The sequence below is a fragment of the Vigna umbellata genome, chromosome 4, assembly GCF_029865625.1.
Source record: "Vigna umbellata cultivar VRB3 chromosome 4, Vumbellata_1.0, whole genome shotgun sequence".
In the NCBI taxonomy this organism is placed as follows: domain Eukaryota; kingdom Viridiplantae; phylum Streptophyta; class Magnoliopsida; order Fabales; family Fabaceae; genus Vigna; species Vigna umbellata.
This window is the reverse complement of record NC_142168.1, coordinates 7,755,320-7,897,347: the sequence shown is the minus strand read 5'-3', so window position 1 is coordinate 7,897,347 and position 142,028 is coordinate 7,755,320. Positions and strand designations below refer to the sequence as shown.

General features: G+C 33.9%; 15 protein-coding genes and 2 pseudogenes across 23 annotated transcripts; 12 read left to right on the top strand and 5 right to left on the bottom strand.

The window, feature by feature from the left end:
- Positions 1-4,150: 4,150 nt before the first annotated feature.
- Positions 4,151-7,712, bottom strand: CBSX6 (Cystathionine beta-synthase (CBS) family protein). The gene is made up of 2 exons (XM_047311682.2): positions 6,836-7,712; positions 4,151-5,231 (listed from the first exon to the last, which is right to left on the bottom strand). The coding sequence occupies exons 1-2, from the start codon at positions 7,174-7,176 to the stop codon at positions 4,307-4,309; spliced, it is 1,266 nt and encodes a 421-aa protein (XP_047167638.1). The 5' UTR covers positions 7,177-7,712; the 3' UTR covers positions 4,151-4,306.
- Positions 7,713-8,944: 1,232 nt separating this feature from the next.
- CLV2 (Leucine-rich repeat (LRR) family protein) lies at positions 8,945-12,251 on the top strand. Its single transcript, XM_047311684.2, has one exon. It carries the CDS (start codon positions 9,297-9,299, stop codon positions 11,478-11,480), a length of 2,184 nt encoding a protein of 727 aa, XP_047167640.1. The 5' UTR covers positions 8,945-9,296; the 3' UTR covers positions 11,481-12,251.
- Positions 12,252-12,485: 234 nt separating this feature from the next.
- Positions 12,486-19,358, bottom strand: ABCI13 (non-intrinsic ABC protein 11). Its single transcript, XM_047311686.2, has 10 exons — positions 18,821-19,358; positions 18,540-18,668; positions 17,713-17,808; positions 17,545-17,622; positions 17,397-17,458; positions 17,173-17,248; positions 16,862-16,969; positions 16,157-16,332; positions 15,965-16,049; positions 12,486-12,904 (listed from the first exon to the last, which is right to left on the bottom strand). The coding sequence occupies exons 1-10, from the start codon at positions 19,007-19,009 to the stop codon at positions 12,866-12,868; spliced, it is 1,038 nt and encodes a 345-aa protein (XP_047167642.1). The 5' UTR covers positions 19,010-19,358; the 3' UTR covers positions 12,486-12,865.
- LOC148199162 (uncharacterized) lies at positions 12,912-15,816 on the top strand (annotated as a pseudogene).
- A 3,163-nt stretch (positions 19,359-22,521) lies between the features above and the next one.
- Positions 22,522-36,190, top strand: LOC124836511 (uncharacterized). Its single transcript, XM_047311681.2, has 21 exons — positions 22,522-22,915; positions 23,121-23,219; positions 23,320-23,471; positions 23,590-23,662; positions 23,735-23,857; positions 24,147-24,255; positions 26,045-26,124; positions 26,267-26,348; positions 28,846-28,985; positions 29,071-29,181; positions 29,294-29,410; positions 29,528-29,617; positions 31,348-31,401; positions 31,796-31,870; positions 31,975-32,050; positions 32,141-32,240; positions 32,589-32,658; positions 33,011-33,084; positions 34,087-34,193; positions 34,869-35,120; positions 35,565-36,190. The coding sequence occupies exons 1-21, from the start codon at positions 22,790-22,792 to the stop codon at positions 35,834-35,836; spliced, it is 2,382 nt and encodes a 793-aa protein (XP_047167637.1). The 5' UTR covers positions 22,522-22,789; the 3' UTR covers positions 35,837-36,190.
- Positions 36,191-39,102: 2,912 nt separating this feature from the next.
- FHY1 (Haloacid dehalogenase-like hydrolase (HAD) superfamily protein) lies at positions 39,103-43,104 on the top strand. Of its 2 annotated transcripts, XM_047311688.2 has the most exons (6): positions 39,113-39,572; positions 40,289-40,340; positions 41,534-41,648; positions 41,724-41,794; positions 41,996-42,083; positions 42,812-43,104. In XM_047311688.2, exons 1-6 carry the CDS (start codon positions 39,261-39,263, stop codon positions 42,930-42,932), a joined length of 759 nt encoding a protein of 252 aa, XP_047167644.2. In that variant the 5' UTR covers positions 39,113-39,260; the 3' UTR covers positions 42,933-43,104. The 2 variants fall into 2 exon arrangements, with proteins under 2 accessions (XP_087967616.1, XP_047167644.2); XM_088111490.1 differs by lacking the exon at positions 41,996-42,083 and having other exon boundaries at positions 39,103-39,572.
- Positions 43,105-48,840: 5,736 nt separating this feature from the next.
- CXIP1 (CAX interacting protein 1) lies at positions 48,841-51,628 on the top strand. The gene is made up of 3 exons (XM_047311687.2): positions 48,841-49,125; positions 49,893-50,162; positions 51,230-51,628. The coding sequence occupies exons 1-3, from the start codon at positions 48,921-48,923 to the stop codon at positions 51,283-51,285; spliced, it is 531 nt and encodes a 176-aa protein (XP_047167643.1). The 5' UTR covers positions 48,841-48,920; the 3' UTR covers positions 51,286-51,628.
- A 1,961-nt stretch (positions 51,629-53,589) lies between these two features.
- On the bottom strand, positions 53,590-59,872 carry LOC124836513 (uncharacterized). The gene is made up of 8 exons (XM_047311683.2): positions 59,061-59,872; positions 58,094-58,185; positions 57,280-57,977; positions 56,552-56,622; positions 55,791-55,880; positions 55,488-55,682; positions 54,856-55,018; positions 53,590-54,286 (listed from the first exon to the last, which is right to left on the bottom strand). The coding sequence occupies exons 1-8, from the start codon at positions 59,427-59,429 to the stop codon at positions 54,126-54,128; spliced, it is 1,839 nt and encodes a 612-aa protein (XP_047167639.2). The 5' UTR covers positions 59,430-59,872; the 3' UTR covers positions 53,590-54,125.
- Positions 59,873-66,256: 6,384 nt separating this feature from the next.
- LOC124833943 (ALBINO3-like protein 2, chloroplastic) lies at positions 66,257-79,485 on the bottom strand. Of its 2 annotated transcripts, none has more exons than XM_088113846.1 (14): positions 79,026-79,485; positions 78,810-78,916; positions 78,001-78,128; positions 76,603-76,674; positions 75,595-75,696; positions 69,414-69,473; positions 69,102-69,167; positions 68,495-68,542; positions 68,173-68,400; positions 68,020-68,075; positions 67,793-67,910; positions 67,510-67,599; positions 66,667-66,787; positions 66,257-66,571 (listed from the first exon to the last, which is right to left on the bottom strand). In XM_088113846.1, exons 1-14 carry the CDS (start codon positions 79,385-79,387, stop codon positions 66,282-66,284), a joined length of 1,848 nt encoding a protein of 615 aa, XP_087969972.1. In that variant the 5' UTR covers positions 79,388-79,485; the 3' UTR covers positions 66,257-66,281. The 2 variants fall into 2 exon arrangements, with proteins under 2 accessions (XP_087969972.1, XP_087969973.1); XM_088113847.1 differs by having other exon boundaries at positions 66,678-66,787; positions 79,026-79,484.
- A 1,932-nt stretch (positions 79,486-81,417) lies between these two features.
- LOC124833930 (UDP-arabinopyranose mutase) lies at positions 81,418-82,996 on the top strand. Its single transcript, XM_047308507.2, has 3 exons — positions 81,418-81,797; positions 82,629-82,758; positions 82,855-82,996. The coding sequence occupies exons 1-3, from the start codon at positions 81,678-81,680 to the stop codon at positions 82,872-82,874; spliced, it is 270 nt and encodes an 89-aa protein (XP_047164463.1). The 5' UTR covers positions 81,418-81,677; the 3' UTR covers positions 82,875-82,996.
- Positions 82,958-84,201, top strand: RGP5 (Alpha-1,4-glucan-protein synthase family protein). Its single transcript, XM_047308508.2, has one exon. It carries the CDS (start codon positions 82,958-82,960, stop codon positions 83,999-84,001), a length of 1,044 nt encoding a protein of 347 aa, XP_047164464.2. The 3' UTR covers positions 84,002-84,201.
- Positions 84,202-92,932: 8,731 nt separating this feature from the next.
- Positions 92,933-93,848, top strand: LOC124833945 (uncharacterized). The gene is made up of 3 exons (XM_047308523.2): positions 92,933-93,106; positions 93,247-93,363; positions 93,460-93,848. The coding sequence occupies exons 1-3, from the start codon at positions 92,987-92,989 to the stop codon at positions 93,673-93,675; spliced, it is 453 nt and encodes a 150-aa protein (XP_047164479.1). The 5' UTR covers positions 92,933-92,986; the 3' UTR covers positions 93,676-93,848.
- A 9,348-nt stretch (positions 93,849-103,196) lies between these two features.
- Positions 103,197-108,965, top strand: CYP97A3 (cytochrome P450, family 97, subfamily A, polypeptide 3). Its single transcript, XM_047308520.2, has 15 exons — positions 103,197-103,650; positions 103,861-104,074; positions 104,554-104,625; positions 104,738-104,848; positions 105,180-105,371; positions 105,508-105,669; positions 106,307-106,402; positions 106,488-106,589; positions 106,893-106,925; positions 107,188-107,268; positions 107,364-107,446; positions 107,752-107,883; positions 107,985-108,045; positions 108,208-108,273; positions 108,384-108,965. Exons 1-15 carry the CDS (start codon positions 103,322-103,324, stop codon positions 108,573-108,575), a joined length of 1,926 nt encoding a protein of 641 aa, XP_047164476.1. The 5' UTR covers positions 103,197-103,321; the 3' UTR covers positions 108,576-108,965.
- Positions 108,966-109,183: 218 nt separating this feature from the next.
- Positions 109,184-116,239, bottom strand: LOC124833949 (sterol 3-beta-glucosyltransferase UGT80A2). 2 transcript variants are annotated; one of them, XM_088111550.1, is made up of 14 exons: positions 116,050-116,239; positions 115,736-115,902; positions 115,057-115,296; positions 114,463-114,574; positions 113,757-113,927; positions 112,514-112,577; positions 112,260-112,317; positions 111,978-112,155; positions 111,697-111,827; positions 111,015-111,117; positions 110,849-110,925; positions 110,714-110,773; positions 110,480-110,629; positions 109,184-109,664 (listed from the first exon to the last, which is right to left on the bottom strand). In XM_088111550.1, exons 1-14 carry the CDS (start codon positions 116,144-116,146, stop codon positions 109,443-109,445), a joined length of 1,830 nt encoding a protein of 609 aa, XP_087967676.1. In that variant the 5' UTR covers positions 116,147-116,239; the 3' UTR covers positions 109,184-109,442. The 2 variants fall into 2 exon arrangements, with proteins under 2 accessions (XP_087967676.1, XP_087967677.1); XM_088111551.1 differs by lacking the exon at positions 113,757-113,927.
- Positions 116,240-117,681: 1,442 nt separating this feature from the next.
- LOC124833948 (uncharacterized) lies at positions 117,682-126,058 on the top strand. 6 transcript variants are annotated; one of them, XM_088113432.1, is made up of 8 exons: positions 117,682-117,836; positions 118,924-119,008; positions 119,136-119,347; positions 121,294-122,136; positions 123,388-123,437; positions 123,544-123,854; positions 124,022-124,176; positions 124,594-126,058. In XM_088113432.1, the coding sequence occupies exons 3-8, from the start codon at positions 119,189-119,191 to the stop codon at positions 125,818-125,820; spliced, it is 2,745 nt and encodes a 914-aa protein (XP_087969558.1). In that variant the 5' UTR covers positions 117,682-117,836; positions 118,924-119,008; positions 119,136-119,188; the 3' UTR covers positions 125,821-126,058. The 6 variants fall into 6 exon arrangements, with proteins under 6 accessions (XP_087969558.1, XP_047164483.1, XP_087969557.1 ...); XM_047308527.2 differs by having other exon boundaries at positions 117,683-117,836; positions 124,019-124,176; XM_088113431.1 differs by lacking the exon at positions 117,682-117,836 and adding an exon at positions 117,849-118,004 and having other exon boundaries at positions 124,019-124,176.
- A 1,309-nt stretch (positions 126,059-127,367) lies between these two features.
- On the top strand, positions 127,368-130,471 carry LOC148199160 (subtilisin-like protease SBT3). Its single transcript, XM_088113434.1, has one exon. The coding sequence runs from the start codon at positions 127,553-127,555 to the stop codon at positions 129,863-129,865; it is 2,313 nt and encodes a 770-aa protein (XP_087969560.1). The 5' UTR covers positions 127,368-127,552; the 3' UTR covers positions 129,866-130,471.
- A 5,676-nt stretch (positions 130,472-136,147) lies between these two features.
- LOC124833950 (subtilisin-like protease SBT3 pseudogene) lies at positions 136,148-138,587 on the top strand (annotated as a pseudogene).
- The last annotated feature ends 3,441 nt before the right edge of the window (positions 138,588-142,028 follow it).

The window sequence follows — 142,028 nt, the reverse complement described above, 5'->3', positions numbered from 1 at the left end:
AACCGGGTCAAAAAATTAATTAAAACTACGAAAGTGCCACCGTTTTCTTATAGATTTCGGTTCCGCTTCAACCGAAGCGTATTATACGATTTTAAATCAAGTTTTTTTACTAGTGTGTGTCCACAAGAGGAGTTTCCATAGTCATCGACACTTTATCACCACAACCACCAACTCTCCATAACCACATATAGTTGAGCTCCACAAATCTTTTACCAAGCTTAATTAACGATATTTAACCGAGCTTATTGGTGTCCTTGTCGAGCTCAATAAACGTTGACCGAGCTTGAAAAATTGCATTTGATCATAATGTGTTCATAAGAGGAGTTTTCGCAATCACCGACATGTCACCACAACAACCACCAAGTCTCCATAACCACGTATAGTCGAGCTCCACAACGCATTTGTTGAGCTCAACGATGTATGATCAAGCTTATCGACATCCTTACCAAGCTCAATAAATTGTGGTTGAGCTCAACAAAACAATCCAAAAATGTAGTTGTCGACTTCTTGATGTTTTTGTTTTCTTCTTTTTCTCTTGTATCGACACTTGAACCTTAATATAGCACTGTTACAATCTGCAATACAAACACAATGTCAAAATCGGTTACACGAGAAGATTATCCAATTTCAAACATGTTGGAATCGATTTCAACTCTTTCTTCATATCCATGAAATCCATTAATATCTCAATGGAATCGATTCCAACTCCTTTGCATTAACTATAGAATTGGTTTTAGCTTGTATAGAAATCTATTTCCTCTTTTGAAATATATATATATATATATACACACTAAGAAAGACATCTTAAAATATGAACTTACAACCAAAGACGTTTTATATATGTCATTATCAAGATAAAATTTTAACTCTAATATTATTAATTATTTTCTTAAAAAAATTCACAATGGAGATACAAAATTAATATCATCTTTAATCCAAAATTTTAAAACAATAAATTTATAAATTTCATATTTATTCAAAGATTATATATATATATATATATATATATATATATATATATATATATATATATATATAACATGATTTATATTTTGTTCAGTCCAAAGAATAAAATATTTTAGTAAATATTTATTATTTCAAATATTCATTTCATTAAGAGGGTGACTCTCCCATGATTTTTTTAGGTTTCAACATTTTCTTAATATACTTTGAAGTTTTAAAAAAAAGGTATATATATATATATATATATATATATATATATATATATATATATATATATATATATTTTTAAGTCAAGTAATATCTTGATGATTTAAAAGTAAAAATTTGATTTAGGAAATTTTATGTTCGAAAAGAAGGGAACAAGAAGACATGGGGAGAAAGAAGGGAGCGTGTAGCATAATTTGTGGTGTAAACTATGAATATGTTGAGGATGTCACAGAATAAAATAATTTAATGATAGAAAATAGATCATGTTTGTCTAAGATGTTAACAATTCACATTTACCTGTTTGTTGAAGGAAGGAATAGAATTTTAGCCATGCATGTGTTGCTTTCATTAGTCTGCATCTAACATTATTTTAACCCTTTTATACTTAGAACATGTTCCTTCAAACTTGTAATATATATCGTAGCTTTTTCAGCAAAAATCTTAATAAAGTTCGATGATACTTAAAGATAATATCATATTATATTATATAAATAAATCAAAACTTTATCTTATATAAACAAGTTAGTTTTAAGATTGAATTCCACTTAAAATTTTCTTTTTAAATGTAACATTAAACTCTATCTTAATAAAATTTGTTAAATTTATTATATCACAATTGTTAAATTTCATTAAATATTTAATCACACATTCTCAACCAATATAAAAAATTGTATTGAAGATGAATAAATGCAAATTTTTAAATAAATTTATGTTAAACATTATTATAAATTTTGATCAATTATTTATTATTGCATAAAATTTTATTAATATAAAAAAATAAAAAAAAATGAAGAATCATATCAAATCTATAAAAAATAAATTATATTTCATGAAACATAAATAAATTATACATATTATAAAAAAAATATGAAAAAAAACATCACATCATTTATATTATTTTTTATATAAAAAAGTGAAATTAACAAACTTATACACTAATTTTTCTCATAAAAACATGAAAAAATTAGTATATAAATAAATACAACAACAAATAAAATTAAAGTTCAATTTGTAATATTAAAAAAAGTAATATTTAATACTGAAATCAATCGCTTATATCTCTACCATGAATTTTGTATGGTTAAAAACAATGAAATTGATATATTTGTAGGTGTTGCATTTTGTTTTGGCATCTAATTATTTGTTTTAACTTTTCTACTTGGATATTCTCGTGCTAGTATCGAATGTCGTTCAATTTCTTCCGCTTCCTTTCGTTTTTGAACTTGCTTTCTCGCATTCAAAGCCATCAATCAACCATGCCGTCTCACTTTTTCAAATATTTCGTTATGTCTTTTATATTTTTATTTTAATGCTAAAAGTGAGACAGTGTCCATGCAATTGACAATTTTCCATAAGAAAATAAACAATTTTTTTAATAAAAAAAAAACATGATGTGATTGTTGTCCAGCTTTATATCTTTTTTTTCATTGTTAACTTATTATTCATCCACTAAAAATACAAATTTATTTTTTTCGTGTTGTATTTGTACAACTAATAAGTGCATAAACTTTTAATAAGTAATTTGTACATTGTTTATTATTAAAGTTATTAGTTATGTTGTGCTATTAATTTTTTGACTTTGTGAGATTAATGAAAATATTTATATGTTTAATAATACAATAACTTTTTGTTTAATAAACCAAAAGAATAAGTTTAGCTGACGCAATATTTCTTTTCTACTTAATTTATAGCTCTTAATCAGAAAAGTTTTTTGGATCAGAAATACAAGTATTCTATTGCAGAATAACAAGATAGTAGTACATACATACACTCAAATATATATATATATATATATATATATATATATATATATAATAACATTAAAATAATACTATAAAGTTTGATTTTGATATTGATTGATTCAATTCTTAGCATCAACTTTGAGAGGCTTACATCAATATCTCATTAAACGTTACTTAATAAACCCACGAGAAAACTCCATCAGTGGATTTCAATTTTGTAACTTCTCATTCGGGTTCTCTTTTCCTGGGCTTGCTCACACTTTATAGTTATAATGGGCCTTCATCAAACAAACAAAAATTATTTCAATATAATTATAATGTTATTTAATTTTTGTCATTTCATTGATGATATGTTCTTAATTATAAATAGTTTCACGACCTAAGAGATTTAAATTAAAATATAAAAAATCAATTAAATTAAAGTTTCTTGATGTAGGATGTGTTAGTTATTTTAAAAAATAATCTGCAATAATATTTTTTATTAGAACTCTGTTGTTTGTGGACAATAATTCCTCTAATTTACGGAAATATTTTCTACTACGAGCATTGACTATCAGCAATTTGGAGAGTGGGCCCATTTACTCCAATGATTGGTTTATTTCTAATAATTGCATTTTCAGTACCAAACAATTATAATTTTTATTTTATTGTTTACAAGCGCACCAAACATCATACGTAGATCGATTAGGTTGAGATTTGAGACCTGGCTACAAACTCAATCATGTTGCCCACATGGTTGACTATTGCTTTAAGCCAATCACAATAATTCAAAAATCATTGTCTTCATGTGGAACCCAATCACATCCGTTTCCTTTTTTATGTTTATGAGTAGACGTAACCAGCACCATCCTCATAATTCCACAAAAATCATTTCCCTTTTTGTCATTTTCGTTCTGAATTAAATAAAAAACATGCATCTCTTACTTAGCCATGTTATTAGCAACACAAATGTTTCGCATTAGTTTATGATGCTTTTGAGTTCGTAAAGTCAGTGGTTAATGTTAACCAAGTTGAAATATCAATTATTAACTTTAATCCCTCAAATTATTAACCTAACAGTTCATTCTACCGATGTTTTTTCATGACTTATTGGTGTGAAAGTATGGTCATCCTCAGCAAAGTTCTTCCTTTTATCAGTTAGTTTTTAAATTGGACAAAACTACCAGTTCAACACCAAGATCATTGGATGAACAAATTTCTTTAACAGGTTACAAACTATACCTATTAAAGATAATAGCTTTTGACTATATGAAAACATGGCTTATTTTTATTGCTATATTATCAATCAACACAAACTTGTACACACAAACAACCCAAACCCATCTTCATCGTCTTAAATGCTCTGAGACAAACTGCCAAGAGTCCTGATTGAAAAAGTGAAAAGCAAAATATAATCAACACTGAATTTCATTTCCAAACCCCTCTGTAGATCTATTAACGGGAATCATGGTTGTGGGGGGTTTGGTCACAGCAGCTAAAATATCAGTATATCCAACCACACCGACCAAAACATCGTCGTTGTCGTCCTCGGTCACCCAAACATGAGTTGCCCTGTGGGAAAGCATCTGAGCCAAAACTGCAGCAAGTGAACTGGTGAATTTACATGTCAGAGGTGCACTCCTACCCCTATACATGCTCCTGGAACCAAAACTGTGAGAATTGCTGAAGAACCCAATACTCTTGCTACTGAATTTCCTTGGTTTTCTCGAACCATTAACTAAATCACTGTTTCCAGTTGGTGAATCTACACTGAACTCGGGTAGTGATCTTGAGCTAACATTGTCTTCAACTCCCATGACAAACTGTCCGGCCGAGAGATTCGCCAGAGCCCATGCTGCTGCTAGGTAATCGCATTTCCATAACTTGCATGCAGAAATTTCTCCAAGGATCTTACACTGACCGTCTGATGTGTTTTCTATCACAGCAACTGCACTTGGATCTTGAGGAAGCTTTTTAGTGGCTGCAATGGCTGGAGTGGAGGATTCGATATAGCTGTAGTCTGCATTGATTGCTCCAAGAGCAGAAATGGAAGTGAGAGGAAGGGGTGCCAGAGCTCCAAGACAACCAATGATGAAACGAAGAACATCTTCTCTAGAGAGACAACAGTACTTCTCACGGATAACGGTGCCGGAAGTTGAGGGGCTCCAATTCATGTTAGGAGGAAGATTGTTGCTGCTGTTGCTAGGAGAATCATTATTCTTGAGCCATTTGCCGTAGTAGATAGCTGAGAATCGCTTACTCATGCCCTTCCATGCTACACTCTTCGGAACAAGCAAACGTTTTACACCTTGTTTCATCATGTCCAGCGCATCTATTAATCTTGATTAGAGGAAATAAAATAATATTAAGATTGTGTTTTGAAAAATTAGAAATCCAAGTTTGGCTTTCAAGTACTTCATAAACAAATAAAGTTACAGAATTTCAATGACCACTTCGGATTTCTGAAAAGGTGAATACAGAGAAAATGGGAACAAAATAAGAAAACCTTTGATTCAGATACAATCTGGCTAGACTAACCAACCTTTTATTAGAATTGTTAACTAGTTTTAACTCAAACTTATCAAACAGAGCGACTTCTCCAGATTTTAAGCAATTACCAAATACATATTTTATAACCAGCTTTATTATACCTAGCTATCAGGACCTTTAAGGTTCCCAAACACACCCCCATAACATGTTCCTTGTCATTTTCTGGGTGTGTATTCATCATAATAAGAAAGAATATTGATAACACAGTAGCCAAAAAACAAGGGACCAGATAATCACTTCGAAAGTTCTCATCTTAGTACATTGCACAAAACATTTTTTTACAACCAAATGCTTCATCTTTGTCCTTTAAAAAGGAATAGTACTCACTGATTTGAGGCTTTAGGCAATCTAAATTTAGGATCATATCATAAGTTTCCAATTTCTGTTGAGAAAATAATGGATAATCAATATCAACACAAAGCAAAAAAGCAAACGAGCATAAAATAAGGTGAAAAGATACTGAGCAAACATTATGCTTAGCTTAGGTATTGCACCTTAAACGGTGAGAAGGGGTGGTAATTGGCAAATATCAGAGAATACTATCCCCTGGATGCATTTGGCAACTAGCAGCAAAAAACATTATTTATGGATTCAAAATTTCAAATATCAGGTAAACTTTGTGTGTTCCTTCTGTAATGAGGAGATGAAAGCCATACACGAACACATTAACGAAAGAATCTATACAGAGCTCAGATGACAGTCAAACTAAGAATATGTGTATGTGGCATTTAATACAGACATACTCTATTCTTAGATGCCTTTGATACAAGAGTATAAGATACCAAAGCATATGATAAAAGGGGATTTGATGTCCCATTGCTTGACATAAATATCAAGTTATCCAGAAGTTTACTTGGGAATGTTAAATTCCCTCCCATTGTGGGAAGTAAAAATTCTTGTAACTGGATGGAATCATATTCCATCGCGGAGCAAAGATGCTGATGATGAAATCCTCTAACCCCAGATGCCTAGATGAAAACGATTGTGCACCTACCATTCCCAGACACCTGATCTCTGAAAGCAACATAAAACACAATCCTCTCTCCAAAACTAAACACAAACCGCCCACGTGCATAACATTCTTATCATCACCAAGGCCACATCATGCACTTAACATTGATTCCCCCTGCTACTTAAATAAACGAATCCACAGATTCACAACATAGAGAGGCTAATAGAGTCGCACACAAACAATTTCACTAAAGCAAGTGTAAAAACATGGTTCAGTTAATATAAACAAGTGTTTAATTTTCATAGTCCGTACAACGACCTTATTATGCATGCCAGTGAACTTGTAATTGTGATTGAATGAAAGTGTAATTTACCGTGAAGGTGTGGCCAAATTAAATTCTATGATCAAATCATATCTAAAAGTAATTGAAACAGGTGCTGACCTTGTGGCAGGGTCAACAACCCTGAGCAACGAATTGTTGGGAACAACAACCTCAGAAACAGGAATTTTCAAGGCCTTGTCCTGATCCTCCAAACACTCACTCTTAGCCAAAAACGCAACTATGTCGAAGGAACTAAAGATTCCAACAAACCTCTGCTGCTTCATCTCACTATTCTCAATCCCCACATGAGATCTCTTTTTCCAAATGGGTATGCTCCCTTCAGGGAACTCGCCGATCGCCCTAATCGCGGACTCCACCGTCTCACTATCGTAAAACTCCACCAGCTCCGGCTTCCCCACCGTCAGATCGCCGACCACGTGGTACAGAAACACCGACGCCATCAGAATCCAAAAGGGCGTACTTATTCAGAAGAAAAATCGAATTTTTGTTAAAGTTTAAAAAGAAAAAAACAAAAACAGAGAAAGGCTGCTTCTTGTGGGCTATAAAAGGGTATGGAGAAAGATGAGAAGAAGGTCAAGAGCGTTGATGCGGGGGCGGTGGAGAATCAAGTTAGAGAAGGAGTTAGCCATTGGCATGGATGGAGAAGTGAAAGGTGAAGGCCCATTCAATTGAATCGGATCAGAAAGAAAGAGAAGTGAAAAATCGGTGAGAGAAAAAAGGAGTCGTGGATTATAGGGAAGATATGATACGGAGAATTGGATTGGGTATGTCCTTTGGGAGACAATAAGAGGAGAAAGGACAGAAGAGAGTAGATCGATGCTTAATGCGGTTGGCGACTACTGAGAATGAATGAGAGAGACACAGCACAACACAAAACACAACACGAAACACAACACAACAACTTCAATTTATCGAATGAGAAAGAGAGAGAAACACACACACAGAGAACATGATGTGTCAAGTATGACTCTTTGTGTGGCCAGCTCCATCAGTGTTCATTTTTTGACACTTTTTTTTCTTTAATTTATAAACTGTTCGTTTAACTATTATTGGGCTTTTTAAATAATATAATAATTGTGATTTATCAATACTATTATAACTAACAAAAGAATAAATAAAATCCCTGCTCTTTCCCTTCTCAACCTTACCACATTACACACTTCAGCTTTCTCCACTCCTCTACATCCTTCATCCTCCTCTTTCTATATATAATCTTTCTCCACCTTTCCGGTTAATATTTTAATTTAAATTATTGTTGACGGTTAGAAATATCCATTTATTTATTTAATTCATAAACTCGATATATGTGAAGAAGAATATTCACTTTCTTTTTAAGTTAACTTTCTTAAAAGAAATGGCTCAAATTGAATATAACTACAAAACACTGAACTAAAATCAAAGTTCAGCCTATGATATATGTATAGGTGTAGTTTTATATATAAGAAACAAATTAAAGCATTGTTTTTACTTGATGGTCAGAGAAATTGATTTTTTTTTTATAATATTATGAAGATGAGTAATTATGAGTTTGGGCACATCAAAATATTGGATTTCTATAAATAACAATAACACATTTTTAAATTTTCGAGGGATTCATAGAATTTTTCAATAAATAACTTTACATTTTATAATTTTAAAAGTACAGTTCTATAAACCTAAACTTTTAATCCCTATATATATTTTTGTCAAAATACATTGTTTTTTATTTTCACTTTTAAATCCATTAATTATTTATATAATAAATTTAATATTTAATATTTTTTTATAGTTGGATAAAAGAACCAAATTTTTACAAAAAAATTAAAATAAAAATAAATCAAAAGGACACATTTTTTCTTAAATATATTAAGTGACTATATTTATAAGGGATAGCTTAAATTTTAAAATTTCACAGAGTTTCTCAATAAAATAAGTTTTTATTTTTGTCTAATTTTAAATTTTTTTAATATTAGTAAAAAAATATTTTTTAAAACAAATTATTTGTATGCATTTAAATTTTTTCAATTTATGATTATTCATAAGAAACTTTCATTTCATATCATACAAGTATTTCCCTAATATATAAATAAAGAAGTAATCATTCAAATATATATATATATATATATATATATATACATATATATATATATATATGTATATATATATATATATATATATATGTATATATATATATATATATATATAAGAAGAAGAACAAAGGTTTTCTGGGACACAACACAGTAAGAAGAGAAACTTAAAAAAGGGATAAAGTGTTAGGCAACAGAGAGAAAGAGAGTAAAGTGAGAGAACTAAGAAGCACAACAAAGCCACTTTATTTTGTTCATCTAAACCTAAACCCTCTTCCTTTTACCTGTAACACTCTCACTTTATCAGCGTGACACAACACAACCAACCAACATAAGACCAATGTGTAAGACGATGTTCCTCTTTTCCTTCTCCTCTTTCTCTCTTTCTGTCCATTTCATCATGTTTTCATTCTAATCTTCAAATCCTCAACCCCCCAGTTCCCTTTTTGCTTCAAACTCTTCTTCCCCCTCCTCAAAATTGCACCTTTACTCTCATGCTGATGGTGATGGCACACACCACACCCCTGCACCGTCTATGGCACCCCTTCACTCTCCTCTCTGTGATTCTTCTCTGTGCAACCCCTTCACTCTCAATTGATGTTTTCCTACAAGATAAAGCCTCTCTTCTTCTGTTCAGGTCAAGACTGCAAGACCCTTACCAGAGTTTGTCCAACTGGGCAGGCTCTAACTGCACTTCATGGACTGGAATCACCTGTGACAACAGAACTGGGAGGGTGCTTTCCATCAACCTAACTAGTATGAGCCTTTCGGGCCAAATCCACCCCAGTTTGTGCCAGCTTCCGTACCTCAGCAAGGTGGGGTTGTCCCACAACAACTTCACTTCCCTTCTTCCTGAATGTTTTGGAAATTTGCTCAACCTAAGAGTAATTGATCTCAGCTATAACAGGTTTCACGGTGGGATACCAGACTCTTTCATGAGGCTCAGGCACCTCACTGAGCTTGTTTTGAGTGGGAACCCCGGTTTGGGTGGTCCACTGCCTGCTTGGATTGGGAACTTCTCTACAAATCTGGAAAGGCTACATCTTGGTGTGTGTTCATTCCGTGGGGGCATACCTGAGAGCCTTCTTTACTTGAAGTCCCTCAAGTATTTGGACCTTGGGAACAATCTCTTGTCTGGTAATCTGGTTGGTTTTCGGCAGCCTTTGGTTGTGCTTAATCTTGCTTCCAATCAGTTTGCTGGTACTTTGCCTTGCTTTTCAGCTTCAGTTCAGTCTCTGACTGTGTTGAATTTGTCTAATAATTCTATTGTTGGGGGACTGCCTGCTTGTATTGCTTCCTTGCAAGCTTTGACTCATTTGAACCTGTCAGGGAACCATTTGAAGTATAGAATATATCCTAGGCTTGTGTTTTCATTGAAACTTCTTGTTTTGGACTTGAGTTATAATGATTTTTCCGGTCCTATTCCCAGTCAAATTGCTGAGACTTCCGAGAAACTTCTTGGCCTTGTTCTTCTTGACCTTTCTCACAATCAATTCTCTGGTGAAATTCCTGTGAAAATTACTGAGTTGAAAACTTTGGAGGCCTTGTTTCTCTCTCACAATATTCTCTCTGGAGAAATTCCTGCCAGAATTGGAAATTTAACCTATCTTCAGGTCATTGATTTCTCACACAACGCTTTGTCTGGTACCATTCCATTCAGCATTGTTGGGTGCTTTCAGCTGTATGCTCTAATACTGAATAACAACAATCTTTCTGGGGTAATTCAACCGGAGTTTGATGCATTGGATACCTTGAGGATACTGGATATAAGCAACAACAGGTTTTCCGGGACTATCCCACTCACTCTGGCAGGATGTAAATCTCTCGAGATTGTAGATTTTAGTTCCAATGAGCTTTCTGGATCCTTGAATGATGCAATAACGAAATGGTCAAACCTCAGGTATTTGTCCCTTGCTCAGAATAAGTTCAGTGGAAATTTGCCTAGTTGGTTGTTCACATTTGACGCAATAGAAACAATGGATTTCTCACATAACAAGTTTTCTGGCTTCATCCCTGATATTAATTTTAAGGGTAGCTTGATATTTAACACTAGGAATGTCACTGTTAAAGAGCCATTGGTTGCAGCAAGAAACCTTCAACTGAGATTTTCAGCTGTTGTTTCTGATAGCAATCAACTCGGTTTCACTTATCATCTATCCTCAATGGTTGGAATCGATTTATCCAGCAACTTGCTCCATGGAGAGATTCCAAGGGGCTTATTTGGTCTGGCTGGCCTAGAATATCTGAATTTTTCATGCAACTTTCTCTATGGACAGCTTCCAGGTCTGCAGAAAATGCAGAGTTTGAAAGCCTTAGATTTGTCACATAATTCCTTGTCAGGGCATATTCCAGGAAACATTTCTAGCCTTCAAGATCTGTCCATTTTGAATCTGTCTTACAACTGTTTTTCTGGGTATGTTCCCCAGAAGCAAGGATATGGGAAATTTCCTGGTGCATTTGCTGGAAATCCAGATCTGTGCATGGAATCTTCCAGTGGCGTATGTGATGATGGAAGGACTCAATCTGTGCAAGGAAGTTCTTTCAGGGAAGATAGGATGGAGGGACCAATATCTCTGGGGATTTTCTTTATCAGTGCCTTTGTTAGTTTTGATTTTGGTGTTGTTGTTCTCTTCTGTTCAGCAAGGGCGAGAAATTACATTCTTCAAACCAAAGTTTGATTTGATTTTTGTGATAGTGACAGTTACAAATCTCCTGTAAATTCCAAATCGTAATCTGGTAGCTGGCTTCTCAGTTTCAAGTGAACATACAGTTTATTTGACTAGCAATACTATCTGGCCATCAACTTCACCGGTGTTATCTCATGAGTAATGAACAAGTGTCTCAGAATCAGAACAACAGGATCAAAATGTTATGATGAGTTGCAAAAGGTTTAAAGAACACCCGTAACTGGCGATCGGCTTTATCTAAGTGAAGACTAGTCCTGCATCATTCAGCCAGGAAAAGAATAGATGGTTGTGGTGAACATTTGATCCGAGTAGAGATCAATCCTTCATCTTTTTGTTGGCGGTTCTACTCTTTTGCTGGAACTGGTTGCAGTTAGATTAGATTGCATCACTGCATCCAATATTCATAATCAATTTGGTGAAGGGTCAGCAGCAGGAAACATACTGATTTGGTCTAGTTATGGTGAAACTTTGATCTTGTTCATCAAACTGCAGATTTGCAAGAATATTTAGTTGAAGAGAACTTGTATCATTCTAGATTAACCTAGCCCTTTTCTTGGCTTGGGGAACTTAACTTTTCCCCATAGGTGTTTTGCCTTGAGATCGCGAGTTGATAAGTATAGTGAGGAGTGGTAAGTGCAGACAAGATATATGGAGCAGATTTTCATATATTTAAGATTATTATTACAATCACAACACCATCTTATGTGATCAACTTTATTTTGTTGTCTTTATGATTACAAGAATGTTAAGAGTGTTCGTAGACATTAGTTGAGTAAAATTGAAAGTAGTTGGTGAAAGTAGTTGGTGAAAGTAAAATTATTACATGAAAAGTATAAGAATTATTTAATACTTAGTTATAAGTAGTTAAAATGGCTGAATGAAGTGTTAAGAATATTTTGATAAAAAGTACATGTTCCGTACTAAAGGTCTTCACGATATTTGACAGCAAAACACTGATTACAAATATGATTAGGGGAGGACTTGGGACTATGAAAATTAAAAACCATGGAAGCAGATTTATTGATTATAATGATTTGCTTACAAAAACACAATCTAGCACATCAAACTCTCCGCATAGAACTAAATACAGCTGTTCCACCAATCTTTTCTAACATAATCTTTTCTAACATCAGGCGTGCATCAAAGCACCTTCTATTGCCAATGAATTTAGTCATCAATAACAGTAATAATAAACTGTCCTCTAACCATAAAAAAGAAAAATTGTTATTGTCGGCCTCTAATCCGATGCAGGTAGCCAATTCTATTGATGTTAATCCTTGTTGCAACCAGCTTATTGTCCATTTGTATGTGCACATTCCAGGATAGCCAAAACCAGCCGTAATCGATGTTGTCTACTTTACAATTTCAGTAGTGTTCTAATATTTGATAGGACCATCTAGGCTGCCGGATGCAAACTGCCACAATAACAAAAGTTCACACTATCAGTTATTAACATTACTATTTAGAAAAGATTGAATTTTGTAAAAAAAAATCATGCATTCAGGTGCGATGTTTATCTGTGATTACAAATAAATTCTCAAAATATTTAGGATACGGGTAATAAAAGTTTAGAAAGAAATGTATAAAATTCATAACATATGATTAATGTATAATCACAATTCTTAATCCAAATTAAAAACATGCTTCTCGGACACTACTTAAACAACAAAAAAAAAATTATAAGTCATTCTCATCATATATTACTTCTTATTTTTCACAAACATGAATAATACTAGCAATCTCTTTCATTTCTTGAAATCATTCAAATCGAGGACAATTTCAGTTTTGGTTCCTCTGGGGTCAGTGTTTCAAATGAAAAATACTAGCCTCCTTCACAAGTAAAAATAGAAGAAACAAGCAAGGAACCCAATCAAAGCAGACTTTTGTAGAGAAGCAAGATCTTCAAATAATGTGAACCAAGGTGCATTCTCTCACGGACAATACATCTGAAGTTTGAACAGAAAAGTAGTACTTTCTTTTATATTGTTAAGAAAATGCTTTAGGAATATTTTATTTTTAATTTTAATTGAGTCAAAGTCAGTTCCTTATTTTTAGGATTTAGTTAATTTTTAATTATGGGTTGAAGTAGTGGATTAAAATTAGGATAAAAATGTTAGTGGGTAGTTACTTTTTCAGGTTTTAAATATTGTAATGTTTTTCATTATTTTACAATCAATAATACAGAAGCTTTTTAGCTTCAAGCTGCTACTGTTTTGATTCTAAAAACCAACAATTGGTATCAGAGCTTTTCTCTTACGGGACCTTAGAATGGATTCTGAAACAAGCTTCTCCCAAGCAACTCGTCCAATTTTCAATGGGGAAAACTATGGTCTTTGGGCTGTTAAAATGGAGGCTTACCTAGAAGCTTTAGATCTTTGGGAAGCCATAGAAGAAGATTATGAAATCCTTCCACTGCCTGACAATCCCATTGTGGCCCAAATAAAAAATCATAAGGAGAAGAAAACCCGAAAAGCAAAAGCAAAGTCATGTCTTTATGCTGGCATCTCTTTACCAGGATCATGACTCTCAAATCAGCAAAAGCAATTTGGGATTACCTGGAGAGAGAATATACTGGAGATGAAAAAATTCGAAGCATGCAAGTGCTTAACTTGATGAGAGAATTTGAACTTCAAAGGATGAAAGAGTCTCACACAATCAAGGAGTATTCAGACAAATTGTTGGGTATTGCCAACAAGATAAAATTATTGGGAAGTAATTTTGCAGATTCCAGAATTGTTGAGAAAATTTTGGTGATCGTACCAGAAAGGTATGAAGCATCTATTGCTTCTTTGGAAAATACAAAGGATTTTTCTAAAATCACTCTTGTTGAAGTGATACATGTCTTCCAGGCCCAAGAGCAACAAAGATTGATGAGGGAAGATTATGCTATTGAAGGTGATCTTCTAGCCATGAGCCAACAAGCAAAAAACTACAAGAAGAATCATCCAGCCAGCAATCAAAGCAGTGCAAATAATTACAACAAAGGAAAGGGTGAAAAGAAAAATTACCCTCCTTGTCAACACTGTGGCAAAATGGGTCACCCTCCATTTCGATGTTGGAGGAGACCAGATGCTAAATGCATAAAGTGCAATCAACTGGGACATGAAGCAGTCATATGCATGAGCAAAAATCAACCGCGAGAGGAAGAAGCTAAAGTTGTTGAACAGGAGGAGGAGGAGGAAGATCAATTATTTGTGGCCACCTGTTTTGCAAGCAGTGAAGAAAATGAAAGTTGGCTGATTGATAGTGGTTGTACTAACCACATGACCTTTGACAAGGCACTCTTTAGAGATATGAGGCCAACTGAAATCACCAAAGTCAGAATAGGCAATGGTGATTATATCTCAGTCAAAGGAAAGGAGACAATTGCAATTACAAGCTATGCAGGCACAAAATTTATTCCAGACGTTCTTTTCGTTCTTAAAATTGACCAAAATTTGTTAAGTGTTGGTCAACTGATTGAAAGAGGATTTAGAGTTATTTTTTAAGACAAAAATTGCTTGATTAAAGATGCAGCTGGTCAAGATATGTTCAAGGTGAAAATGAAAGGGAAAAGCTTTGCTCTAAAACCATTGGAGGAGGAGCAAACTGTTTTCCACTCAAGGAAAATGTGACAGAAATCTGGCACAAGAAGCTAAGACATCTTCATCATATGTTGGGTGCAAAGAGTTTCTCTTATTTTGCAGCAATGACTGCAACATTGGTTTTGATCCTTCTCAATGTGACTGTGGTTTGCCATGGAGGCAAATTTATTTCTTTCATCAGGAAGGTTGATAGGGTTGACGATATGCCCCTTCACAGTGATGTCTTTGTTGCCCGTTCTAGCTATAATGCTCCTCAGCAGGTTCATATAATAATAGGTGACTGTGTGGGAAGGGCCATGATTGTATCATGGGTGACCATAGACAAATCAGGAAACAGTTTAGTACGTTATTGGAACGAGACGTACGAGGATGACCTTCTTAACTATGAAGACGAAGAAGAGGAGCCTAAAAGTGCTAATAAAGTCAACATTGAAGCTGTGAAGAAGGGTTATGTTGGAACTCAGAGTTCAAGATTTAGAAACTTTTTACTGAAGCCAGATTGATCAGTTCTTAAAGCAAGAAGGAGTGTTAAGAAAATGCTTTAGGAATATTTTATTTTTAATTTTAATTGAGTCAAAGTCAGTTCCTTGTTTTTAGGATTTAGTTAATTTTTAATTATGGGTTGAAGTAGTGGATTAAAATTAGGATAAAAATGTTAGTAGGTAGTTACTTTTTCAGGTTTTAAATATTGTAACGTTTTTCATTATTTTACAATCAATAATAAAGAAGCATTTTAGCTTCAAGCTGCTACTGTTTTGATTCTAAAAACCAACATATATAAACCTTTCTAAATATTATATTTAGATACCGCCCCTAGATAAGAAATTGATGTCCCACAGTAAAAGATTTCAGAAACAAGTCCTTGTTTACTCTTAAAGCAACACAACTAACCTGCTGAACAATTGGATTTGTTGTAGTTGTAAATTCATGAGTCATTCCTTCCCAAACAATCGTTCCCTTGTGTAGAAACAACAATCTGTATTTATGAAGTAACTTAGCAAATTAGGGTGCATGAATTCTGGGCCAATTAAGAGGCTTAAGGGGACAGGAAACACATCCAATCATTATGAAAAAATTTATCACCTATCAATGGCTCTTTTAATGGTACTATGTTGGTGAGTAACAACCACATAAGATGCAATATTCCCAGGTTTTCCACGAGCATCTCGTCCTTTTATGTGCACTGAGCGAATCAGATCCTCAACAACAGTAGATGCAATAGGATCAAGTCCAGCAGTTGGTTCGTCATATAAAAGCACCTGTACAGAGTGATGATGTGTATATTTTATAAACAGAAGAGAGAGAAGAGGAGGCCACATGTTGATTGAAAAACAGTAAATGTTACACCATGTTAGATCCAAAAATAATCTCCATTGTTGGAAATTTATGTGACCATACAGATAACTTGAGCCATCAACTATTGTTCTTTTTTCCTATTGTAACCAACACAAAGTGGCAGGCTTTCATATGACTATAGTTCATAAGTGATTATACAGATAACTTGAGCCATCAACTATAGTAACTATAGTTCTAACCAATCTCTACCCTCCTCGCTATGTAAGCAAGGTTGTCACAATTCAAATCCCTCTTTAGTCCTTCATTCATATTTTTAACATGAACTAAACTAGGAGTGCCTAATATCCACCCCCTCCTGTAACGCTGCTTTGAAACTAATGACTCACTTATGCTTGAAACATAAGGACCCAAGAATTAAAGTTCCAATGCACTCTTCTCTGGTAGTAAAAATTTTAAACAATAACAGAGGATAGAAATGGGAAGCTAACACACCTCTGGCTCAATTGATTCCTTTGTGGTGTCACAGATAATAGAACGAGCCAAAGCAACTCGCTTTTTCATCCCACCTGATAATTCAGAAGGCAACCGATCTTCAACTCCCTGTAAAAAACGGGTGATAAGTTAATCTTTTGTAAAACATAATGACTATGCAACAAAAATGGAAGAAAGCAGTAGTAACAGCAATCCAGTAGTATGAGTATGGGGCAACTTTCTCAGTGGCAGAAAGCAAATGTATGCCACTGCTGCTACCCTTTATGCAGTATCTGCTGCCTGGTGTTCATGGTTTTGAACCAGATGCATACCTTCAATCCAACTGCAGCCAAAGTTTCCTTGACAAGCTCTGATATCTGGTCCTCAGACATACTCGAGTGTTCATACCTGAACAATTAAAAAGGTCAGAAACAAAACAAATAAAATAGTCTTAGAAGAACAGAAGAGAAAAAAACTATTTAATCAATCAACTTTATCACATTTTAGACGACAATGTAAAAAATGAACTAAAGTTTAAAAGGGGAAGTTGTCTTACAAGAGAAAACCAACATTTTCACGAACAGACAAAGAATCAAAGAGTGCGGCACTTTGGAAAACCTGTTTACAGATTAAATGTAGAAAATTACAATGGAAGCATAGTAGCGCCCAAGAAGTAGCACATTGCATATTACTCTGACACTTACTAATCCAATCCGAAGACCAGATAGGTTATCATCGCTTACTAAACCAACCCTCTTTTTTCCTCGAATGTAAACTTCCCCCTGTTAGTTTGACAGTGATAGCATTCAAGAAATGAACTCATTTGAATGAAACTAAAATCAAATAACCAAAATCTCAAATCAGATACTTACCTTATCCGGAGCAAGAAGTCCTGCTATAATCTTCAAAACTGTAGATTTACCAGTCCCAGAGGGACCAATTATTCCAACAGCTTCACCGTGCCTGATCTATTCATTATATAAAAAAGAAAAAAAAATTAGCAAACTCCAAGTCAGCTAGATATCCCCTCCCCTAATCCTACCGACAATTAGGCCCGTAAAACAACCTGTTCAAGCAGACCCTCTTTTATTGAGACTCCATATTTTAAAAGCTCACAAATTTGCACCGTCCTTTTATTTTGTTTTTTTGCATACCAAATATGGATGGATCTAATTTTCGTGGTTAGAACATAGCCTCCAAAACTTTTAAGACGACCCTATTGACAACTGGTTTTCATTTAACCCACTTCTTTCCCTAAATGAATTAATAAAAAAACAGGTTGCTAATGGTGATCAACAAAGTTGTTCGGTCCGTGTTACAAACCTAACACAAGGGTCAAGACTTGGTTGTCATTGTTGTAAGCATTCACCACTTCATTATTTCATGCTAGATAGCACACTCGACAGAAAACAACGAAAGAAACAAACCAAACACAAGGCTATGGACATGTTGCATAAATTTCTCTATAATCATTTACAGGAGAAAACAATAAAAAGATAAAATGAAATTAGTTTCTCTCATAGTTATGATTAACTTATCTACTTTACCTTTCACGGAAGTTATAAGAGAGAGGTTCAATGAAAGTTCAGTGTTAAAATTGAATTTAAGTCAAGGAAAAAAACTCAATTCATTTTCCTTTCCTACAAGTGCATAGCAAAGTGATATAACCAAAACCATTGTCAAGTACAAAACCCCTCACCTTGAAGCTGACACCATTTAAGATTTTCTTTTCCCCGAAAGATTTGTACACATCTCTACACTCAATAAGAACATCAGAATCATCATCCTGATCCCGCGCCGCGCTCAGCTGTTCTGATTTGTGCAAACCCTGGCAACAACCTTGATGTCAGCCAGATATCCATTGGAAGGAAAAAAAAGAAACTTTGTGTGTACCCAGAACCCCAGACTCACTTAACACCAACCCCAACAACAAAATCTGATTACTGAACCAAAAAGCGAAATCAAAGTATAGACATTTACATTGAAATTAACAGGGGAAGAGTCCTGGCTCTTGAAGTTCTGCGGAGGTGCGATGCAGGCGCACACAACCTTCCGGTGATCCCTATGACGGTGGTTGGTGTAACGGAAGGTGTTGGGAGGAGGGATTCTGGTGGAAGCGTTTTGTGCAGTGAAGGGTAGAAAGGGGGTGGTGGTTGACAGGGAAACCATGGTAATGAGGAATGAAGAAAGGAAAAGAGAAGAGAAGAATTAATATAAGTGGGGTTGTTGTGTTATGAGATGGAAAGCATGTGATTCATATGGGGTTTAGAGTTTCCTTTCAAAAGTAGCAATGATGGTCAAATGGAAATGGCCGGTGGTTTTTTTGTTGCTTGAGGTTGGGGAAGACCTGATTCTGTTTCTTTGTCTTTGTTTCTCTCTAATTGTAGCAAAGTATCAACAGAGTTTGGTTTAGTTTAGGCTTACCCTGGATTGGAATTGGAAGGGAAGAAGACAAATCAACACTGAGAATTATGGACTATGATCCATGCTCGTCCCTCTCACCCTCCTAATTTCACACACGCAACTTTACAATTCTCTTTCAACCATTTTTACGAGTCCATCTTTTTCACACTTTCTTTTTGTCCCAATAAATTATGTTTAAAGTCAGTCATTAAATTCAAGTAATTCGTGAAATTTCTACTATGCTAAAATATTTGGTATTAATTTTTATTTCAATTATTCAATTTTTTTTTTTACTTTTAATTAAGTCCTTTTTTTTTTTGTTAAAATGATGTTTATTTTGGTTAGTTCTAAGTTAATGTTGTCTTTGCCCGTACCACAACACAAGTAAAACTTTGTAGCATTTTTAGTTTTGTTAAAGTTTTTAACCACTTATTAGATTATGGTTATGATTGTGTCACTGCTAATATAAGTGTGAGCGTCTTACTCTTAGTACGAGGTGATAGTGTGCTATATACATTTTAGTATAATTAGAAACACTTCACCGAAATATTTAAATTAATTTTACTTTTTATATTTTTAATTTAATAAAAAATCTTTATTTTAAATTTATACCTTTTTTAAATATTGAAAATATAAATGTAAAGTAATATATATAATTTTTAATGTTTAATATTTGAAAATAGGCTTTTAAACAAAAAAAATACAGTTTTTTAAACAACTTTTTTAATCACTTCAAATACAAAAATTTAAACAAAGGAAAGTATAGTTTTTCAAATTATTTCAAATATTGTTTTTTAAACAAAATAAAAATATATTTTTTAAAAATTATTTCAAATATTAAAATTTAAAAATTACAAGAATAACTTTATATTTTAATTTTTAATGTTTTCAAAATATTACAAGTTTAAAATGGGTATTTTCTAAAAGATTTAATTAAAAATAAAAATTAATTTGAATATTTTAGTATGATAATTTGATGTATAAATTCTAATATATATATATATATATATATATATATATATATATATATATATATAATATATATATATATATATATTGTAATTAAATTTAATTATTAATTTATTTGATTTTGGAGATGATTAATATTTTTTTTTAAAAATATGACTAGATTGAGTCAAATTTCAAATATAGGAATTCAATTAAATACAAAATATTGTTACTTGATCTTTACACTGATACATAACACTAGTACTAACACGTGCCACTTATGTTATCATGTGTTACTAACATTGATACACGACACTGACATTGTTATATGACACAACCATGTGATGATACATGACAAAAAAAATAAATAAGAAATAAAAAATTTAAAAATACTACAAATTGTCATGTAACATCTATAAATACAACGTTATGCCAACGAAAATGAACTAATTAATTTATTTTAACAAAAAAATGAGACAATTAAAAAAATGAATCTGATTGAATAATTTAAACCAAAATTAATACTAGATAAGGATTTTAACCTTCTTCTTAATATAAAAGTCCATAGATCATGATTAACCTATTGACCACTTTTAAAACAAACAAAAAATACTTAAAATATATTTATACACAAGAAAAACATTTATTTATCTTTATCCTATTTATTTTGAGTAAATGTAGGTTGACTTTAGGTTGGGTTAAGTCAAGTTGATATCATGTCGGACTTGTCTAGATGAACCTAGGTCAGATTGAGACAAATCGAGTCAATAAGAAGTTGAATTAAGTATGATCCAAGTTATGTTGAGTTGAGTTTAGCACGAATCAAGCCAAGTTATGTCATACTGATTTTGGTTTTACACATATTTGGTAAAATTGAGACATGTTTGACGTATGTGACCAAGTCAAGTCGTTAAGGTCAGATTTAGTGAGATCCAAATTTGCACAAATCAATCCCAAATTAGTATAGCCATTGTTGGATGAGCTCAAGTTAAGTATGTTACGATTGGTTGGGCCAATATTAAGTTGGGTACAAGTCAAGTCAAGGTTGTTCAAGTTATAATAACTTGTGTTAGACCCATGTTAGACTGGGTTGAGCCAAGTCCAAGTTGGGTCTAACCATGTTGAGTACACCTTATGTCAAGTTGAGTATGACCCACGTTAAGTGGATTTTAGTAGGTCCATGTTAGGTTAAATTAGATCAAGCTCACATCAAACTAAATTGAGTTGAATCCATGTTAGATCAAGTATAATTTGACCACTTCATGTTAAGTCAAGTAAAACCCGCTTATGATAAATTCGAATTAGACACATATAAAATAAAGTTGAGTCAAACCCAAATAAAATTAAGTTAAGTTGAATCGGGTTACATTAGGCTAAATTAAATCAGAATTACGACAAATCAAGTTAAGTCAAATCTATATTAAACTAAATCAAATAAAATTTATGTTGAACTAAATTAAATCAAACTAGATTGTATTGAATTTATCAAATCAAACATTAAATACATGTTAAACTAGATAAAGTTACATTCATATTCATCAAAATAAATCAAACCCATATTATCAAGTCAAACAAAACTTATCTCAGAGTTCCAATGTTCAACCACACCCTCTTGCATTGTCCTAACCTCCAACTTCTTTTTCAGTCACCTTTCAACCATGTCCTTCTCCCCTTTCACGAACGCATCTATTTTCATTCTTAATATAACACACCAATCGATCAACACTTTAACGCTTATGATGCGAATATAAAACTAATGTAAAATAGTTTTACATTCTCACCCACACAAAAATAATTATTTTATTGATATTCGCAAATCATTGTTATTTGAAGTAGTTATTATAAAAGTCAACAAAAAAACTTCTCATACACAGTATCTTATAATAGATGATAATTAAATTATGTACACTATTGGATTGAAAAACAAGTTGTTAATTCTTTTCATTGCATATTTATTAACGTTTAAGGTTAATACATCTAATTGAAGAGCACATGAAATAAAAATTGCTGCTATATTTAGACTAAAATATCTTCATTTCTTTAATCTTAACAAATTACTACTGTAATAATTATAAAATAAGGGTACAAGTGAAAACAAATAATTAAAGGTACTTTAGAATTGTCAAAAAATAATAGTTTTGGAATGAAAACAGTAATTTCAATACATATTGTAAATTGCTGTAAATGTAAGAAGGTTTTAGTCTTTGATGAATAAAAATCTTGCTTTAAAAAAAAAAAAAGAAAAAAAGAAAAAAAAGAAAAAAAGAAAAAAAGAAAAAAAAAAGGTCTTCTCTTAGAATGAATTGCTGTTTTACTATACTGCAGTGACCCTGCATCCAGATCCTGTAATTTTAGTGTATATTCCCCAATTTCAAGGGACCAATTAATCTGAAAATTGGAGCTTATGAACACTGCTTCACAAATACAAAACAGGTGTGTGTTTCACCTTGCCTAACGGTCTCGCGTGTGCACCACTGGACAGCGCAACACTCGATCAGATCCATCCATCCATCCACCGTCGGTGGTTAGCGCCCTCTCCCTCTCTTTCGCCACCGCCACAGCCACCGCCACCGCGCGCTCTTGCCGATTCCGATCACCATGTTCAAATTCCTCAAAGAGGTCGTTGGTGGATCTGGAACCGGCGTCAAGGATCTACCGTATAACATAGCCGAACCTTTCCCTTCCGCCTGGGGCTCCTGGACTCACTCTCGCGGCACCTCCAAGGTAGTCTCCGCATTTTCCCTTTCAATTCACTAATATATGTTTCACGAACACCTAAATCTAATCTACACCTATAGAGATAGCTTATACAGTGAGATAACGCCAGATAGATTGAAGCGAAGAATTTCAATTAGGTGTACACTGACTATGTTTTCATGTGTGCTTATTCGGTTATTTTTTGTATAACACTGCCACGCCACTGTTTCAGGATGACGGTTCTCCTGTCTCTGTCTTTTCTCTCTCTGGCTCTAATGCTCAGGACGGCCACTTAGCTGCTGCGCGCAACGGCGTCAAGCGTCTTCGAACTGTGAGTTTCGAAATTTTTGAATTTTTAGTGTTCTTTTTTTTTTTGATTTGGAATTGTGGATTGCGTGGTTTTTACAGGGCTTTGTGGTGCTGGTTTTCAGGTTAGGCATCCGAATATATTGTCGTTTCTTCACAGCGCTGAGATTGAGACTTACGATGCAGGTTCGCCGAAGGTTACGATATATATTGTGACTGAACCTGTGATGCCGCTGTCTGAGAAAATCAAGGAGTTAGGGCTTGAAGGTACACAAAGGTATCAAATGAGTTATTGTTGTTTTTTTTGGGTGAAGAGTTATTGCATGCGTGGAGTTCTATAGTTTTTTTGGGTGAAGAGTTGTTGCTGGTTTAGTGAAGAGTTATTGCTGGTTTAGGGATGAATATTATGCTTTGGGTCTTCATCAAATAGCTAAAGCTGTGAGCTTCTTGAATAATGATTGTAAACTTGTGAGTATTTATGAGTTTCTTTCTTTTTACTCATTTTTTTAATCATTTATTGACAAGTTTTATTTGTTGCAGATTCACGGTAATGTTTGCTTGGCTAGTGTTGTTGTTACACCGACTTTGGACTGGAAGCTTCACGCTTTCGATGTTCTATCTGAGTTTGATGGGAGCAATGAAACATCTTCTGGTCAAATGCTGGTATATACGTGTTTCTGTTTCAATATATTGTTTCCTTGATAGTTTTGGCACTGCTATTTGAATTTACGTAACACTTAAATGGCCATGTCATGCTAGTTCGTTTGCAGCCTTAAGTCTGTTCACACATTTTGGTCATCTCTAACTTTACGACTTTCATATGATTTATGACAAATTTGATATTTTGGATGCTCCCTTGTAGTGATTTGGTCTGGCTTCTTTATTTAGAAATAAAGGTATGGAATTGGGAGACCAAATATTCTGCTCACAAGTTATCATATTTCCTGTTCAGCAATATGCATGGCTTGTTGGATCACAGTACAAACCAATGGAGTTGGCAAAATCAGACTGGGATGCAATTAAGAAGTCTCCTCCATGGGCCATTGATTCCTGGGGCATGGGTATGTTTTTTTTTCTCTCTGTTCTTTTAGATAATAATTCATAGTGATAGCAAATAGGTTTATATGGTGGAATCGAGGAATAGAACATAGGAGGAAGAATATTCTATTATTTTTGTGTCTTTAGTTTCTAGCTTAGAGTGAAGTTTCAGTTCCTCTTGCCTATTGCCAAGACTAGTTGATTGATCACATGACCCCAATAAATATTTACATTTTGTTCTCATTTAGAATTAGGTAGTTCCACTGAGAATATATAATGAAATTATTTTCTAGTTTGTGAAATTACACTGGGGGGGGGGGGGGTTTGCAAAATTTAAAACTATTAAAAATAAGACAAGAAGGAACTAGTTACACAAGGTCATGTGAAAATCATCTGCTTTGTTAGGGTCATCTGACATATTTTGGTTCAAAATTATCTAGGAATATGAAATAGGAAAAGGGATAATATGGAAAATGTGGGGTTAGAAAAAGGAAATTAAGAGATAAAGAACTGGTTTTTCAATGTTTATTTTATAGTTATAGAATTAAGGAGCTGATCCTATATAATAAAAAAAATCTAGATTATAGAGCTATTATTAGGAACATTTTTAATTATTCCTGTGTCATATCTTTGTTATTAGAGGATATAAGATCTCCTCTGTTTATTGTATTGCTTTCTTTTTCTTAATAGAAATAATGCACATGTGCTGTCTAAATAATACACAATTTCAGCTCAATGTTTATCTTTCCTATTGTTTAGCACTTGCATTGGCGGTCGCTCCAATGATTATTCATGCACAATTAGAATGTCCTGGCTTGACAAAATTTTTAAAACATGTCTACTTTTAATTGTGAATAATGTTAACTTGGAAAACATATTTGCCGGTCTCTTTCTTGATAGTCTTAATAAATGAACTTTATCTCCTTTTTTTCTTGATAGTCTTAATAAATGAACTCTATCTCCTTTTTTTCTTGATAGTCTTAATAAATGAACTCTATCTCCTTTTTCTTTAGTTTACTATGATAGTTGGCGTCCTTCTCATACTGTTATCCCTTTCGGTTTTAAATATCTATTACCTTTATTGATGATTACTTTTGTTGAAATTGGATTTGGTTAATGAAGAATCAAAAAGGTTTTTTTTTTTTTTATATTTCAATTTTTATCTTATGAAACCAAAACACAATTTGGTATATCTGTATGTGCTTTTTGTTGTGACAATGCTCGTGAATATCTGTTTAACCAATTATAGCAGTTCATGGTATCCTTCATAAAACGTCTTGTCCTCATACTCAACAAAATGGTGTAATAGAACTTAAAAACAAACATCTTGTTAGAACTAGTTGAACACTTCTTCATAATCATCTTCCTCACCTATTTTGGGAGATGCTATCCTTACATCATGTTATCTTACTAACTGGATGCGTGATTTTAATGATCGGGTTCCCCACTCTGTGTTTTTGGTAGCACATGCTTTGTTCATAACCTCACACCCGGTCAAGATAAAATTTCTCCTTGGTCATTCAAGTGTGTCATCCTCAAAATGGGTATCAATGTTTCTCTCCTGATCTTCACGAGTATTTTGTGTCTGCAGACATCTAATCATGTCATGTCAAATCAGTTCTTTCCTTGAAACTTCACTAAGAAAGTCTTCAATTGTTAGAAGAACTTGGTAATCTTTTCTATGGAAGAATGAGTAATTTTAGTTTAAACTATGAAGATTTGGATTGATATTGTAGGTTCGCTGAATTTTTTCCACTTTCTGTTTTCCTTTCCATTCCATGTCTTAACATATTTAAAAACCCTAATTTATAGGCTGCTTAATTCATGAGGTGTTCTCTGGTCTAAGGTTGAGCAAGACAGAGGAGTTACGCAACACTGGTTCCATCCCCAAGGTCAGTAGCCTCATTCTTTTCTCCTTCATGGTTTTATGGCTGCATATAGTAATTAAAAAGGACATTTTAGTTTGCTGGTTGCTTTTATGTTTTTTATTTGAAAAGTTCATTTTTCACTTTTATGTTATTTTTTGTCTCACAGTCTCTGCTTCCAGATTATCAACGATTATTGAGTTCCATGCCCTCTCGTAGATTAAACTCATCAAAGCTTATAGAAAACAGCGGTGAGTTCTCCCTTATGTTTATACTTAATCATATATGGAAATGGTTTACCTAGAATTGTAGTAGTTTTTTGCCTCTTTCTTTGAAGGATTCATGTATTTTGTGGTTTATATTGTAAGCTATATCGGATCCTATACATACATGAATACATGTATCTGAGAGATTATATACATCAGAACAAATTAATGATTTTTTTTTTTACCATTTTTATGATACAATATGCAAAAAAAAATGGGTGGTAAAATCTTCAGAAATAGAAAATTTGGTGGTAAAATGCACAAAAAATAATTTGAGTGATAAAAAATTCGCAAAAGGATGATGGTAATTGGGTTGTAAAATGTGCCACTTAGTCTTATTTAATCTAGTCTTAGATATGCTTACTAGGGATAGAATGGAGTTGATACCTAATTACATGTTTTCAATCGATAACATAGTTTTTGATTGAGGAATCAAGGGAAAAAGTTAGCTTTAAACTTTTAGAAACATACTTTGGAACTTAAGGGATTTTGTTTGAGTAGGAGTAAGATAGAACATATGAATTGCAATTTTAGCAAGAAATAAGAGTAAAATGAATTTTATGTGGAAATGAGGGAAAACGTTGTCATGGGGTTTCTAAGTTTATCAATTTGGAATCAATAATAAAAAATGATGGATAAAGTGACTATGTTACGACCAATCAGGTTATTAAAATTGAGAAAGACAACTACAGTTATTTGTGATTGCAAGTTACCTACCAGGCTTAAAGGAAAGTTTTATCCGTACTGCTGTGCATTCAACTATACATTATGGTATTGAATATTGGGGTTTAAAGGAACAACATAAAATAGTGCCAGCAGAAAAATGAAAAGTAAAGATGGATGTGTGGCCACATAACGAAGGACTAGGTATAAACTATAATATACTAAGAGATATTGGTGTGGGGTGATTGAAGAAAATATGACAGTGAATTGGTTAAGTTGATTTGATCATGTGCAAAGAAGGCCACAAAGAGTAGACGGTTGAAAAGTAGGCCAGGCCTGGCAGGCTGGCCCGCTAACCCTTCAGCATTTAGATGAGTTGGGTAAGAATTTTTAACCCGTCAACCCGCATTGGCTCAGCTTGCCAACCCACCGGGTCACAGGCTGAGGGGATGGCCATCCCCCTAGCCCATTAAATGTATAAAGATGGTGTCTAGACACTTGCACGCACATATCCTTCTTTCTTCTTCTCTCCTTTCATTTTGTTTTCTACTCTTTCTTCCCTTCTCATACTTAATTGATTTTGAGAAAAAAAAATTGGGGTTAGGATTCCATTCCATGTGCATCGCCATTGGTTCACTCTACATCCTTTTCCTTCTTTATGATCTTGTTACTGTCAAGTTCTTCTAGTGGAGTCACACATGTGCATCGCCATTGTTCCACTCTACATCCTTCTCCTTCCTTCAGATAGGCCATCGTGGATGGTTTCAAAGCGAAATGAAGATAGACCATCAAGGGAAAGAGTCCCTCTAGAATTGAGAAGGCATTTGTTAGTGTTAACAAAGATGATGTGAAAGCCTTTGAAGTGAAGGAGTTTTGCTAGTTTTAGTATTGGATTTATGTGACTCTCTGCTGGGTATGGAATGCACACAGCAGTCCCTCTAGAATTGAGAAGGCGTTTGTTAGTGTTAACAAAGATGATGTGAAAGCCTTTGAAGTGAAGGAGTTTTGCTAGTTTTAGTATTGGATTTATGTGACTCTCTGCTGGGTATGGAATGCACACAGCAGTGGCTTCTTCATTGTGCCCAAAGAACCCATCTTTTTCATCTCTTTCTTAGACTGTGCTTGTGATATGGAAAAGAATATGCAAGTGGTAACTACAATGTTCTCGGTTATCAAACGTTTGATTTATAGAGGAAAGGTTGAAGGGCGGTGGTTGATTTATAGAGGAAAGGGTGAATGGCGGTGGTTGTTTTGAAATAACTATTGTTATTGTTATAGATATTTTTCCTATTTCTTTGTCATTGTACTGATGTATGACCTGGGAGGTGAGGTGGGTTTTGAGACACCTTTATTGTCTACAAAAACAAGCAATTAAATAGGCCCAAAACTGCAAAAAGAAACAGTTTTTTTTATTAAATTAAAAAATGGTGGGTCAGCCCTTTAACCTGCAGCCCACTCTAAGATGGGATGGGTTATAAATTTCAGCCCATATAACCATGGTGGGCTGGCCCAGCCCAACCTATTTTCATCGCGGCACAATAGGATGAGCTGACCTGTTTTGCCACCTCCATTGAAATGGGGGCAGAAAGAGACCAAGTACTTCAGAGAAAATTATCATCTCATGTTGAATAAAATCCCGGGTAATTGGGTCTTCAACCAAGCCTAATAATGTCATTCAATCCGTGTAGCCGATTTCACCCAATGGGATAAATCTTTTGTTGTTTTAGCTTCTTGTGAAGAGGATTGATTGTGCAATGATATTATTTTATGAAAATCCCATCTTTTATATAGTTTTGTTTTTTCAATAATGGATATGCAGAATATTTTCAAAATAAGCTGGTAGACACTATACATTTCATGGAAATTCTCAGTTTAAAAGATAGTGTGGAGAGAGACACCTTCTTCCGCAAGCTTCCAAATTTAGCTGAGCAACTTCCTCGCCAGATAGTGTTGAAGAAGGTATACTTGAATTTCTGATAGTAAAATATAATCGGATAAACTTTTATTATCCAATTTTTATGATTCTTATGTTTTGTGTTTTCAGTTACTTCCTTTATTAGCTTCTGCCCTTGAATTTGGTTCAGCTGCTGCCTCAGCTTTGACTGCATTGTTGAAAATGGGTTCCTGGCTTTCGGCCGAGGAGTTTAATGTAAAGGTAAATACATGTAAATCATTTCCTTTTCCCTTTTACAGTGCATAAATTTATTTACACTCTTCAATTAGGATTCAACCCCATTCTTGTATTGGATTTCTATATTCATATCTAGGTACTTCCTACAATAGTTAAACTCTTTGCCTCCAATGATCGAGCTATTCGAGTTGGCCTTCTCCAACATATTGATCAGTATGGAGAGTCTTTATCACCACAAGTTGTTGATGAGCAAGTGCGTACTCAATTTCTCTACCTCCTTTGTTCTTGACAATTCCTTTTCATAGGATATACGAAACATTCCTTTTCGCAATGTGGATACTTTAAAATTCTTATTGACACATATGACTAGGTTTACCCTCATGTTGCTACTGGGTTTTCCGACACGTCTGCTTTTCTCAGGGAATTGACTCTGAAGTCTATGTTAATTCTGGCTCCAAAGGTATGCCTATTTTCCCTTGGTTTCATTTTAAAATTTACAAGTGCTACTGGTCTTATTGTGCAATGCCACTTACATATAACATTTATGGCTAATTGGTGTTGGTGTATCATGTTTGACCCAACAATTATGAAATTTACATTGAGAAATATCTGTTTGAGGGAAGTGATGACACTTCTAAATTATGTGTGTTCAGTAAGCCATTACCTTTTTGTAACAGAACAAAGGTCTGAGTTGTATCAGAGCTTGGAAAATGTTAGGATATTTATCCTATTTTATCATCATTATATTGTGTTAAGGTTACCCTATTTATCATGATTATATTGTGTTAAGGGTTACCCTATTTATCATGATTATATTGTGTCTAGGGTTACCCTATTTATCATGTACTCTTGTATCAATTTATTCTTATAAATAGAAGATTATAAGAGACATCAATAAAAGCCCTCTAGAATTATTTTACCGTTTAATTCTCAAGTTGGTATCAGAGTTGTCTGAATCTTTTCTACCGTTGCCGCCGGTGGCCTTAAAAATTTCATCTTTTCTTAAATACCTCAATGAGTGGTTTCTATCTAGTCTCCAAACCCTAGTTGTTGTCCGCAATTGTCCGACACTATTTGTCGCTGTCTGGCACGGTTTGCCGCTGTGTGGTGCCATTTACCGTTGACACTATTTTTCCATTGTGAGGAGCTGTCCACATAAGTTTGTCACCATCAACCTCTATTTCCTGTCATTCCGACGCCGTCCGCTAATGTCCGCCACCGACCACTGCCACAGTTCAGTCTAGCGACCAATGGATCTAGATTGCCTCCTTGAGCCATGGTCAACTTTGTCTGTGTCAAGGGCTAGTTCTCATCCAAGCATCGCCACGTGCGCCACATCTGTTCAACCTCCATCGCCGTTGCTGTCTTGTTTTCTCTGGCGAAGTTAGGGGTTTTGTGCACATCGAGGAGGGTGACCCATCCCTAGTCGTTGCCTTATTCTCATCCACACACGCTATCACGCACGACTTCTCTCCGAAAACTTTCGACGCGTGTTTGTCACATTGAGTTTATTTATTCCAAGCTTACATACAATTTGTATGCTCCAGCTTGAGGGTGAGTGTTAGGATATTTATCCTATTTTAGCATCATTATATTGTGTCAAGGTTACCCTATTTATCATGATTATATTGTGTTAAAGGTTACCCTATTTATCATGATTATATTGTGTCTAGGATTACCCTATTTATCATGATTATATTGTGTCTAGGGTTACCCTATTTATCATGTACTCTTATCAATTTATTCTTATAAATAGAAGATTATGAGAGGATCAATAAAAGCCCTCTAGAATTATTTTACAGTTTAATTCTCAAGTGAAAATAACACAGATATTTTATTCCTATATGGTCTATTTTACCCTTTCTTTAAATATACTTTTTAAATAAATGTTTTCTAAGGGGCTCAGATATGGTAATTGTAAAATTGTTTTGTCTTAGAAAGTGAGTTTTAGGCCTAATTGAATCTCTCCAAATTAGTCTGTAAGACGAGGTTTATATTTATAACATTGAATAGTCATCAAAGTCTGATCAACCCTTAAAGTATCGTGTACTTTAAAGCTTGCGGCCTGTATCCTTACTCTTTCTTTTCTTTATTAGTTTTCCCTCCTTCACCAAATATTATTGTCTATTTATTTGGTGAAATTTCTCTGGATTATTGTTCTTTAAAATGTGGTTTGTTTCATAATTGCAGTTGTCTCAAAGGACCATCTCAGGATCATTATTGAAGTATTTGTCAAAGTTGCAGGTACTGCCCAAACAAGCTCTGTATGTGAATTAAAAGTCAAGCTGCTTGTTTATAACTGAAGAAGTGATGAATCAAGAAAGTTCTTGTTTTTAAATTGTTAGACTGCTTTTAAGAATCTTGAACACGTGGGACCAATACGCTGATGGAAAAAAGTGAAGTGTCCCATTAGAATTTTATAATATATTGATTAAAACAGCTCCTTTTTTGAAGCATACGTGTCTCCCATCTCTTATTTCTCAAAATTTACTGATAACCTGACTACCAATTTTGATTGGAACAAAAGCATCATATTTAGGTGAAAGTTTACAATTTTATTTCTTTTATTGCTTCTTTATGTTAATGTCTTCATGGTTTTTCGTTTCTGAAAATGTATTACATCTGCATTTTTTTGTAGGTTGATGAAGAACCAGCAATTAGAACAAATACTACCATATTACTAGGCAACATTGGAAGTTACTTAAACGAGGGAGTATGTTCGAAATGCTATCTGAAATTCAATTAGTATGCTATTTTATTTTATAATGTTATAGCATATTTTTCTTCGGTAAATTAATTTTGATGCTATTTTGTCAGACAAGAAAAAGAGTTTTGATCAATGCATTTACAGTTCGTGCATTGCGTGATACTTTTCCGCCTGCTAGAGGAGCAGGTATCAGAACCATACACTATCTATAACTCTTCTTCATTGTGACACTTCTCCAACATTCTTTTTGCATAATATTTAATTTTTATTATTCAGGTATTATGGCTTTGTGTGCCACCAGTTCCTACTATGACATCACTGAAGTTGCAACCCGGATTCTTCCTAATGTTGTTGTGCTCACAATTGATCCTGACAGGTTATATCTCTGTATAAGCTTGTATTTCTTCTATCCCCTTTACCATGTGAAAAATACGAATATTCCAGTGACTTAATTCATCCAAATAGTTAGTACTTATAGTTGGCTGATTCATCATTTTGGTATAATAGTAATTAATTGCTGCTGAAATGCCTCTTTCTAAATTATATATTGATATACTCTGAATCTTCTTTTGTATTTGTATTTATATTTGTGCTGAGATGCGATGTTTTGTTTGTTTGTTCTTGCGTTTAGATTCTATAGAGATAATTTTTATTATTGTTTGGTTGATTATTTGGTCATTTTTGAGACATTGATTGCACAATATTCTTGTCATGGTTTAAACAGTGATGTTAGAACCAAGGCGTTTCAAGCGGTTGATCAGTTTTTGCAGATAGCCAAGCAACATTATGAAAAGGTATACTCCGAAATTGTTCTTGGCTGTTGTTCTGATGCTTATCATGGTTCCCAAATCAGCCAGAGTGTAATGTCATTCTTTTATACAAGAAATTAGGTGTGATGGCTGAATTTATATGTTTGAGTGTGTGTGTGTGTGGCTTCTATTTTCTATCAATTCATGTCTATCTTTTGCATTTCACTTCTGATAATATAGTTTTCTCCCACTACTAGCATCCTTTGTTAATTTTTGTAATTAAATAAAAGATTGGAAGGAAAGGACACTCTATTGTTGAGAAATCACCATTATATTAACTAATAATGTCTTTGAAGATGATCATCTAATGTGGTGCTGTTTTGTTTTCTGTCAAAAGACAAATGCATCAGATACCACTGGTGCTGCAAGTGTGGGAAGCTCATCTGTTCCAGGAAATGCTAGTTTGCTCGGGTAAGTCAGTTAAAACTTTGCGTGATTGAAAGTTTTAATGTTAAAAAATGGAGAGAAATAGATAGTTAATATCAACTTATGATTTTAGATTTCATTGTGTTTATACTTAGTATGTGTAGATTATCTAATTTTTCATTCAAAAATGGCTTTTATATTAAAAATATCTGAGAAATTTTCATTCAAAAACGGAAAACCAAAGTAACTAACCCAAACGCACATGCATGATTAAATACGAGTTTTGCATTTAGCTTCTTACTGATGGCGTACTCATGCAGAGGCATACATTCATACTTGTATACAAATATTTGTAATATGGTTGTTAGAACATCGGAAAAGTATCCAATAGTATCTTGATTTTTTGTCTTAGAATATCTTGTCACATCACATCTTAGATCATCTTATCTTTTTAGGATCCTTATCTTTGGGTTTTATCTTTAGTATTAGTATAAGTTTTGGAGTATCATCATTATCATGTAAGTTTAGCTCATCTCAATATGAAGAAAATATTAGTGGAGGTCTTTCTTCCCTCAACTTCTTTCTTCAAATCTAGAACTTCATAATTCAACGATGAGCGTTTAGAACACGAGATATTGTCTATATCCTGGGAAGCACTAAATTGATTGCAAATTCATATATAAATTAGTTAAATCGGTAGGAACCCACTATTAGTACATCTACCGATTTCACGAGGCATAGGAGTGTATTACTGGCAGAGCAGCTGAATTCATAACAATCTTCAGTTGCTTCCATGAATAACTGCCATCAAGGTAGTTTCTAATTCTAATACAGAACTGTTAAAGTGGAATAAGTAATTATCTGTCACATTTTCTAACAATACATTACTGTTCCTAACTTCTACCCATACCTGCCAACGTGACATTTATTATTGCACTTGTATCTAATAATACATGATTGCTCACAATTGTTATTATTGGTTCCCTCCCACAATATATGCATTTTCGTTAGGAATTTGTTACTGGTATAACTCTTGTCACCTTTCAGATGGGCTATGAGCTCTTTGACCTTGAAGGGTAAACCTTCTGATCATGTTCCCGTTGCTTCTGCAAGTTCGACTGCAGTCACTTCAACAGCTTCTAATGGTACCACAGGTATGGCTAATCCTAACTGAAATGCCAGAGAATGTTGGAAACAATGAAATTAGCACTGTGGACAATCTGTCAATCTTTCAATTTCTCTAGTTTCATTAACAATGAGCTTGCAGGAAATGTAAACCCTTAAAATACAAGAGACATCATTTTGGTCGTCCAATGAAAATTTGGTTTAACTTACTTTATCTGACATGGAAAGTGACAGAATTGGTCCTCCAAAGAAAATTGATATTAATTTAGTCCTCATTGGAGAGTAACATGAGTTTAGCTCCTTAATCGCTGGAAAGTGATATCAATTAGTTCCTCAGTCAAAGGATGAGTGATCAGTGTTTACAGTCAAAAAGACGATTTTGTCACACTTCTTGTTTGGTTGACTAAATCAATGTCATGTTTTTTTTTCTTTTGGAGGATTGATCTTTCCTGAATCACCTGACTATAGCTAGTTGATATGATTTGGTATTTATGTGATTTTATTCTAACTGATGAACAAAGTAAAAGAAAGGAACAAACATGGAAAATCACTGGGGAAGATACAAAGCTATCTATTCTCCATCTATATCTTACCTGTTGAAGATGCCTTAATTCATTGTGCTTAATTGTGGTAGCATCCTTCCATGAGTACGTTTTACAATATTTACCCATGTTTATTTCTTTTAATTTTTTGGGGTAATTCAGTCATTGAGACGACAGCACCTGCTCGTGTAAGCTCCACAACAGATTTGGCTGAACACCCTGTCCCTACATCTCCTACATCAACGGATGGCTGGGGAGAACTTGAAAATGGAATTCAAGACGATCATGAAAGTGACAGGGATGGGTGGGATGAATTGGAACCACTTGAAGAGACAAAGCCAGCTCCAGCTCTTTCAAACATTCAAGCAGCACAAAGGCGGCCTGTTTCTCAACCTATTACACAGAAAAAACAAGGTATTTTTTATTTCTCTGTTAGTATTTTGGTACGAGTTTCCATGATTGCAAGTTGTTAGCAACTAATAGTAATTTTCAGTGTCTGATTGAAAGTATCTACGGTTGTGCCAAACCGGTAAACGACAACTTAGAAAACTGTTGTTGGATGTTTTTATGCTTGATTATGTGACAACCACGAGTTGAAAAACTGTTGCGTGTTTTATGATACAAATAATGACAAGATCTATGAAGTGATTGATGTGAGTATGAATTCCTTATTCAAGTTTGCAATCTGCTCTGAACGTGGGGTTGGCATTTCTTTTAAATTACTCGTCTCATTAAGAATGCACTGTGAGCTTTGTCATTTATGTGGCTTGGGACCTCTACACGAATGTTTTGACAATTTCCAGGAAAATCTGAGTATATTTATTTGCCTGTATTAATTACTTTATTTTTAAATTATAGCCTCGAATTCGCTGTCCAAAAGTACACCAAAATTGAACAAGGACGAGGACGATGATTTGTGGGGATCTATAGCAGCACCTGCTCCAAAAACTGCGAGACCTTTAAGTTTGAAAACAGCTCAAACTGATGATGATGATCCTTGGGCTGCCATTGCTGCTCCAGCACCCACTACCAAGGCCAAGCCGTTATCCACAGGCAGAGGTAGGGTGGCCAAACCTGCTGCTCCAAAATTAGGTGCTCAGCGGATAAACCGAACATCATCAGGCATGTAATACAAATTGCCAATGCCAAGGAACAAAAGGAACCGTGAAAGAGTTAATCTTAGTGCTAGTTGTTGCCCTTTTCTTTTGGTGGCACTGATCGCGTTAAAATACAAGAACCCGTCTCTATGATATATGAATTATATTTGTGACTTTATTGACGAAATTGATTTGTATACTATTCTTTTGCATGCCAATAATTTTACATGAAGGGGGATCCTTGGGGCAGCATCTTCTTAGTTGTAAGGCAACAAGGCTGTGTTATATTTGCTACATATTTTGGGGTGTGTTAACTTTTTTATTTGATGAACAATTTGATGTATGTAATGTAATTAGTTTGATAATATGTAGGACAGTTTTTCGCTACTGGATCTGCCTACTTAATCTTGTTATTTACGGTTCAAATTTTGTTCACTTTGGATACAGCAAGGTATCGTCTCTCTTTAATACGTGCTTGCGACAAATTTAACACAGGATTATCTGAAATTTCGTGTTGAAAGACTGGTTACCCTAATTTAAGTAAATGTTTACATGTACGATTTTATGTTAAGAAATAAATTCTAGCTTTAAATTTTATGTTGATAACTTTTGTTACTAATTTGTTTAAAAGAATTCGTATGTAAATAGCTTTGCTTTACAGTTAAGTTTAATCAAAATTAATTTCATTCAAAATAATTTTCAAAGACATCCAAACGTGCTCATGAAATCTTTCAAACAGTCAAGAAATTGACTGGCTTTAGCAAAACATTATCAATTGGTACCTATGCCATACGGTGAATGAAAACCTGTAAGGATTTTGGTGATTAGTGAGAACTACCTGCCACTCAATCATGCATATGATAGCACAAGAAAATGCATTTCTTTACGTTGATTTGGATGAATGAATTTGGAAAAGAGAGGACATGTTCCATTCTCGCTGTCTATGCAAATATTCCTTGCATGAACATGGTTTGTGATTTGTGATGCTGGTGAATGAGGTTGAAGATGTGAGAGAATCAATTCTTGGTTATGTGTGAAAGGTTGGAATTGATTATAGATTTCATGTATGGGGATGGAATTGATTTTGTAAGTGCATTTGTGGAAATGGAATGGATTCTCTTGGTGCATCCGGAGTGAAGGAATTGATTCTCATTCTTATTTCTAGAATCAATTCCCATTACTTTTTTTATGTTAATTTTATTTTCTATTAATTTTAATTTTAAGGAAAAATATATAACTTTACATGTTAATCTATTAAATTATTTTTTTATTTATCATACTTTACAAATTTTTATGAATTTTATTTTTAAATCTTTTCACTTTCCTTTCCAAATCTTATAAAACAAATAATACAAACTTTACTTTTAAATCTTTCAAATTCATCTATTTATTTTCCTTCAAATCTTCTCTCAAAAGCAAACTCATTCCAAATATTCATGTAACAGGTTTTGATTGAATTATCCATGACACTATAAACATAAAGCAATTTAAGAAATTTAATTTGTTATACTAAATAAATTTAAATTAACTCAATTCACATAATTAAGTATTTTTTCTATGGTTTAAATGCTTACTTCGTTTTCATGTTAAGAGAGGTGAAGTTGACAGTAACGACGTTAAGTCTATGCTAACGTGGCTGTACTTTTTCTCTTCCCTCTTCTGCTGTTTAGTTTTTTTTTTTCTCTTGTTCAACTCTTTTTTTGATAATTTGTTGAACTTGTTCTTTCTTTGTGGACCTTATTCATATACTTTTCATAATATAGGGACTCAATGTTTTGATTCTTAAAACCGGATACTAAACAGAAATTCACCTCAGACGAATTAAGCATTTAAGCTTTTTTTTTATTTACATTTATAAAAACTATTTCTCCAAAACTATTTCTCCAATGTGATAAATACATTCTAATATTACGTTTTAACTGAAAAACTTAATGCATTCCAAACATTTAACTTAAAAACTAAATTTAATATTTTCATAACTAATGTCCGAAATCCAATGAATACATTTCAAACATTAATGTCTAAAAATTTATGATTTTAAAAAAATACATTTCAAAAAGTAATCTCATAATGCATAAATTACTCTATATACAAAATTAGTTTCCAAAACATATTTTTGTGAAAAAAAAGGAAAGATGCGATGCGAAGATAATAAGACAAACAGGAATGCAAATAAAATTACAACTAGGGATGGCAAAAAAATCCGTGCCCGCGGATATCCGCGGATAAAATCCGCGACGGATAGTTGATACCCGCAGATATTTACTACCCGCAACCCGCGGGTAGCGGATATTTTAATACCCGCTTATAAACGGGTCGGGTGCGGGTATTATACTATCCGTACCCGCGAATACCCGCTAAACGCAAAAAATAAAAAAAAATTAATTTATATTTTATTAAGTTAAATTTAATTAAAATTAACATTAATTTATATTTTAAAAGATTAAATTTAATTAAAATTAAATTTAAATTTATATTTAATTTAATTTATATTATATTTTATATATTTTTTGTAATTCTATTTAAATTTTATTTTAATAATTTATTAAAATATATTTTTTTTTTAATATTTGCGGGTCCGCGGATATCCACGGGTATCCGCGGGTTTTAAAATATCCGCGGATATTTTTTAAGCGGGTATCCGTGCGGGTAGCGGGTCGGGTAGCGGGTGGATTTTTTTTTGTCGGGTCGGGTTGCGGGTAGGCACTATCCGTGTCCGACCCGACCCGTTGTCATCCCTAATTACAACCAAACATTTTATCCAGAAAATGAAACTAATATGAAATGCATTTTTTAGCCAATGATGTGATGGTCCGTCATTGAAATCACCACCGCCCATCTTGCACGTGACAACTTACCCAAACGAACAACCCAATTTTTTTTATTAGGAAAACAATTATTAAAACACGCTAAGGAAATAATATTATACAAAGTGATAAAACACAATCAAAATAATGCTGCTAAATTATAACAATTTTAATATTATTCAAACAATAGTCAATAGAAAAGGAAGATAAAGTTAATCTTAACTCATCTTACAACAAATACATAATTAATTTATAGCAAATCAACTCTTATTTATACTAAAAGAATTAATCAAATATAATAAAAAAAGATTAAATAATAAAATAAAAAAATAAAATTGTAAGAGATAAAAGAAATAAAAATACTATTATATATATTTACAACATAAGCATTTTCATATAAATCATGCTTCAACGATACATCACATATAATAATTATATCGTTCATAACTATTTAAAAACTGTATCATTGATTTCATGCTGGTCAAGGTCATAATATGAAGACATTAAATTTTTTAATGAAGAAATGAAATAGTTTGTGGGTATTGAAGAGAAGACATTAAATTTTTTAATGGCCAAGAAGAGCAGAGAGAATATTGAAGAGAAGAAAAGAGGTGAAAGCAAGATACAATGAATTACAGAGTGATACAAAAATGGTGTTAATGGGAGGAGTTGGAGTACCCTCATTCTCTGCCTGTTGTTTGTTCCAGACAAGACCCACCAGACGTTTGTGTCTCAAATTCAGATTGAAACCTTCATCATCACATTCAGTCACTACCATGGCATTGACCAACAATACCAATGAAAGGAAGCTTCCTGTTATGCTATTTGATATCATGGACACCCTTGTTCGTGACCCTTTCTACCAAGATGTCCCTGCCTTCTTCGGAATGTCTTTAAAGGAGCTCATAGATATCAAGCACCCAACTGCTTGGATTGAGTTTGAAAAGGGTCTCATTGATGAGGTAAAAAACCCAATTCTGATAATTAATTGTTGCAAAGTATGGAGTATGGACCCTGCTTCTTGTTATATGTAAAGGTCTAAGCTTTTTATAGAAATTGAATTGGGATTTGGATTTTGAGTTGAATTGCACACGGGGTGTTTGATGGGTTTACAAAGCTTTCTGTCATGTGTACGTCATTTCTCGCGTTGTATATGCTTTATCTTCTCCTCAACATATGTAGCCATGTCTGGGTATAGGGTCATTTTGAATCTTCTAATTCTACAGTATATGATTCGAGGGAGGGAAAGGGATGCCGAGGATTTCAATGGAGAGGGACGAGGGAAGTTAAGGTTCCCTTGCTGCTTTGGTTCAAGAGAAAGGCAGACAAAGGGGTTTGCAATACACACTCTAACACATACATCTGATGCTTAAATTTTATATTAAACTATAAAACCAGAAGGGATTCATTAAACTAGATCTGAGATCAACACAAGCTTGAGACATGCAATAAATTTCAGTCTGAGCAGAGAGTGTGTTCAAAGAGTGTATTCGGGAGTATGTTTCTAGCATTTCTCTATAAAAACTGCCACACTTTTTTGCCATTTTCCTCCAACCGACCACACTGTTTGTACTGCAATTCATTAATTTGTAATTTACTAGAATTTCTGCCTAGAATGGTTTGATAGTGTCTACTTTCAACAACAGTTTTCTTATCAATCTATGTCATTTTCTTCCAGATGGAGCTGGCAAGAAAATTTTTTAAAGATGGAAGGGATTTTGATTTAGAAGGTGGGTTGGTCTAAGAGTTTGTTGCTAATAGACCTTAATCATGTTTGAATTAAGCAGATATAACGTTATCATACTGTATATTTCTGTGTTATTTTAATGCATTAAAAATCCCTGTTTCTCTCTTTTCTTTGAAAATTAGAGCTGGCTTATTTTTGAACTTTTAGTTAAAGATCAAGCTGATACAGAGGAGTTGACAATTGGCTATGTTTCATCCTTGTGGTCTACTCCCCGTATCATGTGTTAGCTTTTTTGTTACTTTTTTCCATAAATGAATATTGTGGTCCTTCTGAAATTGTAACAGTTAATGTTTATCCTAAAATGAGATGGTGCCTGAGCAGTTAGTCTATAGTGTCAATCTGACTGAGAAAAAGTTAGAAGAATCTTTGTGAATTGTGAATACTAGACATTTTTTTGCTTGCATCAATTTCCATGGTGATTTGATTGTCTGTTACTTGTTCTACCAAAGCCAATATTGGGTTGCTTTAAAGACTACTGCAGATTAGTACAGTTCATATCGTGAACCATAGTTGTTAGAATAGCATGATTCAGTATATGAACCATAGATGTTAGAATAGCATCATTCATTATTCAAATATCATGATATAGCAAGAAATTGATTCATATCATTTGATGTGTGATTACTGATCACTTATAAAAGTCGCCCATTCTAACGAGTCATCAGTCTTTGTTCTCGATTTTACTTTTCTATTACGAAAGAATAGAAAACTCAACAAAGTTAAATTGTTAAACAAAAGTCTAACTGAAGGAATGCCACTAATTCACTTTGTCACTCACTCTACATCCTACTTGATTGTTCTATTCCCCTTATTTCATTCTTTAAGACATATGGACTCCCTCATCTGCTCGCTCCATGCACATCATATTTGGCTAATTGCATGGTTTCCATTCAGATTTGTGAAATGACTCATGTTTTGATTTCGTTAAACTTGTGGTTAGATTGTTTTTCTGATTCCATAGTTTAATTTTTTTCATTAAATTTCAGTATGGATAATATTTACAATATATTTCATACTAGTTTTCTTGTACTTCTTTAGTCTTATCACTTAATCCCCAATATATATGATTGTTGTTAGCCTCCCTTGTTCTGTATGATTTTACTTTCTAGTAGAAATTGGTGTAATCTTTGGATGCGCGAACATTGACTTGCATGTGTGTTTCTAATTTTCTGTCAGGCCTTAAAAATTGTATGAGAAGTGGATATTCGTACATAGAAGGCATCGAACCGTTGCTTCTTTCCTTAAAGAAAAACAACTATGAGATGCATGCTTTTACAAACTACCCTATATGGTAATGCATTTGCTTTTTCTATTATGATCTGTGCTTTTGAGTTCATTGCTCATTACTGAATGTTATGTATTGTAGGTACCAGTTGATTGAAGACAAGTTAAAACTATCAACATATTTATCATGGACATTTTGTTCATGCACATTTGGTATACACACAATCCCTCTCTATTTTTGTGCCTCTTACATTGATAATCTTTTTCATTTAGTAATTTCTACATTCTAGTGGAACAAAACAGTCTTGATTTACTTTTTCATATTTCGCTTTGTTGTTCGTTGCTAAAGGATGCATTCAAACTATGCTGCATTGTAAGTTTATATATTATACATCCTTTTTCAATGTATTTCAGGAAAGAGGAAGCCTGATACTGAATTCTATAACGAAGTTGTGAGGCGTCTTAATGTTGATCCAACAAATTGCATTTTCGTAGATGACAGGTTCCCACTCTCTTTAAACACTACATCACTTATCAAAATCAAACCACAGTATCACATAATTTACCTTCATATACATTCATATAGGTCTCTATATACAAGTGTTTTCAAATGCTAGCATCTTGGGATTAGCATCAATTTATTTCTCTCCCTCTCAAGAAGCAGACATTGATGACCCCATCAGCAGATTATTTCTTTTTCCCCTGATCACAGTCTTCTTTTTTATTTTAATCTTCCATGAAAATGATTTTTTGAAGGACTAAATATGTTTTTAATGTGATTCGCTGTGATTTTAGTTTTCTAATTTTCTTCTTCTTGATTTTGTTCATCATAAATTCTAAGATGTTATAAAATTGGTCCCTATGATCCTGTAGTCATGTCATGTCACATATCAATTCAGAATACACTGTATCTTGGCATGGTTATAACTTATATGCATGTCATGTTATTACTATCTGGTGATAGACTATTTCAAAATCTGGTTAAAATATGAGAGTAACAATAGTTTTTTTAAGCACAGTAAAAACATTTAAACTCGTTTATTTGAGGCTTAAGAAGAGAGTGCACTCTTCCATAATTGGTCTGTTCTGTGACAAAATCACAAAGTAGATGGCTTTTGTAAACCAGGCGCCTGTGGTTTAAAAGAGTTGGATTTATTTGAATTGGTTAATCAGCAAATCTTGAACTAATTTATTTTAAAGTATACTTGATTTTTATGATTATTGTCTTAGGCAAACAAATGTGGAGGCTGCAACCGAAGTTGGCATCAGAGGTCTACATTTCAAGAATGTCAATTTACTGTGTGAAAAACTGTCATTGATGGGAATTGACATTTCAACAGATGAAGAATGATAGTTCCTTTTATGTTCAGTTTCTTAACTACAATTTAATTTTTAGATTTATTATATTATATGCAAGTGGAAGCAAATAATTATAAATAACAAGTATTTCCAAATGTATATTTTGTCACAGGTTAGGTTTTCAACCTTTGAATAAATCAAAAGTTTTCTTAAGTGCTTTGTTATCTACAGTAGCATTCTTCACCCCAATTTGATACTGTAATCTTAATTTGTATTTTATATTATTTCTCTATTTCAATTTTAAAAACTTTAAAGACATCCAAAACCTTAACTCGAGAACAAACTAAGCAGAGATACATATATATTACAGAGAAATTATCTGTGTAAGTGATAAAGTATCTCAAACAATGTATATTTATGTCTAGACAACAAATATTTATATAAATTATTTCTAGTAGATTTGAACTCTTTACACTTTTTTTTGGACTTGTTAGTTTTCTTACCTTAATGTAATATACATAGTCTCCAAATCATAAAAATCCATTATACTAAGTAGGCTATCATTTACTGATTATATAATTTTCAATTGAGATATCCAATCAATCACGATGCTACAGCATAGATGAAACTTTATTCTATAAATATGCATATAATTTAAAGTAGAATTGTTCTATAAATTAGTGGAGGTAAAGACCATCTCATTATTCACTAAAACCAATAACTTGAATTTTATTTAAAAAAATGTAAACTTAAAAGAAAAACAAAAAGTACAAGACTCGAAAAAGAAATCAAGTCCTTGTTAAAACTATGAAAGACTTCTTTTAACATGAAATAAAATCATCAACTCAGTTGCACTTTCCAACAGCTTCTAGATATAAATCATGTATGTTTTGCATATGTGTTATAATCAATTTTAACCATATTGCATTCATACAAAACAAGCAAATTATTACTTTTCTTCTCTATTAAATTCACCAAGCTTTAGAAATTCTTCTCTGTATCCCTTCTTTTTACAAAAGAAAATTTTAATTCGTTCTTTACATTTAGCCATTGAGTTAAGTATGTTTATATTCCTTAAATTTGGATATTAAATTGAAGTTGGTTATAGTTTCAAACTTTGATATATTTTAACTATTAAACTTTAAAAGTAAATCAATATAATCTTCTTAATATAGTAGTATTAATTTTTTTTACGTGTTAAATAACATTTTAATTTAAGCTAAAACATGTCAAAAAAAATATAAATATTTCAAACGTCAATCTAAATGACGATGTATCAAATAGTTTTAACATAATTAAATTAAAAGAATTATATATATTTATTTTTAAAATTTAAAACTGTATTCTATCGAAATTTGGAACAAAAACGAATTTTATTTCACGTCAAAATTTAAAACTAAAAATCTATTTAACTATTGATTATGCAATAATTTGATTATGACTAACTTCTTTTTCTTATTATTTTTATAAATAGTTAAGTTCATCTTTTTTTTTTCCGCTAGTAACATATCTTTCTCTTTAGCACATATATATAATCAATAATTCATTTAAATGTCATCTATAAATATAAGAGATTTCGAAAGAAGCATTATTAATGTCAATAGAAATACTATAGTATATAAAGAAAAAATCAAACATAATAATCTTCAAAAGTTTCAATTGAGTAACAATTTTTCTTATGCAATTAATATGATCATACATCATTTAATCTTTGATAAATTTCAAGAATGAAAACTATATTATAAGAGTGTTGACAAAAATTTTATCATGTGATAAATTTTCATCAATAACCTCTAATAAATTTGTAACATTTTCATATTTTTATATAAAATCTCATTATTTATAAGCATTATGAGGGGTGTTTAGATATTTATTCTTTTTCATAAAGATCAATTACATCTATAATGTTGCTATAATGTTTGTTGGTAATAATTGGAGATTCTTTCTTCCTTATAACATAATAATATTCAAATATTTTAATTATTTTCTACTGCCAAACTTTATAATTGTTATCCTGCAATTTAAAAGTATCATTCTCAATATAAAATATTAGAAACTACATCAATAATATATGGTTGGGCTCAAATGTCATTTGTGTTTGTATCTCTCTGGTGAGCCTCCTCCTTGATAGATCCAACAGTGGTATTAGAGCTTATAGTTTGTCTTGGTGACCGGCTCAGACAAGTATAATGGTTCCTATGTCAAAAGTCTTCCTGACGAAGGGTTCAAGGTAAGTGAGTCCCGTTAAGATGAACGACAATACGAAGGCTACTCGTGGTTGTGGTTGGGAATGCTTAGTACCAATGTGGAAGGGACTCATCCTTGAGGGAGAGATTTGTTGGGATTCAAGTATGAGTGCAAGTCACACTTTGGATAAAAATAAGAAAGTAGAACACTATATAAATGTGAAAGATCCATTAACTCATTATTTTAATATTTTTGGTAGAGAGTGATGTCAATTCCTTGTATAGTTGGACTCAAATATCATTGGTGTTTGTATCTCCCATTGAATCATACATGACTATTTTCTTTATTAAGATTTTTAATATTATCAGTGGAGTTTTAATAATTTAAACTTTTAAGAATATACTATTTTTACTTATTTATATTTTTAATTTGATTACATTCAAATAAAAGTTAGAATACACTATTTGAAATATTATTCAACTTTTAGTACGTGACCTAAAATTAACAAGTCATTCTCAATTCATTTTTAAATTATTTACTTATACCATCTTAATTTTTCTTGTACTTTAATATACATTCGAAAAAAGATCACATGATTTAATTATGTGCATTTTTATATATGAAAACTTTTCTCATATTCTTTTATCTTTAGTTTATATTTCAATTTAAAAAATACCCCAGAATAGTTGTCCCTAATAACTATTTCGATATTGTTTCATTTGAGTGCTTTCTTTAGCTTTTCAACAAGCACAACTAAAATGATATTTAGAGTCAAGTTTTTTGTGATAAAGCAACATATCATATTAATAACGTGCAATAGTTTCATGGCCTTATGAAACCATTTATTAGTTTAAATTTTTTTGTAGGGATAGTACAATATTTTATACAGAAACAACTAAAAAATATAATAAATGTTTCGGTAGATATTTTTGGGACCGAGAGACTAACCTGCTGACGTGTCTGGGCCGCTCGCTCGCTTCCAAACTCCTGCTATTGGCCGATCGGTGTTGGCACAAACCGATCGATCTTCTTCTTGACGAGGGAGGATGTACCTGCAAAAGGTACTCCAACGCCCAAGTTAGGCGTGTGATTTGAAGAGCCTCAGCTCTTGGTTGAATATTTAGTGAATGATTATCACTATTGAGTATTTGAGAGTAACGTAGAGTAAATCATGCCTAAGTGGAACGTACCTGGCTTTCGGTCCTGGTTTTGTATTTATAATTTACCTCATGGATCCTAAGCTGATATAAGCCCAATAAAATATAAACAGAATAAGATATAAACAGATTACCTGAATATCCAATTGGTTGTTTGTAACCACTCGGTTAATATTTTATACTGTACACTATGCCCCCCAAGTCCGAGTTAAGCGTTTGGCTTTAGCCGTGGTTAACTATAGGACTGACGAGTTTGAGGGAGGCTGCGTTTGCGGAACTGAAAGCGTTTTACCGCTCGACCTTCAACATTAACCCAGCGGGATTTTACCGCTCGTCCTTCAACAGGAACCGAGAGGAATTTACCTCTCGGTCTTCTACGTTAACCGAGAGGGCTTTACCTCTCGACCTTCGACATTAACCGAGCGGGATTTACCGCTCGTCCTTCAACAGGAACCGAGAGGAATTTACCTCTCGGTCTTCAACATCAACCGAGAGGGCTTTACCTCTCGACCTTCGACATTAACCGAGCGGGATTTACCGCTCGTCCTTCAACAGGAACCGAGAGGAATTTACCTCTCGGTCTTCAACATGAACCAAGAGGGATTTACCTCTCGGCCTTCGACATTAACCAAGCGGAATTTACCGCTCGTCCTTCAACATGAACCGAGAGGGATTTACCTCTCGGCCTTCGACATTAACCGAGCGGAATTTACCGCTCGTCCTTCAACATGAACCGAGAGGGATTTACCTCTCGGCCTTCGACATTAACCGAGCGGAATTTACCGCTCGTCCTTCAACATGAACCGAGAGGGATTTACCTCTCGGCCTTCGACATTAACCGAGCGGAATTTACCGCTCGTCCTTCAACATGAACCGAGAGGGATTTACCTCTCGGCCTTCGACATTAACCGAGCGGAATTTACCGCTCGTCCTTCAACATGAACCGAGAGGGATTTACCTCTCGGTCTTTGACCTAGGAGTGCTTCCTAGGGAACGGGCTTTACCGTTCGTTCTTTGAGAGGGCTTTACCTCTGCTTTGAGCTAGGAGTGCTTCCTAGGGAACGGGCTTTACCGTTCGGCTTTGAGAGGGCTTTACCTCTCTGCCGAGCGGGATTTACCGCTCGGTCTTCGACCTAGGAGTGCTTCCTAGGGAACGGGCTTTACCGTTCGGCTTTGAGAGGGTTTTACCTCTACTTTGAGCTAGGAGTGTTTCCTAGTGAACGGGATTTACCGTTCGTCATTGAGAGGGCTTTACCTCTCTCCCGAGAGGGATTTACCGCTCGGTCTTGGACTTGATCGTTAATTATGAACTTTGCTGACGAAATTGGTAATTAGTGTTTGCAATAGGAGACTTCCCTTCGTTTATTGAATTCCATGATACTTTAAGCATGAAGTTCGTTTATGACTACATCTTAGTCTGCACTTGCCTAGTTGATGGCGTGGATTTTGATATATATTTCTTCAAGATGTTCATTGCTGAAATTCTCATGATGATATATATTATGGTATATAACCGTATAATAAATGATTCGGTTACCAGATATTATGAATTGCACCGAATAAATCACATAGATAATAAACAAGGTATCAAAACCGTCTTGAGATTTTATAATATTACTGTTGATAGTTATCTCTCACACAACTTCTTTGACTATTTTAAACATGCCAGAAAATGTTTCGGTTATAATAATTAGATAATTATATTTATAGTTATATACTATATTATATATAATATATCATATATCATATAATATATTATGGATTATACTATATATATTTAAAATATCTATAAAATAGTTGTTATAATATCTATTAGCAATTAGATATTTTATGAAATATTCATATTTCAAAAAATACTTATCTTGTTGATGACATCTCACGTAAAATAGTTTTCACTTTGTCAAAAGTTTCTGGTGTTGATCTGAAATAGTGATGTCGAGACCGAACGCTCGTCTTGGTTTCTTGTGGTTTCTAATCATCTTTCTGGTGCTCTGTTCTTCCTCCATGCTCCTCGTGGTCACCATTGGGTTTGACGCTCGGCCCCACGGTGGGCGCCAAAATGTTTCGGTAGATATTTTTGGGACCGAGAGACTAACCTGCTGACGTGTCTGGGCCGCTCGCTCGCTTCCAAACTCCTGCTATTGGCCGATCGGTGTTGGCACAAACCGATCGATCTTCTTCTTGACGAGGGAGGATGTACCTGCAAAAAGTACTCCGACGCCCAAGTTAGGCGTGTGATTTGAAGAGCCTCGGCTCTTGGTTGAATATTTAGTGAATGATTATGCCTAAGTGGAACGTACCTGGCTTTCGGTCCTGGTTTTGTATTTATAATTTACCTCATGGATCCTAAGCTAATATAATAAACATTTTCTAAAAGAATTGTTATAATTAACAGTTTTAATACATAATTATGTAACATATTCAAAAGATATTTTGTATCATTTACAATAATCTAAACTGAAATTCTTATTTGCGTAGTTATAGTTATTGTTGCTGATCATACTATTTTTTCAAACAACCAAAATGAAACAAAAGGTTCTCTATCAAATTGATAAAACCATAATTTATGAGTATATGGTGTCTAATTATTATACTATATAATTGAAAACATAGTATTGTTGTGGTGGAAGAGAGTAGATATTTGGAGCAGAGTGTGGTGGGTGAGTAGCGTTTTTTGTTTGGAAGGAGAAGCAAACATGTCTTACTGTGCTAAGCCTTTGACCTTGCAACTGCAGTTGCACTCAAGAACATCATCGTCATCGTTCCAATCCCATGTTGGAGGAGTAACAGTAACAACCTCAACACTGTCTCTTCGGCCCTCTCCTTCTCTTGTTTTCACCCACAACCTCCATTTCCAACCCAAAATCAAACGCGCTTCCACAACCATTCGATGCGCCTCTGGTACTGCTACTCTTCTTCCCTTTCATGAGTTTTCGTTTAAACGCGCTAAAGTTTCCATCTTTAATGTTCCCATATGAATTGCTAGCTTCAACTTTTCACAATTCACTGTAATCCCCCTTTGGGAGTAGCTCCAATTCAATGAGTCAGGGATAGTAAGGATGATGAAATATGTACCCTATATCAATTCTTTTGGAGATGTGCAGTTACTTCACCATTTTTTTAATATTTTTTTCCTATCAGAATTGGGGTTTTATCTCATTAATTTGTTTACTAAAAGTTTGGACCGTATGCGTACTAAATGTGGAGATGCTCCAATTCTGATTGGAGAACATGGAAACATTTAGATTTCTTTGATATCTATTTTTAGAAACTACTTTTAGTTTTCAAAATGCAACTAGGTTGTATAGACAGCTGGTGCTGGGCGGTACAAGAGACATATATGAGTGTGGAATTGAGGGAGAGGTTGGACAAGATGAAAACAGAAGAAGAAAAATGAGAAAACAACTTACAATTGCTTTCTTATGTTTTCTTTTTTTGGTTTTGAAACGCTTGTTCTGGAAACTATTTTCGAAAAACGTAATCAATTATGGATCAGAAATTGATTGTTAGATAAGTGAATAGTGTTAAAACAATTTTAGGACCAAAAAGTGAAAAAGGAATGGAACTGACTCTTTAGAACTGTGTTTAGCTTTTGTATAACTTTTTTAACGATTTCAGACGCTTGAATTATATAATAAGTTTTAACTTTGGGTTTTGGTTTGTTTTAGCGTTGACTCCTCAATTGAAGTCTACCTTGGATACAGTTATTGCTTCAAATAAAATAGTTCTGTTTATGAAGGGAACTAAGGACTTTCCACAGTGTGGGTTCTCAAACACAGTGGTGCAAATATTGAAGTCTCTAAATGTGCCTTTTGAAACCTTAAACGTGCTTGAAAATGACATGTTACGCCAAGGACTGAAGGAGTACTCCAGTTGGCCTACCTTTCCTCAACTCTACATAGATGGAGAGTTTTTTGGTGGCTGTGATATAACTGTTGGTATGTCATATGTGACTTAAGTTTTCAGTTTAACAGTTAATTGTCCTCATCGTTGTCTGCAACTATAATGGCCTCATCATTACCTTGTTTTTCTGATGCTTATAAATTGATATTGCCTCACTAGTAGAATGATTTAAACATGATTGGGACTAACCGGCTGTTGCAAAAGCTAATAAAGTTTTAGATGAAGACATGCCAATAGTTTATATCATATCTCTAATAGTGATGCAAAGGATATTAATTTAGTAATTTTAAATGAGAGAGCCAAAATAGACATATTAAAGGGTACAGCTATATAATAAATTTCACATTTTACATTTGACCGAGGAAACATGCAGACCAATTGCTTCTAGTAATTGGCATCTTAAAGTTGTTGGAGCTATTGTTGCTTACAACTTAGAGGCAGTACCTTAGATGTTTTTGGTGTTGTTCTCCAATCAAAATTGAAGTTTCACTTCTTATATAATAAAGGTTTACCAAAGATAAAACTCCCATTCTAATGGAAGAACAATGCCCAAAGCACATGGGAAATTGCATGTTAGCTTTTTCCAATATTATTCAAGTATCAGCCTACACTACAACTTTGGAGATTGAAAACTCACTTGCTTGAACTGGAAAGGAAAACAAATCATATTAAGTGACTGGTTTAAGTGAAAAATTACAAAAGCCAAAGCTGAACTGATTGATTTAAATGTGTAACATGATGATAAAAGTTGTATTATACCGTGACAAAGACATTGTTTTATAATCATCTATTGCCAAATTGATGCCTACAAATTGCTGGAGTACACTGCACATTAATCTTTATTTCTTACATGCTTTATTAACCATATACATACATATCTTAGCTCCTTGCAATCGATAATAATATAGTTGAAAGAAACAAAAGTTCTTGCTTTCGAACAGGTCCTCCAGTTCTGATCTATTTATCCTGATTTTATAATTGACTGCTTAAAAATCAGTTTTTAGCTTTATCTTTTCACTCTAGATCAAACCATATTGTTACATCATCGGTAGATTTCTAGGCAATACTTGCCCTCTTCTCACTTTTTCTTGTATGGCTGCAGAGGCATATAAGAACGGGGAATTGCAGGAGTTGTTGGAAAAGGCAATGTTATCCTGAAACCATGGAAGGAATGAGAGGACTTTCCAAGTTTGTAATCTTCCCTAAGTTCTACTGTGGCTCAGTGATAATGGACCAAGTAAATTGTCCAATGTTTTCTCGTGTCCACAAATGCCTATTATGATTACTGCAAAAGAAATCCTGGTATTTGAGTATAAAGCTGATAACTCATTTGATGATATCTCATTAAATAGACTATTTATTGTTTTACTAGTTGCTACTGCAAATCTATTGAATAAACTATTCGAAACTGACATGTTTCTGCTACCTGTCGTATCTTGTAAACATCTTTTTTTTTTTGTTTGAAGAATTAGTTTAATAATGATGGAAGTACCTTGCTCTAGATTGTTCTATTACGTATTCAACATGTAAAATCCAATTAAATATAACTCAACTTTTGAAGCTTAGCCTTGACGTGCCATTGCTCATGAAGGGGCTGGTGGGATATATCTCATACATACATGTCATTAATGGAAAAGAACATACTTTGTAACTATGGCTATTGAGTTAGCACAAGTAATCACAAGAATAGTTTGAAAGGTTATCTATGGGGAAAACATTATGACAATGATGGCCAATTCCATAATACCTATTTAAATAATGGTGTTTAATATCCATGCAGTTGGTTTTGGTGTGTGTACATACAAATGGTTATTTTTCTGATTGGTTTGTGAAATTGGATTACATCCATTCCGTCCACCCAAAGGAAAAGAGAAGTGATAGTTATGCATTTGCTAACACTTTCTTTTCAACATGTTTACTGATTAAAGTTTATATAAGTTTTAATTAATTTAAGAATGAAATCCATATATTTACTTCGTTTAGAAGATGAATTGCACCAAATAGGATAAAGTGTTTTTGCTAACATTTACCATAGAGAATTTGTCTTTCATTTTTTACGTTTTAAATTTTGTTCCTTTACTTCAAATGAGTATATCTATCCTACTTTCAGGTCATGGCCATACTAATTGGTTGACTTACCATTATTTCTGCTTCACATCTTTGCAGCCTAAAGACTGTTATTTTCCAAATGGATCTCCCAACTAGGGGTGTTTATTCAATGTGTTGGAATGAGTTAACCTGTGTTTTTTCACTTGGTTCAAGTTTTGATAAACCAATTTTGCAAATCATAGTATGACATGAAAATATTTGTATTAAATTTGGATAAATTCAACATGTTGATCCAATATTAGTCTTAACATATTTTATCAGGTCTAATTATTTAGATCCAAGTCTGTTTAAATCCCTCAGAACAGGGTTGATGGGGTGGATCATGAACACCATTAAGGAGCTAAAATGATACAAAACACTTACTAATTATAGAAGAATATATTTTATATATTTTCTAATATATATTTTTTAAAATTTCTTAACCTGGTGTCACGCGTTATTATTTGCTTTTCCAAACATGCGAACTGAGGATGCATCGTCACACATGAAAAAGCATCAAGGACTACACAATGAAGACATATTTCTATGCTTTCATAATTTATGTGAAATGATGAAGCTAATGCTGACAACATGGGAATTATCTTGGGTAAACCAAAAGATTAAATAGAATAATGCTTGAAAAAATACACTGTTATTGAAATTAACGTTATCACTCAATGTAATTTTGATTCACTGTTGGCCTACAAACAGCTGTGTCTATCTGTCCCTTCCAATCAATAAATGGAACATTCTTTTTGGATGTCATAGCTTGTTCTATGGATACCAAAACAATAGAATGTCACGAATATGGAAAATAACACTCGTGAGGAACCCTGTGGAACCGTTATCATATTCATTTTCAAATGATTTTCAAAGTGTTTGCCATTAAGTTATTATTTAATTAATAATTTGAATTCAAATTGTTATTTTGAATTAATATAGTTGTAACAATTTCTCTGGTGTAAGTACTTTCATTCAAAACAACTCCTCTTGTGCATTATTTTTTCTATATTATATATACGTTTTTGGGTATCAACGGAATACATTCTAAATCTCACTTTCTATACTTCTTATGGATGAAATCCATTCCAAACTCAAATATTCTCATACAACGACAGAATCTATTACTATTTGTTAAAGTACAACAAATTAAAAAAAGACAAATAAAGCAAAACTAAATAATGATTAGAAAATGGATATTTATGCTAAAAATAAATCCTCCATCTTTAGAACATAAATTTTGGAACATCTTTTAGTTTGTAGAGTAATTTTAAATATAAAAGACTAATTCTTTTGGAAATATAAAGTCATTGAAATGAATTTTGCCTGCAAAAAATTTCTATATACATGACCAGAAATTTAACTAAGAACATATTTAAAAACCTCAGCTATTTATCACTTATATTGGACCTTGTTGGTCGAGGAATTATTATCTCTCTTGAAGTATTCCATCTATCATAACATGAAAAAATGAAATCCGTGAAATAAGCCGAGAATTGCCATGTTCTGAAGGACTCTCACGACAATAATGACCGTAAGAACAAGTTCCATGCTACTCTACTGTGTACAAAACAAATCAATGGCTGTACAAGGTTATGTGAAATGAATATTGGCACGGAAAATAACTTAGCATGAAAGAACAAGAACTCCTTTTCTCACACAAAGGTGGATCACAAGCCATAGTCCACACTTGGCAGCTTTAAACGTAGGAAGGGATATCTGGCCAGGAATTGCAGAGTCCATGCAGCACATCCTTCCATTTGTATTGTGAAAAGATTTCTCAATCTTTACTCCCATTTGGTCAATTTTCAATTAAGAATCAACTTTCATTGTAGAACGTCCATGCTTGTAAAAATCGCGGAACTATCTGACCAACACGCATTGACAAATACTCCTGTTTACAAAGATACTCAAGTTTCCTTTTTATTTACTGAAGTGTGGCTAGATGAGGAAGAATTGAGAAGAGACTGTGTAGCTAATAATTTGTCCCTTAGCATTAGATTATACTCGTACAAATTTTTTAGATTCTTCTGAATATCGGTCAAGTCCATTTGAGAGCCATCCTTAAATTCTGCATTACATTTGCATACAAGTTAATACATGAGAGGTAGTAAAAGCACTAGCAATTTTCAAAACTCAGAAAATGAAGTTGTTCTATTCGATCATTAATAGCTGTTCAAACAGTAGAAACAAGCTTCATAAAATAACAGATGGTAATAGACACTGAAAGGAGGTAGAGCAGCTGAACTATTTGTATATAAAATTGTAACTCATAAATGTTGCATGTATGTTAAGGATTGAAATAGGTCTACACGTAAGTTGTGCATAATATAATAATATAACTATTTTAATCTTATGTGTGCGCCATGTATTGGTATGTTAGAACTGCGGAGACTGTGTCTACACGCTACACATGATCTTATAAGAGTAGCAAAACCAAAGTCATTGGCACTTTAGCAGCAGAAAACCATGGAAGACAGTGATGATGGTGAGAAAGTGTGGAGGTTAGATTAGGTTTCAATGTTTGAAACCTAGTGAAGTAAAAATCAACAAAAATATATCACTGAGTCTTGAGGTTGAGAATTAGTGTTATATCACCAAATAATTAGTAAGCTGTTATGAACTCAAATTAATTTGTACCTAGTGAAGGTGGAGGAGGAATCAAGTTGCCATCAGTAATAGAAGATTCTTGAGGTTGAGATTGTGCGGGATCCTTGCATGGACCAACATTCTGCTGCTTTTCCATATTTTCAGAATGCAGTTTTGAATCGTTTGTGGATCCAAGGGGTTCACATGTCACTGACTGGAATACAAAACATCGAAATATGAAAATTATGAAATGATCAGGTTCAACCACTTTCTTCTTAAGAAAACTAGATAAAAGCCAATCATGTTAACTACATAGCTTTGACTACATATAGCATACATCAATGACATGTGAAATGAGAGGATTCTTTCCATGAGCTGAGATGACAGCAGCAACATATTTTGACAATTGGATACTACCGAAAACAGTTCACATGGACATTTTACAGTTCCTAAACCCTAAACCCTAATTCATGAGACCTTAATAAAAATCTTGATTACTAAACAATGGCAATGGGAAAGATTCACTCCTCTTGTCTCATGGTAACAACTCCTTACACATGATACGTTCCCTCACGTAAATGCCGGCAACATCAATAGTAATGAGCATTCAAAAACCAAAAAAACAAAAAAGAAGATCCAGTTTAGAAATTAAAGTGCAGTGATGTGCAATGTAAAAGCTTTACCTTGTTGGAAGGTAAACTAGGTTTCTTGTACAAACTTATGGAATCTCTTCTGCTTTTCAGCCTTCGTTTATTTGATGAACCACTACCTCGAACTGAATGCAACATACATCCACCACAATCTGTTTCCTTTCCGGTGCTATTATACTTGTCCTCCAGTGCAGTACAGCCAAAGGTGTAGATCACATATTTCCTCAGCTGATTAAAAGAAGAAATATCAGCAATACAACTAAAGAACATGGAAAAAAGCAAAAGGAAATTAATGTTAAATATGCAAGATGTTTGAACAAGTTGAAAAGAAATTACTTTGTCCCAATGCTCTTGAGCCTTACGCCGATTTCTGACTCTCCTCAAAATGCTATCTTCATTTCTGAGCTTCTTTATCCTATACTCACACTAATTCAATAGAAGGTTAGAAAATATGGAATGTAAGTACGAAGAAGCTACGATGTAATCAGGCTACAAGCAGTGAAAATCCACAACAATCAAATATCAGGGAAGCGCTGTTAGAAAAACATATAGAATGTTCATAGACTTCAAGAAAATAATAACTTGAATTGTAAAAAGTAAACCTTCCAAAGGAATAATAAAATAGAATAATAGTTCTCCTTCAATTCTTTATCATTCAACAAACTAATTTATTTAATGAGAATTGATGAACAAGAAGCAGGAAAAACTGACTTATTGATAAGACAGAATCACACCAATTCAGGCATTTATTGCACAGTTCAAAGTTGTTTGCAATTCATCACATGATAAGAAGCACTGTCTATCTGAATTGCATTGAAATGTGCAATTTTACCTACCATACACCCCAAGAATTAGAAATCACACACTAATGTATGTTGAAAAACAGAACTGCTATCCACAAAGCCTAATAAGTGGCACCAACTATAACCAACTATGGTAGTTTCAAATGCCAATGTTATGTTGTTGAATGCATAATTCAATGTCACATCCTGGATCTACATTCTACAACATAAAATATCAAGTCCTAAATGCACAGCATAACGTTTGAAATACGAAGGAATCATAACTGAATAATATCAAGAAAGGAAGAAGTAAACCTGTATCAACAGGTAGAAAAAGATGCCTATGCTAATACAATACAAGCCACCAAGGTCCGCCAGGAAGCTCACTGCACACGAAAGCAAAAAAGAATGGAATTAAAATAATGTGAATCAACAACAGTTATTGCCGCAAACAGGTTAGCAATAGTTTTTGCTAAGATCCCACATTATATGATCAAAGTACTTCTTGTAATGACATTGGTTGATTTAGGCTGCTCAATCCATTCTCGATTCTAATAGTCTCCAAAATACTTAATTCATGACAGTTTTTTGAACAACAATGTAGCATATTAATTATTTCCAAGTAACCAACTCATTTTTATCTTCAAATCTTGATTAGGCCTAAACCAGCACTATGCATAGAGCTTATTAGTTTGAGAAGTTGATAATTCGATAACTCAGATTGCAGATATAGTTATTCTTGTTTTAGAATTGACATTTCAAATTGAAGGAATTAACTATTCAAGGATACGGTGGTTGAACTTGACAGTATAGCGGCTGATAGTATCTAGTTTGTGAATTAGAGAAGTTTGAACCTCGACAACAAATCAGATGATGACACTAAGGAACGGAAGAAAGTAGCTAACAATAAAACAAACATCAATGTTACATTAAAAAATGTGCAATTTGGGCACTGCAAAGAGGATGAGAAAGGAAGCCAAAAACTAAATAGAATAATGGCAGAGATATAGCTTGTATATACAGGAAGCACAAAAGACACTTACCAGGACCCAAAATATTCTCTCTATCGATTTCCACAACATAATCAGAGAGGAAATTGATAAACAATGTAGTGTTGATCAGTCCATCAGCAGAACTCTCAAGGGATACTAGTAGTTCATTTGTATTACGTGAAACTGAACCTGGGAGGAACTCGTGAAATAAAGGCTGTATGAGCTTTAGGTCATGTAAATTATGGTATATTCGAGGGAACAAATTGAATTTCAAAATATTTGATATGTTCCCTCTGAATGTAACCGGGCTATCATTAAAATCACTTCCATTCTTTAGCGTTCCACTAACAAAACTTGTATGCTTCTTAGCAATATCCATTGAAGTGAGTTTGAACTCAAAACCAACAGCAGCGGCAGGACTATTGGGGAGATCAACAAACTGCCATGAAATATACATACGATCATGGTGGACCTTGCAGTTTTTACACTTGATGACAAGGGTTGGTCCTTGGCTTGAGTTGTAACAAGTGTAGTTTGCTAAAGTAGACAGGGAAACAACTCTTTCGTCAATAGAGCCAGGATTCCCAGTAACTAAATTTCCCAGATTCCTTAGATTTGCACAACTCATACTAGACACAGTTGTTATATTGAACTCCATGTCATTGATAAAAGAGGCTAACTCCAGTCCATTTGTTGCTCTTACGTTGTGCACCTCAATTGATCTCTTTGATATGATCTGGTACAACAACCTGATAGAAGATTGAGTCAAAATGGATACATAACCAAACAAAGAGAACAAGGTGAAGACAATAGATTTTCAGTATGATATCCAGAAAATATGGTGAAGTAAGCATTGGAGACTCACGCAGCAAATAATCCAATAAAGAGTATCCAACTTGCTATGGAGAAAGCACCACCAAGTTCTGTTTTGCGTTTGGTGACCACTTTCCGATCATCCTGCATGAAAAAAAAAAAAAAAAACAGCACCCCATAAAGCATTTTTCATACACAAACAGCAATATGCCTATTATTTTGTCAAAAGGATAATAACTCATGCACTAAAAAACATATAACAGTCAGATGGCTATCAAAGCATGTCTATGCTGCAATGCTCATTATTCAGTAACAACTGCAAGAAATCGTAACTGCTGAATTGAAAATTGTTAGATATACACATGAACCATACAGAAGATTTTTCTTTTGTCATGCCAGCAACTAAGAAGAAAACTTAAATCCAATAACAAAAAGAAACTTAAAAAACAAAAGAAAAATATTTAAAAAAATACTAAAGATGCCCTTTTCAGGTTGTTCTTCTATCAGACTTACAAATTAAAATTAATAAACATTTGTATTAAAAATTAGTATAATTAATGAAGATCCACATTAGAGCAATTTTGGTTTCCATACTTCTAATGAGCTATTTTAGCCTCAATTTTGCTCAGTGCTAAGATTAGGTCCTTCCGTTAGTTTTACATCCAAAATTTGTTATTTTATTAGAATTTTGCATTATTTTTCAAAAATATCCTAACAAGTGTCAATTTTTTAATGACATTGATTACTAACACATCAGCCTGTCGATTAAGTAAGAGATTACTTATATCAATAAATCCCTTAAGATTGACTATCCAATCTTGACAAATTCCTTAAATTATTTCACCAAAACAAAACTCTAAATTCTAACAACAATGTCATAAATTTCTAAACAGCTGCATTTTAATTTTATCCTTAAACCAGGACGAAGTTATGGATGAAATTGGATTGCAAGCCAAACCACAACCACAATTCACAAAACCAGAGAACAAAAGAACCGAAAAGAACAAACTAAAACTAACCAGCCAGTGTCTGGTGGCAAAGCAAATATCCATCCTACTGATCCACCACCTGATGTTGAACCAAACGTTCCTTCCATCACCGACCTTCGTGAACCTCAGAAATAAGCAGAAAAGAAGCCAGGAGATGAGCATCACGAGCGTGGCTTCCAAGAACACAGCCTGCGACTGCGTGAACTTCTTGATGGTGTCGAAGGCGAAGAGCGTCTCGGGCAAGCTGAGCGCGTAGTAGTCGACGCCGGTGTCGGTGGCGATGGTGGAGTTCCCCTCGAAGAGCACGCACGTGTTACTCACGCGCTGGAGCACGTGCCCGGGGGCGCACGCGCAGAGGGTGGTGTTATAGGTGACGGAATTCGCGGGGCACGACGCCATTGGAGCTGAAGAATCCCAGATCAACCCAAGATAAAGTTTTATTCTTTACTCTATTCCTCGAGTGACCCAGTAGAGGAAAATGCGAAAAGAGTTCAGCTTTTAGGAGAATTGGCGTGTTGAGAGAGGAAACGTGAAATGGGTCGAATCGTGTTTCATGGCTGGATTGTGACGGAGAAGAACAGAGTGGAAAGATGAGACAACGTAACAGAGAAAAACAGAGCAGAAAAACAGAGTAACAGAGTTAAAGAAATAAAACAATTTTTTTTTTGTCTTGGTTTCTTCGAGATGAAGCAGTGTGTATGGTATGTGTTTCGGTGAGAGAGAAGAAAAGAATTTATTATTGTGGTGTTTGCTTATAATCTGGTTTTTGTTTTGTGGATAATGGTTTTGTTGTTGTTCGTGGCGTGGTGAAGATGATGTGTGCGCTTTGTGTTGGTTGGTGGACTTTCTTTGGAATGAGTTGAATTGAATTTGTGTTTACTTCAATAGAAGTTAAATGAAACGCTGTTGAATTAATGTTATGAAGAAAGAAAATTGTATGTTTGGTGAAATTTTTGTGAAATGGAAGAAAACATTGTGTACTTGTTGGTATGAGTTTTAAACTCTTTTTGTTTTCTTTCACTAAAAAGTGAAAAAATAGTACATTTATATTTTTCTTGCATCCAACTAAATCATATATGTGGTTAGAAAAGAAAATTGATCGAATAGTGATTTTATTTAGTTTGAGGAAAAAGGCAATAAAAAAAATAAAAGTTAAAATTTGGGTATGAGAAAGAAGAAAGGTAGGTTCTGTAAAATTCTACGTCCTTCCAAGAAAAAACATCAAATTTCAAATGGAATATTAGTTTTATGGTTTACTAGAGAGATGTGGAATTTCTCAAAATTTTATAGAAAATAAAAAATCATAATCATGGTGATTAAAAAATAAATATAACATTTTATATTTAATTTTTTAAAGTGGGAAATTTGCAACTTAAATAATTAATGTAATAAATAACTATTAGTTACAAAATTCAGTATTTAGAATTGTAGTTTAATTAAATTTTGTTATATATATGTATTTTATTTTATTACCGTTATTGTTAATTAATAATTGTGAGTATATTTGATTTTCTAGAATGTACTTATAAAATCAAAGTTTTCAAAGGAGTAAATATTGTACTATGATATAAAATAAGCGATCATACAAAAATTCAACATGATTCCATATTTGTTTTACAAAAGTTTGTCGCAACTTTTGAAGAGCTTTTAACGTTATTTTCTCTTAAGATTTAAACTTTTTAAGTGCTTTAAAGCTTTATCAGGTTGAGTATAGAGATAAAGTTTTAATTTTAATTGAATGGCATCATTAAAAGTATAAAATAGTATTAAAAAAATGAGAACAAACTTTAATACGCGTTGTTTTGATTGACATATTTGAAATAAAAAAATGCTTAAAAATCATATGATTGTGATATTTGATAAACAATTAAAGCATGGAAAATTAAATGGGGCAATTAAAACATTAAACAAAGAGATTAAGGATTAAAATAAGCATCTATTTTTTGTTTTGTTTACTCAAAAGCAGTAAATGTTTGTTTACTTGTTCCGTAGCACACGTTTCTGCAATGTAATAAATATGAAGGCTGTAGCTACGTGTTTATTAGAAGCTATGTGCGCCATTTATAAACTATATATAGAATAGTGATGTGTACATAAGAGTTGAAATCAAAATGCAACACTATACTTTCATAAAGGCTTAATAGACTCTTTTGTTCTGAGTTTTGTTCAGTTTTATCAATTTGATCTCTGGTTTTAAAAAAGTGTCAATTTGGTCTTCACTTATTAAATTTTGCATCAAAATTGTCATTTTTGTTGAATAGAAACAAACCGCGTTAAGGATTGATGATGTGGCAGAAAACATGACGTTTTAAATTGTATGCGTGGTGACGTGTTTAGTATTTCCTTTAATTATAATTAATTTGGATTAATGTTTTTCTTTTAATTACTTTTAATTATAATTAATGTGACAGTTAGAAATGGCGTCTCACTACTCAGATCAAACCTTCTTCTTCTTCCAAAAAGAGTGTTGCAGTTAGCCATGGATAATCGGCAATGGCATCCCACTCTTCCACCGAATATCTGCCCCGCTCCGCCTCCCCCACCCTATCACCACCTCCACCCCCAGACCCCTCTTTCTTACGCCCCCGCCAACCCTAATTTCCAAAATTTCAAGAGACCTCGAATCCACCTTGCCGTTTTTTCCCACCATCCTCACAATGCCCAATTCAGTGGGTTGCGCAAGGCTGCATTGCGATTTATCCATGACTGTACTGGTTTGATTTTCTTGCTTTGCAGGTTTGAGGAGGCATGATGTTGATGCGCGATGAGGATGCTCGTGGTGGGGATGGTTTCTACGTGATTAGGGTTCTGCAATTTGGGGCTCTTTTCGATTGGGGTTTTAGGCTCTTTTCGATTGGGGTTTTGGCGCTGGTTGCATTTCCTTGCAAGTTTCGAAGGAGAAGTACTGAACTCGTGATGAATCTGGTGGTTTTGGAATGGATGAAACTCGCGAGGTGGAGGCGCAATCTGGGTTTCGTATATGAGTTGTTGTTTATTGGATTGAGGTTGATGCATGTCAAGACACAAAGGATGATGAGATGGCGTGGAGGAGATTGGAGTTTTCATGGTGGAGAATGGAGGAGAAGATGAACTTTCTCGGGTTCTCTCTATTGTCGCGATTTGGGTGGTTGATGGAAGATAGAAAGAATTCTCAGTGGTCCGAGATTGCTCGCGGTGGTGCGTCAATGGAGGTGATGCGATTCACTATGGTTGCTGGACGACGCTGGTTGTGTTCTTGAGTGTGGTTTCGGTGCCGCTGTCGACGATCGGTGCCGCTGTCGACGATCGGTGCCGCTGTCGACGATCGGTGCCGCTGTCGACGATCGGTGCCGCTGTCGACGATCGGTGCCGCTGTCGACGATCGGTGCCGCTGTCGACGATCGGTGCCGCTGTCGACGATCGGTGCCGCTGTCGACGATCGGTGCCGCTGTCGACGATCGGTGCCGCTGTCGACGATCGGTGCCGCTGTCGACGATCGGTGCCGCTGTCAACGATCGGTGCCGTTATCGATGATCGGTGCCGCCCACGACACTTATGGCCGGCCAAAGGAAGGCACGACGACGTTGGTCATGCGGAGGACAGAATTGTCGCTGATGAAGGTGGAGAAGAGACCTTCTTTTTTGAAAAAGATAGAAAGAAACCCTAAAGAAAAGAGGGTTTGGACCTGACCTAGAAAATACAAAGTGCACTCCTAAATTTCATCTCTGCACTCATTCTTTGACACGTCAGCATAAATATATCTACAAAATGTCATGTCTTCTGCCAAGTCATCAATCCTTAACGCCGTTTGTTTCTATTTAACGAAATGGACGATTTTGATGCAAAATTTAATAAGTGAGGACCAAGTTGACACTTTTTTAAAACCAATGACCAAAATGACACAATCGAGCAAAACTGGGGACGAAATAGGCTATTAAGCCCTTTCATAAAATATTTATGTCATCCATGCAAAATTAGTTTCATAATAAAGTATCTAAGTTATATCATCCATACTAATTTTCATAATGAATTTTTAAATCTATACATGTACATGATTTGTAAACGATCTAGTTTAAAGATTTTGTCAATAAACAAATTTAAGGTTAATTCATAAATGTTAGAAAATAGATCATGGATACAAATTCAAGAAAAGGAAGACTAACTAGTATGTTTAAGATGTAATTAATGATAATTGATTTTATTACATTTATGTTTTGAAATTTGAAATAATTAACTACAATAGTTAAAATAATATAAATTCATATAGCAGATTTTCTAAAAATAAAAGTATTAGTTTTACGTCTACAATTGTTTTTTAAACATAAAATATACATATTTAATCTAATGCTTAAAGACCATATATTTATTGGTATGTTTGTTTTCGCGTATTTACTATTATAAGAAAGAGAATTAGGTGATTATATGAAACTGCAACACGAATTTTATGGGTTGGGGTAACATGTTCTATGGTTTGGTGAACATATTCTATTATACATATTTTGCCTATCTCGCATGTTCCAAATAATTTTTTTTAAGTTTGTGTTGTTGTTTCATTAACATCTTTTTCTTTATTTTAAAATAAAATAGTTGAGAATTTCTATTATATCTTATTATATGTCTATCTCACATAATAAATACAAATGAAATTGTTTATTCCGTTCCTATCTTACTTTTCAGGTTTTTTCTACTCAAGGAAAATATTTAATTTTTCTATTTTTATTACCATGTTAAGTGAGTTGTTTATTATAACTCTATCAATTTTCTATGTACATTTATATGTCGTTACTATTTTTATCTTGGTTAAACTATTTTTTCTCTTTCTCTATTAAAATAAATTAAATATTTTCTATGATAATAAAATAGTTAAGATTAAAAAACGATCAAATAAATTTAAAAAACAGAATAACTAAAGAATAAAACTGATAAAAATAAATATTTTAATTTAAAAAATTATATTAAATAAAAAATTAAAAAATAAATGTGGACAAAAAAAAAGTGAATATGTATAGATAAATAGAAAAAAGAAATATTATCTTGAAATTTGATGTTACATTTTTATTGAAAAAATTGATAATTAAAAAAGGGAATTAATAAGAGTAACTAATGTGATCTTAAATTTTGAAGATAACAAATAGCTAGAAATAAAATTTATCGGGAAAATCATACAAAAAAATCTAAATGTAAAAAAAATAATAAAACATTTTTTTTTTCTATCTGAAATTCCGAAAACTAAAATCTCCATATGTCCTAGACTCCCTTAGTTTTAGTTTGAAAAGAAAACGAGCAAGCCATAACATAAGTAATTTGTCAAATATCATTTAAGGATATTACAAAGTCTAAATGGGTTTATATAATTAATGCATCTATTATGTATATAATTTATCTTTGTTTTTATTATCATATATAAGATTTGTCTATCAATAAAATAACATATTCGAATTAAAAAATTAAAATTTTAACAAATGAAACAAAATATAATCAAGGCTTTAGTTTTAGAAGATCACATTTTTTAAATATTAAATATAAAAAAGAGTTTATAATTATATAAATCTCAAAATGTAATAACAAATAATGTCAAATAATTATTAAAAAAAGAATGCATAAATACACATAATATTTTGAGAGAAAAGGGAAAGTTATATTCTAAAATAAAGATTTTTCAAATGAAAGGTAAGGATAAAACGTAATAGTAAAATTAATATTAAACTAAGGATGTCATAATAATTTAAAATTCGATTTAGAGAACGAAATATATATGAAATTAATAGTTAATATGAATACTTGTATTAAAATTAAGATAGATTCGAAGAATATTTAGTAAGAATTTACTTGTCTTTCATAATTAATTTTTTTTCTCCTTTTTCTGGTCAAACTTTAGATATTCAACCAACGACATCTCATGATGAAATGCTTAACTGAGTGAAACTTGTATTAATGTAGTTAATAAATCATAAATTGAGTGGTTGATGTGCTAACTAAATTCACAAGGCAATAAATGAAAATTTAAGTGCTTAGGTATGTTTAGGGGAGAATTAGACCTATATTTTTCTTCCTTTATTTTATGGGATCTAAATTTGCCTTCCTAATTCTAAATTAATCTGTTTGAAATATAAAAATAGCAATTATAATTCATATTCAATAATTATTTATTTCTCTAAATTTTTCGTTGAGTTAAAAGGACATTTCAAGTATTTTTTTTTACCGGTATTTGATAATTTTTTTTAATTCATAAACATGATTAACTACTCTCTTAAGATTTCGTCGGAAACTATCTAACTCGAGACTTACATATGATTATCTAACTTTTTTTTTTCTGGATAATTTTAGAAGTTATTTGCAAATCACAAGTCATGAGTGAAATTCACAATGTTTTATATTGTCTTAACTTGACTAACATAAAATTTATTAATAATCAACTTTTTAACAAAGCCATCATACAACTTTCTCAAACATAATTTAGCCACACAATTTCCAAACAACCTCTCACCTATTACTCTACTTTTAAAACCACAGAAGTTTTTCACTCATAATTATTAGTTAAGATAGCTTATACGGTATGTTAAGACTAATCCAGATTTCGTTTCTGTAAAACTTTTTCCTTCTATATTTGGTGACCATTTCTTTGACCAAATACTTTATGCCCCAGTGCTTTTTTCAATTAGGGGTATTTTTTTTTTACAATTTTCTTAAGTTAGCTAGGACCTAACTACAATCTAAGAAAACTAGAAAATATATTTATTTTACTACTTTCTAAAATTCAAATAAAAATAACTATATATACAGGTCTAGAAGAGAGAAAGAAGTATATTAATAATGGTGGAGAAACCGAGGGCGAAGAAATAACAAAATATCAAGCACCCAACATTAATAAATCAAGAATTTGAAAACAAATATCAAAGATGAACCACAATGAACCGAAACTGTAGGGGACAGATTTGCTCTATATGTAGCATAAAAGACCACAACACCAAAGAGCATGTTTACGCTATAAATGTTTGGTTTTTGAACAGCTGGACTTACCTGTGACTGGCCCTATATGCTGGCTAAGTTCCCGTTATCAGAACTTGTATGATGGTTGACATTATGCTGTAATAGTATTATATCTCAATTGGACATTTTCACATCCTTTTTTATAATTTAAAATTCTCATATTACCACCACTTAGTAACATCAAGAATTGAATAGCTGTTGTTCATATTTTCAAGGACTAAATTTGTATATTTAAAAAGTACAAGGACTGGGAAGGATAGGACTAATATGATGCATTTCTTTTTAAATGATGAAACAATTTTCTATAAGTAATTGTGTAACAAAAAAAATCAATTCAAAATTGTAAAGCAACAAGGCAAATGACAGGTAAATCTTTATTGTTCTGACATTTAATAAATACAGACGTCGGAATAAAATTTTGAAATTAGTAATCTCTCCTACGGGCAAGATCGCTCGCAATATCATCATCTTGTTCACACTGGTCCAAGAATTTTTTATAAGCAGGTTTATGAACAACAACAAGACGTAGGTACTTCGCAGCTTCGGCCTTCTGGCCCGCATCAAATAGAGTGCTACACACCCAGCAAATCAAATCCAATGAGCAAGATAAAAATAGCAGTGTTAGAAGAGGAAATTTAATCACCACTAAAAAACTTGGGTAATTAACCTGAATTGTACCTGGCCAGCAACAGTAACCCATCAAAATAATAGCCTTTGCTTGTAGGATCTTCTGGCTCCTCCATATTTGCTATTCTTTCAAAGTGTGTTCGTCCTTCGCTCCTCTTACCCTGAAGTACGAAAGTTAAAAAAAAAAGTAAAAATCGTGGCAAATCCTATTGAAGGCCTAGAAGCTTTTAAAAAATTCTCATGCTTATTGCCTGCCAATAGTTAGAAATCGCCTGACAGTCGGAGTGCCAAGTCAACACCAAAACAACAATCAAGCCTTTTCTCACTAAGTGGAATGGAACATTGGATAAATTATTGACTTCTAGATCTTTCTTAATTGTTTTTCCTTCAATTTTTCTCAGTCTCTCACTGCCTCTAGCGACTGGGTTTTGCTTCAGGTATTTTCCACACAGGTCATTTTTACAATATGTGCGCTACCACAATTATTTCCCTAATGCATTCAATTCTTATCCTATCTCATCTAGTACGTTCACTCTACAAGGCGGCATTCCCATCTCAGCTACAGAGTTTATTCTTTTGTTAGCTTTTTATGGCTCCACATTCAGTTGCGCATAATATCAGTTCTTGTAGTTCCGCTCAAGTTAGACACCAACTAATTCGAAAACACAAACCAACTCCCAGAATCTGTTTTTTAGGCGGAATTGAGGTGCAATTTTCACTCAGGTAACAAGATAATCAGTATTGGGTTTGGGTATGCAAGTCAGGAAGAAGCTATCTAAATATCCCTCCACCAAATGCATATCTAAACCGATTTTCAACATATATTCAAAATTCTGTTCAGACAAAAGTTTGCTCGAAGAACATATTGAAGTATGTGTTTAACCTGTCGTTCACAAGCAACTCCAGCCCACTGGGATGAAAGAATCAAAAGGTCCAGTTCTTCCGCATCAGTTGGATATCCAGCAAAAGAAAGCTAATGAAAAATCAGAAAATAATTAGGAGTTGAAGGCACAAACTAAGTGAAATGAGACACATTTTCTTGTAGCAATAAAAATTTAAAAAAAAATGCAAAACATAATAGTTCAGAGTAACAGATACATGACAGAGCAGATAAAACCAGCATAACAAATGAAAAAAAAAAAATGAAAGCAACTAGGGATTCATACTTTTGAAATTGCACACTCAAAGTACTCAATAGCCTCCTCATTTGCATGCTTCAGCAATAGAATCCGTCCCATCAAAACTAAAGCTCGAACATATTCAGGATCCTTATCAAGGGCTAGTCTGCACATGCAAAATGCAATGCTTCGTCAATCACTAAAAAATAAAAAGGATCTTTCTCCAAATTTTCTTCCCTTACTCTGAACAAACTAAAAATGAAAAACCAACTTACTTTAGTAAGGGAATTGCACTTTCTTTATCATTACTGGATAGAAATGGGACTGCAAGCTGTAAACATTCAAGCCATAAAATAATCACATTCTAAACGCCAATCTGATTTGCATGATAAATCACGTCATATATTCTCATGTTCTTATTCACTCACAGCAGTCAGTTGTTTAGGGGACATCTCCTCAATAGGTATTCTATGCCACTTTTCAGGTGAATTCAGAGAACATTTTTCTGCAGAAAAAGCTTCTATCGGAATATTATCTTGTATCCCTGGTGAAGGAGCCGTTTTAGAAGCACCAATTTTCTCAATAGCTACCTTTTGACTATTCTTGTCTTGCAACCCTAACATTGCAAGGACAGCAGGATGTCTCAGGGTTATTTGCTGCAAAGTTTATTGTTTGTTGGATTAGCTTTAAGAGTTAGCACAATAGTGGTTCAAACTAAAATAAACTAAACATGCACAAGGTTTTGCTTACCTGAATGAGGGTAAATGAACTATTGGTAACCCAATAGAGCTGGCTCCCCTGCAAGAGTATTTTATAGTAGAGTACACCATAAAATGTGGTTGGAATGAAAAATGAGGCATGCAATAGGAAAGAGGCAGTGAGGCGATATTTACTAATCTCTTAGAAAATTATAACTAAAAATTATAACTGAAAGTTCCCCCTTATCTTTGACCAGGGAAATTAACCTACTAATGTGAGTTCAGAAAATGTGACCAGAACAGAACACATGCAAAAATAAATTATAGTTTTCTTCAGCAATCACACCTCCAATGTCTAAAGATACATCAAGATTATTCGTAAAAATATAGTGACTTCTGTATTACTATTTTACTTTTATTAGAACTAAAGTCTATGAATCCATGAATAAGCTCTCTCTTTTGGATAGTCTACACCCTAGAATCATAAACTGTTAGAATGCACTGTAAAAGATGTCACCTAGCCCATAAAAAGAGAGTTTAAAGAGAAAGTGCACTTTGACCAAAAATGAAGCCAATAAAAAAATGCCACAGTTAGAGAGAAAAAAATTGGTATCCTATATTAACATCCTAGCAATAAAACACCCAAGGATTAGAGTTACCTGAGGAATGCAAAAGCCCACAAAAGCTAAAGGCACTGTTAGAAAATCCAAGTACCGCTTGTAATACTGCAACAGCAAAAGCATCCCTTAGTTAACAACGGGTTTACTTTATTTAAATTCAGTTTCTAGAATAAAATCCCTTATTTTGCAACATATAAACAATATTCCTAAACAGTTAGTCAAATGAAATGAGCAGATTCATATCACAGGAAATGTATAAAAACAATAAATATCAAGTATCAACGCAATTTTTTCCCAAGAACATGCAATAGAGTAGTAAGACATTAGAAGTACTGGAGAAGCTATACTCACTTTGGCTAATAACTCAAAAATATTCCTTGCCTCTGCAACCACAGGTTTCCCAAAGGATATCTGATAAATCCATCAACACAAATTAGTACACATTCAATGCTTGACTCATCCTTCCTAGCAAATTGAAAGAGAGAATTAAGGTACAAAAGTATATGCTAGGCTAGTGCTAAACAGAAAGCAAGAAATCCATTCTACTATACATTAATATATGATCTGATCAAGTTTTATAGCACATAAAATATCTGGGACTGTCTAGTTTCAAAAATTGTTTTCTGCTTTTATTTTCCGTTTCACTTTTAATTACAACATTGTCAGTTTTATAGCACATAAAATATTTGGGACTGTCTATTTTCAAAAATTGTTTTCTGCTTTCATTTTCCGTTTCACTTTTAATTACAACATTGTCACTTTGTGTTAGGTTCCAAAATTGGGAACCTACGTTCAAGACTCAATTCCTCCCCAAGAAACACAGAAAGAAAGGGAAGTCTGAATGTTATTCACCAGTATAGTATCTGTACAATCCAATGCAGAGGCATAACCCTCTTCCACAGGTATAAACCCGTAAGCACTAAGTAATCAAAATCCCCCAATCCCTTCTACTCAGCCGCTATTTATACAATCTTACAATCTCACCACAACTGTCCTAACTGTTAGTTTGTTATATTCATTTCCTCCTATTCCTCCTCTCATAAACTACCCATCCTTTCTTATTCTTATCCCTATCAATACCCTCCCCTTGATCATCAACCTTGTCCCCAAGGTTGAAATCAGGGTACTGTTCTTGGATGGTGATTTCATCCTCCCAGGTGGCTCCTTCTGGTCCTCCTTGTTGCCACTCCACTAGCAGTTGCGGCACGCTGCCTCCTTCTTCTGTTCGCTGCCGCCTTCCCAAAACATTCACGGGCCAAAACGAAGGCCCGTCTGCCTGCAGATCAGGCGGTAGGTCCTTCTCTACCTGGTGCTCGCCTACTGCCTTCTTCACCTGTGAAACATGAAACACCGGATGGATGCGAGCTGTCTCTGGCAACTGCAATTTGCAAGCTGTCTCCCCCACCTTCTGAATCACCCGAAAAGGTCCAAAATACCTTGCTGACAGCTTTGGGTGGAGTCGGGTTGGCATTGAGGTTTGTCTATGGGGTCGTATCTTCAAATATACCCAGTCCCCCACATTCACATTCGCGACCCGCCTCTTTTTATTAGCTTGGTGCACCATAAGATCCTGCGCGCGTTCCAAATGGAACCTCAACTGTTTCAGAGCTTCGTCTCTGGTTTGAAGTTCTTGATTCACGGCCTCCACCAGAGATTCCCCAGGAATGAATCTGTGCAAAGAAGGAGGCGCTCTCCCGTAAACAACCTCAAAAGGTGTGCACCGTATTGCTCCTTGGTAACTCGTGTTATACCAAAACTCCGCCCATGATAGCACTGTCATCCAACCTCGAGGCTGCTCTGAACAGAAACACCTGAGATAACCTTCCAGAATACGGTTCACCACCTCCGTCTGCCCGTCCGTTTCAGGGTGATATGCGGTGCTCATTTTCAGCTGCGTCCCCTGGCTTTTGAACAATTCATTCCAGAACATGCTCAAGAATAATGGGTCCCTGTCGGTCACGATGGATTTGGGGATCCCATGCAATCGTACTACTTCTCTCAGGAAAATATCAGCCACCGTTCTTGCCGAATAAGGATGTTTGAGCGGTATGAAATGGGCATACTTACTCAAACGGTCCACCACCACCAAAATAGCGTCGTACCCCTGGGACTTAGGCAGCCGTACCACGAAGTCCATGCTAAGCTCTTCCCAAACTGCATTTGGAATTGGCAAGGGCTGTAGTAATCCTTGCGGTGATGACGCTAAATACTTGTGTTGTTGACACACAAGACATTTAGCCACAAACTCTGTAATATCCTTCTTCATCCCGACCCAAAATAAAGATTGGGCTATCCTCCGGTATGTCCGGTAAACTCCCGAGTGGCCCCCCGTTTGAGTTTGGTGGAATTCTGCCATTAGCCTAGGTAACCACGAAGACTTTGCAGACAGTACTAACCTCCCTTTGTAATGCAACCTTCCGTGTTCCACCGTGTACGCCGGGTGAGAATTTGGATCCCCCTTAATCTCTTCAATCACCTTTCGTAGCCTCTCGTCCTCCTCCACTTCCCTCGTGACTTCTTCAAAGTCTTGCCAGTAAGGTCTTGCTATCACCGCCAGTTCCTTGTCCTCTTCTTTTTCACCCTCTGCTATTCGAGACAAAGCATCAGCAGCTCGGTTGGCCGTCCCAGTCTTATACATAATTTCGAAATCATATCCCAATAGTTTAGCTATCCAGTTTTGTTGATTCTGCGTCGTGATCCTTTGCTCCAATAGATACCTGAGGCTCTTCTGGTCAGTGTGCACTATGAATTTCTGCCCCAGTAGGTAAGGACGCCAATGCTGGATAGCTAACACAAGAGCCATCAATTCCTTCTCGTAAATGGATTTGCTGAGAGTTCCTTCAGATAAAGCCTTACTGAAAAAAGCGATTGGTTTTTTTCCCTGCATCAGTACAGCACCCACTCCTTTACCCGACGCGTCACACTCAATGTGAAAAGGTTGTTGAAAGTCGGGTAAGGACAACACCGGGGCGGTCGTGACGGCTGTCTTCAGTGTTTGCCATGCTTCTTCCGCCCTTCCGTTCCAAGCAAAGCCCCCTTTTTTCAACAGTTCCGTTAGAGGCCTGGCGATTTTACCATAATCCCTAATAAACCTCCGATAATACCCCGACAGACCCAAAAAACCCCTTAAACTCTTTACCGATTTTGGCCGTTCCCAATCCACCACCGCCTTTATCTTTTCATCGTCCATCTCCACGCCTCTATGCGAGATGATATGTCCCAAGTATTTAACTTGGGTTTGCCCAAACTCACACTTCCCCCGATTGGCCACCCACTTGTCCCGACTCAGCGTTTCCAGGACCCTTCCGACATGCTCCAAGTGTTCCTCCCAGGTTCTACTGTAAACGAGGATGTCGTCGAAGAAGACTAGCACGAACTTCCGTAAATAGGGCGCGAAGAGGTGATTCATAGTGCTCTGAAATGTCGCCGGCGCGTTGGTGAGTCCGAAAGGCATCACCACGAACTCGTAATGCCCCTGATGCGTGCGGAACGCCGTCTTCTCTATATCCTTCTCAGCCATGCGGATTTGGTGATACCCGGCCTTCAAATCCACCTTCGAAAAATAGGTAGCCCCTCCTAACTCATCCAGCAACTCCTCTATCACCGGTATTGGGAATTTATCCGGCACCGTTGCTCGATTTAAGGCTCGGTAATCGATGCAGAAGCGCCAGCTTCCATCTTTCTTCTTAACTAAAATCACTGGGCTCGAGTACGGGCTATGGCTTGGTCGGACCACCCCCGTCCGGAGCATCTCCGTCACTTGCTGCTCGATTTCATCTTTCAACACGTGTGGGTATCGGTATGGACGGACATTGATCGGACCTGTGCCCTCTTTAAGGGTGATTCGGTGCACTGTCTCTCTGCTAGGTGGCAACCCCACTAACTCCGTGAATACCACGTCATGAAATTTTAGTAACTTCTCCATATGATGTTTTTGTCTTTCAGTAAGCCCCGAACAATTTGGGCCGCTTGTTTGGGTCTCACACGAGCCCAATTCCCAAACCAATAACCACACTGCCACCTCATCTATTTTCTGTAAAGCTCTGGGGCCCACCACTCTTCGTTCTAAAGTGGGATCCCCTTTCACTGTTATCTTCCTCTCTCCCTGTCGGTACTTCATCGTTGATTCTTTCCAGTCCACCACCACTTTCCCGAGCTTTTCTAACCATTCCACCCCCAGAATGACGTCAACTCCGCCCAACTCAAAAATATAGAAGCGTTCAACCACTTCTGCTTCCCCCATCTCTAATGCCACCTTTTCACAACACCCGCTAGTTCGTTCCCTCTGTCCGTTTCCCAAGCTTACCGTATATGGCGGGGTTTCCACCACCGTCATCTCTAATTCCTCCACCACCCGTCGGCTTAAAAAATTGTGGCTAGCGCCACTGTCAATTAAAACCAATACCTCACGTTGACCCATTCTCCCTCGTAGCTTCATCGTCCGGGGTGTCGTGAGACCACCGGCAGAAAGGGCCGATAACTCCATCTTGGTGATGTTCAACTCATCCTCTCCGTCATTTTCCGATTCTTCCTCCTCTTCAGCCAAAATCATCATCCTTATCCCCCTCTCCGTACAACGATGACCGGGGCTAAAGGGTCCGCCGCACCTGAAACATTTCCCCTCTTCCCTCCGTTTGATGTACTCAGAGTAGGGAAGATTGCGGACACCCCTTTCATTTCCGCTGCCGCTGTCTCTCCTATGGTTTCCCCCGTGGGTCGGACCTTTGTTTACAGAACCGACACTTTCCGCTGGTCCCGCTCGTCCCGCTGGTTCGCGATTCGTCTCCACCTTCATAACCGATCCCGATGTTTTTCCCCAAGAACTTGGATTCTTGGATATCCATCCTCCTCCCGTCTTCGCGCACAGTTTTTCCACATCTCTCGCCACCCGCATAGCGGTCATCAAATCCGGTGGATCATGAGGCCGGACATGATCGCTCACTTCTTCCCTTAAACCGGACAAAAAATACCCCATGATCTGCTCCTCGGGTATCTGGGTCGTTTGCCCCACCAGAACTTCAAAATCACGTATGTATTCCCCCACCGATCCCGTCTGTCGTATGGTGGAGAGCCTCTCATACACGGTTCCTCTAGTTCCTCCCCCAAATCGGATACCCAACGCCCTCTTCAACCCCTCCCAAGACAGGGTCTTGGTTTTCTCTCGCCAGAATCGAAACCAACTTCCGGCGTAGCCATCCATGCTAATAAAGGCCAATTCCAACTTCTCCTCCTCCGCCACCTTCTGGACTTCGAAAAACTTCTCCGCTCGGCCGATCCATACCCACGGTTCGCCCCCCTCAAACACGGGTAATTCGACTCGCTTCCTCCACTGGCTCATCCCTCCTTGGTTACCTTCTCCCCCATTTCCTCTTTCGCCATTCAGACCACCACCATTATCGTTCACCGACGACTGACTCTCCCCCTGTCGCTGTCCTTGGTTAATGGGTATACGTTCTCCCATCGCTTTCAAGATCGCTTGGACGTCCTGGCGTATCGCCGCCGTATCAGCCTTTGTCTCAGCGATTGCCACTTCCACCGCCTCTAAGTGCCCTTCGACCACCACCATTCTTCCCTCCATCTCCACGCTCGAACACTCCCCGATAAGGATCCGGCAGGTCGGACCAAATGTTAGGTTCCAAAATTGGGAACCTACGTTCAAGACTCAATTCCTCCCCAAGAAACACAGAAAGAAAGGGAAGTCTGAATGTTATTCACCAGTATAGTATCTGTACAATCCAATGCAGAGGCATAACCCTCTTCCACAGGTATAAACCCGTAAGCACTAAGTAATCAAAATCCCCCAATCCCTTCTACTCAGCCGCTATTTATACAATCTTACAATCTCACCACAACTGTCCTAACTGTTAGTTTGTTATATTCATTTCCTCCTATTCCTCCTCTCATAAACTACCCATCCTTTCTTATTCTTATCCCTATCACTTTGTTTTCATTTTGCTTGTTTATAATTTGTAAAGAAAACATGGTTTTCTTGTAATTATTAAAAGTGAAAAGAGAAAACAGTCTTAAACCAAACAATCTTAGTTATTAACTTATTACACTTTCTGTTATTTTATTTTATTACTAGCACCATAAAGCCAAGCACTGCAGCTTTTTTAATCCATAAGATAAAAAGTTAAAGTTTGATTCATTATCATAGGAAGATAACAGAGCCATTAGGCCAACAATACATATTAGATTTTGACTTGATTAATCATTTGCTAGTAACCAGATGATTTGGATCCATCAACTTTGCCAGCCATTTTGGTTTTGGTAGGTCTACCTTTATTATATCAACCAGTCCAAAATATTTAATGTACACACTTGACTTAACTACATCCAACCCTTACTAAGAGGGTTTCTGCCACAACAGAATAATAAAATGTGATTTCTCCATCTAATAAAACAAAATCTGTCTAAATGAATCACTGTAATGCACATTGGCATGAATATGAATATAAGAAGACAACGGAAGGTAACTAGAAACATGATTTCAGGTTATAAACCTTATATATATGGATTTATACTCCATTACCTGAACATTGATGTAGTGCAAACCAGCAATCAGGAAAGGAAAGATGAACCCCGAATAACCGTGAGAGAGTTCAGTTAAATTCTGGAACCATAAAGCACCACCCTGCAACATATTTAACAAGTTTAAATGTTGATGTTTGTTCCTGCCAACACTCAACACTTCTGTTGAAATTATGACGTTTTATGATAAGAGGGAGGACGAGTGATATTAAATTGATATTAGGTTAAATGATTACCATTGATGTGTTCATACAACCAAGAGTATGTAATCTTATATATTCTAATCATAATCTGTTAGGAATCTCACATTGAGTAGGATAAACTAATTGATGTGGTAATTAAGCTTTGAGGCTCTACCACTTAAATGAACTAGTCTTTAGAGTTAGACTTTTTTTTGTGCTTGAGTCCTAACAATTGGTGTTTTCATTGATAGTTGGGTTACAGAAAGGGCTATCTAGAGGCTGAATTAAGGTGCAAATTGAATACTAGTAAATGAGAGAAATACCGGCCTAGGGAGACAATGTTATGAGTCCTACGTTAAGTAGGATGAACTACTTGATGTGGTACAAAAACCTTGAGGCTCCCACCTAATGGACTAGTCTATTGGGCTGGGCTCTACTTTTCTGCTCAAGTCCTAATATAATCCTAAGTAATGAGGGAAAAAAATCATTATTAAATATGGCAACCAATCCTAGATATAAAAATGAAATAGGAATCTAAGAGGGAGGAATATCTAAGATAGGATAAAATACTTTCATATACATTCTAACAATTATGATATAGCGTCACTACAGAAATAAATTTTCCAAAAGTTGAAGTCCATAACTTAGATGCCATCATTACAGCTAACTGTTATCATTCCAGTCTTTTGTATCTAATTGAACTTAATGCCAGATATATTCTAATAATGTGGTTTTATTCATTCATGGAATTAAATCGATGGAAATATGAAGATACATATAGCACAAACACGATGATCAAACAGCCTTTTAATAAGTTGGTGCATTACGCAATCAAAACCAGGGTGACCATTCAGTGACATCTTCCTTATGCTAATCATCCACAGGAAAAAGCACGGAACCTGTAGAAAAATAGAAGACCAAAAGTAAAAATTACAAAGTTTGTGAAGCATTGCAACGATCATGTTACTTTTTCCTTCAATATTTGGCTTATTCTGATTGCTGATTATAAACAAGTCAAATTAGTTTCTATCACTTTCTTTACAGAATAAAGAAGCAAATGACAAATGTTCTGAACTTTACTTGACACTAACAGAGAGAGACGAAAATTAGGTAGCAGTGTGCAGTTTATGTAATTATTTGGTGCACTTAGCTGGAGAAATGGACTGTTTAAGATTGTCTCTTCAGTCTTCAGCATTGAATATTTTAGAGAATATTATATTTCCATCTTCCATTTGATGTTCAATCTAGTGCTTTAACAGTGTTTCCATTTCAGACTTGCAGTGATTGAGCAGCCTAGCTGCTACCTTATCTATTAGTTTGTCCCTTCCCTGTCTGTTCACACCCCCTTGTGTTCTCTGGCCCGTTGGATAAGTGTTTTCCCTATTCTCTTAAATAAACAGGAATTGAGAGAAATAAAAGGACATATTTTCCTTATATACAAAAGTCAACAAACAGTTGCCAATGTGGGTTTGTCCAACAGCCTATAATTTTCCAGCCAGGTCCGGCATGGCCTGTCCTTGGAATGGGACAGCTTCCCCTCCAACCAAGCTTTTCTTTACCATAAAATAAAATTTAACAGTTAAACAATTCAGTTATTACAACAATTAAGAAACATAATTCCTTTTAGATCAAATGAACCTCTTTGAAAGGTTTCAGATTCCAGCAGTTCGTGGATGCCCTCTCTGATATTCAGGAAGGACAAAACAAGTTCAAATATTAAGAAAGAACCATCAAAAGTTTTATTGAAAAGCTTAAGCTCGGTTCCTCCATAAATTTCTTCAGTTCAAGCTATAAACTTATGCCATAAGATAATGCCAAAGTCTTCAGGAATAGTAAGTAATAAATTCTAATACTATATACCTCCATAACTTTTTCATATTGGCAACAGAAACAAAAGCTCTATCATGAGTCATGAAAGAAGAAATTTTTTATTTTTAATTGAACCCTAAAGATTTACTCAAAATGGCTGCTTTCTTTTCCTTCTCAGATTTTAGACAGTCTTTAATTAGCTAGCATTACATTTTGACTGACACTAAGTGAGGTTTTCCCAGACAACTTATAGATCACACAACATGTGAATTTCTTTCAACCGTACCACAAAACAGCTTTCCTAGGAGGTTGCTTTTGGCTGTGATATTATTAGTAAAAGATAATTTGGGGAGAAGAAGGCAAATTCATTGCTGTAGGAGTCATAAGCAATGTTTCCCAGGAAGTAGATATATCACCTGTACAATGAATGGTACCAGTGGCCAGACATAAGAGGGGCATCCACTCGCTTTTCTCTTCTTCTGGAACAATAGAAACTGACGAATATAACTCTTTCCTGAGAAAGGTGGTGGGAATGGAGGAGGCACTTTAAGAATTGAAAAATATTAATAACAATTTAAGTACATGAACTAGAAGTGGAGAAAAGGAAAAAGATATCTTGTAGACGTAAGATTGTAACGAAGTACCCACTCCCATTTTCTCATCACAAAAAAGAACAAAACACAATTTAAAGATAAAGAAAAGTTAGATACACAACAAATGAAATGATGCAGAAATAAAGAGGTTCACAAGCGCAAAAACACAATCAATATGTTCATTACACAACACTTGCACACAGAAAAAGCTAGGATAAAAAGTGATCCAGTGTAACAGAAATGAAGAAAAAAGACATTTCAATAACTACTATCAAAGCCAGATTAGAAATTAGAAAATAGTGTTACATGAGTGTAACTTGTATAAGATGACCAAGCAAACAAGTGAGCAAGCATCCAATGAGAACAATAAAAAACTAACAAAGTACTAGTAACCTAATTCTAATTTCAAAACAAACATTTGAAGCCCCGAACGGCTTTATACAACAACAAAGATTAAAGAAGTGATAATAATCAGCTACAGCTGCATCATATCTTGCAAACAAGAAGCAGATGGATTAACCTAGCAGAACCAATTTATTCATTTATTTTTAATTTTTCTTGCTTCCAATTAAAATTGAATAATTAGTACAACAATCCAAGTTAAACATACTACCGAAACACGAGATACTCACATTTAGGGAAAAACTCTCCAATCGTTTTCAGCTTGTGAAGTGTTACAACCAGAGGAAAAAGAATAGCAATTCTGAGAGCTAGAGTAGAAGAAACTATAGTTAACCACCTGAAATTTAGCAACTAGATTACGTTCGGTTCAGAGTCCAAAACTGAACAGATAAACAAGTGTTAAAGTAATGCATTAGTAACAAGAAAGACAAGACCTAGAAGCTTACCACGGAAATCCAGAAAGCTCGTGGAACGAGTCGAACATCGAAATCAGCACGCGAACGGGGAAAACGGCGTCTTCTTCACCGCTACCACTGGTATCGGCGATCGCTTTCAGAAGCTCAGAGTTAACCTGCGAGTCGACACCGAAGGAGTTCAACCCCAATTCGCGCTCATCGGAAGAGCGAGTGGAGAAAGCGCGTGAGTGGAACACGTCGAAAAATGCAAGGGTTGGGGAGGAAGGTAGGGCGGAAGCGGGGAGAGGAGACGGTCGCTGAGAAGATAGGACGCGAGGCAGATATAGGAGGGAGAGGGAGGAGGACAGCCGCGCTTGGCGGAGGCGAGAAAAGAGCACCGCCGCGGTCGCCATTGGCGGCGGGAGGAAGCACAGCGAGAACTGTTGTGTAACCAAAATTGAGTTTCCACAAAGCAAGGATGCGGTTGTAATATGTAACTCAACACACTCAGTAATTGAATCATCAACATTGTTAAATTGGAGTAACAGGTTATTTCACTCCACTAATTTTTTTATTTTTTTATTTGTCTCAAACTAATTTTTTTAAATTTCAATTTGATTTATTTGTTTAAAATTACTTAATATATTTTCTTCCATTAAATGGAAATTTTTAGTTTACATAATATAAATGCGTCCTTTTGGCTTTCTTCAACGAACCATTAAAGACTTGTCACACAATTTTAACCACGACTTTAAAAATCTTGTTCACCATGCTCAAAACTAAACTCACAGAATAGTTTACCAAAAATATAAAGAAAACTTTACCATATAATTATTCAACCAATAGTTAATCCGGCGAATAGTCTTACTACATCATGAAATAGTTCACCTGAAAATTAGAGGTCTCTTACTAAAAGAAATAAATTGATTGATAATTTCCTTAATAATAATTAAATTAGTAATTTTTTTAATAATGATCAAATTTATAAGTAAAATTTGTTTATTAATTTTTGAGTTGTAAAGTAAATTTAGATTTATATTAATTAAAAATTTATTTCAAAATCTATAAATATAAATTTAAAATAAAAAAACATGATATTATTTTTATTATATTGTCCAAGAGTTAACTTTGTTAACTGACATCTACCAACCTATAAGGAAAATAAAAACTTATTAAGAATCTAATTTTTAAACTTTTACAAGTTATTTCTTAGAATTATTTTAAGAAGTTCAGTTTATAAAATTTCTTAAATAAACCAAATTGATCCACCAAATTTTTCATAATCTAAATTAATATCCTATTTAACAATGACATTAAGTTAGACAAGACAAAAAAAAATTATCAAACCGATTTAAAAAAATCTATTGGACGAATATTTGCTTAAAAAATATTTACAAAAATTTTAAAATCTACAAATATTAATATTTTTAAATTAAAATTTAAATAAAATTATAAAAAAATATAATATAAATTAAATTAAATATAAATTAAAATAATTTTAATTAAATTTAAATAATAAAATATAAATTTTAAATAAATTTAACGGAATAAAATATAAATTAAATTTTAGTTTTAATTTATATCTAAATATTTTTATCATCGTAATCATATCTCAACCAAACCTTCTAAGTCAAACCAAAATCTTAACGTACTAGTTTAGCATTTTGTTTTTATCTTCTCTACCCTTAATAGCTTACTCTAAGAAACCTATTTTATATATTTTAAAAATATATATAATTAAAATAGTATTAAAATAGACTAAAAACCTTATTAACAATGTAAATAAGGTGTTATTATCTTTTATTAGTTCTTCTACAAAATCTCGTTAGAAAAAGGAAGAGTCTGAGAAACATGTTTGATCATGATTATTCTAATTTATATTTTATTTGTTAAAATTTATTGAAATTATAATGGAATTAATTAACATGTTGTCTTAAAAGATAGGAATGTTTTAAATTTAATCCTTAGTAAAATATTTTCCTTTTTACTTTTTGGTCCTTCATATTATATATTCATTGGTCCATATAGGTTTGTAATTTAGTTTAAATTAAATAACAGATAAATACAGCAGATCATTGACCTTCCAAATTCTTGCTTACGTAACTCACCAAGCCAACACTTTACCAGTCACGCACGTTCAAAACATTTCCCAATAAATAAAAAAAAATACCTGTTATAATCAAAATCAAAATTATAATACAATCTTACCTTACTTTAAATAATTTTTCTTTAGGTTTGAAAATTCTTAAATAAAAGAACAAATTACAATCTTATCTCCTTGTGTGTAGTTTAAAAGCAGGCCTGAGACGGGAACTCAATTATCTGGTTTATTTTATTTTATTTTATTTTATTTTATATTATAAGATAGACTAGAGATGAGACCTATTATAGGCACGCATTGAAGTTGGAGAAAAACTGAAATTGTAGCAAGCGTTTATTTTTTAATTATTATTTTATTATCAAGAATTATTATTTATTAATATTAATTAATCCGTTATTATTATGAAACGAAATAGAGTTTTTGGATTTTGGTGTAGTTGCGAGAGAGGACGGAAAGAGCAGAGAGATTAGGGGATCTGGTGTGGCTTCTTCCTTCTCTTGCTTCCTCGATGCGACCAATTCTTTAATCACCATTTTCTCTCTCTCAAAGGGATAATTGTAGCCACCCATCACCGTTTATTTTTAATTAATATTTTGGAATGAATGAGAACAAAACCACCGCCATCGCTCTTATCCCTCACCATTGACTCGGCCGTCCTCAATCTATCCGACATCTCCGATCTCTCCTCAATCCCTGATCACATCCTCCTCGACCTCTTCCTGGTACTTTTCTTCTTATAATCTCTTTCTCTCTCTCTTTCTCGCTTTTTTCTCATGCATCCTACTTCTACTTCCTAGTTAACCAAGGTTTCACTTTCATGCCCTTTTTTCTTTCTTCTTTTTTTCGCTCTGCTTCATTCACACTACCCCTTTTGTTTTAATCAATGCCCCTTCTTTTGATCTCCCATAAAAATCAACTCTTGCCTCCTTCGATGAGTGAAGGAAGGTTATTCGGCTGCATGCTCGTTTTCCTTTCTTTTCTTGCATTTTTCGAAGAATAAAACTTAGATGTACTTATTTAAGGAATGTTCTCCTATCAGAATGATAGTTTTGATTCCTCTAACGTATTTAGTTGGTTCAAGATGTTTTTGTTTTGTGCCAATTATCAAAGTGTAATTCTAATTCTTAATTCTTAAGTACTCTAAGGATTGGATATTGCTTTTTGTGTGTTTTGAAAATTCCAAGGGTTTTTGTTTAGCAAATTATGAAACAAATCTCATTTATGACTGTTACGGGATTGAATTGATGGTTATGTTATCTTGTATTTTTACTTTGGGTGGCGGTTAACACTAGGGCAAGATTTTACTTCACTTTCTGCTTTCTTGTTGGGATATGAAGTTTTAAAATTTCATTTTCACTGTTTTTGCAAATGTAGCTGGCTCAAACAACTGTTTTGTAATCGGGATGAAAATATGGACATGTCAAATATTGTGGATCTAGTTTCATTCCTTTTGTTGTCTTTATATAATTGTGGCCATTAGATGCTACCTGAAGTTTTGTTATTTCACTATCATTCAGCATCCTTACTCTATTACATGTGGTTTTCATGGACAGAGAATATTAAGAGCTGGGAAACTGACTGAGAAAGTTCTGAGACTGTTCATAGCGACTGGTAAGGATGAAGTGATTTCCCTTGTTGAGGCACTCAATATCCGACATGTTCTGACCCCTGTGCTTCCCACCAGTGAGTTGTTTTAAGAATTTGTGTAATAATACGTATACTAGCTGCTGCTGTGGTGACAAATGTTTATTTTCTGACATTTGATATCTCTGAGTACAGGGTGTTCTGAAAAGTTCTAAAGTAAGGTTAAATAATCTCAGCGCTAAGGAGGTAAAACAAGACTTTTAGTTTGTGTGATAGTCTGTGTTCTGTACTCTTCAAGATGTCTCAAGCAGTTATCAACGATAATGAAGTGGATATTGTGATTGGTGCATTACACGCTGACCTCACAACTTTCATGAATGAATGGAGGCCAATTTTCTCCCGCTTTCACCTGATAATAGTAAAAGATCCTGACCTCAAAGAAGAACTACAAATTCCTGAAGGATTCAGGGCGGATGTGTATTCAAAGGCTGATATTGAGCGAGTGGTGGGTTCTTCCTCTTCTATTCGCTTCTCTGGCTACTCTTGTAGATATTTTGGCTTTCTAATTTCACGGAAAAAGTATGTTGTCTGTATTGATGATGATTGTGTTCCTGCAAAAGATAATGCGGGGTATTTGGTGGATGCTGTGGCTCAGCATGTTTCGAACCTCCAGACTCCTGCCACCCCTTTCTTCTTCAATACACTATATGATCCATTCCGAAAGGGTGCAGATTTTGTTCGTGGTTACCCATTTAGCCTGCGAGAAGGAGTTAATTGTGCTGTGTCATGTGGGCTATGGCTCAATATGGCCGACCTTGATGCTCCAACACAAGCTCTGAAGCCACGGCAGAAGAATGTGCGATATGTAGATGCAGTTTTGACTGTTCCTGCAAGAGCCTTGTTGCCAATGAGTGGAATCAATGTTGCCTTTAACCGTGAAGCTATTGGTCCAGCAATAGGCCCGGCATTGAGATTGACAGGGGAGGGGAAACTGAGGTGGGAAACTGTGGAAGACATATGGTGTGGGATGTGTGTGAAAGTGATCTGTGACCACCTAGGCCTTGGTGTGAAAACTGGGTTACCATATGTCTGGAGAACAGAAAGGGGTGATGCAGTTCAGAGCTTGAAGAAAGAGTGGGAAGGGGTGAAATTGATGGAGGATGTTGTTCCTTTCTTTCAGTCATTGAAGTTGCCACAATCAGCAACTACAGCAGAGGTTTGTATGGTTGAGATTGCCAAAGCAGTGAATGAACAACTAGGGAAGGCTCATCCTGTGTTTTCTCAGGCTGCCGAAACCATGGTAGAGTGGGTCAAGCTCTGGAAGACAGTTGCATCTGGTTGAAGCTCCTGAACTTGAGGATCCTTGTTGGAGTGAAATTCCCTTGGTTGGGTGGGTGGCTTCTATATTTCTTTATTTCGTTTAACTAATTTATGTATGCCTTCTTTTTTCCGGTTTGTTGTGAACTAAGCTTAAATTTTACCTGACACAGATAGACTAAAGGCTGAATAAAATTATTATAGCCCTTATTGGCTTTGTGACAACTGAATAAATGCTTTGCCTTGTTTTTATAAATAATCGATCTTTGAACAGAGCTCCGAGCCTGTTATTTTCTTTGTTTCTATATATGCTTAGATTTACAAACAAATTCAATCACCAATGACATGGAAACAGTTTTTACAACATTATTACATTTGCTTAACGTTGTATTTTCTGAGACTAACACCTGGGCTCTTATTTGTCCTCTATTGTCACTCACTAACAAGGAAGGTTTTTTAGAACATGATAGTCTGTGTTCTGTTGGCACTCGTGGGATTTAGGTTTGAGATCAATTCAACCTTCATAGCTAGTTCTGATACTTATTTCAATTTATACATACACCATGTTCACTGTATTACTAGTGAACTAAGAGATCTCTAGTATTTGCAAGTAATTTGGTAATGTCTCGGCTATTGGGATAAGTGTTGAGTTCTAATAGTAGGTTTGAGTCAAACTTGGTTAGAAAAATTTATCATCTAACTTTTCTTAATTCTTAATATGAATATTAATAAAGATATCCCCCTTCATAAAATATCTATTTAAATTTTATTAGTTTTGTATTTAAGTTTGGATTTATCAAGCAGAAGATAAATGAAAATATTTTCTAATTTATGAGCCATAATTGTCATTTTAAATTAATTATATTTTTAACACATAAGTTTATATCTTGACTAATTCAAATTATAACACATTGGTTGGATTGATTTGAATTATTATAAGTACTTACTTCATATACTTTAATTTCATGTGAATTTAAAGAATAAAAAATTCCATTTTCTATTAAAAGGAAAAACATTTTTATAAATATGAATAAAATTAATGTACAACACATTACCATTTAGATAATTCTACATAAATTTCGTCGCATAACTACATCAACTAAGTCTTTTAACACCACCTTCAACTTATGCAACACTTGTTCAAGGGAGCTTCTATTCCTTCAAAAGTTTCTTAGTATATCTTTATAAACTTTTATATTTCAAATTGTGAAATATTTAGAACATTATTTGGTTTTAGTTATTTGTTTAATAACTTCTTTCACTTCTCTCTGTATTTGTTTAATAATATTTAGATAGTCTGATTCTGTAATCTTGTATGTTATTATATTATATATTTATATAATATGCATTTAACTATTTTTGTCATACATAATTAGTTATTAAAAGCGCTCCCCAGCAAAAACATAATATTTACCTATGATTGCTTATCTATCTTTAGATTGAAGATACAATTTAATGTGTAGTAAGCTCAAAAATTCTATAAAATTCGACCACAATAGTAACATCCACTCTGAATTTACATTATTAACTGCGTCATCATTGGGCTTAAGGTTTGGGGATGTGTATCATAGATGTAGTTAGGGTCTTGTATCATTCATTATTATGGTGTCACATAGCATCTCATGTGTATGGCGAACTTATCTTGAGGTATACTATATCATACCGTTCCCTGATTATCCTACAGTCCCCTAATGCATCATTAACATCCCACTAAACGTCTGAGTGACTATCCTGACCGACCAACCACCAGACCGATGGTATGGTTGGATTATAAACAGTAATAACTCATTAAAACTCCTAATAAAGATTAAGATGTGATTGGGCTGTCATTAGACCGGCAAAAGGTAAAACCTCATTACAACAAGTATAAATAAGAGTCCCAGGTATGATTTCGGGGCAGACTGCACACACTGCACATTATGCACTACTTGCATCACTTATTATAACAGGTACGTCCCCATCCGACTTGGAGAAGGAGGGAGAGCGAGTTACGTCCGTCCACTTCAACGTTCGTCCAGATCCTAACGATCCCCGCTTGGAACAAAGCTCGCCCGGTCTTCATCCTGAAGCGCTTTGAACAGTGTTCGTCCATCCGGTCTTTAACATCCACCCAGTCTTCAATACAATCAGGAGTGTTTTAGCAGGCTTCCACCAAACTCGACCGAAACATTTTAGCGCCCACCGTGGGGCTGAGCTAGTATTCCCCATTGTAGCCACAAGGAACTAGTGAGTGGTGCCTCAAAAGAACGTCAACTCAAGTTTTCAGCCTCTTTCGCTCGGCCTCGTCAACCCGACAACTCGGTCTCGACCGCTCGACCACTTGGCCTCGTTCGCTCGGCCATTCGGTCTACACCATTCGGCTTCACGACCTCTCAGCTTTTATGATTACCATTCGGATTCATCTGTTCGGCCATACCTTGATCTTAGGTAATTCCTAGAACCTAGCCTCGCAGGTACTTGGACAAATTTGGCACCAAGTGTTCGGCCTCGTAGATACTTAGCCTACCACTTGGCCTTTTCGGCCTCAACTCCTCGGCCTTCAAAGGCCTCAACTTCTCGGTCTCCAAAGGCCTCAACTGCTCGGCCGTAGTAATCAGGTACTTTCTTAAACCAGGCCTCCAAGTACAAAGTGAAAATTGGCATCAACGTCAGATCATTTGGCCGTGTGGCTGCAAGTACATCCGTCATCCGCCCTCCGCCATCCAGCCTCGCCTATTTGGCCTCAACAACCCGGGCAGTGAACGACGAGTTCTTTGTTGAACCACTGCTGCCTGACTCCAAACAAAGACCAAGTTGATGAACGACGAGTTCTTTAATGAACCACTATTAGCTTGGCCAGGCAGTGAACAACGAGTTCTTTGTTGAACCATTGCTGCCCGACTCCAGACAAAGACCAAGTTGATGAACAACGAGTTCTTTAATGAACCACTGTCAGCTTAGCCAAACAGTGAACGACGAGTTCTTTGCTGAACCACTGCTGCCCGACTCTAGACAAAGACCAAGTTGATGAAAGGGGCGTTGATAAGTGTGAGAAAGAGTTGTTTTTACACTTATAAATGATCTCAATCTTATAATTATTCATGTTATTACTCAGTGAAAAGTTGTAATAGGAAGTAGATTGTTATGTAAATTATTGTACAGGAAAGAGTGTATAATTTAGAGTCTGTCAGCCAATTCTCGCATAGCGCAAGCGAAAATTCGCACAACCAGAAAAAGGAAATTCGCATAGCACACCAGTACCTGTGCGATGAGCGAATAACATCAGTTGAAGTGCAGCAGTTAAAGGAAATTCGCACAGTGCACACACACACCTGTGCGCTGTGCGAATTAATTAAGTTAAGTGGCTTAAAAAGACGTGACAGAAAGGCATAAACGATCTTCTGACACACGAACCAAAGGAGAAAAATACTGGAGAACTCAGGAGACACTCAGGAGACCTTTCAAGACATCAAGACTTCACTTTCTGCAAGGAGTTGCTGAAAAGAGTACGTTTGAGATGTCTAGAATAGGCTAAATTTTCTGTTCATTGTAATTGGTTGTATGACGATATGTTAATGTAAATTTCCTGTGCAATATATGTTTCTGTTCTTGTTCTTTTCTTGACTTGCTTTTAATTATACAGAAGTATAATTCTTTTTAAAAAGTTCTTTTGTACTGAGAAGTATTTTTAGAACCAGAAACGTAAGAAAAGAAACTAAAGTAACTACGCTAGGAATAACTTCTGTGCTTTTGGTCATTCTCTACATATGAATTTAATGCAAAATTATCTTTTGAATTAATTAAGGAATTAATAATTCAATAGATAATTTTAGAACTTGTTTTAAGGAATTAAACCAAGATACTCTTTTGTGAATGCTTGAACAGAGAATGTATGCTGTCCAGGATTTTACTGTAATATTAGTCAAAGACCAATTCTAGTGATCTGTTATCGTATTTTGAAATCTTAATATTTTACGTTGTCAATTTCATGCTAATTTCCAACTTGAAATCACAAATGTTATCATCAGTAATTGATCTTGATAAATAATTTTAATTTAATAACATGACTCAAATTCCCTTGGGAGAACGATACTCTTAACTTAATTCATTGTATTACTTGAACGATTTGGTATACTTGCCAAAAAGTTATCAGGTGTCCTGTCAACTTGGCCTCAACCTCTTAGCCTCCAAAGGCCTCAATCGTTCAGCCCCCTCAGCCTCAACTTGGTCTTCTCGGCCTCAACTCCTCGGCCTTCAAAGGCCTCAACAACTCGTCCTTCAAAGGCCTCCACTCAGTCTTCACAGGCCTCGACCGTTCGGCCTCCTCGGTCTCAACCTCTCGGCCTCTAATGGCCCCAATCGTTAGGCCATTTCTTCGCCTCAACGTGGCCTTCTCGGCCTCAACTACTCGGCCTCCAAAGGCCTCAATCGTTTGGCCCCGTCGGCCTCCAAAGGCCTCAACTTCTCGGCCACCAAAGGCCTCAATCGTTCGGCCCCGTCGGCCTCCAAAGGCCTCAACAACTTGGCCTCCAAAGGTCTCAATCGTTCGGCCCCCTCGGCCTCAACTTCTCGGCCTTTAAAGGCCTCAACTTTTCTGCCTCCTCGGCCTCAATCGTTCGGTCTCCTCGGCCCCAACTTGGTCTCCTCAGCCTCAACTTCTCGATAATTTCTTGGCCTAACCTTGGCTTCTGGCTCGTTTTTGTTTTCCATCCACTCAACAAGCAAAAAGGACTCAGAAACGAAAGCAAAACAAAGAACTCGTCCTTTTAGGAAGGCCATGCACAAAAATCCCTTCGCATCATTAACATCATGCTCGGGCTTGGGGGGCTGATGTACCGTACGGTCCCCTGATGCATCATTAACATCCTGTTAAACGCCCTGACCGACCATCTTGGCCGACAACCACCAGGCCAATCATATGGTTGGATTATAAACAGTAATAACTCATTAAAGCCTCTAATGAAGATTAAGGCGTGATTGGGCCGTCATTAGGCCGACGAAAGGTAAAAGCCCATTACAACAAGTATAAATAAGAGTCCCAGGTATGATTTCGAGGCAAACTGCACATGCTGCACATCATGCACTACTTGCATCACTTATTATAATCGTTCGGTCACTTTACTGACTTGAGCGTCTGAGCACCTTTAGCAGGTACGCCCCCATCCGGCTTGCAGAAGGAAGGAGAACGAGTTACGTCCGTCCACTTCAACATTCGTCCAGATCCTAACGGTCGCCCGCTTGGGACAAAGCTCGCCCGGTCTTCATCCTAAAGCGCTTTGAACAATGTTTGTCTGTCCGGTCTTTAACATCCACCCAGTCTTCAATACAATCAGGAGTGTTTTAGCAGGGTCCCACCAAACTCGACCGATATCTCTATATACTATCTTCATGATCGTCCATATATCTATATACTCAGATATATAATCAGCTTATATGAGAATCTCATAAATATTTTAAGCTTAGCTTGAACAAAGTCTGATATTGGTTATTTAAATTTAAATTTGATTCATATAATTGTGGAATTTGAATAGAAGGAGACAAAATGCACAAGCCAAGATACTCTCACGAATAAAAGGGGAGACAGAATGCACAAGCCAAGAAACAACGTGCTATTACATCGAAACCATGTTGGGTAAGAAAGATCAGTCTTGGTGGGTTGAGATCTCAATCCAAGAAAAAATTCAACTTTGCTCTTGGCAGAGAGTGTCGACTCCATGAGTGATAGTTTGCAGTGTGTAGGATCTTGTAGTGACTGATGAGCTTTAGTGGTGGCCATGATAAAGAACAAAAAAAAATAATAGAAGGTGGAAAAATCAGAGTAAGGCGCAATAAAGCCCTTCATCTAAAGAGCTCTCTGATACTATCATAGGATTGCATGACAGTGTAACAGAAGAAAAAGAATGCCAAAATAAAAGGCAAGAAAAGAAGATCTATTATTGTTTGTGAAGAAGAAAGACAAAGAGTATATATGGAACAAAAGAATGTAACAGAACAACTATAAGCTATTGTGCAGTAAAACTATTATTATGTGACTTAATATTCACAAAAATGTTACTGTACCAAATATTATATCCATGTTTTATGTAACATCCCAAATTTAGTAGTATAAAACCACTAAAATAAGAGCTACAAAGATGATAACTTATAAAAGAAACTTGAGATTTATTATAAAAGAAATATCTACACCTGAAGAATTTCAGAAGCTATTTGTACCGCTTCTTCTCCCTCACTCCCATGCTGAGATAACCGAAGGTATGTCCTTCCTAAGCTCACACTCATTAAGGTGATTATCGCAAGAGAAATGTACACAAAGACAAACAACACAAAAAACAAGGTAAGCTAGAATACAAACAATTAATGATATATATATATATATATATATATATATATAAATATAAATATTTAAAAGTTATACACATGATACACATATCACACCTACCAACTAAACACTTTATGCACGACCATACTTTGACTAGATTGTCCAGACTTATAATGAATGTCGAGCTATGGCGGGTTGTGCACTTGTGATGGCCTCTACTACTTTGCAAAGTGATTACCAATGGGTTTCACCCTACCACCCACACAAGGTTAGTCTGTTACCACGTCGTGGGCCTCCAAAAAGCACCTAGACTAAGACCTTCTACTACTCTCACTACATGAGTCAATCTTCTCTACTTGTGAATGAAATATCATTAGAGTGTTAGGATAACTTCCAATACTGAGCTCCCTGCATTCATTCTAAAGATACTTGAAACCACACTGAATGAGTCCTTTCGTGGAACCCATTTTACCAACTGTGAAACCATTTGAATCCATATGAAACCATATACGTATAACCTTTCACTTTTACATTACATACAAACATATATAACACTGGTTATACTTCAAAGGACCATAAACAACCCAACGAGTCATCCAAAATCACATGAAATCATTCCATATACATTAATACACAAGAACAATCCAAGAAGAATCACTAAACAACACAAAACCCCTTTAAACTCATACTTAAGCAAGGAAAAAACTTTGAAACCCTCACCAACAACTCAAAGGGTCCAAAACCCCAAAAACAACCTAAAGAACATTTAAAAATGATATTTGAAACCCCAAAACTGCCATAGATGATTTTCGGATGACAATAATCGATTATCACATGATAATCGATTATTGCCAAGAGCTTTGAATAAAATATGACCCTTTGACTGGAATAATCGATTATCAAGTGAGATAATCGATTATTCTTTCAGTCTTTTACAGCAACCTGATTTGTCTTGTTTTGGTGCATTATAAACATATCCAAATGATCAATTTAGAATCTGTAACACTAATATTGATATGAAAACATGTTTCTAGATGAAGGTAGAGTATTTCAACTATACATTACCTTTCCATTACAAATCAGATTTCAATCACATTATACCTTCAACAAGTCTTAATTTACCTCATGACAACACCTCAATAGCAGTTTCCCCCCAAATTCTCAAACTCACATATGAAACCCCCCCTTACCACTCCCCCCCCCCCCCCCCCCCCCCCCCCCCCTCTTTAGGCTTAAAACTCAATAATTTGACCAACTCTCACTCCAACCACTTGAGTTCAGTTTTCAAACATCAATTCAACATTATCACACACAATCATGACATCATAGAACATCAATTTCACATCATTCAAATCATACACACATTATACTATCAAGATTACAAATTAACATACATATTATACGCTTAATTATACCCATTTCTCAAAATCATCTATAACTCATAGAAATACTAAATTTATAATACCAACAGAACTAAACATGGTTTAGTTTCCCTTACCTTACACTGAACCCTTACTTAGAGCTCAAGGAATTCTATAAACACCTATAAAATGTTGAACAAAGATCAGAGAAAGTCCTTAGGATCTCTGATCAACAGGAAACTAAGAAAGGACATTACAACTCACATGTGACAAGAGATCATTAAACATGATCTCAATTAAGAACGAAAAGAGAAAAATGAGTCAAAACTTACTTGCTCTATTGAAGAAACTGATCGGGTAGAAAAGTAGACCTCGTTGCCGTAGTCGATTAGGTACTTCTTGATAGTCAAATAGATGACTGAGGAGTTAGAACTCTTAGGAAAAGGTAGAAAACTCTATAAAAGTGGTTTCTAGAAAGATAACACCTTTTAAAATAATAAAATTAGTTTATAACAAAACTATTTATAAACAAATCATTTAATATTAAAACAACTGAGTCTCACTGTTTTTAAACTACTACCACTTCTAAAATACTATTTTATGGGTTTCACATTTTTGCTGGTATATTATATATTTACTGGTATATTATATTATTATATTATATTTTTATTTATGTTTCAAGTATTCAAAGACCATCAATCATTATTGATAAAGAGATACATCATTATTGATAAAGAGATAAGAGACATATAAGCAAAATTCTTAAGAAAAAAAAGTAACGCATGCAACTTTTACGAATTTATGTTTCTTTCAAATTTGCGAATAACGTAATTATATATCAATATTTATTTATAATACTTTAAATTTTAAATTATATTATTATTTACCTACTTTTAAATTTTATAAATCGAGAACTCCCGCAAAATAGACTCTATAAAAAATGTACTTACTTCATACATTGATTAAGTTTTAACTAACATTAAAAGTTTACTTTCTTTCAACATCATTAATAAACTAATAATAGAAAATGTGACTTTCAATGTCAATTATATAATCCCTTCTAAAATAGAATGATTAAATAAATAGTATTTATTAAAAAAAGAATATTATGTCTAGTTTGAATCTCAAATTTTTAAGGCCACAAGAGCCCTAGACAGTGTCCTACAATACCGGGTCTTTTGTGGATGTATGTTTTTTCTACCACTAGTTGACGTGAATAACTCTTGGCACACGAACAAACATCTGAGAAACACTATATATACATATTCACAGTGACCTACAATGCAACACCATATACAATTTCCTAACACACAGCGAAAACAGAAGAAAAAACAAAGCAATTCATCAGAAAATGGCAAGCTTCACCCTAGTTACATCCCTCCCAAAGTTTGGCCATGCTGGAGCAATCATTGCTACTACTCGTGCCTGGAACCCTAGATTACTCGCAGCTGCTACACCTAGATCCATCCAAGTACATTCTTCAATTCAAGTTTTTGTGTTTATGTATATGCATGCAATGTGTTTGTGTTATTAACCGAGGAGAACGTGAAAAGATTAAAGTTGAATCATAGTGTTGTTAATATTATAATAATTCTGTATCTTAATCTGTAGGTGCCAACTTCTCCTGAAGGCTCAGCAGCCATTGAAGGCACCAAGCAAGGAGCCAGTGAAACAGTTAACAACAGTTTGAATGAATCAACGCAAGACAAGGCTTTCACCACAGCACAAGTAATTAATACTTTTTTTGACAGTTATTACAGTGATTAAAAGGTTTTTGATGATGTGATTAAGCATGATTAGGGTTGAGAATTAATGATGAAACAGGTGAATCACAAGGCAGACGAACTGGCTAATCAGATGTCGGCAAGTGCTCACAGCATGGCAGAGAAAGCAAAGCAGACAGTGCAAGGTGCATGGGATTCCACTAAGGACACAGCCAATAGGGCTAAAGACACCGTGATCGGAAAGTCTCAAGAGTCAGCGCAATACGTTAAAGAAAATGCAGAGAAAGTGAAGAACAACATGAACTCAAAGAACTGATCACAGCACCACTTCATTATATTACCAGATTTTCCATCACTATTCTATTACTTGTTTCCCACTACAATTAGACACATTTTTGTAATTTCGTTTTGTTGTTCATGGCATCAATATGGAGAAGATTGATGTGTCTCTTCCCACGTGCCATTAATTTGAAATCAATAAATACTTGAGTCTTTCATCATTTTCTTCTCTCTCATTGCACAATTTCTTCTGTTCGTTAAAATATATTATGGTAAATGATAGTTCTTCCTCTTATACATAATTTTTTAAGCTGTTTTATATCATAAAATGAAATTTCTCTCATTAATTAAGTAAAATTAAGAATATTTGGTTTGACACATAAAAAGTTTTATTACTGCAAATAATGTTATAAAACATTATATCAATAAATAATATAACAATGTTTAGGATATATATATATATATATATATATATATATATATATATATATATATATATTATTTGACATCTCCTAATTTTAAAAAAATACATTTACATTTACATTTTCTATGACAAAACATACTTATCATCTCACTTGATAAAATTGTATTTATATATTTTATTTAATTTAAAAATAACATATACTCACTAAAAAGTAAATAATAATTAAGAAATGTTCTCCCTTTCCCTCTTCTTCCCAAGACTCCATTATTAAGTCTACATCTTGGTCTATAACCTATCGAGACAAGAAAATGAGAAACCATAATTTGCTTCTTAATTCCAACAACGAAAAAGTATATTTTTTTTTGTAAGAATTGATTCAATAGAATAATGCATTTTTGGCATTAAATTACAGTGTTGCAAGTATATAAATGATAGGTAGCTAGGTTGGTGTAACAAACATTGTTTCTTGACAAATAATTAATTGAAATATGATTTTCTATTAAGCGAGGAACAACTTTTTTAGAGATGAGAACGAAATGAAAAAGGAGAGTCAGTATCAAATGAAGTTATTCAATATTGATATCAGATGAGAATATTGAATAGCTTCGCTTGGATAGTTCGCTTATTCCACTAATTACAAGCAAATAAAGAATCCTAGTTAATTAAAATTAAGTACTAAAAGATTCAAGATGTTATTCAAAAGATTAAGGCTCGTATTAAAGATGTCTTATTCAAATCAATTTTTTAAGAGTAAGAAATTAGGATAATTTCAATGTATCATGGGTGTATAAATTAGTTTTTCACTGCCTATTATCTTAATTACTTTACATGACCTATACTTAGTAAAACAAAGGATCTATGTTATATACCATTTTATATTTGTGACCCATATATTACCACAACACCATACCTAATTGTTATTTCAATTGAATAAATTATTTAAATATACGTCTCTTTATCCTTATGATATAAAAAGGTTAACTTATTTAATTTTTACTTGAGAAAAATAAATGATCGCTTGAGCAGAGAAACTTTCATTAGTGTTAATATTATTGTTGAACTGTGGCATCTCAATATCCAAAACATATATAATTTTCGTTTTCGTTTTTGTTTTGAAAAACTTATTTGTTGAATTTGTTGTTGTTATTTGGTTGAACTTGTTTGTTGTTGTTTGATTGAACTTGTTTGTTGTTGATACCATACTACACGTTCATAGTTCATGCTTTATAAAATACCAAAAACTGAAATTTGTTGTTTTTCTGCTTTCCAGGTCTCGTAGAGTTGTAAAAAAGGAATACAATTAATTAAAAAAAACAAAAAATTGCTTAATGTGGAATATTAACAAAATTCGATGTCAATTTGATTAACGTCAAATTTTTTTAAATTCGATATCAATTTAACATCTCCCGATATGACATCAACCTCATATTCGACGTGAAAGGCCAAAAAACAACGATGTTATACGATATTTTTGTACTAGTGTGACAAAGATGTTTCATGTGGAAGATGTCATGGTTGTCACTACATGTAAGAACGATGTCATCAACATATATCACGTAGAAACATCCAACACTCAAGTGATGATAAAAGATTAAATTATTTGTCTCACACCATGTCATACTAAATTGCTGAATAATATTAAAATTTTCAAACCAGACCTTAGGAAATTTATTTAAGTCATAAAAATTTGTGAAGACAATATATCAATCTAAAAGACTTTCCCTGAGCAACAAATCTTGAGGTTGCTCCATATAAATCTCTTCGTACAAATCTTCATCAAGAAACATATTTTTTACATTCAGCTGATAAAAAAATCATTGTTGAAGAGCAACCAAGACTATAAATAATCAAACAAAAGTCATTTTTTTCACTAGAGAAAAAATATCACCATAATTGAACCAAACAATTTGTATGTAACCTTTGGCCACAAAACGGACTTTGAGGCAGTCAATAATATGTAAGGACCAACTTTGATAGCAAAGAACGAAAGTCCAGATAGGTTGGTTAAGACTAAATTCCAAGACAAGCTAGTCTAAACAGAAGGTCGAGATAGGCTGACTCAGATTGAAGGTTGAGAAGGGCTAGCTCAAAACGAAATTTGAGACGAGCCAACGAGGCCAATCATCTTGAGATGAAAGCTTAAACATATAGGTATGGGATAAAGGTCGAGCATTGTTAGTTTGATAGAAGGTTAAGCTAAGTCGGTCTAAGTTGAAGTTTAGATAAGTCGCCCAGATGAAGGTCGATATAAATCATCCCAGGTAGGGATGACAACGGGTCGGGTCGGGCACGGATAGTGTCTACCCACAACCCGACCCGACAAAATAAAATCCACCTGTTACCCGACCCGCTACTCGCACGGATATCCGCTTAAAAAATACCCGCAAATATTTTAAAACCCGCGGATACCCGCAAATATTTTAAAAAATATATATATTTTTATAAAATACTATAATAAAAATAAAAAACTATATAAATTAAATATAAATTAAAATTTAATTTTAATTATATTTAACCTTATAAAATATAAATTAATGTTAATTTTAATTAAATTTAACTTAATAAAATATAAATTAAATTTTTATTTTTATTTTTTGCGGGTAGCAGATATCCGCAGGTATGGCTAGTATAATACCTGCACCCGACCCGTTTATAAGCAGGTATTAAAAAACCCGCTACCCGCAACCCGCGGGTAGTAAATATTCGCGGGTAGTAAATATTCGCGGGTACCAACTATTCGTCGCGGATTTTATCCGCGGATATTCTCGGACGCAGATTTTTTTACCATCCCTAATCCCAGGCTTTGCCCAAGTCAACGTGGTCCATAATCGAGCTTTGTTGACCAATGCTCATATTCAAGTTGAGTCAACCCAAACCCATAATCGAGCCAAGTTGGCCTAAGGTAAAGGTAAAAAACAATCAGCCTTGATCGAAGGTCAAAATTAGTTGATTAAGGTCAAACGTCAAGACAAGTCGACTTGAACCAAAGGTTGAGACAAGTCAACCTAAAATAAAGTTTAAGCCAAGTCGATAAAAAATAAAAGGGAAGTCAAGTCATTGAAATTAGATATCAATTTGAGTTAGCTTAGACCGAAAGTCGATTCAAGTCAACTCCAACCTGAAGAGTTTAATAAAGTCAACTCACACTTAATATAAAATCGTGTTAGCTCATATTTGATCTGTCTTAATCTTAATCTTAATCAACTCATATAAGTTAGCCCATACATTTTAATCTTGTAGATTTTTCTTATGTGGGTTTTTTTTTGCTACTAACCTTTTTAACCTTAACCCATGTAAACCAACACCAAAATATGTGAGCTGCTGAATTCACTAATTTGCACTATCTTCTGTCTAATCAAATTAAAAGATTCGTACCAACCAATCCAACAAAATTTCAATTCTCATGTACGTATGCTTTACATGTATACATACATAATTTATATTTCCAATTTATCACTCCAAAACTCAACTTAAAAAAAAAACAAGTATATTATACTAGGAATATTTTTATCAATTTCCTAACTCCATTAACTTCTAATTAAAACTCCAATATCATAACAAACACCCATTATTTCTTAGTTTGATTTGAAACTAATTATCTTGATTTAGTTAGACTTCATACAACTAACAATATAATATATTATCACATTCTCAACTCCTACCACAAATTCCAAATCGGCTAAAATAATAAATTAAATTAACTCACTTTACTTTAAATTGACTTTAGATGCAAGAAAAATCAAGCAACTTAAAACTCCAAACACAAAATACTTACAAGCTTTTAACTCCAAAAACAACCAAAATATCAATAAGAAAATTTTAAAAATTAGTTGAGAGAATCAAAATTCTCAATAATTAAAACAAAGAGAGATTATGAAAATAACAAAAAATTAAAAAAAAATAAACTTTATTTTTGAAAAACCAATTAAAAATATATGTTGTTTTTTTTAACTTGATACCATTCTATAAGATATAATATATATATATATATATATATATATATATATGGATGAAGATCGAAGTTAGAAGAGATAAACATAATTTAATAGAAAGAAGGAAAAGTATGCATACCAAATTCTTGTTTTTATAAAAAGTAGAAAAGAAAAAAAGAAAAAATAAGGAAAAGGGACAAGGCAAATAGGTTTGAACCTAAGTTTTATTACAATCATAATCATTCTTAATATTGATATTGTTTGTTACGAAACAACTTCTAATAATTTATTATTATCACCACACTTCACTATCTTTACCGCCATTGTTTTCTAGCGATGAACATTCTAACTATTACTATTTAAAATTGCATTTCACTTAAATTCAAAGATTCAACAAAAGAAACTAATTACGCCTAATCAATTAATAAATAAAAACTAAAACAAATTTGTAGTATTAAAAAATCATATCTAGAAATTAAAATCAAGTGTGCTAAAGAAATTTAAAACGAACGACTTTTATGCATACAACTACCAAAACAATCGTTGTCTTTTCTTTTTCTTTTGTCTATTTTTCCCTTTTAAGAAAATGACAATTTGTGAAAGTATATACACGTTGTCAAATCCAGAAGCATTTAACGTTATATGATGGTCGTGTTATTGAAAAAAAAAATGCAGCTTCAATATATTTTATTTCAAGTGATGAAAACCTAAGGGCAAACTAATTATGATAATAATCACAATAAAATAGTATTTAAAATAAATAAATAAAAGTTAAATAGCTGAATCAATATTATGATAACGTAATTATTGGATCTTTTAAGAGAGGTTTTGTGGAGAAGATTAATACTAACAATATATGAACAAATTCTTAAAGAGATTATGAGATTTTTCGATTTAAAATGTTAAAGCAAGTAGATTTTTTTTTTATATTATTCAACTTTTTTTTATTTAGTATGAAATTCAAATTTATAGTTAGATTTTTTAGAATAAGATGATGATAATGCAAAGAAAACGCATGATGACCGTAAAAAAAAACAGAATTAAAATGAACAAACTGCAATAACAAAAAAAAAATAGTGAAATGTGAAAATTAAAAAAGGTGGCAGAAGAGGACATGAAAATGAAAAGCAACAGTGATGAAGAATGAAGCATCGTAAATGTCAGCTTCACCATATCCATGGCAGAATCAGAGGGACCAATCCCTTTTGAAGAGCATTCCATATATCAACGTGGACGATTACACTATACTCAACTTCCACTTTATCTTCATTATTTTATTTTACTTTTATATTTATGGATAAATTCTCCAAACTTTATTAAATTTGTAAAAAAAAAAACAACATTTTATTGACGAAAATTTAACAACGGAAAAAATCTATAAGTAAATTAATATCTGTGAAGAAAAAATATTTATCCGTAATAATATTTATTAATAAATTTTAATATTTTTTTCATTCTAAATATTTCCTTTAATAATAAATTTATCAGTAAATTCTTTTTATAATAAATAATTTTTATTTTATTGACAAATATTTTTGTTGATAAATTTCATTAATACAATAGTTGTTAAAATTTTTGTTTTAACTTTAATCATGTATTAGTAAAATTTGTTGACAATGAATTTTTTTTATATAAAATTTCATTATTAATTATTAATTTGTTATTATTAGTGATGTCATTAATTCATGATTTTTTATTTTTTGTGGATTGGTATATGTTATATCTCTAGTTATAATTGGAAGGCCACATTAAGAATTGTTTTTAGTCACTAAACTATTGGTCGTTTCTGGTTTTCGTCCTTCTTTGGTAAAATTTGGTCTCATTCTTTTCGAAACTCTAGTTTTAGTCCTCGAAACTTTGGTTTTAGTCCTCGAAAACTAACTTCGAAAACTACCACATTTTTAACTGTGTTAGTTTTCGAGGACTAAAACCAAAATTTTGAAAAGAATGAAGACCAAATTGTACCTTATTTTGAAAGAGGGACGAAAACCAGAAACGACCAATGGTTTAAGGACTAAAAACATATTTAACCCTTAGTAATGCGCTAGTAATAAAGATTGGGATTTTTTATATCAATATGTTTTCTTAATTCGTTCAGATAATTACCTTTAAACTTAAATTAAAGATTTAAAGAACTCTTGTGCTAACATAATTTGTATATTAAATCATTCTTAATTTTCCTTTTGTAATTATTTGGGTTTTGATTAGGCTTAATTTACTTCCAATAGTTAAAATCTAAATATTTCATTTTAAGGTTGAGTTAAAAGTGGATTTGTAATATTAATAAGTTCATACATTTTTTTCAGCGTTAAGTAAGTTTAGGATAACAATTTATTATTGATTTTTTTAGTATTTGATAATATTTTAAAAATTATATATTTAATAAATTAAACATATTATTGTTTAATTATTTAAGTCTTTTACCATCTTATTCAATCTCATAGTTCATTAAAAATATATATTGGCACGACCTATAATTTGAAAAATGCTACGAATTAATTTTTTCTGTTACATCTATTTAATACGTCATTCTATTTATGAAAATATATCAAATTTAATAAATATAATGAAATAGAAAAAGTTTCTTCTTGTGGTACACTCAAAATTCTGAAATGATTTAAAGTCTTATGAATTGATAAAAAATATCTTTCTAGTAATTGCATTTTCTTTCTAATTGCATGCATAGGATGGCAAGAGTGAATTGAAGAAAAGGGTTTTGTTTATTTATAATGAAGGGTATTTATTATGTTATTTTTGTTCTTATCTTTTTAAATACTATCGCCAATATTTTTTTTCTTTCAGTCTATACTTTTTTATTTAATCAATTTAACACCTTTCCTTGTCTTTTTAATAACACGAAAATAGTATTTGTTTATCTAAATCTATATTTTCTACACTAATAAAAATTATAATATACCACTTATAATAAAAAATATAACAAAATCAAATAAATAATAAATGTTAAACTAATATTAATTAAAATTCAGTATAAATTTTTTATCTTTTTAATTTTAATATGTTGAAGGATAATAAACAAGATTAATAACAATAAAATTAAATTATTATATTATAATAGATGAAATGTTTTTATACAACTCTATTGGTAAAATTATACTTATGATTACGAGTTACACAATAACAATAATTGTATATAAATTATCAAAATAATATTTTACATAGTAAAAATAAAAAAAATAGATAAGATTCTTTTTTACATACTAATAAAAATTATAATACACCACTTATAATAAAATGTTTAATAAAATTGAACAAAGAGTAATTATTAGACTAATAATAATTAAAATTTAGTTTAGCATAAATCTTTTATTGTTTGAACTTTAAATTATGTTGACGGTGATAAACAAAATTTATGACAATAATATTAAATCATTATATTTTAATAAATAAAATTTATTTATACAATTATACTGATAAAATTATATTTATGATCATGAATTAGAAAATAAAAATAATTATATAAAAAGTTATCAAAACAATATTTGACATATGATAAAAATAAAAAACAAATAAAAATATTAAAAATGAGTAAAAGTTATCAAATATGTGTATATAAAATAATTTAATATATCATTCAACAAAATTACACAAAATAAAATAAATATATAATTAAAAACATGATGTAATGAATTTTTTTTATAGATTTAAAACAAATTTTCATATATCAAACTAGTCCATTATTTAAAAATAAAAAAACATAAAGTAAGAATAAAAAAAAAAGATAAATTATTTATATTATATACACGAAGAGTATTTGTCATTCAAAACTTTGAAAGTTAAACATAATATTAAAAAAAGTAGATATATATAATTTAATTTATTACTGAAAGAGATTGATGGAGTGGTTCAACCAATCTAAACTTTTTAAAACTTTTGTTTTTGTTAGGAGTTATAATAGCAAAGCATCAAACCAATCAAACAATAACACAATATTTTAAAAAATATATTCAAAGTGTTAACTAAGTTAATAAGTAAATATAATAAATTTATGTAAATTAATTTAAAAGATAAAAAAAAAATTAACACAGTTTGTCCATAACAAAAAAAGGTATATGAGTGATTCCCAAATCATCCTATTAAACTTATGATACAATTCATATAAAAATAGACAAATTTAAGTTGAACTAAGTTTAATCCAAACATAAAAAATTCAAAAAAATATAATTAAATTAGATTAAATCGAGTTGAATATAGAATATCTTCACCCTAATAATTATTCATATTTATAATGCTAAAATCACAAATCATATAAAAAAAAGTAAAAAGCAATTTATCTATTCTTATTTAAATCTAAAACCACCACGAGCCTTGTATCACTATAAATATAGATTTCTATATTAGACATTTTTTTTTGTTGTGTTTCACATTTGTCTATCCCAAGTCTTTTTGAAATAGTTCATTCATATAATAATAAAAGTAATAATAGTTTGACACACAAATCTTTTACATTTATTTTACAATATTTTTTATTATTATTTTTTTTCTTTTTACAAATACAAAAATTTATTTTTTATAACTATTTTACCTCTACTGTCATACACCATCATTAATGGTAAAATTGAGATGTCCCAACTTTCTACATTCATCACACTTCTTTCTCATCTTTATTCATATAATAACACCCACTTTTTGCAAGCTTAAAACTTTATAATTTTCCTTTAATTTATAAATAGTTTTTAATTTCTAATAGACATGTTCTATTAATTTTCTGTTAAATTTGTCGACCACCTCCACACACTTGTCAAAATACCAATTCTTAAAAGAGCAAATATATTTAAGTATTTGTTAACAACTTGTTTACCTAAATGCATGTTCCAATAATTTTAGGAGGAACCTTTTCATTTAACATTATCACCAAAAATGGTGTAACAACAACTCTTGCTCATTTAACATCATACCTAAACAATAGCTTACTTATAGCAATCTAACATAATCACAAATCTACTGTGAATTATCCATATTTGGTATCACTATAGAAAGATAAAAAATGTATTTTTAAACTCTACTATCAAACAAGTTATCAACTCGATTTACCATAGGAGACCAAACACACGTGGGAATTAAAACAACATGGAAAGAACGTGGCTTACGATGATAGGAAGAAAACCTTAGTTATTGATGAAAAATAAAAAACAACAAACGGAGAGTCCAGAGACGGCATCTAACCAAGTTGTCCACCCTTGGTTACACAAAAGATTCCACTCAGAAGCGTACACAAATCATACACTGTACAGTGTAATGTTTTTGCATTAACCACTTACTTATCTGTTTTCCACTTGTTCTGTTACCAACACTACTTTGTGTGATCCATGGCTTCCCACATTGCTCTTCTTCGAGCCCCTCCTCTTTCAATTTCTACTCAACGCTTCCATGCAAAGCAAAGTTGCATAAACGGGCTCAAATTCCCCACTACCACCACCACTTCTTCTTCTTCTTCTTCTTCTTGCCTTCCATGCTCCATAACGACACAGAGAGGGTCTTTTTCCTCAGTCATTGCTTCTTCCTCTTCAAATGGAAGGGACCCGGGTTCGGTGGATGATGAAGAGGTACGAAAGGAACTCATTGACGAAGAGAAACGACGAGCTGCATTGTCTGCGAGGATTGCCTCAGGGGAATTCACCGTGAGGCAGAAATCTCTGTAAGTATAAAGAGCCTTGAAGTTTCAAAAATTTTCCTTTTTTCCCGGAAATTTTTCTTCTTTTTTTCTGGTTTAATTCAATGAGGGGGTAGTTGTTAATTTCCCCACGTCTCTTCAATTTCGGTCTGACTCTAGTGTGGGGTGTAATTTTAATTGGGTATAGTCCAAGAGGGATTTTTGTTTATTTATTTATTTGTGGGTTTGATGTAGTTTTCTTTCTACGCTGGAGGGATTGGCAAAGCTGGGGGTGCCCAATGAAATTCTGGAGTTTTTGTTTGGTTGGGTTGAAGGGGATGGTGTGTACGCCAAAATTCCTGAGGCAAAAGGGTCAATCAAAGCTGTTCGAAGTGTGGCCTTCTTCATTCCCTTGTATGAACTTTACCTTACATATGGTGGGATTTTTAGGTTGACGTTTGGACCAAAGGTTAGTTCTGTTTTTCTCTTTCTTTTTTTCAGCTGAAATGTGGTTTATTTTTCTTTGGAAACAAAGTCTCATGTGGGATAGCAGGATTTTAAATTGCGGTTGCAATATCATCATGTTCTTTATTGAGGAAATTAACAGACATGCAGTTCATGCTGCCACAATTACAGTTGTCTTGCGGTGGCTGAAACCCCATGAACCTTGGCGTTGTAACTGAAATCATGGTTGCAAACTGTTTTGTAAAATCTTGTGGTAGAGGCAATGGGGCTTGACAGTTTGAATTACTAGCTTGACCTTTATGATTATGATATTGCATGACTTGGGTTTAAGCTCAGGGGTCTGCCAATGTTAGGTGATTTGTAATCCCAGCATGGCTTCCATGGCTCTGGAAAAGGGAGAAACTCCCTTAACACTGAATTTATCAACGAAGAAAAGAACACCTTTCAGGGGATAACTGTGTTTCGCTCTTGGTTGTATTGCAGTCCTTTCTGATAGTATCTGACCCGACTATTGCAAAACACATATTGAAAGACAATTCAAAGGCTTATTCAAAGGTAATCATCTCAACAATCAGCAATGACCACTGCTGTGCAACTTCTTTTCTGTTCTCTCCTTTCTTTCATACATTGTACTTGCGTGTTAATTTTAGTACTTCTTCATGTGCAGGGCATCTTGGCTGAGATCCTAGACTTTGTAATGGGGAAAGGTCTCATCCCAGCTGATGGTGAAATATGGCGAGTTAGACGCCGTGCTATAGTCCCAGCATTGCACCAGAAGGTATTCCAACTTTTCTTGGACTGATTTATTTATAGTAACTTTGAACCATATCCTAGACAGATTTCTTGGTTGATGAGGTCATGATTTAAAGGGTTGCCTTCTTAAGTTGAGGAATCAGTTTCTAATTTATGTAGGTGAGAAACAGAATCGCCACAAGGAAATACTTATTAAACAAGGCATAAGCATAGAGCATCATATTTTGATATATTTATTTTATGGTGTCAATAAGGGATGTTTGTTACTTCATACTACACCATCCTCACTTTGTCTTAAATCTCCGTCACAGCTTCTCTATCTTGCATTTGATTTCATTTCCTGATTGTGATTGTAGTATGTAGCAGCTATGATTGGCCTTTTTGGACAAGCCGCAGATAGGCTCTGCCAGAAGCTAGATGCTGCTGCATCCGATGGAGAAGACGCTGAGATGGAATCACTTTTCTCACGATTGACCTTGGATATCATTGGAAAAGCAGTATTCAATTATGATTTTGATAGTTTATCAAATGACACCGGTATAGTTGGGGTATAGTTTTTTGGAGTATTCCCTTGTGTTTCTGTCTTTTGTATGTACACTGCTCCAGTTCGCAATTATCTTCTACCAAGGAATTTGTTTATAGTATACCAGCTTCACATTGTTGCACTTAATTTAATCATATCAGGCTGTTTATACTGTACTGAGAGAAGCAGAAGATCGAAGTATTTCTCCAATTCCAGTATGGGATATCCCAATATGGAAAGATATATCACCACGTTTAAGGAAGGTTAATGAAGCTCTCAAATTGATCAACGATACGCTTGATGATCTGATAGCAATATGCAAGGTAATGTTGTCGTTAGTGTGACTCAAGCTTATAGTCTCAAAATATGTTCACGTGAGATGCTAGGCAATATTGATGTCAATGCAGAAAGGCACTTGTAAATATTGATATGCTGTCTACATTCTTACATCTTCTATGAATAGTATATGTTCATCATCATGATTATGGAATCTTGTCATGATCTCTGGCACTATCTTCTGTTTTAAACTTTGGTACTAGAGCTTGATTTCTAAACTGTTAGCCAAAGTCAAATTCTGAGGAACCACTTGGTGATTAACATGGCCAGCATTAAAAATGAATCATATGCTTGTTCTTCCGTTTTTCATCATTTAAGTTCCATCGAATTTAACCACTGGACATCTGATTGTTCTTGCTTCCTTTTCTGTTCACAAGTTAGATTTGGAGAACTTCTGTGATTTGATCTTTAGAGCATAAATTTAAAATCTTTGGTGGTTTACCCTGAATATGGATGTGCATTTATACTGGTCTTGCCAAGTATACATTTCTGCACAGTAGTAAATATCAATTTTATAACATGGAAAATTTTCAGCTGTCATTCCCTTGTCTTACATCAAAATACCGTTCTGTGATTCATCATATCTCTTCCTAGTTTTATATATTTTTCCATTATCATTTTCAGAGAATAGTGGATGAAGAAGAGTTACAGTTTCATGAAGAGTACATGAATGAAAAAGATCCAAGTATTCTACACTTCTTGTTAGCATCAGGAGATGATGTATGTTAGCTGCGTCTCTAATTATATTTTTTTATAGAAAAAACTGGATGTGAGTGCAAAGTTTTAAATAATGGACTCTTTGTAGGTATCAAGTAAGCAACTTCGTGACGACTTAATGACCATGCTCATTGCTGGACATGAAACATCAGCTGCTGTTTTAACTTGGACCTTTTATCTACTATCCAAGGTAATAATAATATGAGGCTAAGGTTCAATAAGAAGGGGATTATTGTTCTGGGATCATTATTGCTTGATATGGAATTGCAATATTTTTCTTTTCATTCCAAAAGTTTTGGTTAATCAGGCATGAAAAGTTTGGTAAATAATGCATGTTCAATAGAACATTGCAGTTATTTCTTGTCATGAATCCCAAATTGAGATGTGTAGAGTTAACAATTATTTGTTTGTAATCACATAGGTGAAAAATTAATTTTAATGCAGTAATGACTAATACAAGAATATTTTTCTTCTCCTTTTTTGTTGGCTGCAGGAGCCTAGAGTCATGTCCAAGCTCCAAGAAGAGGTTTCATAAGATTCTTAAGGACCATTTTGTCCGACAAAGTGTTTTCTTTTCTCACTTTTATTTATGGTAATGTCACTGTGTTGTTTGTTTTCAGATTTTTGTAGAAAACAGTAAAAACAATAAAAAATTGTTTTTACTGATTCCTATTCAAATCTTTGAAAACAGAAAACAAAGTGAAAATAGCGGGGCTTCGAAACTAGTATTGAATATCATATTAGGACTCCAGATCAGTTGAATCTAAGAAATAAGTGATTTTTCTTAGGTTGACTCTGTACTTGGAGATAGACATCCAACTATTGAAGACATGAAGAAACTCAAATATACAACCCGAGTGATCAATGAGGTAAAAAGATGGCATACTTGTATTACGTTTCATCACTGTTTTATATCTATCGTGTAATCTTGTATTTGACTTTTATAAATATATTCAAATTTTAGTCATTGAGGCTTTACCCGCAACCACCTGTATTGATTCGTCGCTCTATTGATAATGATGTTCTTGGAGAGTACCCTATAAAGAGGTAATTGCAACAAATATTTGATCTTGATTAACTGGTTAAGAAATAGTTTTGCCAAATTTTCTCACCTTGTTTAAAAGTCTTGTTCTTTTTTGTTTCATCTTCAAGTTTCTTTTAGCATTAACCCCTGTGAACTCAAAGCTCTTGGATATTGAGTGAATTACACTATCCCCGTATTGTGATTAAATCACTTTAACTTGAGAAAAACCTGGCCTCCCTTTTTACATAGCTGTTTTCTCTCAATATGAAATATATTGAGCATCTTCTTTTCTGATCCATGGTGATTATGTGTCATTATTTATTTGCAGAGGTGAAGATATATTTATATCTGTCTGGAACCTGCATCGCAGTCCAAAATTGTGGGATGATGCTGACAAGTTTGAGCCTGAAAGATGGCCATTAGATGGACCAAATCCTAACGAGACTAATCAAAGCTTCAAGTATATTACTTATAGTTTGTCTATTTGTTTTGTTTCTATCCTCTAATGTTGAGGAGCCAAGAGTTTATCTATTTTATAATGTATGCCGTCCTTTCTTGAAGATATCTTCCGTTTGGAGGAGGACCACGGAAATGTGTAGGTGATTTGTTTGCTACATACGAGGTAATGTTCATTGCTATGCTGTTAAATTTTTGGCTTGCCAATGGGGTAGTTGCAGGACATCATAATTACTAGTGGATTCAGTTTTCTTAAGATTGAGAAAATGCTATAGCGCATACTAATGAGTATCTATGTTTGTATGCTTCTATGATGCTTATTGTAAAGACTGTAGTAGCTCTTGCAATGCTTGTTAGACGGTTCAACTTTCAAATGGCAGTTGGAGCTCCACCTGTAAGTTTGATACTATGTTGTGATATTTTTTAGCATAACATTAAATTTCCAGAGTGTTGATTGCTTAAACATGTCTTAATAATAACAAACTGATACTGTGCAACCTATAGGTTGATATGACTACTGGAGCTACAATTCATACTACACAAGGCTTGAAGATGACTGTAACACACAGAATAAAACCTCCTATTGTACCATCATTACAGATGTCAACTTTGGAAGTGGATCCATCCGTAAGCCTTTCTGATCAGGATGAAATAAGTCAGAAAGGACAAGTTTATCAGGCTCAGGCTCAGCCCTAGCTGCTGCTGTGTAACAAATCATAAACCATGCAATACAAATATATAAAATGAAGGGAAAGGGGAAAAAGCGAGTAGAATTCTTTTCATTCTTTCAGCTTTGAGTGAATTATGTAGTAAGGTGAAGCTTTATGTCCTAAAAAAAATCAACAATCCCCCACCCTCGCTCCTTTAGCAAGGAAGAAAACAAAACTACAGATCTTTCATGCCTTTAAAATTCTTATTTGAAATGGTGTATTCTCATATTATAAATTTGTAAATACATTAAATTTAGACGTTAAGAGGCTGCACAAGTAAACTTGGTGCTGTGTCCACCAAGCACATGTAGAACAAAATTGGAAAGTACAGCTGAAAATGGTTGACACTTTTTTAATGCATTTGCTATTGATTGAAGTTCATTTAAAATTATAAAATTGAGTTCACTTATTTATCGTGTCTCATACTCAGTTTTGTAATTTTAAATAAATCTTAAATGATAATCACGTATTAAAAAGTTTCTGTTATCACTCTTAGTGTATGTACATTTCGTCAGTCTAATAGTTTAATAAACAAAGAAGGGAGTGAGGACAGTCACTAATTGAATATAATGCTTGGAGAACAGTACACAAAAATAAGCCAACAAATTTGCAACTTCCTTGTACTTAAATTTATAGAAAATGTTTGGTTATATTCTACAAAATACTGGTTCTTTACCAACCGTTTACTAAAAGTAAAACAAAAAATGTAAGGTAACATCTGATGACAGTGACTGGAGTATACTGGAATCCCTTCAGAAATGCTTATGCAGAAGCTCAACGAAATCACCGGGGACACTGGATGACAAACATGAAACATGACGAGTTTGCTTTATGTAGTTTTTTTTTTCTCTTTTTATGGTCGATGTGTATCCACAGAAGATGTAGAGCAACCTAAACATCCTCGTAAAGAGAAATATTTATGAATGGGCTTGGGTTTAGTTACGGCGGCTAAAGCCTTGGCCTCTTCACACCTCGATTTTTGGTCCGGATAATGTTTATAGAAAGCTTTAACCGCTCCTAGCACCCCATCTTCATTTTTCATGGAATTAGCAAGTTCAACAGCACGTCTTTTCACCTGTATATAAGGCCCAGAATGATATATATATATCATCAGCAAGAGTAAAAACGAAAAGCATTCCAGGATGGCAATGAATTCGCAGACCTATTACCAGAATAACAAATTACTAGCAACTAACGGAAACTCTCACTAGCGTCAACATAGTAGTGACGGGTTTGAATAACATGTAAAATGTCCCAAGTTTCTTCTAGTCACCATTATAAGAAAAGAAAAATGTTTAGATCACAGTTAAACACGGTCAAGCTTCCTTTACTTTCATATCAATATACTTGGTTCTCAAACTCTAAAAGACATGTAGATTTAGTTCATATCTAAGAATTCAAAATGTTTTTTTAAAGTTCACTAGTTATTTACAGTTCCAAGATAATAATTCATTAGTATAAAAGTATAAGGTCTTGACCACATTAGACAGGAAGTATAACAAACTAACACGCATTGTTCCCTAACTAAAGAAATAAATAGGGGAAACTACTGCTGTTAAGTCATTTCCAGTTGTTAGTATGATTCCATACTGTATTTCGGGAGGAATGGTAAATTGTTCTTTTTCTTTACATGATTTTGTCTCCCAGACATGTCACTTCCCATGACAAAATATATAAATCGGTGTGTCACCAAAGTAAATAAACGGGTGTTTGATAAGCATAAACTACTAACGATCGCCAAGCATAACATTAATGTCGAGCATATCCTTTTTCGTGGTAAATTATGGTAGAGATATTTATGGATTGTGAACAAGGGTAGACCGGAACACATTCTATATGCTTACATTCACAATACTAACTGCTCTGATCTGTGATCAAATTAAATATTACCTCTGGTTTCAGCATAAAGTGTATGGCATCGACCAGCCTATCTAATGTAAACTCATCCACCGGGATGGGTGCAGGACCTACTCCTCTGGCATGTACCCGCTCTCCCCAAAATGGCTGGTCCCCAAAGAATGGCACAATGGTTGTTGGGCACTGCAAGATGTAGAATGGAAAAGATCTTATTATTTTGAGATGAATATAATATTGGAATATTGAAATTGCAATAATTCACATTACACGATACATTACTTCAGCTCTAAGACCAGCGGCAGTTGTTCCGGCACCCCCGTGATGTATCTGAAATTTGCAACTTTCAAGCAGAACTCAAATTTAAATAAAAAAAATTAGTACTTCCACTAAGTGAAAATTTACCACAGCAGTGCATCGGGGAAACAGCCAATCATGCGGACAGTTGTCCAACAAATACACAGATTTCTTTCGTTCTGCCACTGAGAAACAGAAATTACTACATGCTTCACAATCAAATCAGCTTAAATAGTATACCAATGTCATGTTTTAACTAGAAATCATGACTCACAAGATCCAAGACCACCCCAGCCTCTGTTAATAACACCTCTCTGTCCTGTTTTTTCCAGAGCTTGGATTATAATTTTCGTCATTTTCTCTGGTTCTTGTAAAGGCTGTTTAAAAGACCAATAAATATTACATGACAATAGAGTTTGAAGGATTTAAAGACGGCATACATCTATTTTGACGATTAATACAATCAAAGGAAGAATTATAGCTCAATACATATAGTGGTTGTTTTTCCGCAGTTTCATATCTCTGCTTTGGCAAACAAATACATGAAATAGAAGAACCTTTATTTTTTACTTCTTCAGCAAGCGTTTTCTATATTTCTTTCTCAAAGTGTAAAGTCATTATTACTTCTTCAGCAAGCCTTTATTACAATTGTACGGAATTTCATTAAAGGCAGGTGTTTCTCATTAATTTTAGTTTTAAAACTAAAATGGCTTTATGGGCACTTCCAGGAACAACTCAGAAAAAATTATCTCTTAGCTTCCCCTTCTCACAGGCAACTTCCGAAGAAAAATTAGAGATCAAAAGGTGAGGCACCTTTAATATAACCCTTAGTATGGAACGAGTCACCAAGTCTGATATATATATATATATATATGCTACTAACAGATCTTACTTAGTGTAATCTGCAGATTCATCAGAGGTTAATTAGATGACCTAAACACAATATAGAAACTCACAAGGCTACCAAATCCAACATAAATAGGTTTTTCTCCCTCTTCAAGCCAATCTACTAGCGATTTTGGTGGGTCAAAAGTTGAAGCAAGGTCAAGGAAACAAAATCCAACAACGTCAATCTTAGGTCCCCAGTCTGCAAATCAGTAAAAGACAAATATATTATCATGACATCCTCCACAAAATAATGATTATGTGGTAGTATTTCTCACAACCCTATCTAATAATAAGATCAATGGAAAAGTGAGGACTAAAACTGAGAGCACATTATAAATACATATCTAACCTTTTGGTTTAGGGACTAAGTGAGGGCTCCACATATAACCATGGGGCACATCAAAAGGGTGAGTGTAAGATCCACTTAGATATGTAACAGGCTTTAGCTTCAACTTTTTCTTCCTAAACTCATTTATCAAGTCTCGTATTCCAAGCCAGATTAAAGCATCAACTATTTGATATGACAGCTGATAGTTGAAATACCAAACAAAACGATAAATTAGAATCCCACGGGATATTAATATATTGGCTAATTTTAGATTAACGATTAACAGACCAGAGTAGAACTCACTCTGTAGCCAATTGGTTGCTTAACACGGGAAAGAGGATGAGGGAATTCACTAGTAGGCCTGGAAATGTTGTAAAACATTGTCATGCATAATCAAAGTGCAAAAGTATCCTCTAATCTATCTGCTTACCTGTTCTTTATGACTACTGAGAACAATTTTAGATCCTAAGCAAATGCTTGATAAACACAGGACATAAATCACTATAGACATGTAAAATTAAATGTAGGATTAGCCTGTGTTATGAAACAAGACTTACGTCCATGGCATTGTGAAGAATACGTGAAGTGGAACTTTTAGATATTCAGCAACATGTGTATGCCCTGCATAAGTTCATATGCATTAAAATAACATACAATATTTTTTAGTAATACAAACGGGTGTGAATAATATCAGATAACTTTCTAGAGGCGTAGTAATTTATATTCCTCTGCCAGTGAACTTTATTTCTACTTGCTAATAGCCTATTAGTAGTTTCCATCTTTGGGACTTCGTAATAAAAAGGAGGAATTTCTTGTTTAGTCTACAATGTCTTTCATCATGCATGTCAGCTTGAGAAAACTAGGATTTCTTCCCTCTCTTTCTGTCATGAGTTACTTTTCACAGCCACTAAAAGTCTCCCATAAATTTTTTTTTCATTGCTTTGCTAAACTAATAGTATACCCTTTTCACTCTCATAATGAAATGAAGTAATCCTAAAAACCATATCTAATCTAGCTGTTTACCCATCAAATAAGAACGAATCAATAAAACATGAAAGCTGCTGCTGCCAATACAATCTTGCTGCCTATGCCTTTGACTTTGCCCACTTACTTAATCAGCATAAAGCTCTAGAAACCTTGCTCTTCGGGTCACAGAGACCCTGATGTGGAAAACCAACCCAACTGAAAAAAGCCACTGTACGAAGATTTCCTGAAAGGTCTTCATCAATATTAACAAGCTGCCAAACCATAATACAAAAATTTCCAGCAATTTTTCTGTAGATATTTTTTCCCTGGGTCTACCAAAATTAGAATTTGCAAGTCTAACTATCCTTATCAATTAACCAGTTACAGTAAATGTAACAGAATCCGTATGATTTAGACTTGCAGTTTATAGTTTCAGAACAAATGTTTCCCAGATTTCTCTCTAATCTTTTTCTCATTTTATCTTTCTCATTGCTTCTTCATTTCTGATGAGAAATATAATTTAAACTCTAGATTATGTTGTGTACTTTCAATCTATGAAGTGTTGAATTAGTAACCATTGATGGACTAACAGATAAAATACAGTCGCAGTTATAATGAACTTTGAGATTACTACGCTGTATTTACCAAGCACTTCAGAGGATAAAAATCCATAAATTTTATGAGACACAGTTTGTGGTTGAACTTTTCGTTACATTGCAATCTCAGATTACTTGATAAAATATTTGAATTACATTATCTTAAATGTTATTTATAATGATTATGAGGCATAGCACGATGAAATTGAAAGAAAACAAAATCTAAGTAAAATCTAACCGTATGCTGGAGGATTAGCAATTATCGCTTCTGCTTTAAAGGTTGCATTATAGTCTGGGTAACGACTGTGGCATGCAGGAAGCAAAGAATTAATAATTTCCTTGATTTGATTTCTTTGTATGTGTATTTCTGAAGGTCCTGATGGCAAAAAGCCTTTATTCTTGACCATATCTGAAGAAAACATGTATATATATAATTTGAAAGCATGAACAGAGAACACAATTCTTTAAACGGCTACAAATATTTATATTAGAAAACAGTGGTATAAACATTTCCTCACCACCATATGACCAAAAATGTATAATTGATTCTTGGGGAGTAAACCTCGTGATTTTATATCAACTTTTAGATTTACCTTCTATTCCAGCTATAGAGTTCTTCATTTTTTTTAGATAAAGTTTTTTTGTGTGTACATCTTTTTTTGACAAATAACTAAAGCATGCATAACATTTCTAGTTAAGGAGAGATGGGGGGCCATGAGATCCATTCCACTGGTAAAAATGGACTGCATTCGTCTGATTAATTATTTTTGTGTTGGATTATGAAAATAAATAGTAGAAAACTACAAATGATGGCTATGGACAAGTTAGTAGTAAAAGTTAGTATGAGCAGTCATTACCCGGTGATGTTATTACTCAATTTTAAATAATTAAAGCAAGTTGGATCTAGAAAGATATTGCTTTGGATTAAGACAAGAAACACTTACAACCGGCAAGAACTTTAGGATCTCCACCCAAAGGGTAAAACTCCAAGCCTGCATTCAAGACAAAATCCTCGAAGTTCTTATGAGTAGCTAGTCTAACTCTGTGGCCATCTTCCTGCAAAAGACACAGCCTCAACTAGGTTGCATTACATACGATTAAAATTGACTTAAGTAGTTAAGTTTAAAACAACTACGCTTTTAAAGGAGGAGAGAATGAAAATGCTTTAGAAAATAAATGTTGTACAGTAAGCTCACTTGCACAGAAAACCTGAACCACAAGTTACGAGGAGGATATCAGTTATGTTCCCAGACTTTTAAAAGCAATTAAGCAAGCCAGAGCAGGATCTTGGCATTAAAATTATTAAATTAGAAAACTTTTGCTTGGTGCAAAAATATTTCATAAGGGCATTAAAAGCTTAATTTCAGAACAAAGAACTAATAACCTATTTCCATTACTATTAAATGTTTCCAGAGTAAAATTAAACCTTTTGAACCCTAATTACTTCCATAAACACAACGTGACAATATACAACACATTCTTGCAGTACATGATCATTGTGTAAAACTAATACTTCAGAAACCAGGAAAGCAAAAAACCTGTAGACGCTTTCCCATGGCAATAAATGGCTGGACATCTCCCCGTGTGCCCACTATAAGCATTACAATTTGAAGTGGCTTGATAGATCGAATATCCTGATTGTGTATTGCATCCCAAAATTCATCATGAGGTTCATCACATTTAACATGATGCTCATGAATACTATTTCCTACTCCTGGAACTTTAATTTCAACTGTACCATCAGCCTTAAGTACGGAAGCCCGTTTTATCCATTGCACCTAGCACATTTGCAAACAGTTTTCAAGAATTAAAAAAACATGCAGAGAATTTAAAAGCGTTAAGTTAAATATTTTAAAGTCATAGAAATAATTTGAAGTATATGCGGGAACGTGACCAATACAGAATGATTGTTAGGATACTCGGCAACCTATAATGTATCTAGGTATATGCGGGGACATGCACAATTGAAATCCCATTCAACACAAAAACTACAGTTCAGCAAGCCACTATTATCCTCCGATTTAATTGATGCATAAATCTATCTTCCCAACAACAAAATTCCAACTGAGAAACAAGTCACAGCATAAAATTACACTTCAGATCCTGCCCTGCTATATAAGTCCACCTTCCAAACAGAAAAACATTGCTACATACGAGCCTTCAATTGCATAAAATTCGAAGAATAATTATAGAAGAACACAGTGATTCTGGTAAAACCTTTTCCCTGAAGGGTACTTTCGCGTCAAGGAACTTAGCAAGCGCCACTGCACTGCTTCCCTTGCTCCTAACTCTCGTAAGATCATTATCACCGTTCACCGGTGCAGGTGCAGGTGTAGGCGCAGGAGTGCTCCGTTCCGCATAGGATGGATTCCTGTGAACAGGCCCTGCGTAAGAACAATCCAAAGAAGAAGCAACACACGTAACCGCATGAATTGTCTGTGTTGTTGTTTTTCACTACCGTTATTCCACAATCCTAATTGCATGGAAGCGATCTCGTAAAATCGAGGGAAAGATGAAGGAGGAAAGGTTACCGGCGGAGGCGGGAGCGGAAGTGGCGTCAGTGTCCAAACAGACTGATATGTCACTGGAGGAAGAGGTCGCGCGGTGGAGAACGTTCTCCTTCGCCATCGGAATGGAGAGAGGAGAACGGAGAACTTCTAAGATCGAACGAAGGGTTCGTTACGCTTTATGGTTATGCGAAGGAAGGAATAAAGGTTCAGATTCTTACACTTTTCACTTTTTCCTTTTTTTCTTTTTATTAGTTTTTTGAATTTTCTGGGGAGGGGAAAGCATGACAAAATCCGAAGTGGCTGCCACGTGGAACGGTTAGAGAGCACGTCTTCTCGCATGCCGCGTTAACATAACTGACTGTCATGGAATGAGGGATGATTACACGGCGCGTCACCACCGCATAGTTGTCGTTGAGCATGCAGGGACGGTGTCCCCCAACATGTAGCATGTTTTTTTCGCTTTGGAAATAATAGCTATTTGAAAAATACATTCATTTGTCATAAGTTTTTAATAATAAAATATTAAATTAACATATAAATTAAATTATTAACTACAATATTATTAAAAGTTTGTGTCAAACTATCATTTCCTTTCTCTTTCGCATACTATTTATTAACCACTTTTTTCAACATTTTGAATTTGTTTTATTTTTTCAGATTAAAAATAAAACCCTTTTATGATTCAAACTTAAAAAATAACCACAACTTTAGCCTAAAAAAAAATTAGATTAGCTTCTTAAATTTTAATGAAACATCTAGTTTATCCCTGAATGTGTACTGATAAATGTTCGTGTTTATTGAAAAAAATTGTATGTTAAAAAGTATGATTATTTTAGTAAAATTATTTAATAAATGATATGTTCCATATTATTTTTAATATGTATTAAAAAAAACTGGTGTTTTATTCGCCTGAAAATATGAACAAATACAGAGAACTTTGAAGACTGTGACTCCTAACAAGCAAGCAGAAAATGACTTTTAACTTCAGAAACTAAAATTTAAATCACTTTAATTTTCAAATGATTTTTTTATCGCTTTGAAATTAAATGTTTTTTTATAATAGAAAATACACACTGAACTGCACTTACCCTAAATTTGAAATACTAAAAAAGTAATTAAATGTAATATATATATATATATATATATATATATATTAACATTTGTTGTTTTTTAAATTTATTGATTGAATAGTCCAAAATTGCTTCTACAAATTATTATGTAGTTCCGTCTGTCTGTCTCTCTCTATATATATATATATATTGTGACAAATAATTTTAGATTTTATATTATTAATCTTTGATAGCTAAAAGCTAATTGTTTTATTAAAGACATGTTTTACTTCTAAGTGGAATAATGGGAAAGTTTTTAGATTACAAAAATCTGAAAAAATTTAAACCTGCAGAAGAAACTGAGAATTTTCGTATTTAGCGGGAAACGTATGGAGGTGCAAAAAGAAATCGCCAAAATCAGGTTAAAAGATGGGCCTTTCTCGATTCTGGGCCTATGACATAACCTCATGGAAGCGACGTGTCATTGTTGGCGTGAAAACGCAAGCAAAAAGCAAAGGTTTTTGTCAGTGAGTGAGTGTGGCTCTGATGTTGCTTATTAATAATTAAAAATATTATTTATTAATGAAAAACGCGAACAAGGAAAATGAAAAACATACCCAAATACATTGTACAAGGACTGATCTTACCTCTTGTTAAGTTTCTCAAAGTACTATAGAGTAGAGACAGATGCTGACAACAGGAAGAGCTTTCAACTTTGGTGTATTATTGTTCCGCTCGCTTGTCTCTGCTTTCTCTTTTGTAAGCTGTTTCTGCTTTTTTATTTTTTGCACTTCTCCATAAGTTTTTTATCATTTCCTTTTCTTTTTTGCTTGACTGCTTGCCAAAGTTTGATTCTTTTTGCGTACTGCATGGCTTGAAATTTCACAAATTCATCTGGGTGCTGTGGACAATGGCTGAATAGTAAATGTAAACTGGTGATTCTTTAGTGTGAATGGACCCATTCTCTCGTTAGGTTTTGCTGCAAGGAATCTATTCCTTTTTTTGTGTCTAAAGAAAAAAGAATAGTGGGGTTTGTGTTTGAAGTATGTGAAGCTTCAGGTTATAAGCAAAGTTTCTTTCTTTTTGTTTTTATGGGGTGTTTAGATTTTATCTCGTTTTTTGCTTACAAACTGTGTTAAAAGGAGCGTTTTCATTCTTGTGCTCTGAAAATGATGGAGTGTGGATGGTGGTGACTTGTTGGAGGTCAGGTTAGTGAAGTGTTTTTCTGTGGGTTCACGTGGTTAATGAAGTCTTCAATGTCGATGGGAATAGGGAAGTATGGTCATCGAAGAAAAGTATTCTTGTTTAAAGATGCAACTATAGAAGTTTCTCCGTGTAGGGATTGCTTCTATGTGGAATTTTGTGTTAGATACCCTCATAAAGGACCTTATTGGTCTAGTTGTTGCTACCGTTGGCAAAGGTTCTTTCAGAATGTGGTTGTTCATGAAAAAAAAAAAAAAACTGAGAAAATCATGGGCTCTTGTGGTTTATTAATTAATATCGTGGCACATTAAGAGGTTCCTTGAATTTCTCTGTAGAAGAAAGATGAACATTTTTACTTCAGCTTATTGAGCTTGCCACTTTTTCTTTGCAACAAAGATGTCTCGTGCTTAGCTGGCTGGTCCTTTTGTATAAATTATAAAAAAGGACTAGTTTCCATTTTGCTTTTGCATATATATTATAAATGAAAATTTCATGGCACTAAAGCATTTTAAGATTTTCAATCATCACAATATTGTATTGATATTTCAAATGCCTGTGGTGAAACTTGCTTACCCTTCTTTCCTTCGTTCATATTAGTTTATGTGAATTGCAACTCCTTAAGGGCTTTTTAACTAATGTGCAGGTTAAAATCAGGAGTTAAACTGCTTTTGTAGATTGAAGATATATTCTATCCGAATCCAATATTTGAGAGATGTGTCCTGTGATTTGTAAGATGCATTCAATTTATCATTTATTTCTCTATATTCATAATATTCTACACATCAGTGGTGAATGCTTGACTCTTAAGTGGAATGGACTTTATTGGTGACCCGTGTTGTAATTTGTCTTCTTCAGTGCTCCAAGCCTAGCATCCAGTAGTTAAGGAGTTCTTATCCAAAGAAGTTTAAATGTTTGGGAACAAAGTCTTTCTAACTTATAAAAGAAGGCGTCAATCTCTAACTAGTAATTTTGTCCATGGGAATTGTAACCAACATTCAGTGTGTGAAGATGCCCATAATGACAACCAAACTGTGGAGAAAACATCAGAAAAGCATGAAGAAAAGACGGTGAGATTCTTAAAACCAACTTCTGGTTTTGTTGATATGTTCATGGAGCATCAAACTTCTATCTCTCTCTTTCTCTCTTTCTGCAATTCCATATCTAACAAGATTTAACAAGACTCTTGTAGGCCTTGGCATAAACTACTAGCCAGTGGCAAGGTTCATTAATGTATTTCTCTCAAATGAAAAGGGTTTTCATTGTTACAAAATACTGGATTTAAGTGCATTGGTGTATATTGGCAGTGAATTGCCAGAGAGAAAAACTATGACATTATATTGCTGGGGCTCGTGTACTTTATGTAAACTCTCATGTCTAACAGGTGAAGGTAGCATTGTGAGGGCCTTGATACGAAATATTTTTAAATGCATTGATGTATATTGGCAGGAGTATAAATCTACAGAAGTATAAAGAAATTGGAATGGATAATTTTTAATTTTATAGTAAGAAATTACCTTCTTGAGATTGTTTTTGTGATTAGAGAAAAGATGTAGTTAGAGGCATGTGAAAACAATAACTTCAGACCTTTTTGGATAAACTTCTCTATAAACACTTATGAAAGAAAAAGGTAAAATAAATTGAACTTCTCTCATAAGCTAAATCAACTTATGCGCATAATTTTTATTGAACCTCTTTTTGTTTAAGTTTTCCAATGTATAATTTGATGTTATCTTTTGGGAGAAGCTTAATTCATTACACCTCTTTCTATCTCCTTTCCTACTAGTGTTTATGGAAAATTTTATGTAAACAAGGCCCCTACTGATTTATTTTCCTTGTAGTGTTATTTTTAGTAATGTGAAAATCTTTGAGGTAGGTTTGAATACGCTCTTGTAAGATGCACCGCCAAGTGACAAAAATGTAATATATTTTCCCCATATTACTGTGAATTTGGAGGAAGAGAAGAAGAAAACAAGTTGGTGAGAGAATCAAGAAGGTAATGCTCTATAATAACAAAGGATTTTTGACTTTGACCTGGTAAAACAACCAATAGGTTAAGTCAAAATATATAGGATTAAATATGTTTTTGGTCTTATAACTTTTAGTGAAAATTGGAAATAGCCCCTTTTTAAAATTTTGGCCCAATTTAGTCCTTCAACTTTAGAAATGAGTGGATTTAGGCTTTTTAACTGAATTTTGTTGGGTTTATTTCATGTTTCAAACGCTTTTCATAATTTGATTTGTTTACACATTTCCGCTTCAATGTTACTTGAGAAACGCATTTGAAACATGAAATAAATTTAACAAAACTTGGTTAAAAAGATTAAATTCACGTAGTTCTAAAAATGGGGGACTAAATTGGTCCAAAGTTTTGAAGATGGACTAATTCTAACTTTCAAAAGTTAAGGGACGAAAAATATATTTAACCCAAATATATAAAAGCAAAAATTAGACTAAGTCAAAATTTATCTAAAAATCATCATTCACAATTTACTCAATGCTAGGCTTGTTCCCTATAGAACTTCTGAGATACTCATAGATATAACCAAATTTTGAAATACTCATAAATCTGTTTTATACTGTACAAAACATGAAAGCAAGAAGGCCTACTGCAATTTTGGGATGTGAGGGGAGGAATCCAGAAAGCTGATAACCGAGTAACAAATTTAAACAACCAATAGTTTACTATTTTGTTATATTTACAGGAGAGGAAGGTGATTTTTTGTTGAGAAAGTTCTTTCGATGCTGGGATATCATGGCTATTAAAGTTCAGTTTTTTCCTTTTTCCTTTTAAAGAACAATGGAAATATCAAGTAAAGAACACTCGTGTGGAGTTTCCCTGGTGATGTGATGCATTACAATAACATCCACCTTTCTTATAATTATCAATTACAGAGCAAGTAAATTAATTTTGGGAGCAAAACAGGCTATATACTGGAATAACACTTAACTGCCAATTACATGGAGAGCTTTTGTGATCGCATCTGACATGCTTACTCATCTATATATTTTGTAGGATACTAGTGGTGGGAAAATGCCGTGTTTCAAACAGCTGGATTATTCATCATTGCCTCTGCTTCAAAACACTGGTGATCCTAAAACAGAAGTGCTTGGAAACAATGATACAACAGAAACAATGGCTACTGCCCATGAATCATTTTCAACAGAGGATCCCTGTGAGGATAACATCAAGAATGATGATGGTGAGTTGCCCATAGTAGAGAAGACTTCAGATAATGATTGCAATACTCAGAGAAATTCCTGTACCGGTGAAAGCTCTTGTAATGGATGTGACAACTGTTCTAATAAAATTTCCCTGCCAGTTGAATTGGGTGCTGTCAATGATTTTAATTTAGTCAACTCAGAAACATTGATCACAAGGGATATCAGTTCTGCGCAAGTCAATACATCTACTGTTTCTAATATTTCAATGGATGATCCTACTGGTTGTCGCCCCAAAGGTAATATTGGAAACCCATCTGTAGATAGGGTTATTCGGGCCAACTTGACCAGTCCTCTAATAACCTTCAGTCGATGTTACAAAAGAAAAAAGTGGTTGGATGGAAATGACAAGCAAAACAGCTTATTGCACACGAAGGAAAACATTTCAGTGTTAACCAAGTGGAGTATGCTTGCAAATGGCAATCTATGTTCTAGTGATGAATCATCTAGCGAGGAATGTCCTGTAGATAATGTACCTGACCTTAATCAATCAGTGGAGCTTTCAGAAAAAGGGAAGACATTGAGTGAAACTCAATACAAAAAATCTTGTAGAAGTTGCTCTATGTCTTTCCTGACAGACCTTAATCAATCTGCTGAGCTTACAGAAAGAGGGGAGCTTTGTCAAACTCAAGAAAAAGTATGGCTTCCTGGTGATTCTCTTAAACCTTATGGTTTTTTACTTGAAATTTTGATTTATTCATGAAGTTATATGATAATTACTTTAGGTGATGATTTTAATTTGTAGAAGCTTCTTAAGTTTTGTATCAATATTTATCGCTAATTTTAGGATTATCATTTGTCTCCTTTGCTGATGATCTTTATATGTGAATGCAGTGAATGATTTGATGATTTATAAATTACTTCATTCACTTGGATAAAGGGATTTTAGCTTTGCTATTATTCTTGGACTAGTGTATATTATGGAACTACAATTTTGAGTGTGGAGAACCTCATGTTGTCAACAAACTTTTATACTTCTATTGAAACATCATTGGTCTTTTAGTGCAACTGCAAGTAGTTGTTATCCATGGATTGGTATATTTCTGTATACTTTTTTTTAGATCATGACTAAAATCATCTTGTAATCTGACTTAGTATTTATCCATCACTAATTTTACAGTCTGTTCTGCAGTTAGGTTAACTTTAAAAGTTAATTTAATTGTACTTTTTGTTCCTTTATTTTTTTAGTGTTATTTTGGTCTTACCTAATTTTGGCCCCCCTACCAACTTTTTTCCCTAAAACCTTAAACTTTTTATTTTCTATACAGATATTTGAGGTTTATGATGAGTTACGACTACGAAATAATTTTAAAATTTTAACAGTAAAAAGTTGAAGAATTTCCTACAAAGATCAGGGTTGAAGAGGGAAGTTTTTATATTTTGGTTACTTAGTTTTGAGCAGATTAATTTTTGAAACTATATAATCAATTCAATTTTTTGAAGATTGCGTGAGAATTTAAAAGCTTTAGATAGAAAAGGAAGGAACCAAATTTGCTGAATTTTGAAAACATTGGGACTTAATTGACTCAAAAACTTAGAGGATCAAAGTCACGTACAATTCAAATAAGAGAGACCAAAAGAACAATTAATCATACAAAGCTTTTAGTAGGTTTAAAATTCTTTATCCAACTTAGATACAGGGTTTTGTCTCCTCTTCTAATCCTTTTCTGGAGATGTAGTGACAAAGTCAACAGATAATAGCTTAAAGACATGGGAGTAAACAGACTCAAAACGGTACTCTATACATTAGACAGAGCTATTGGACATCTTGATCATGAAAACTACTCAGTTTGATAGAGGGATTGACTTTGTGACAAATTTTGATGTTGATCATCAATCAGTTAGTCACAGATCTCGTGAATAACAGTAGCTCATAATTTTATGACAGGTCAAAAGTAGTGATTCTCCTTGTTCCCCTGGAGTTGTTTCTGAAACATGGTATATTTTCATAAATCTCACCTCTGCATTTTTTTTTAATATTATAAATCCAATAGAAAACCATTGCTGCGGGGGAGAATTGTATTCAGTGCTTTCATTCTAACAGTATGACAGACATGAGAAAGAAACTTGGTCATGGGGAAGACTCCGGAAAAAAGGCCCCTCATACAGACAGAACAGGAGAGCTGAGCCACAGTTGTCTGATTCACACGGAAGACCAACGTCTTAATAAGGATTGCCAGGTAGTCTCTGTCAAAGTTGATTCTGAAGATCCCTATCCTGCAGCCGCAGGCACTAATCAGGAACTACAAAAGTCCGAAACCTTGTTGCGTGAGGCCAATGAACATGGTTTGGGCAATGAAATGATGAAAATTGCTGAATACCAACCTCAGTTTGACCTGCCTAATAACTCTGCGGGTAAGATTTTCCCCTTAGCCTCAAACATTGAAATATCAATCTAAATATTTTTTCTGTAATTGTGAAGTTTTTATTGATTTATATATTGCTTCGAAGCTTCATCATGCCTTTTTTTCATTTTGTTTAAAGAATTTACTCTTCATATAAATTTTCTTGTGATACAGAAGAGCACATTGTTGATTTAAACATGGGTGCTGAGAAGCATCCCTTTCATTTGAGGATGAGAGCTCCTGCCTCCAAATTGGAATCTGCATGCAGTAGTTCTGCCATTGCTGAAGATAAAGTTTCTGAACTGGACCTTTTAAATGCTAGAAATACACAGGTATAATAGGATGCCAATGCATTTCTATAACTTCAAAGGTGATATTTTATATTTTAGAAAAGAAAATTACAATGTGCAAATCCTGGCAAACATATTCGTATTTAGGAAGAATTAACAAAATCTAGAAATAATGGTTAAGTAGTTAACCAATAAAAGATTGGATAAAACATTGTTTTTGTCCCAATTGGAAATATAAATGTTTTAATTTATCCTGGTTGGAAATATGTGTACTAAGACTTCCTTAATTGGATTTCTTCAGAAATGGTTTGTGCACTGTTAGTCTTACTTCCCAAGTGCAACATGTCTCACTCTTTTAAACATCAACTATGAAGTTCATGTTATATCTTCCCTTTAAAAGACGATGATAGTGTTCCTCATTATTGATATCTGGTTCTCCTTATCCTCTTGTATATCCAGCTGATTTCAGAAGGAAAGACTACAGCCGGTGTTTGCTCAAGTAGTACTCAAGCTCAGTTAATGATGACTGAAGAAAGAATGAGGGTTCAACAAACAAAAACCAGTAAACAAAAATCGATGCCTATGATTTCTCTTTCTTTGGGCTTGTCTTTACCTATGGAGCTCAAGGCTAGGGTCAGTGATTCTGTTAATAGTATGTCAGTTTTATCTTTGTCAAATTCAACCACTGAAACTATAGATATTGTCCAAGATGGACTATGTCGGTCTTCATCACCAAACCGGAAACTATCGCATCCCAGGAACCAGGTAGTACTTGACAACATTGTACACAGAACAAGAGCTTTAAATGAAAGAGGAAAATTTCAAGAATACTTGAAGCCACACCCTATCATGTGGTCTGAAGAGGAGTTGGATTTTCTTTGGATTGGTGTTAGGAGACATGGTAGGGGCAATTGGGATGCCATGTTAAGGGATCCTAGATTGCGGTTTTCACCATCAAGGGTGGCAGGGGACCTTGCTGAGAGGTGGGAGGCTGAACAATTAAAACTTTTGAACGATATTGATGTTTCACAGTTCATGTATCCAGCAGCAGAAAGGGCAGCAGCTGTGGCATCATTGCAAGGAAACTTTTGCCACTTGGATCCTAAACAAAGTTTCTGGGAGAGTAACCATTTGAAGAGACCTATTACCAGATATAACTTTCAAAGCAACACCACTGCGCACACTCATAGGCCAACTACTCATTCCAGAAAGACCAATTACAACAACAGAGACAAGTATGAACTAGGATTTTTCCACTCTCCTGGAAGTTTGAGCATTTGCAGGCAGAACTCTTACTCGAATGACTATCCCTTCAATTGTTTGGCTGCGACAAATAATTTGCCCCACTGGCTCAGAGAAGCTGTTAACACTCCTCCAATCATGCCAAATATGTCTGCAGTGGGTTCCTTGAGTTCTCACCCAGACATGCCAGGAACTTCAGATCATTGCTTTAATACCAGCAAGTCATGCTTTGTACCTCAAAATTGGTTCAATGGTCTGAGGGCAAGTGAGCCACACATGCCAAATGGTTCTTACTATTCAACCTATTCAAGGAGAAAATATGGGGTGGTGAAGATGAACAAGTCTCTGGAATCTCGTGTCCAGAAACCAGATGACTTGATCATTGTTGATAGTGACACTTCTTCTGAAGAGACCATATCTGATGATCATCGTGCCAGCTTGTAGATCTCAACATCGAGGATGATTAAATGACAAGCTTTGTTAATAACTGTTGTTAGCTGCAAAAAGGTTGTAGTAAAATGATGCATGGTTTTGTAGTTGAGCAATCTGTAAAATGTAGGAGATTGAAGTGACTTGCTGCCAAACATTGATTTTCATATTCAACTGAATTTTTTAGAGATATTAAATGGTTGGCATTTATTTGAGGAATCAGATGAAATGCACTCTTTTGTTATGAATCTAATCTGTCTAAATATCATTCCTTGATTTGTTTTTATTTTTGATAAGGAAATTTTACAATGTAGTTGATTTCACTTTAAATTGTTGTTTTTTAAATGTTCTGTTTACATAAAATTTTAATTTCTTTATAAAGTATTTTTATTATCATTAAATATAAAAGTTTATTGGTTAAAGTCTGTTTTGTCCCCTTTATTTTTTCAAATAATTTTACAATGTTTAGAAAAGAACAGTAAATTTGATATTTTTCATTGAATTGGTGTTAATGACAGAGAAAGGAATGATGTAGTACACTAACTAAACCTACACCCAATGTCACATGTACATGTTGAAAACTAATTCAAACCGTATCTTTATTTAGTTTCTCTTGTATGTTAGAGTAAATTTATGACTGATATTCTTTTGGAGAAATTGGAATCAGTGATTCATCCGTAGGAAGAGGAAGCAAAACATAAAATGTAAAAAGATAATCTGGTTCAAGTATTTCAGGAAGTGGAGGGTGCGTCATTCACTTGTACACTTTGAAACTACTTTAAATGATGAACTAATCTGCTTAGATTAAGTTATTTAGGTATTCTCCACCAAGATATTTATTTTAATTTAATCATCATCATCATCACATTCATATACTTTTGTTATAATCCTTTTATTTCTCTCTTTCACTGTAGGATAAGGTCTACACTTTTTTCTTTATTTCTTTCAATTCACTTATCTCGTCATCAAAAAAAGCTGATATAAAGAAGTTAGCTGCCAATTGTGATTAATTTAATGTTGGAAACAACATTTTTCCTGCTTTATGTTCCTGCTACAATATCATATACACGTTATTAATTATAGATGCATGTGAATATTTTAAAAAGATATTTTTATAAATTTTTAAAATAAATATAATAAAATTACAAAAAAATATAAAATATAATATAAATTAAATTAAATATCAAATAAAATTGAATTTTAATAAAATAGAAATAAATTAATTGTAATTTTAATTAAAATTAACTTAAAAGAAATAAATTAGTTTTTTTGGATAATATATACTCATTAGGTATAGATAATATGATACATATATTCAACCAATTTATAATTAAATAGTAAAATATTTGTTATCGGTTGATAGTAGTAAAATATTGGTTATCTGTTGATAATAAATACTGATTTTGTGTTTCAAATTTTATTCACAAATATAAATATTAACATGAATATTTTTTTGTCATTCTAACTTAAGCATCTGGGTTTGGGTCTAATTGGTGCAAGAAATCTTACATGAGATTTATTACTTTGCATCAATCACACAAAAGTAAGGTCTACTTTTTTTTCTCATCACAAAGCACCTTTGATTCAAAAAATAAAGTCCCATTATCTTTCAATTATATTTTCCACAGTTTGTAATAATTACACATGTCAACATCTTTGGCATTCTACAGACCAAAACTTCTTATAAATGATACGTGATCTGATCAGTTTTTTCAAACTAAGAAATTTTCATTGAGTTGCATAAACAATGAGGGAGCCAATGGCTAACTTTGTGATTCCACTTCCTTTCATGCTCTTCATTACTCGTTGGTTTCTGTTGGCTCATCATGCCAGTGCTGCAGAGACTTCCACATACATAGTACACATGGACAGATCCCTTTTTCCCACTGTCTTTTCAACGCATCATGATTGGTTTGAATCCTCCGTTCAGTCCATAAAATCAGCAACACCTGGTCACTCATTCAAGCAATCACAGAAACAGATAGTGTATTCCTACAACCATGCCATGTATGGTTTTAGTGCAGTGCTAACCTCAGAAGAGTTAGAGGCTCTCAAGAACTCTCGTGGTTTTGTTGCGGCATATCCAGACAGAAATGTCACCATAGACACCACTCACACTTTTGAGTTTCTCTCCCTAGCCTCTTCCAGTGGCCTCTGGCACGCTTCCAACTTGGGGGAGGATGTCATTGTGGGTGTTATTGACTCTGGTGTGTGGCCTGAGAGTGAAAGCTTCAAAGATGATGGCATGACCAAGAAAATTCCAAGTAAATGGAAAGGAACCTGTCAGGAAGGGCAAGACTTCAACTCTTCCATGTGCAACTTCAAACTGATCGGAGCTAGATATTTCAACAAAGGAGTGATTGCTGCAAAACCCAAGGTTAGAATCACTATGAACTCAGCCAGAGATACAGTGGGTCATGGAACTCACACATCTTCCACAGTTGCTGGCAACTACGTCAGTGGAGCCTCTTACTTTGGCTATGCCAAAGGGGTGGCCAGAGGCATTGCACCAAGAGCTAGGCTAGCCATGTACAAGGTCCTTTGGGAAGAGGGTCTTTACGCCTCTGATGTTTTGGCTGGAATGGACCAAGCCATTGCTGATGGGGTTGATGTCATTTCCATCTCTATTGGGCAGACTGGTGTTCCATTTTATGAAGATCCTGTAGCAATAGCTTCTTTCGCAGCAATGGAAAAAGGGGTGGTGGTTTCATCCTCTGCAGGTAACCAAGGTCCTGCTCTTGGAACTGTGCACAATGGAACCCCCTGGCTTCTGACTGTGGCTGCCGGAACAGTAGACCGCACATTTGGTTCTCTGACTCTTGGAAATGGCCAAACCATTATTGGTTGGACCTTGTTTCCCGCAAATGCGTTAGTGGAAAATCTTTCACTTATCTACAATAAGAATACATCAGCCTGTAACTCAGTGAAGTCGTTATCCAAAGTGGCCATGGAAGGGATCATTTTATGTGACTTGGTGTCAGACCCGGAGTTAGTGATTAAACAAAGGAGGTTTGTTAAAGAAGCCAGTTTGTTAGGGGCAGTATTTATCTCTGATCAACCATTAGTAAATGAAGAACTTGCCAGCTCTCCAAGTATTGTAATCAGTGCAAAGGACGCACCATCTGTGATCAAATATGCAAAAAGCCATAAGAATCCAACAGCCAGTATCAAATTTCAGCAAACATTTGTTGGAATAAAGCCAGCACCAGCTCTTGCTGATTACTCTTCAAGAGGTCCTTCACCTAGCTACCCTGGGGTCTTGAAGCCTGACATAATGGCACCTGGCTCTAGTATCCTTGCTGCTTACCCTCCTGATATATCTGTAGCTGCAATTGGTGACAATGTGTTCTTACCCAGTGACTACAATTTCATGTCTGGAACATCCATGGCCTGCCCTCATGCTTCTGGTGTTGCTGCTCTTTTGAAAGCTTCACACCCTGAATGGAGTGCAGCTGCTATAAGGTCTGCACTAGTAACCACAGCTAGCCATCTAGATAATACACAAAATCCAATTAGAGACTATGGCTATCCTTCAAAATATGCTTCCCCTCTTGCCATGGGAGCAGGTCAAATTGACCCTAACAAAGCACTTGATCCAGGTTTGATATATGATGCCACCCCACAGGACTACGTTAATCTCCTTTGTGCTTTGAATTACACACAAAAACAGATCTTAACCATTACAAGATCAGGTTCCTATAATTGTTCTAAACCATCGTTTGATCTTAACTACCCTTCATTCATAGCTCTCTACAGCAACAAAACAAGGTCAGTCGTCCACAAATTTAAGAGGACAGTGACCAATGTTGGAGATGGTGCTGCCACATACAGAGCCAAGGTGACAGAACCTAAGGGTTCTATGCTGACAGTGTCACCTGAGACATTATCATTCAGATACAAAAATGAGAAGCTAAGCTACAACGTGATGATAATGTATAGCAAGTACAAGAAGGAAAATATCTCGTACGGGGATCTTGTTTGGATCGAAGATGGTGGAAAACACACTGTTAGGAGCCCCATTGTAGTGGCACCAAGTGGAACTGTACGAGCTGTAGTTTGATATTTCCTTGTTCTGGGCATGAAATCCTGCTTCTTCCATGGGACCCAAAATAATAAACAGTGTGATGAATAAGTAATTTCGTATTAGTTCCATTTCCAGTGTCCTATCAGTCATAGCTATCTAGGTGCATGGTGTACTTTTGTGGAAGGGTGAATCAAATGGATTTGTGAAAGTGTTCAATATGGTAAATAAAAATCATGTTTTGGATTAAATAGGTATTTTCTCCAACACATGGCCATGAATCTTTACTCGAATAAGTAATGGATGACACGAAGAAGAGACAATCAGAAAGAAGTGACCTTTGACTGGTTTAAGAACAGCACTTTTGGTTTCTCTTTGAAGCGACGCATCTCACTTATAAAGTCTCATTTTCTGAAGATTGTGATAAAGAAGGTGATGATGGGTTTGAGAGACACAGACATGGTGGTTCAATCATTCTCTTGGATAGAGAAGACACGTGAACGACAATCTGAACTTCAACATGATCGGAGAAATAGTGGTGCCGCATTCTCACTTCCTCAAACGTAGGAGTAGATTGATTATTTTTCTAAAAGGTATATTGAAACAAAATTGAGATTTTTAAATATAGAGTGATTAAATTTTACAAAAATCAATTTAAGAAAAAAAAAGAGTATTGAACCGAATTTATTTTAATAAAACTATATTTAATAATTCAAAAACATTGATGCCTTTGGTTTGATGGGAGGCTTTTCTCTGTTCACATCTGTTGTTGTTATTTTTAGCTCATGTCGGCACAATTATTTTGATTATTTTTATTTACATTGGTTAAAGTTATTATTTTACTTCTGGGTTGATGATTTTTTATAGCCAACTTTTCACAAGTGACATTGACTAAAACCAATACTATTGAATGTTGGCTAAGAGCTTTCTCAATCGATATTGAAAAAATTAAATGCTAACGAATTTTGAACAAAGAAATAATATTGATAAAGAAAATTATACTTACACGCGTAGACTAAAATATATCTAGAAGAAAACCTTAACTAATGTCTATTAAGAAATATTTATAACATCCGTTGAAAGAAAACTGATTTCAATAATGTCATCGGAAACATAACTTCTATCAACATAATTTTTTTTAAAAAATACTATAAGTAAATATAGACAAGAATATAGTATTATCTACCATGATTGAGAAGAAAACCTTGATTAATGTTGATTAATCAATAATCTCAACTTATGCAACCAAAAAATAATTTTAAATAAAAATGGTTAAAAGAACAATCTTTAGTTTGAAATTATCTAGTTAATAGTAACTGTAAAAAAGAAATATCATATTTTATATTTGTTTTTTATCTTGGAAGGAAGTAGAAGAATGATATCAAGATTGAAGTGAAATTGAGGAGAGATTATGAAGAAAAATAAACTACACAGATACGTAAATAAAAAAAGGTAGAAGACAAATCTACCTTATTCCTCTTTCTTCTCCCCTATTCCATTACTCTCTTTTTCATCCTCCACTTTTCACTAAAATTTCAAATGTCTTCGTCTACTTCAAAATTTCTATTTTTCTATACATTTTATCTTCTTAGTTTTCTTATTATTAAATTTTATTGGAGTTAGTTGAGAAAAGTAGTTATCTCTAATTAAAAGATTGATGATTTTGATAGAATTGTGGAATATTTGACATAAATGTGAAAATGACTTAGTTTCTAAATTTTGGTTTTTATGCAAGTGTCGTGGTTGATTGAAAATTTGTTTAAATGTTTGAAGATGAGTGTTGTTGGATTTAGTTTGATAAATGATTGTTTAAATGTTTTTGATTAAATATTGTTATTGATAAATTGAGGCTAGATTATATATTAACTATAGAGTTTTCTTGAGTGAAGTTGTGGATATAATAAATATAAACAAATTAAATTTATATAACCTTTTATTATGAATTTGATAAAATGTTGAGTTACGGACCAAGATTAATTTGAAACTGTGACATCCCAAAATATAGTAACCACATCATATAATTTAGGAGTCAACATTCCCAATAAAGAGAACAGTTAGAGTATGACTTGCAATTAAATACGAAATTACAGTCATCCAAATAAAGGACAGAATATAAAACTTAAACAGTTTTGATTATTTCAAAATAACACCAACTCTTATTTAAAAATCCTAAAAAGACTATATTGCAGCATCACCGTCTTCCAACACTTGCTCCACAGATACCTCCTCTTCATCTGCTCACATCAAAGTGGATGATCATTGCAAAAGAAAAAGCATGCAACAAACACAAACACAAACAAGCAAGGGTGAGCTAGATATAAAAAAAAAACATGTTATACAGATCGCACAGTTAATTCATGTTATCATACATAGATTCATATAAAAGAACAATTAAAGCATACTCATTAAACCATAGTTCACACACTCACACGACATGTAAAAGTTCATCAATCATGGTAAATTGGCATTACAAGACTTGTTACTTTATACCCCGACCTGTTACTTTATAGACCGACTCGTCCGGACTAGAATGATTACCGAGCTATGGCGGGTCATGCACTCGTTGTGGCTTTATGAAACTTGGGCACTACCGCCCTGGCACTACCGCCTTGTGAAACTTGGGCACTACCGCCCGGTGGAACTTTGGGCACTACCGCCCGGCCACAGTCACGAGGTTAATCCGTTATCACTCACCTTGGATCATATGGAAGCATCTAAGACTAGGACCTCCTGCTACTCCTCACCACATGTTCAATCCTCTCTACATGAGAAGAAAGACCATTGGAGTTTCAGGATGACCCCCAAAACTGAGCTACCATGTAATCATTCTATACAACCCCAAAACACCACCATGTATCCTCTCCTTGAGGATCATGGAATTACGTTCATCCATCATACTTTTCAAAAACCACATACTTTCACTTTTACATTGCATACGAACGTAGATATAATACTAATTATACTTCAAAAGACCACAAACAACTTAATAAGTCATCAAAATCACATGAAACCATTCCATGTACATTAATAGGCAATAACAGTCCAAGAAGAACCACTAAACAACACAAAACCCCTTAAACTCATACTTAGACAAGGAAAACAACTTTGAAACCATCACCAACAGTTCCGGAATGGTCCAAAACCCCTAAAACGACCTAGAGAACGTCCAAAAATGATATCCGAAACCCCAAAAACTACCAAAAACTGTCCTGGATGATTTTCCGACAACAATAATCGATTATCATAAGTGATAATCGATTATTTGCGAGAGCTTTGAAGAAGATACAACTTTCTGACTAGAAATAATCGATTATCAAGTGAGATAATCGATTATCAAGTGAGATAATCGATTATGCTTTTCAGTTTTTGACAACAACGTGATTTTTCTGGTTTTGGTGCATCTTAGACATATCCAAATGAACAAATAAAAATCTGTAACTCTAATATTGATATGAAACATGTTTATATATGAAAGTAAAGCATTGCATTGGTCATTTGGATAAGAATTAGATGTACTAAACCAACTCAATTTCTACTCCAAAACATCTAACTCAATAACTAGAGGACCCAAACCCAATTTTTTATTAACTCAGGACCCAATTTCAATCCTACCATGTTGCTAATGGCTTTCCTCAATTTTATGACCTTAGCTAGTTCTAATAGACTCATACCAGCCAGCCCCACTGCCCAATTTCCTTTATCTCACTTCCCTTTACCGTAAGCTGACACAGTACCTGCACACCTATTTATTAACCCCAATACCAACATTTCATACTCCAGTTCTCTCCAACAACAGTCAGTACAACCAACAAATATATCCAGGTAAAATCAACATCCATACAGCATGATCACACAATTTCTTCATTTTCAACCAACACAATTTAAACATGTTCATCACCAAAACAACATAACAGTAAAAAAAACAAAATAAATTAGACAAGCATATCATACATCATCTAAAATTGTAACTAGCTCCCCTTACCTTGAAGTTGAGCAGTATATCCTACTGGAGTGCCCTAACAGTACCCTCCACGTGAAACTTGACAGAACCTACAGATCACCAAATTGGTGATAGAACATGGCTCTTAGAGCTCGAATAGACAGAGAATGGAAGGAATAACGTACAAGGCACGTGAACCCAGTAAAGTTGCATGCCCTAGGTTCTAGAACAGTGAAAGAGAAAGGAAAAAGGAAACTTACCGTTCAGAATGAAGAGAACGTTCGGTAGAAATGAAACCCTCTACTCCGCAGACGCTTAGGTAGCACCAAAATCAACTTTCTATGGTTCAAGGTTCTGGGTATCTAGAGAGAAGGAGAGAAAACTTTTAGGGCAAGAGTTTCTTTTTAGAGTGAGAAAGGAAAACAGAAAGACGAATCTAACAATTTGGGGAAAGACCCTTGCTAAGGTCATGTTCCCTTAGTTTGGGCTTGGTTGCCTCCAACTGGGCCCAATGGCCTTATAATTTTCTAGGCCCTTACAGAAACAAGTATAAGGTTGATTTTTTTTTATATTTTAAACAAAACGAAGAATATTAACATTTTTACTTCCAAGAAATATCTTGGTAATTGAAAAAAATCAAATACAAGCTTATAGTAATTTTGAGTGGGATGTCTAAACTTTATGGACTTTAAGTCTATTATATAACTGTTGTCATTCACTTCATTACCTATTTTTGGTGATGTGAGATTTTCTAAAATATATTATTTTTAGCCAACTTTTTTATAAATGCAAAATGAATATTAATTTTTATATTTGATTGAATTGTAGTGTTATTCGAATGAATTATATTGTATTATAATTTTTATATGTGAATCATTATTTGAGTTGTATACTAAGTGTTGACACTTATAATGTAAAAAATATCTCTTCATTCATTAATTATCTAAGTTACATAAACTAAAATATTAGGTGATGAGAAAAAACAAATAAAGGAGTTGTTACATATTATGACGTGTAAATGTGGAAAGTTGAGTTGTAATAAATTTATCCAAATTCATGATTCAAATTACTTATAAATTCAAGTTTTAAATTGGATCAGATGTTAATATCTTATAAGACTTAATACAAATTTTTTGAAAGTGTCAATCAATATTTCATTTGTTGAATATCTTTTCACATACAAATTTCCAGTTTATATTTATTTGGAATGTTTGTGTTTGATTGAAATTAAATTATTTATAAATTGCTAACAAACGATTTTACATTGATGCTATGTGACTATTCAGTTTAGCTATTAGAGGAAACAAGTTATGCAAGTAATTTACGCTATTATCCATTTACATACTATTTTTATGTAAAGAAAAGTACAGACTTTGCTATAAATAACTTGTAAGTGATCGCCAACAATTTCTAACAATGTAAAGTTTTTAGAGGCAATACAAAGTTATTAAATTATAGTTATAAGAGAAAATAAGTTATATAACGACAATATACAATAGTTTATTTTATCTGTAATTGGTCTTTGTTTAGTTTTGTCTGAATAAGTTTTCATATAGGTAGGACACAAGTCGAAAATCAGAAAGAAAAATAAAACAAAACTCTTCAGCTAAAAGAATAGTTTTTATGTTGAAAAACTTCTCTTATGTGTGTGTTGCAGTAAATTTATGACTGATATGCTGTTGGAGAAATTGGAATAAGTAATTCATCCTCAGGAAGAGGAAACAAAACACAAATGGTCAAGAAAGAATCTGGTTTACGTCTTAAAGGAATAGGAGGTTAAGTAATTCACTTGTACTATTTGAAACCACTTTAAATAATAAGCTAATCTAGTTAAATTAAGGTTGTTTAGGCATTCTGTACCAAGATGTTTATTTTGATTTAATCATCCTTATCACACTCATATAGTTTATTATATATATATATATATATTTTTCTCTTTCTTTCACTGCTAGCATAAGGTTTACACTTGTTTCTTTCTTTCTCTTTCAATACACTAAACTGGTCATTAAAAAATGCTAATATAAAAAAGTTAGTTGCCAATTGTGTGATTAATTCAATGCTGGAAACAACATATTTCTTGCCTAATGTTCCTGGTACAATATCATTCTCACACGGTTAAAACACTTTTACGGGCAAGTATACCAAGAGGATTTGTGTCTGATTGGTGGAATAAGGAAATCTTACAGGAGATTTATTACTTTGAATCAGTCAGAAAAGTAAGGTCAATTTTTTTTTTCTCATCACAAAGCACCTTTGATGCAGAAAATTTGGTCCAATTATATTGCAATGATATTTTCCACAGCTTGTAATAATTACACGTCAACATCATTGATGTTCTACAGACAGAAAAAAATCTTATATATGATGCATGATCTGATCAGTTCTTTCAAACTAAGAAGTTTTCATTTGAGTTGCATAAACAATGAGGGAGCCCATGGCTAACTTTGTGATTCCACTTCCTTTCATGCTCTTCATTACTCATTGGTTTCTGTTGGCTCATCATGGCAGTGCTGCAGAGAGTTCCACATATATAGTCCACATGGACAAATCCCTGTTTCCTCGAGTCTTCACCACCCATCATGATTGGTTTGAATCCATCATTGATTCCTCTAAATCGGCAACACTTGGTAACTCATCCATACAATCACAGAAAGTGTACTCCTATAGCCAAGCAATGTATGGCTTCAGTGCAGTTCTAACATCAGAAGAGTTAGAGGCTGTCAAAAGCTCCCTTGGCTTTGTTGCAGCATATCCAGACAGAACTGCCACCATAGACACCACTCACACTTTTGAGTTTCTCTCCCTAGACTCTTCCAGTGGTCTGTGGCATGCATCAAATTTTGGGGAGGATGTCATTGTGGGTGTTATTGACTCTGGTGTGTGGCCTGAGAGTGAAAGCTTCAAAGATGATGGCATGACCAAGAAAATTCCAAGTAAATGGAAAGGGACCTGTCAGGAAGGGCAAGACTTCAACACTTCCATGTGCAACTTCAAACTGATCGGAGCTAGATATTTCAACAAAGGAGTGATTGCTGGAAACCGCAAGGTTAAAATCAGTATGAACTCAGCCAGAGATACAGAGGGTCATGGAACTCACACATCTTCCACAGTTGCTGGCAACTATGTCAGTGGAGCCTCTTACTTTGGCTACGCTAAAGGGGTGGCCAGAGGCATTGCACCAAGAGCTAGGCTTGCCATGTACAAGGTCCTTTGGGAAGAGGGTCGTTACTCCTCTGATGTTTTGGCTGGAATGGACCAAGCCATTGCTGATGGGGTTGATGTCATTTCCATCTCTATGGGGTTTGATGGTGTTCCACTTTATGAGGATCCTATAGCAATAGCTTCTTTTGCAGCAATGGAAAAAGGGGTGTTGGTTTCATCCTCTGCAGGTAATGAAGGTCCTGATCTTGGTACTCTGCACAATGGAATCCCCTGGCTTCTGACCGTGGCTGCAGGTACCATTGACCGCACATTTGGTTCTCTAATTCTTGGAAATGGCCAAACCATTATTGGATGGACCTTGTTTCCTGCAAACGCGGTAGTGGAGGACTTTCCACTTATCTACAATAAGAATACATCAGCCTGTAACTCAGTGAAGTCGTTAACCGAAGTGGCCATGGAAGGGATCATTGTATGTGACCCAGTTTCAGACCCTGAGTTAGTGTTTGAACAAAGGAGGTTTGTCAGAGAAGCCAGCTTGTTAGGGGCAGTATTTATCTCTGATCAACCTTTAGTAAATGAAGGACATGCCAGATCTCCAAGTATTGTAATCAGTGCAAAGGATGCACCATCTGTGTTCAAATATGCAAAAAGCCATAAGAATCCAACAGCCAGTATCAAATTTCAGCAAACATTTGTTGGAATAAAGCCAGCACCGGCTCTTGCCGATTACTCTTCAAGAGGTCCTTCACCTAGCTACCCTGGGGTCTTGAAGCCTGACATAATGGCACCTGGCTCTAATGTCCTTGCTGCTTTCATTCCTGATACTCCAGCAGCTGCAATTGGCAACAATGTGTACTTACCTACTGACTACAATTTGCTGTCTGGGACATCCATGGCCTGCCCTCATGCTTCTGGTGTTGCTGCTCTTCTGAAAGCTGCACACCCTGAATGGAGTGCTGCTGCTATAAGGTCTGCACTAGTAACCACAGCCAGTCCTCTAGATAATACACAAAATCCAATTAGAGACTATGGCTATCCTTCTCAATATGCTTCCCCTCTAGACATGGGAGCAGGTCAAATTGACCCTAACAAAGCACTTGATCCAGGTTTGATATATGATGCCACCCCACAAGACTATGTTAATCTCCTTTGTGCTTTGAATTACACACAAAAACAGATCTTAACCATTACAAGATCAGGTTTCTATAATTGTGCAAAACCATCGTTTGATCTTAACTATCCTTCATTCATAGCTCTCTACAGCAACAAAACAAGGTCAGTCGTCCACAAATTTAAGAGGACAGTGACCAATGTTGGAGGTGGTCCTGCCATATACAGAGCCAAGGTGACAGAGCCTAAGGGTTCTGTGTTGACAGTGTCACCTGAGACATTATCATTCAGATACAAAAATGAGAAGCTAAGCTACAATGTGCTGATAAAATATAGCAAGTACAAGAAGGAAAATATCTCGTATGGGGATCTTGTTTGGATCGAAGACGGTGGAACACACACTGTTAGGAGCCCCATTGTAGTGGCACCAACTGGAATTGTATGAGCTGTAGTTTGATTTTTCCTTGTTCTGGGCATGAAATCCTGCTTCTTTCATGGGACCCAAAATAATAAATAGTTTGATGAATAAGTAATTACGTATTAGTTCCATTTCCAGTGTCTTATCAGTCATAGCTATCTAGGTGCATGGTGTACTTTTGGGGAAGGGTGAATCACATGGATTTTTGGAAGTGTTCAATACGGTAACTAAAAAGCATCATGGCCTCAATCTTTCCTTGAATAAGTGATGGATCACAGAGAGAAGGAGAATATAGCCAATAGGATCCACGTAGATTAACTCATTCTTGCACTGCAAAATCCTTTTAACTGGGAATGCTGCTTACAAGTTTTTGCAAAAACAAATTTTGATGTGACATTTACATTAGCCATAAGAATAGCAGTTCACAGCTAAATTACTTTCACAATATTAATATAAAAAACAAACTTTAAAGACTAGAAATGATACATGAATGTGTCCATTATATTAGTTCTTGTATACTTAGTAATTACAAAAATTTCAACTGCTTCAGAGGAACCTCAATAGTTATTTTTACATGTATCTGATCGAGTTAAAAGTAATTGGTACAGATATTCTCCTTTACTCAATAAGTAACATGTTCATAAAAAAGCAAAAATAAAAAACCAAATTATATATCTTCTTTGAACTTTCTATAAGTGAAAGCAACTGCACTCATCTCTGAGTAGACTTTTGTTAGAGTGAAAAAATAAAATAAGTTATCCAGCTTTGTTTTTGTTCTAGTCATTAAAGATATTATATTGGCGCATAAGGAAAGTAATCCCCTTTAAATTTGTCGGAAAAGAAGAAGAAGAAAACAACCCCTTTAAAGTTCTCCATATTCGCTGTTTTAAATTCTCGAATGACATTCGACCACTTCAAATTAGACACGGAAATATGTGAAGACAAATTATGCTTTGTTGTCTAAGGCCTAACCTTTATATGAATCTACCAAGTGCCCATTAAGGGAAATATCATATTATAAATAAAACCACAATTAAAAAGTTTCAAAGTTTGCATATTTCTTTTCAATTTAAATTTAAAATTACATATGATTTTAGTCTCTTATTACACCAATTTTGATTTCATTCCTGTTTTAAATTTTGAATCATTTACGTCTTCAAACTTCGTTAAATGAATTTATTCATGATGAAGATGTTAAAAATTTGTTTAAATCGGCAAAATTGTCACGTATATAATTCCATATTGACATACTTGTCTTTATGGCTACGTTGGTTTCAGTGAATAACATTGTTTACGTTGACTTGAGAAGACAGATTTGAAAAATCATTCATGTTTGTTTGGAGGAATTTGAGAACGATTAGAGGCGCTGATTTACGGGATTAATGGTTTCTTTCATCTGCACTAATGTAAAAAGATTCGGGAGATATACAATGAAAAACCCTATTTACCCTTGAAGAAACATGCCTCTAAATCATCACAAAGGTTACATAATGGTGGTGGAAGGGAATCTTTTGGGTTGTGAATCATTTTATTACAACCTGTATATCTACTTTTTATTATTATTATTTTAAAATAATTTATCAGTGTATTTATTGTATAAACATGAATATTTAATTTGACTTTAAAAACAAATAATAATAATAATAATAATAATAATAATAGAATTTTAAAAATTAATTTTTATTTTTTTCTCTCTTTATAATAATTTTTACAATTATATATAATATTAATAATTATCATTTTATATTACTTTTACTCTTAAGGGTATTTTGGTAATTTTTAATTTCTACCAATTAAACAAATTTTTTAACTCTGATCAATCAAATCCTACACTAATTCTAAATCCCCTCTCAATTTCCTCCAAATCCACTCAAACAAATAACAAAAAATTTACCCTCTAACCATTCATTCACTCTTTCCCAAATCATCTCCCACAAATCATCTCATGTGAACAAAGTATAAGTGTTAGTCTACATGTTTATATGTATATCCACTTTAATATATATTAACATGTGACAATACCGGTTATAACATAAACAAATATTTAATGTTGTTTGACTATAAACATTAAATATATTCATTAATAAAGTTTGGAAATAAAAATGAATGAAAATTTATAATAGAAACCAAATCCAATTTTATAAAAGTTAAAATATTAAAATGATATTTAACCTTTTAAAATTTGAAGAGCATATATTTCTTAATTAATATCAGATGATTTTGAGCTCACTAGTACAAATATTATACACATTATATTATATGTATTCTAAGAAAGAAATATAAAAAAAAAGTAAATTGAAAAAAATTAATATATACATATAATATAAATTATAAACAAAAAATAACCTATTATATTATTTTTGAAATAATTATCAAAAATTACTTCAAAATTAGATTAATATTTAAAATTAAATTTTAAATATCAAAATAATAGTTAAAATTCAAATAAAATTATAAGTAATATATATATTAATATGTAAAATAATAAAAGTTATTAATTATAAATGTAGTAAAAACATTTAAATTATATAATGATATAAAAGAAAAAAAGATAAGTTAAGAAATATACGAAATTACAAGAAAATAAAATAAAATTTTAAATACTTACTTTTTTATATTCTATGTTTTATAAACAATAAACTTTTTCAATTTATATATTTCTATTCTATAGGTAGAATACATATATAATATATAATGTATAGTATATTTTTACTAAAGTAAAAATCATCTAATACAAAATAAAAAATATATCGTTTATTTTAATTTTAAAATAATTAAATATGTTTTAAATTTCTTAATTTTTTACAATATTAAATTTTATTAATATTTTAAACTTTGATTTATTTTTATTTTAAATTTTCTTAATAAATAATGTAGATGTAACCACACATATTTACATGTACTGAAATAACCTATCAACACGTGACACACGTACTTACATGAGGCTTTTGCACCAAACTAGGCAAATATGCCATCTTTATTAGCAAAATGGGCAAATTTTGACCCAAAGTGAAGTCGTGGGGGCCAAAACGACTTCAATTGAAGAAGTCGTGCCCCCCTGCACGACTTCACCCTGTTCATTTGATCAGGGTTGAAGTCGTGCACCCCAAAAACGACTTTAGGGTATGGTAATCGATTACCACACATGTTGTAATCGATTACCATACCGTTTTTAATAAAAAAAATAAAAAAAATTGAAATCGTAGGGGCGGTTCACGACTTCAATAAGAGAAGTCGTGCACCCCCAACACAACTTTACTTTCTTATTATTTTTAACTTTTATTAATTAAAATCATTTACAATTTCTAAAAAATATTTTTAAATGTATTTAAAATAATTAAAATTATATCTAATTAATAATAAAAAAATTTCAATATTATTAAATAAATAAATTTCATACTTTTAATTATTTTTGTAATTAAATTAAACTTTTTATAAAAGAATTTCAATTAAATAATTTATAACTATAATTATTTAATTAAAAATTCAAAAAAAATTATATTTTATTATAATTTATTGTTTTTAATTTTTATTATTATAATATATTTTTTTACAAAATTATAATTAATTAA

Bases quoted from the DNA above. Each gene is read 5' to 3' on its own strand.
- CBSX6 (XM_047311682.2), bottom strand. From the start codon at position 7,176: ATGGCGTCGGTGTTTCTGTACCACGTGGTCGGCGATCTGACGGTGGGG. The intron at 5,232-6,835 runs GTCAGCACCTGT...CCTCTAATCAAG, and splicing joins GTTGTTGACCCTGCCACAAG to ATTAATAGATGCGCTGGACA.
- CLV2 (XM_047311684.2), top strand. From the start codon at position 9,297: ATGCTGATGGTGATGGCACACACCACACCCCTGCACCGTCTATGGCAC.
- ABCI13 (XM_047311686.2), bottom strand. From the start codon at position 19,009: ATGGTTTCCCTGTCAACCACCACCCCCTTTCTACCCTTCACTGCACAA. The intron at 16,333-16,861 runs GTGTGTTAGCTT...CACTCTGTACAG, and splicing joins AGGAATCAATTGAGCCAGAG to GTGCTTTTATATGACGAACC. The intron at 12,905-15,964 runs GTTAGTTGTGTT...TTATTGTGGCAG, and splicing joins CAAATCCAATTGTTCAGCAG to TTTGCATCCGGCAGCCTAGA.
- LOC124836511 (XM_047311681.2), top strand. From the start codon at position 22,790: ATGTTCAAATTCCTCAAAGAGGTCGTTGGTGGATCTGGAACCGGCGTC. The intron at 22,916-23,120 runs GTAGTCTCCGCA...CCACTGTTTCAG, and splicing joins ACTCTCGCGGCACCTCCAAG to GATGACGGTTCTCCTGTCTC. The intron at 26,349-28,845 runs GTGAGTTCTCCC...ATGGATATGCAG, and splicing joins AAAGCTTATAGAAAACAGCG to AATATTTTCAAAATAAGCTG.
- FHY1 (XM_047311688.2), top strand. From the start codon at position 39,261: ATGGTGTTAATGGGAGGAGTTGGAGTACCCTCATTCTCTGCCTGTTGT. The intron at 39,573-40,288 runs GTAAAAAACCCA...ATTTTCTTCCAG, and splicing joins AAAAGGGTCTCATTGATGAG to ATGGAGCTGGCAAGAAAATT. The intron at 42,084-42,811 runs GTTCCCACTCTC...TTATTGTCTTAG, and splicing joins TGCATTTTCGTAGATGACAG to GCAAACAAATGTGGAGGCTG.
- CXIP1 (XM_047311687.2), top strand. From the start codon at position 48,921: ATGTCTTACTGTGCTAAGCCTTTGACCTTGCAACTGCAGTTGCACTCA. The intron at 49,126-49,892 runs GTACTGCTACTC...GGTTTGTTTTAG, and splicing joins AACCATTCGATGCGCCTCTG to CGTTGACTCCTCAATTGAAG. The intron at 50,163-51,229 runs GTATGTCATATG...GTATGGCTGCAG, and splicing joins TGGCTGTGATATAACTGTTG to AGGCATATAAGAACGGGGAA.
- LOC124836513 (XM_047311683.2), bottom strand. From the start codon at position 59,429: ATGGCGTCGTGCCCCGCGAATTCCGTCACCTATAACACCACCCTCTGC. The intron at 58,186-59,060 runs GTTAGTTTTAGT...TTTTTCATGCAG, and splicing joins TTGCCACCAGACACTGGCTG to GATGATCGGAAAGTGGTCAC. The intron at 56,623-57,279 runs GTAAGTGTCTTT...TTTCGTGTGCAG, and splicing joins AGAGAATATTTTGGGTCCTG to TGAGCTTCCTGGCGGACCTT.
- LOC124833943 (XM_088113846.1), bottom strand. From the start codon at position 79,387: ATGGCGACCGCGGCGGTGCTCTTTTCTCGCCTCCGCCAAGCGCGGCTG. The intron at 68,401-68,494 runs GTAAGCAAAACC...TAAACTTTGCAG, and splicing joins GTTCATTTACCCTCATTCAG to CAAATAACCCTGAGACATCC. The intron at 66,788-67,509 runs GTTAAACACATA...TTCGTACTTCAG, and splicing joins GAGTTGCTTGTGAACGACAG to GGTAAGAGGAGCGAAGGACG.
- LOC124833930 (XM_047308507.2), top strand. From the start codon at position 81,678: ATGAGAACAAAACCACCGCCATCGCTCTTATCCCTCACCATTGACTCG. The intron at 81,798-82,628 runs GTACTTTTCTTC...TTTCATGGACAG, and splicing joins TCCTCCTCGACCTCTTCCTG to AGAATATTAAGAGCTGGGAA. The intron at 82,759-82,854 runs GTGAGTTGTTTT...CTCTGAGTACAG, and splicing joins GACCCCTGTGCTTCCCACCA to GGTGTTCTGAAAAGTTCTAA.
- RGP5 (XM_047308508.2), top strand. From the start codon at position 82,958: ATGTCTCAAGCAGTTATCAACGATAATGAAGTGGATATTGTGATTGGT.
- LOC124833945 (XM_047308523.2), top strand. From the start codon at position 92,987: ATGGCAAGCTTCACCCTAGTTACATCCCTCCCAAAGTTTGGCCATGCT. The intron at 93,107-93,246 runs GTACATTCTTCA...CTTAATCTGTAG, and splicing joins CTACACCTAGATCCATCCAA to GTGCCAACTTCTCCTGAAGG. The intron at 93,364-93,459 runs GTAATTAATACT...ATGATGAAACAG, and splicing joins AGGCTTTCACCACAGCACAA to GTGAATCACAAGGCAGACGA.
- CYP97A3 (XM_047308520.2), top strand. From the start codon at position 103,322: ATGGCTTCCCACATTGCTCTTCTTCGAGCCCCTCCTCTTTCAATTTCT. The intron at 107,884-107,984 runs GTATATTACTTA...CCTTTCTTGAAG, and splicing joins GAGACTAATCAAAGCTTCAA to ATATCTTCCGTTTGGAGGAG. The intron at 108,046-108,207 runs GTAATGTTCATT...CTTATTGTAAAG, and splicing joins ATTTGTTTGCTACATACGAG to ACTGTAGTAGCTCTTGCAAT.
- LOC124833949 (XM_088111550.1), bottom strand. From the start codon at position 116,146: ATGGCGAAGGAGAACGTTCTCCACCGCGCGACCTCTTCCTCCAGTGAC. The intron at 115,297-115,735 runs GTTTTACCAGAA...CAAATGTGCTAG, and splicing joins AAGTACCCTTCAGGGAAAAG to GTGCAATGGATAAAACGGGC. The intron at 112,156-112,259 runs GTGAGTTCTACT...TTCAACTATCAG, and splicing joins AGCAACCAATTGGCTACAGA to CTGTCATATCAAATAGTTGA.
- LOC124833948 (XM_047308527.2), top strand. From the start codon at position 119,189: ATGTTTGGGAACAAAGTCTTTCTAACTTATAAAAGAAGGCGTCAATCT. The intron at 123,438-123,543 runs GTATATTTTCAT...TCATTCTAACAG, and splicing joins GGAGTTGTTTCTGAAACATG to TATGACAGACATGAGAAAGA. The intron at 124,177-124,593 runs GTATAATAGGAT...TTGTATATCCAG, and splicing joins TAAATGCTAGAAATACACAG to CTGATTTCAGAAGGAAAGAC.
- LOC148199160 (XM_088113434.1), top strand. From the start codon at position 127,553: ATGAGGGAGCCAATGGCTAACTTTGTGATTCCACTTCCTTTCATGCTC.